The following is a 133903-nucleotide window of genomic DNA, read 5'->3' as shown; positions in this document are numbered from 1 at the left end:
ACTACTGCATTCTGGGCAATTGAATTGCACATCAAAAGTTTATCAGAGGGTAGGTACATGTAACAGAAGTAAGGGTAATGCCTCAATGGCATTTTCAAAAGAATAAATGCATGATACATTGAATAGGGAATATCATACAATCTTTCAACATCAGGGTATATCAAAAGGTATATATCACAGTCAAAATATGACATTCTTCCACCGCACCAAAATTGTGCAAGAAGGTGGTAACACAATGAAAAATCTGCCTTAATTCTTGCTTGAACTATACAATCTAAACAGTGAGCCATTTCAGACAATAGGAAAATCTCATACGTAATCATGTTTATGAATCTTGATTGTAATCTTGGTAAGAGTTTTGGAGGCACTCACGTCCTGAGTTGTCAATCAAATTTGCAAAGCGTGAGCTAGCTAGTGCAACACAAGCAGATTGCAATCATATTGTGGAGGTCAAGTCTTTTAGACAGATACTGTAAAAGTGGAAATTTTCACGGTGTTGAAATTTTCACGCATTTCACCCAACCAGAAGCTAGCGCGAAAATGAAAGCATGCAAATATTTTTCCTTGCCATATGTTCCAGTAGTTGCTGTCTTGATTCTGCGGAATTAAAATTATGTGAAAATCTTCTTACATGGACGAGCGTGAAAAATTAGTCGCGCGAAAATATCCACTTTTACAGAAGAGGAAATCAAGATCTTTATTCACCTTCAGACCCCAATTTGCAAGTCAAGATTCTAGAATTGTGACTGCAATAATTTGCTTTCAGACGCAAGAAATATCTTGACCACAATCATGATTCTTCTACCATTAGAAAGGGAGAATTGCCATGTCAATGAATAAATAATTACAGCATCACATAAACATACAGTGTACAAGTAAATAAAGGTTGTGTACAGGAACTGCCAAATAATGAACAGGAATGCACAAAGAATCGTAGTTTGAATCCTTGATATCCAAGACTACGGGAATTAAAATCAGATATCTCCATTTCAAATCAAAGATATCCTCTATCAGATAATGTTCATACAAGAGAAAGTAAAAAGCACTCTTTATTTCTGCAGCCAAAGCATTTTTAATCCACTCAGACAAAAAGCATACCCACAGCTTTTATAAACTCTAAGCCAGTGCAACACTTTAGCGCTCAATTTTTCTCAAGCAAATTTATGATTGATATGATGTGAAAGAATAAACAGTAATTGTTGTTCACTCTTCATCAAATACCTAACAAATCTTTGTAAGAGCCCACAAACCTAAAGATAGAGCTTTCAGTCAATTACTTCGGCGTCACTTGTGTAGAATCTTAAAGGGATGGTACAGTATTGGTGGAGATGAGAATTGGGCTTTAACTTTTTGCGAGATACCAAGAAAACACTTATGATATAGTACAGAACATACCGTTTTTTAGAGGAATTCAAATGTTATTTGATGAAAATCGGGTTTGGAATGACTGAAACATCCAAAAACAAAGTAAAACAAAGCAATCATAGTAAAGTGTGGGTCCCACACTTTACTAGAATCACCCTTTTTTGGATATCTCAGCCATTTCAAAACCAATTTTTATCAAATAAACATTGAATTCCTCATAGAAATACATGCTCTTTCATATTTCATAAGAGGTTACTCATTATCTCACCAAAAAATGTTAGAAACCTGATTTTAGGTCTCAACCAAAACTGTACGATTCCTTTAATCTTAAATTGAGATTATGATTTTCTCTTCTTCTTTTTTTTTTACGTTTACTAAGGAAATGCAAGCAGAATGCAGAGAAGACATTACAAATCACTAACCTACTGAAAGCAAAGCATGTGTCTGCTGGATTTGTATGCCTAATTCTCATGAATTTGCAACCTGCAATATTCATAAGAAATGGGACAAAACATAAAGGACATGACTACCTGATAAAGCAGTTTATACATTTATTAGCACATTCCCTCCCCCAACTTAATTTTAACACTGACAAAGATTAATTGATCAAACATGTAGTAGTACACACTTCGTCCAGCAAGCTCATCGAGGCAGATGGAATTTAAGAAAGACTACACTGTAGATACAGAAAGATTGCTGCTTGTAGCATGCAACGCTCACGCTATCCACAAACCCTTCTGTCATCTGTGGCTAATAACGCTCGCCTCTGCGTCAAAAATTGAAGATGGACTTACGTAAGAGAGCTTCCTGATCCTGCAACATCACTCCTGAGAAGAGGGTCTTCCTCCGGGCTCCGGAGCCACCCCCTGACCGCACCTTGGGGATCGCCTGGATTGCCAGCGAGTGACGACGCAGACTCCGGGGACCAGCATCCATCGCAAATTATAAAGCAGCGGCCAAAACCTTCACATGTCAAAACCAACTTCCTCTTCAAATATACCTTCTCTGCCCTCCCTTTGCACTAATTGCAGGGTAAAAAGAATGGAGGAATGAAATTCCAGATAGGAAAACTTCTTATGTGACTTCTAAAAGTGACATGAAGCTGCAATATCCATCTGTTCTTTACCACCGTCTCTAGTTGCCTGTGGGAATTCGGGGAATGCAAAGCCGTTTGCCTGCTAATAGAGCCAAACTTGTTGACTTTGTAATTGCAAGTTGCCTCTACACTAGCTACAAAATGCAGTAACCAGAGTTGAGTGACAACAACCGAACGAGCGCCTAATCCGCAGAGCACATAGTTAAACCACTCTCCCCTCCTCTCGACCAAACGAAATTCATCCTCGCAACAACGGCACGGGAATCAACAAGAAAACTGTCACTTCACAATCACGCCCCCTGTTTCGAATAGAGAGGAAAAGATAAGAAAACAAAACTCAAAACTTTGCCAAGGGTACCTGTATTTGTATCACAGCTGATATAAAATCTGGCCAACTCCTCCCTGGCGCAAGGCAGAATTTCAGGTCACTATTCAAGGTCCACGGTTCGGAACTTGAGTGGTGCCTCATTTCACTTGAGGTAATGAACCACAAAGCTCTTGCTCCGCCGAGCAGAAAATTGCAAATCAGAAGCAGCCCCTGGACATTGGATCTTCGAGAGAGATTGAGCGAGAGAAATCACATTTCATTCTCCGCGAGATCAATATTTTGCGCCTTTCACACGCAAAAATCCACATGGCTAGGGTGAGGAAGATGAACGGAAATGCTACAAACTGTGAGAAAGATGATGGTTTAAAGGGCTAGTACAGTTTTGGTGGAGATGAGAATTGGGCTTTTAACTTTTTGCGAGATACCAAGAAAACACTTATGATATAGTACAGAACATACCATTTTGAGAGGAATTCAAAGTTTATTTGACAAAAATCGGGTTTTGAACGACTGAAACATCCAAAAACAAAGTAAAACAAAGCGATCGTAATAAAGTGTGGGTCCCACACTTTATTAGAATCGCTCTTTTTGGGATATCTCAGCCATTTCCAAACCAATTTTCATCAAATAAACGTTGAATTCCTCATAGAACTAAATGCTCTTTCACATTTTATAAGAAGTTTCTCATTATTATACCAAAAAATGTTAGAAACCTGGAATTAGGTCTCAACCATAACTGTACGATCCCTTTAAAGAAATAAAACTGAAAGCATGAAGCAATTGAGAGGCCCCCTAGTGAAAGAATCACCTGAAAAAGAGAATCTAATGCATGAGTTATCAATCTTGTGTTTTTATTTTGGGCCTTGCTTCACGAAGTGATGCAAGAAACATTGAAGTTTCCAAATTACATCAACATCCTTAGCAACAGCACAGCAACAACAAGACAGCTGGAAGCTGTTTTTTTTTTTTTATTTCCTTTTTTCTGTGGCACAACTCAAGTATAGTTGCATCTACTACAAATTGTGATTTTATACTGCCCTTTGTTTTTATTGCTCAGGGCTCCTGAGGTGTGTAAGCCTATTTATCCAGACGTATCTATGACAGTTGGTAGAGCGTTATTTAAACTGCAGTCACTGATCAATAATTTGCAGCTACAGAGTCTGCATTGTTTGCTATGAAAGTATCACATACATTTGAAATAATATCAGACAATGTACAGTGTTGCAGTTTTTTTATCTTTTATCTCACTGTTTTTGCAGTTACATACTCTCTGTGAGTTGGATTGTATGCTTGATCTGCATCATTTTGAATACCAAGTGAAAAAGAAAGAACCAGCCTGAAATACAAAAAAGGCAAATATAGCTATCGATGAGGTTTCGTGACGTCAAAAACACAAATTATCATGTAGTGTTGCCTGAGGGGCAAAAACAAATTACGTGTGCATTATAAAGCGCATAGCTCTAGCATGCAGTAATGCCTATCACAGGACATGGGATACAATGCTCATGAACTTGCCCAAACATATGGGGCTGTATGCATTTTTGCCCCTCAGCATGATGTCATTGGAACCTCTTCCATAGATAACATCAATAACTTTATACGGGCTTCTTAAACCTTACGCAGGCTATGGCTTTAGGCAACAAAGAATTTCTTGTTTATGTGGACATTATACTTTTTCACACAACATCGAGACATTTTTTTTTTTTTTTTTTTAAAGCCAACGTTGCATGGTAGCACATTCCAAATACTGCTGGCAAAAGACAGATACAGCGAATGTTGAGTACTGGGTACAATGTCATAACATACACTTTGCCTGTTTCAGAGCATACCAGTTCTTACAAGTGTATTCCTGATGTATGAGGAACTAGAGATGTCACTATGTAAACTGGTATGCCTTCGCCATATCACGTGGTTCTCCAAATGGGTCTAGAGTACATGTACGTCCTGGTAATGTGAGACGACACTTTCACATAATTGGCAAAAAACTGATATCACAGCATGTATGTAGCACATGTGTCAAGTTTTTACTTTCCTTGAACTAAGTTTCATTTGGATGGATGGCTACATTGTTTAAGAGAGCAAGTATTCGGGAATTTGAGCATTTTCACTTGACCTTCAACCCTTGCCCGTTGACCCCATGGACCACAATTCTTCAAATAATCACAACTGCTAACATCCATTTCCATGACAATACTTGAGCTATTTTTAAAACATGGGAAAACATTGTGACATTTTTACATATACACTTGACCTTTGACACCATGGCCAAAATCTTTCCCTACAGAATCATTGCACAGTAATGCATCAGGTATTGACCGATTCGGGTTCGTTGAGGGCAGCAGACATTTTGTGGCACTGGGCGCAGCCATTAGCTCAAATTGCGGTGTCCCAGCCGACCCCCCCCCTCCTCCCCCCCCACCCCCCGGGTAACTTGTTTATCGGGCAACTTGTTTATCGCGCAATTGGCTAAAACAACCATGCATCAGTTTTTCATTCCGCGCGCGTGCTAATGTAGGGAGGGGGTGGGGGAGTACGGAGGGGGGGTCGGCCGGGACACCGCAGTAATGGCGCTGCCCATGCCGATAATACACAAAGCGCGTCACAGAATCGGTCAATACCTACAACCGTAGTTTAGTTTAAAATGCATAGAACAATCTCCAAGGTATGGAGAAAAAGCGTAATTTCAGCATCTTAACCTGACCTTTGACTCCATGACCCTAAAATTAACATAGAGAATCATTGTCAGGCAGTACACCTGTGTGTGTGAGAGTCACCATAACTTTAATATTATATGCATGTTAATGATCCCGCTTCATAATTCAATCACGAAGAGCAAGGTGCATGACCCCGTGAAGTGGTCTGCCCAAAACACATGAGACCAAACCCCATGAAGACCAGGTAGTGCAGCTGAATTTTAATAGATATGGGCTATCCTGCCACCTTTTCTGATGGAAAATGAAATGACAAAACAGTATATAGTATGCTGCCAAATCACGGTAGAATTCATGAACATATTGCTCAGACTATCAAATTGAAGATATAACCATACCATTGTTGGCATCAATTATTCTTTATTGTTAATCAATGGGCTAGGGAGAAAAATGTAATAGATATCTGAATGGAAAATTTGTTTTCAAGGCAATGATATTGCGGGGTTTCTGGAGTATAGGGTCTGGATAGAATAGATGTTTTTGTTTATTCTTAGGGCGATAACATAATTTTAGAATCATTTCCTGAACCTACGGAAATGGCAACTCTAAATTTTCAAGGTATCTCAGTCTTACAAGTGTAATGGTTTACCCAGAGACACTATTTGCTTTTCAACTTTATGCCAAAACTCATATTGAATGCTCTCAGCACTGGAATGGAAATGGTGAACAGTTGCACGTTGGAGCTTTTCAGTCCAGTCACAATACAAAGTCCTGCAACAAAATCCAAATGGAGTCATATGGAATGGTCACTATAGTAGTGAATGGAATAAAAAAGAAGAGATTACTTCAGCCTACAACTCATGGGAACTGGGTTTTCTACATAGAAATTCTCATGCACCCCCCCACCCCCCCCCCCCAAACTGGGCAGCTCTTCACATAAATCATAGCAGTTTTATGATTTCTTGGTCTTATGCAAAGACCATAAAAGTATAAAATGTATCTGTGCCAAGGCCTTGGATAAAACATTGGAGATTATTACAGACGATACTATTCACACTTTATGATAAATGCTAGCAATCAGATTAGCTGACATATCCCAAGAAACAAGATCGACCATTACCAGCCTACATATTGTCCCTAGGTACTCACTGAACAGTACTTCCTGATCTTGGACAAGAGATCCCGGTACCAATGTTTTCCTCCTGTTGGAGTTCAAAGCCACTTTCACCTTGGGCGGGGCATTATTCCCTCCAAGGGTGTGTCTCCTGGGAATGGTCCTTGGTAGCCCATCCATGGTAACATGAAAACAATGTGTTCTCTCCAAATACAAGAACTAAAGTGCAACTGTATCAACCTCCAAGGTAGTATCATTAAGAGCAAGCTCTAGCCAAGCATCTGCCTTTGAACATCTTTTTTGATGGCCCCGTCTTGTCAGGAACGTTTATGATTTCAGACGAAAGCCGACAACAAACAATTCCACTGTGATAGGGTGATGCAGTACATGGTCTTCTGGTACTAGGGTTACTGACTGACCACCTCGGACTCTTGCTTGGTCAGCCTGACTAATGAGAGGAACTTCATCGGTGATGAGATGAGAATCTGTGGCAGTGATTCCAAGTCCTTGTTCAACAACCAACATGGATTCCCTTACACAGCCATTCCAAAGCAGCTAACCACCAGATTCTTCTTACTCCAGGAATATCCTAGCAGATATAGGCCCTACCCTTGGCGCTCTAACATTCACAAGTCTATGACTATCCAAGATACATGTTTGCTCTGTCACACAAAGGCAGAGGCAGCACCCACCTTACACCTGTTGACATGACAATGGGCGGGTGTTTCAGACCACCGACTTTCCCAACAATACACCAAAGCTGCTCACTTCTACGACTGTAATCCCAAAGTACACAGTTTCGGCAATCGGTAATTGGAATCTGCTCCACATATAGAATGGGAAAACAAAGGCCAGGTACTACCGAGGCGCCGGACCACACCTCTCCCATAGAGACACACCTCACTTGGTAGAATTCATGCAAATACCATTCAGCAAAATTTCAGAGATTATGCAAATGTTAACCATTTTCCATGCAATCCCAAAATGGAAGGCATATTTGCAGTGATCGCTGTCCGTTTGAACATATACAAAGAGCCGACATACATCCCTGCAAGACCTTAATCTGATCAGCTGATTCTAACTCGCACCCGAAAACCTTCACATCTCTGGCCCCTTTGCAACCACAAACTGATTTCCTCTACATTAGTGAAACACATTAAACATATCACGGCACAGACATGCTAAAAAAATACAAAATTGGACCCAAATTTGCTGGCAATGGACAGTCTATGCATAGCCATCAATCTAAACTTGACCATGTTTACCCAACTCAGAATTCCAGGGAGCGTGGCGCCCGTTGCTAGGGAGCGGCACAGAGAGTAAATGCTGGTCCCATTCTCGTATGGATGCACGCCAGGGACAATCCCAGAAAGATGCACCTTGTCTCTAAAACTGTGTTGGGTGGTGCTTAAAAAGAAATTCTTGACTGGATCATGGACAGGAAACAAAGGGAACAATCTGAACTGATGGCACAGAAATAAAACGGTAGTACCAAAGATATGATGTCTACCATGAAAAGGAGGTAAGACTTTGTTTATATTGAATACTGTAAAAGTGGGAATTTTCACTCACTTGGTGAAAAGGAGGTAAGAATTTGTTTATATTGAATACTGTACAAGTGAGAATTTTCGCTCACTTCGTGCAACCAGAAGCTAGCACGAAAATAAAAGCACAGGAATATTTATGCATGCCATATGATCCAGTAATTAATGTCCTGATTCCACAGAATTAAAAGCACGCAAAATTCATCTTACTCAGTCAAGCGCCAACCCCCCCCCAAAAAAAAAAAAAAAAAATTACTCTTGCAAAAAAATATCCACCTTTACATCAATTCATCCATAATAAATCAGATCTGTAATCCAGGACATATGTCATGGCAATCATAATATCATTGTCAAAATGCAAGATACAGTAGATAGAAAAAAGTGAAGTTTTAATATTTTTACTTGACCTTTTGACCTTTGACCTCATGACCCCAAACTTTCACTGGGTCAGAGAATCTAAATTGGGTAATACATGTATACACTAAGTTTCAAGAAAATATCTTTAGGCATTGCAAAGATATGGTGGAAATAGTGAAACTTTACATATGTAACCATGACCTTTTGACCTTTGACCTTGAGCATGTGCACCCAAAGGTTGATAGGCACAACTTCACCCCCTAAGACATATACTGTACATGCTAAGTTTCATTAGGATACCTCAAAAGGTTTTTAAGTTATGCTGTCCACAAAATTAATTACGGACGGACGGACGGACGGACTGACAACCCGAAAACATAATGCCTCCGGCACCACTTCATGGCGGAGGCATAAAAATTGTTACAAGTGCAGATTACAATATTAAGTTGGTTTTCTTTTTTTTCTCTGTGTGTGTGTGTGTGTGTGTGTGTGTGTGTGTCAGTGTGTGTGCGTGATTGTGACTATTTCACTGGTATAATTCTGAGGTTGCCACATTGTTTACACAACAATTTACACAAACTGGAAGCTTTTTCTTTTTTCCCAATATAATGAACAACTTCATACTGGTACGTGCTATATCTATGCTTAAAAGTATGCAGACATCACCTTGTTTGAAGTTCTTGTGGGTGACAAAGAGTTAAAGAAATCTCATTTTGGTGTTTAGTGGCATTGACATACTATTTTCTTTTTCGTGAAAACAATGATAAACAAAACAAAAAAATCTGACACAGTGAACACAAAAATAGAGGAACTACAGTAGGTTCTATGGTACCGGTACCATCAAAAGCCTTACAGGCATGATGCTTCACTGCTTGGGTTCAAAGGTTCAATCCACTGTATCAAGTGCAAAATCAATGATGTGTACCTTTTGTGAGATATTGATTGCAAAAATCTAGCAGCTGGCATTAGGTATAGTATATATTGATTTCCTTTAGAGCAAATAAATTCACATTCCCCCCATTTTTTCATTGCAATAAATTTGTTGACTACATGCCCTTTGGACTTCTGTGCACTCAGCTTACAATCTAACAGATTTTGTGCCTTAAAAGAATTTCATCTTGTATTCCCGCCTATCTTTTTTTTTTTTATTTCATCTTATTTTATTTATTCCTCTCTTTTTTTGGGTGGGGGGGGGGGGGGGAATACTACATCAATGTACACTCGCATTGCTCTACTTAACACCATTACATCCTATTGAAGTATTCAGATTGCTCTTGGCATATATCATACTATTTCAGTGGGTTCTACCAAATTGCACATCTATTGCACTCTTCTGATTAGCTGACAAATAAATGTAGCATTACAATGCATGCTATCTTGGCTCTATTTCTAACCACACTGTCCATTCTGAAAATTTATTGACAACCTGTATGTACATTGTAGACTATGGATATCAATGGTATTTAAAACAGTGGGTTTGATAGGGATTAGCATGAGTCAAACAATGCATATATTCACCAATCTCTATACAGAAGCATTTCAAAATTCCTGAACTTATTTATTGTTTACACATGATAATCCTCTTTGGAGTTTACAATATACCTACAAATCATGATGCTTATAACTCTACCAATGTCGAGAATTGAACAGTGTTGTTAACTTCAACATGTTTTTGTGACGCCATTGATGTAAACATGACATAAACTTGGTGAGATGCTTTTTTTTTTTCATTCAGTATTCTCTTTCCAATCAACCCCCTATTCTTTCTGTTACACACACATCCTATACACATCCACAAATATGTAACATGTAAATGTAGTACACATACATGTAGCTGACAGACGCAAACAGACTGAGTATGGACAACACAAGGAGAAAGTTACTCTAGAGCTACACTTGCATTGAAGCACTAGTATGAGTAGATATTGACGGTGCTCATGGTGACTGTCAGTACGTCATCCCACTGTGTATCCCCATTACATCCTACTGCCCAGAAGCAAATGTTCAGACGGTGAATGGCAGAATCTATGCAGGATTGGCTAGAAACTATTACCATTCTGAAAAGGGAATGAAATCCATGTGATTATCATTTTTAGATGTCTACGAGGAAAATTTGGAAGTGTTTCAGCCAAAACATATCTCAAGAAAGTGGTTTGTAGATCCAATTATTAGGAGTAAAAATCACATTATAAAACTAGAGAAGCACTCTGAGAACGCAGACCTCCGCCAAGCATACAGCTCATTTCCACCACTGATCTTGTTCTTCAATAGAGATATCTCATTTCCACCCATAAGTACTTTTACGGAGTACACTGTAGCATGCTGAAGTGTTTATAGTGTGCTAAAAGTCGCCCAATTTCCCAATGTAGAAGCCTTTGTTACGTCATAAACCCTCAGTTGCACGGCGCGCCTCACCCTAGCAGAAACTAAAGCATGCACTTTAGTGCGCGCATGCAAACCTTAAATACGCGCATGCAAACCTTAAATACGCGCAGCCTAAAGTTCATTGACCCTACCTTCCAAAATATAAAAAATCCTTCATAAATTCCCCCAAAATTCTCGGATCACTACCAAAAGTTAATCATTTGTTACTTGTGTCATTCTCAACCTTTCCTGCAAGTTTCATCCCAATCCATTTCCTACATTTTGAGTTATTTTGCACACGGACAAACAAACGAACGAACAAACCAATGGTAACGAAAACATAACCTCCTCCCTTGGTGGAGGTAAATATAAATAAAGAAGTTTGCTACATTGGATTTTGTTGCATTTATACACTGTTCCCACTCAAGCCCATTCCATTTCACAGGTAAAGACTGTGATACTCATTCAAAAATTCACAGACAATATTTATTATTGGTTGTGAGTTAAATAAGACAGAACTCAGGTAGGTGGTCTAATAAGTTTTTATTTATCTACTGACTTCTAGAAAGTGCCATGCAGGGCTACTGGTATGGTATTTCAGTATTTGCGATCCACAGCAGAGTTGTGATTGGCCTACGATGGACCACACTACCACTTGATTTGTTGTGTAGCAGTTAGCAGTCAGCACACATAGGTGACTAAACTTAGCTTAGGTAAGTAAACAACACCAGTCTAGGACAGATCGCGGGGGAGCATTCCAGTCTCGAAATTGTGGCAGGGAGAGTAAAGAGTCAAACAAAGCCATAGCAACTGTCACTCATCGCCTCGAGTGTCAGAGGATGATGATCTCTCACTGTGTAACATTCGTTCATCTATTTAACATTATCGACAAACAAAATGCAAGGATAGGGTCGGAGATGTTTTTGCTTTTTTTTTTTAGTAACCTGGTGCAAACAACACACTCTCTCTTTGCTTTCACTCAGTCAGAGAGCAAGTAATGTTAGACTTAGAAGTTAGACAGAAAAATCTGTCTGTTTTGAGGAGGTTTTTTTTTTAATAATCTATTTTTTTAAACATTTACGGCTCTCCTTTGTACAGGAGGGGATTTAGTAGCCCGACCAGACGCTGTTAGAACCTGTCGCTACCTACAGCGACTGGGCTGTGTATAGTTAGGGATTTAGTGAAGCCAGGCGTAGTCTCTGTGGAACATATAACAAACATGTATCCCCGACCTCACACAATGACCAGATACAGACCAATCTTTTGGTAAATGTTAAACTATTAAAGAAGAGGTGAAGTTCTAAGTCATAAAAAGTGGTTTGTCATATCAAGCCATCATCATTAATTTAAGAAGTAATTTATGAGTTACATGCACTTACATTCTATAACAAGCCAATTGGATGGAGGAGATTACTGTAGTGTAAAAGTGGTTTCTTTCGCGGCGATTTTATTTTCACGCTTTGAGGTTGAACCGCGAATTTAACATCACGCGAAAATGTTTTGAACTCGTCGCTTGTACAACGCTATCATTACCGACCGCGAATTTAAACACACGTGAAAAAGTCCGCACTGATGGAAACCGCAAAAGTTTCTGTACGCGAAAGAAACCACTTTTACAGTAAAGCAAATTACTGTAACTTAGTGTAAGTAACTTACAGTAATTTACTTTAATCTCCACCATCCAATTGGCTTGTTATAGAATCAGCTACGGTAAATTTACCAGAACCTTACATTGCTTGATGGCCAGGATGGTTACAGGTCGTGAACTTTTAGTGAAACTATTGAATTTAGAATAGAGACCCTGCCCTTTACAGTAGTCTAGGGCCTACGTAGGCCTACTTGAAGTTGTAGTTAAATTTAAACACAGTTGGGTATTTAGACGCAAATGATATGCATCCATTGATTGGCATTGCAACAATGCAAGATCGGGAAGATGGATTGGGTGGGTAGACCCTAACGCTAGTAAATTAGTGACAAGTGTTGTGTCACAGTGCTGTGAGTTATTGCAAGCATTAACCATAGTAATAACTGCTGGTTGTCTGCTAGCTCACTGTCACGATGGAAACTGCAACATTTGAGTTTTGCAATCGTTTGAGTCATAATGATCATTTTGTTGCCGGGTCTCCATCAGTCATTTGTGTACACACAGCAACACCCAGTAACGTTCGCAGAGGGCGCTAGTGCAGGTAAACACTTGGCGATATGAACTTAGCAACATCAATCATATTACATCTAATATACTAACCGCTAGATCTTGGCCTATCCTTCTTCGAAGGTTTTGTACTCAGTCTACTGCTCATTTTCCTTGATATCAGGAGATTTTCTGGACGACTGTTTCGGTGAAAACTACGCGTACTTGATCACGAAACGTTTGTAAACAGTGAATTCATTTCTGACAGCACTCAACAAGCAAGCTGTGTAAAAATGTACATTGTACACACATTGAGCGCAGTGAGCACTACCACGTACACGCTTTCCATTCAGTGTTGTCTACGCTCACGAAAAATAGTTCGTAAAAATCGAAAAATGTACAACGTAATTTGAATCTGTCAACTCACATATTATGATATCTCTGAATAAATACTAATTTCTAAAATTTTTATAAGTTTTTCTACCATGAAAAAAAAATGTATAGACAGTTTGACTTGAGCGCATAAATATCTCTTTCTCCGAGTCAACCTCATAGAAATCTAACCTTTGACCTTTCTGCAGCAGACGACGTTTCTAGCAAGACGTGTTATCTCAGCCAGCTATGCCCAGTGCATGCACAGTGCTAGTACATTGTAATCGGTATCAGCTGATCTGCCGCACACTGGACAAACTTTACATCGAGGGCCGAGGGATGCCTCAAGATTCTCTTCTATCTGATTGCTGCCAAGGATTCGGAAACCTAAAATTTGAAAAGGTAGGCCTACATTGCAATCTACATTTTTTCGTCTATTTAGTTCTTGATTATTTGATATAAATCATGAATCATGAATGGATATTGCCTCAGCTCAGCCTGGCCTGAGCGAGCCGTAGGCGTAGTGTGGGCTGCAGTGCTGTGCTAGCTGTGCCTGAGTTTGAGGAGGCGCTCCTGCCTGGCAGGCTGACTGTGACCCCTGTTTCTTATGACACAGCTAGATCATGAGCATGATGTGTAGCCTACTGACTGTAGGGCGTATGTTTACAATTACATGGATGACTGTGCCATATGGCCATATCCAGAGACTCCAACTCTCCCGCTTTCGACGGGAGATCTCCCGCCGAAAGCCCATTTTTGCAGAATCTCCCGTTTTCCCGCTTGAGATTTAATTTCTCCTGCTTGAAATGATTTCTTACTTAATTTCATTGTATGTTAGAAATAAGCCTTAGATAGCATGAGAGAGCATCTAGATTCGACCTTAGACCGCAAGGAATTTCGTGCTCGTGATGTGCGCTTCGCGCACATCAAGTTGGAGTCTCCCATTTGCTGGGGTTTCAGGCGGGAGAATCTCCCGATCAGAAGGTGCATAGGGTTGGAGTCTCTGCATATTTATGTCTAATTGATAATTCTTAGGATGTAATGCATGCTGTAGAAGTGTAGTCTTTACTTAATGTCTTTAGACCTATTTATCAACTCCAGGTCGTGCTCCACTGATTGTAAACCAAAAATGCCTGAATTGCATTTGGGCCGATCACAATATAAAAAATTAACTTAGAGTAACTTAAACCATACCTAAAGTCTAACAGCACTGCATGGCCCAAATGTGGCTACCACTGCATGGTTAGTAAGCATCACTCCAGCCAGGGTTAGACCGTACAATCATGGGGGGAGGAGGGGTGGGAGGGGTTAGGCCCCCCCCCCAACTTTTTGTGCACCATACAAAGGAATACAAAGAAATAGATAGAGATCTTGAAGTGTGAGCACGGTAAGGTAATTATGTTTTTGCAGATTTTTGCGCTCTCAGAAGTGCAAGCAGAGAGATGGGCTGGAAGACCATTTTTTTTTTTTTTTTTTCGCTTGTCAGCTGAAGAAAACCGGAAGTGGGCCCCCCACTTTTGAAAATGCTCTGCCGGCCCTGACCATGATAGAATTTAAAGTAATTTACCCACCCCAGTCTTGGATGTAGCATATTAAAAGCAGACTAGAATCTGTGAGGAATTGCTAAATTATCTTGATTCCACTTCCAGTGACCACCTAAAACATATTTGTGGAACAGACAGACAGACATACTGTTGCTGCTACCTGAGTAGGTAGCTATTGATAATTACAAAATTAGCTACCTAGGCCTACCTGGTAACAAAAAAAAAATATATATATATTATTAGTATTGTATATTTGTTCATGGGATCAGCCTCAAAAGGACGATGGCCTACTGCTGATTTCCTCCACCATGATTGTATTTTTATATGTCTCTATGTCTTTTTTAACTGAACTTGTAGAAATAGCGATCATCATAATGCAATGTCTAGACTATCTAGATAGTACTATAGGCCTATATGCCAAAATTTTTGCGAGGTTTCTATTTTCACAAATTTTGCGAGCCGGCTGTTATTCACGAATTGAAAAACACGCAAAAATATTGACTAATTAAAAAAATAATATATTGACCTCGCTCGATCTGAAGAAGCCTGCAGAGCGCCAGCAGGCAAAAGTCTTTTCAAGCAAAGGTAATTTCCATTGATCGTGATAAAACGAACGCTCATCCAATATATTGACCTTCTCGCTGATTCCGACGCAAATGTGATATGAACAAATACATTTCTTCGTTCAGTACTGTACTCCATGATAGTGAATTCAACCACTCGTGAAACTGTCTTGAAGTTCTGATTCGTGAAAATCAGTCTTACAAAATGTATGGTGTATACAGTGCTCTGTTCGGCTATTGTACTTTAAAGTAAAGTAGTTCACATTATGGACATAGTAAAACTCTATTTACCACCATTCTGATAATAGTAGTCAATCTACAGATAACTTTAAATCTTATGTCTCTATTAACTTTAATGTACACACGTAGTACTTAGTAACTTTTGGGGGGCTTCATTTTCTTGGAAATTGTCTCAAAACTTTGTTTTTTACATTTATATTTTGGAAGCAATTTCTTAGGGTCAACACTGATTGTATGTCATAGAGTAAAGATGTTGGTAGATCAGACATCAGTATTAGAGGCGGATCCATTAATTCCATAAAGGGGAGGCGCCTTTACAAAATTAAAGGGGGGGTGCAAGCGTCCTTGCATTTTTCTTTTTATTTATTTTGTTTATAAAGAGGGGCACGCAACGGTGCGCCCCCCTGTAGATCTGCCACTGGGTAAGGTGATATCGCCAAATAAGAATACTGTGCAAATTCACATTCATCGCCACCTGAACGCTACTGGATATTTCAGTTTTAACAGTTCAGAGACTCACAATTGAAATTCCACTACTTTAAGGCTAGCGTAGTCATGAAAGCAAACTTTGTTCTTTCTATGATCAGACATGCATTCCTGTACCAAAGGAAAGGTACATGTACTCTCAAGAGGACGTACCACTACAAGACTGGTGAGACCTATCCTGGAATACACTGTATATATGATAATATGCAAATGTATCATCTGCTTCCCAAGGTATCTGACCTGAAGTCTCTTGAGAAAGTCCAGTAACAGGCAACTAAACCGGTACTATCTCTCTAGGGACTGGATTACGGTACAAGACTCCATGCCCTGGAAAGGTTTATTGCCACTTTGTCTAATATCAGATGGTCTACTTCACAGTTTGTCTCACACCACTATGCTTAAACTCATATTATACCTGATTTCATGAAGCTGGTACAATTTTTGTCCATGGTTTAAGCCATGGATAAAAGACTGTAGTTTGGTATGGGGCGCCAAGAGTCGCATGGCCTATTTCATTACGAAATCAGTCTTTTTGTCAACGAAATGATAATTTTGTGACAAAATGACAATATTTTGTAATGAAATGAACATTTCGTCGATGAAATTACCGATTTTTTAAAATAGGCCATCGTGACACTTGGCGCCCCATACAAAATTAAGATCTTTGTCCCTCGATTTAAACCATGGATAAAGATTGTACCACCTTCGTGAATTCGGGCCATTTGGTCTACTATCAATTTCATATAATGTCCGTTTGGTCTACTTCTCACTTGGTCTAATGCCCAATTTGGCTAATTATTGTTTCGTCTAATGACCATATGGTCTAATTGTAAAGTTTGTCTCCTGTTATAATTCCCATTTGGTACGTAAACTGTGGGTATTAGATGAAATGGGCAAAGCCCATCTGGAAGGAGACCAACTGGTAATGAGGCTAAGTGGCAATTTGACTACTTTAGGTGCATAAACCGGTAAAGTGGTCCACCCCATACAACTGACCAGCTAGTTGCATATGGACTATCCAGCTATCTTGTAAGAAGGAAAAACGAAGACAAAAGAAGATTAGGCTTGTTTATTACCCTCTTTGCCATTGCACCCTGATTCGGCACCCTGGAATAGGATGGCAGCCATATTTAAACATGTATATATGAAGAGTTTGTTCGCAAAAACCGATAAGTCCATATTTGCCAAATGGAGATATTTGTGATTAAAGGTCGAGAAAAATAAAGAGAATAACAAGAAAAGTGTTGCTTCTTTTGACCATAACTTCAAAAATGTCCCTTTCGTAGTGACCAATGTATCATTTAAAAGGTATTATTTTGTACTTTATGACAGAGACCGTAACTCCAAATCTTAAAAAATGGACTTATCGGTTTTTGCGAACAAACTCTTCATATGTATAAGAACAAAGAAAGGATAAACTGACCAGAAACAATTTGATAAATGGTGAAAACTTTGAGCAAAGAAAATGAGAAAAGAAAACGAAACCGATGGAAGCCCTTTTTCTGTGCTCAAAGATGTCAAATAAATAAATATATAAATATATAATATCTTCAATATAATTTTGTCATTTATTTGTCATAATCATTATTGACATGTAGGGGGATTAAACAGCTCTTGGCCCTAATTGACCATTGAAGCAGTATGGAAGAGATGACAAATGGGACAAAATAGGGGTACCAGTGAATTGCAGTTGAATGTTGACAGACGCCATTTCGAAAAATGCGCAAAATGCCTGATTTAACCCTTATTTGACCTTGAAAGTGACCTTGAGAGGTGATAGTGACATTGAATTGCAGAAATGATATGTGACCCGCTACAACAAAAAGGTCCTAAAGTCGCGCACGGTCGAAGCCGTGAAAATCGAGTTTGAAGTCAGAGTATCATAATTGGTCAAAACTTACGATTTTCTGATTTTGACTTATTATTGGAGTCTGACATGTCTTCTATCATCTGTCGAAATTTTGAAGCAAAATGATGAAAGGAAAGACCAAAAAATAGCGTTTTTCTGGGCCATGTTTTTGGCGTTTCAACCAAGCAGAAACCGGTTCGAAAATTTGGATTGAGCGCCACAGATAGGCTCCGCCCCTAACAACGACCGGAGTGATCTCATTGGTCAGTTTGCTGCTTGCTGCTAACCGAAGCGTGAAGCTCGCACACTGCCAAGTCGACTGGTGCGTGCGGGCGGAGTGCGCTATGCCCAGCCGCTTCTCCTGGCATCCTGGTCACTGATTGGTCGGTGAGGAGACCGCCGATGCTGTGCTTGAATGAGCATTTCAGGGGTTGCTAGGGTTTACCTTCTATTGTCCGGAGGTGAAAATTGACTAGCGTGACACTTGATCGCGATTGCGTCGCAAGGAAAACTTTTAGGGCGCTTTTCTCGAAACAGTGATTTCCCATACGTCTCGACATGCTCTCTTTTAAACATCGATATCTCTGCAGCCGATTATTTTCATAAGATGTGTTATATATCAATTTAAAGCAGAAAGATTAGGGAATTTTGTCATGCAATTTTCAAATAATCGACCTCACCCGACTTTAGGATCATTTTGTTGTAGCGGGTCACATATTTAGAATCACATTCTCTAACCCCGTAAAATCATCCACATGGGATTCATAACATTAATCAACCTTTTCAATTTGTAACTGCAGTTGACCTTTAACCCGGATGGCGGCCATATTGGATTTCACCAATATGGCGGCCCCAAGGGTTTTTAGTCTTAGCGCCCATCAAAAATCGAAAGAGTATGGTAAAAGGGACCTATGACCCAAACTTGGTGCTTTTGGAAGAATCTGAACCAAACAACCCATTTTGAGCCCTTAGGCCCCCAACTACTGCCCAAAGTGCCTGACTCAAAAAGAGATAAGTAGGCATTATGGTCAAGTGATATCCATGTGTGTCATTGATAAATATGCTCAAGGACTATTTAAGTTTGGGGACTTTAGATATAAGGTCTGATGTGGTAGCTAAAACACAGAGATGTTTGTATGGTTCCTCATTTAAATACAATGTGATACACAAACATGTTAAAGGGATTGTATAGTTTGGTTGAGACCAAACTTTAGGTTTCTAACATTTTTTGTGTGTGTGAGATAATGAGAAACCTCTTATGAAATATAAAAGAGCATGAAATTTTAAGAGGAATTCAAATTTCATTTGGTGAAAATTGGTTGTGAAATGGCGGAAATATCCAAAACAGAGCAATCCTAATAAAAGGTGGGACCCACCTTTTATTACGATATTGCTTTGTTTTACTTTGTTTTTGGATGTCTTAGCGATTCCGAAACCAATTTTCATCAAATAAACTTTGAATTATTCTTCAAATGGTATGCTTTGTACTATTTCATAAAGGGTTTCTTGGTATCTCGCAAAAAGTTTAAAGCTCAATCCCCATCTCCACTAATACTAAACCATCCCTTTAACCTGTTGAAGACTAGTCCCGAGCATACTCGTGTAGGTGTCTATAGGAAATGCATGTTATAGCAAAATCAGCTCATCTTCAATTTTTTGTTTATTTTTCATTTTTCCCCCCACTGGGATATCTATCATCCTACATCAAACATACATTCATCAAAACACATAATACATCATAACATTTCAAACAAACTAATTTGAAAAACAGGCAATGAAATATCGTGACTCAAACCATCATATCATATCAAAAGAACAGGTGTCTATGAAACAGACATCCTCAATGGGCTAATACAACATACTACATGTATGTCCTGTATAGATAGCCAAACAAACAAACAAACAAACAGACTAGAAAAGCACTCTGAGAACGCAGACCTCCACCAAGCAGGTTTTTTTTTTTCCACCACTGATCTTGTTCTTCCATAGAGATCAGTGATTTCCACTCATACAACATGTCATGCATGCTGGAAATAGCCCACATTTTTGAAAAACAGAAAAACAAATATAAAGGAAGAAGAAATGTCCACAAATGTTTTGCATAGCTTACCCTGCCCCCCCCCCCCCCCTCCCCCCTCCCCCAACCACCAACAGATTGCAAGCTTTCCTCACTTGCAAGAAGATCATTTGTGGGATTCAAGTAGTTGCTGCAGGTTCACTGATTTGTAAGACTGCCCTCTTGTGACTATAACCTTACATTTTTGCTCAGTGGGCTGTTGCATGTGCATGGCACACAGCACACTTGCTGAATGAACAATAGTCCTCCTCTAAACGTTAACCAGTAAGATGTCATTAATGGTGAAATAGTCTTGTTACAAAAAAAAAAAAGAGCAAACAAACAAACAAGACTTTCATTATATGTATTGTAAGTTACTGTATACGCTATAATTTTCGCGTACATAAATTTTCGCGAATTGCCGCTGTCACACATTTTCGCGAGTGGTTAAATTCGCGATTGGGGGGACCAGAGAAAATATGAAGTGGCAAAGAAAGTGTGAATTTTCAACTTACTAGCAAATAAGAATGATACTAGTTATACACTGCATGAAAAAAAAAACTTACCAAACTCTGCTAACTAGTTAGTTAGAATTCAACATTTTTGAAGTGGTTAAGCCTATCGCGCTAGATTTCTGACGAGTGGTCCCCTTGCGATAATGGATTGGCTCTCTACAGTATTTGTAAGTAGACGTGGACGTGCTATATTAACGTAAACAAGCTTAGCCAGTACAGTATATGGTCTGTTCGGTAAGCCATGACATGGTATACTACTAGTACTGAAATTTTTGTATCATCAAGGCAAGGGATTCATTTTGGAAGGTAATATTTTCGCGTGTTGTTAAATTCGCGAATAGCTCCCGACTTTCAAGTATCCAACAGTATGGACTCATTCGATTTGGCAAACTGAAGAAACCATATTATGGTGATTTCTACAGACAGTATAACATGCATGTGTTTCTTTCTCCCCCCCCCCTTTCTTTCCTTCTTTCTTTTTATGATTTTCTAGATGAATTGGGATCTTTTCTGGTGGACATGCCACAAGCCCAGAATCATCTGGTCTGATCCCAACCTATACTACAGCATGGCTGTCATCATCTTCAATCCTGTCTTCTGGAACGTTGTGAGTTCTGATTGATGTCAACTCCAAATCTGGACTATCAGAAAAGTCATAATGGAAATTGTAGCATAAAGCTAGAATGTTGGATCGAGAAGTAGATGTCAGAACCTGAACAGAAATGTCACAAAGATTCACCTTTATTTTCTTTTGGCAGATATTGGTTTTGATATGAACTTGGTTTCTGTACTATTTTGATATTATTGCACCAACATGTGGACTACTCACTCAATATATGTTATATGTATATATATATATATATATAGTTTTTTTGAAATATATTTGTTGAAAATTAGGCCTAATGTACTTTCAGGCATGTCTGCATTATTTGTATTTCTTTATAGCACATTAAAATATGGTACTGTTTTTAAGTACTTTGCTTGTGTGTGTTAAAAAAATAAACACACCAAAAGGCAAAAATAATAAGTCAGAAATCATATTTAGCCAGGGTCTCGCAAAATAGATATCACCAGTCTAATTGACTCATGCAATATGGTCCTAGCAAGGGCAATGCAAGGAAGAAGGACAATTTTCACTTTATTGCAGAATGAAATCACATGCTGGCATTCATGGAATCTCGTACTGCTCTCGTTTTGGCAACTTGCATAATTTGCAAGATCAGTAGGTCTAAGTTATTTCATATGCTCTTTCAGCCTCCAGCTGTTTCTTCAACAAGTCAGGTAATGTGATGGAAGAGTGATTGTAGCAAAAGAAAAAAAAGAAGAAGAAGAAGAAGAAGAAGAAGAAGAAGAAGAAGAAGAAGAAGAAGAAGAAGAAGAAGAAAAGGCATCAATTGTAACCAGGTTTGCAGTGTAGTTATCCTTCTTATAGCTTTTGATCTCACTCTCCCTCTGTCTCATTTACTTTCAGTTGTTTTTAATTTCTTTCTTTCCTTTGTCATTTCCAACCATTTTTACTATCCATTATTGTGTATCTTTGTCGTCATCTTATGGATTACTCTTAGACCCAGCATCAACCCTCTTCATTTTTACCTTGGCCAAGGGAGGAGGTTATGTTTTCATTGGCGTTGGTTTGTTTGTTTGTCTTTGTGCAAAATAACTCAAAAAATTGTGAATGGATTTTGATGAAACTTACAGGAAAGGTTGAGAATGACACAAGGAACAGATGGTAGTGATCTGGGGATTTGTATGGATTTTATGAAGGATTTTTGATATTTTGACAGGTAGCGGGTCAATGAACTCGGGGAGTTCAAGCTGTGCATTTTTTGAGGTTTGCATACGCGCACTAAATTGTGTGCTCTAGTTTTTGCTAGGATGAGGTACGCTGCGCAGCTGGAAGTTGATGACGTAACAAAAGGTTTCTATATTGGGTAATTGAGTGATGGTAAGATAGGTAGAAATCACTGATATCTATGGAAGAACAAGATAAGTGGTGGAAATGAGCTGCTTGGCGGAGGTCTGCACTCTCAGAGTGCTTTGCATAAGTTTACAATTATTTCTATCACTGTTGTCTTGTTGCTTTTTGAAACCATTCACACTGCTCAATCTCTGACATGAGTCTCATACTATTAAAAGTCAATGGGGGGTCGTGAGTGTAGTGGTAGAATGTTTTCCTCTTCATGTGGTCCCTTTTGACATGTTATTGATTAGCACCTTGTCTGAAGAGCAGTTTCTTTAACAAGTCCAGTGACATGATGGATGAATGAATGTGGCATGAAATGAGCATCAACCTAAAACAAGTTTACAGGGTAGATTATTTTTTTATTGCTTTTTTGTCTCTCCTTCCATCTCTTCTTTCATTTCTTTCTCTTTCTTTCACTCTCTCCATTTTATCTATTTTTTCCCCTCTGTCCCTTTGCATTTTCCATCCATTTTTACCATCTATCCGTGGCATCATATTATGGATGAACAGAGATACCAACTTTTACTGTCTTGCAGTGTTTTGTACTGTTTTTTGCCAAAGATACTGCAGGTTTTATTAAAACTACGGTTTTTCCATTTTTTTCCCCAAAATTGTAATTTACACATGTCTATTGCAGAAAAGGCAAAAATGCCATTTTCCTAACAAACATATACCCGTTCAGGCCTCAGAATACAGTAGTGCTGTTTACAAAAGTTGGCATCCTTGGTTCGATATTGATATCAGTAAACTATTATGTTTATATTGATATGAAGATCCTGATAGTGTTTTTAGCCTCTGTTTTCCATCACTAATACCAATTCTCAGTTACTCTGCTTGTTCATTTATATGTCTTGAGCTGGGCAACGTATTAATGTTATGATTCTCTTATTTCTGTTGTGTTATTACATCTTTCAATGATTTCCTCTGTTGTTATTTGATTAACCTTAATAAATTGTTGATGATAATAATATTATAATTTGTTTTTACAATTTGATGAATTACAATTTACAATTGACTCGTGGTAAATATTTATGCCAAATATGCTTTCGATGGTAGATATCACATTGTAGCGAGGGGTCAAAGACAGGGCATACACCTTTCTTTCTTTTCTTTTCTTTTCTTTTTTTTTTTTACTTTGTGGCAATGAGCCAATATTACCTGGTGTCCTATCTGTTCTTCATTTGACTTTCTCAACTCTCAGAGCTGGCATGTTAGATGAACAATCAATATAACAAGAACTGTATCACTTCAAGATAAGTTTGAAAGTAAGCAACCCGGGCTGTGCTAGGGAAAGTTAACATCTGTTTGCCAAACTAAAATTTTCCCAGGGTGTATTTCTCTCATTCTCTCTCTCCCCCTCTCTCTCTCTCTTTCTCACTCTTTGTTTCTGTTTTTGTTAACTAAGTCCTAATCCAGGGAGTAATCGTATTGATTGGTTTTGGTGTCCACTTTCTGGTCGGGCCGCATTAGGGTATGGTCGACTGCCGTTCCCATGAATTATTAAGCAGACTACCCCTGGTCCTGGTTGTATTTGTAGTGGTCGGATAAAGAACAGCAACAACAGCAAAATAGAAGATGATCTTTCTCAACAGGTGAGGAAAAATATATGAAGAATTTTCTTCCAAATGACAGCCCTGTGACTTCATTGCAACTTTATGATCTGTTCTGATGACAATATATTGCAACTCCATGACAAACTGTATAAGGAAAGTCTGCTGTGTTAGTTTGCACATCGACTGTAAATTATGCTAGCCAAATTTGCACATGTAGTGACAGAAAATACCAATTTGTTGGTATCTGACACTAGCTATCTAATATCATGGAATCGTTTATGCTCTTTTGCCCTGGATTTGTATTTTCTTGTGTTAAGATATGTTTCATAGTCTATATCATGAAATTGTAATGTAGGCCTACAGCATAAAGATTACTAAATGCTGTGTGTTCCTTATATCATGAGATGAAAATTCATAAGTGATGTCTAAATAGAAAGCACTGGAATGAAAACCTTCAATTTAATTGGACAGAGGCTGCAACACATTGTTGTGAGCTCTACTACATACAGACACCAAAATGTTCATTAATTTTTATAAAGAACAAAATATACATTGCTTGACATTGCATCGTGTAGACACTAAAAACTTACAGAATATCTTAGCAGGTATGAGTCTTTGTGTGTATGTGTGTGTGTGTGTGTGTGTGTGTGCACGCACTAAAGTAGTGGTAAAAGTATCAACGAAAGAGGAAAATTCCATGCATGACATATCTGCTAAGCTTGTTAGCTCACGGATATGAGACTCTATTGATTTATCTACATTTTTTCTTTATTTTACATAGCTTGTGTTTGCTAATTATTTGTTACCTAATTTGTTACTTAGGGCCTAATTATTTGTTACTTACTTCTACTTTAAAAAGTGTAAGTCTTTAGATAGGAATTTGTAGATTCTGTAGAAAATAAAAAAAGGAGGGGGACAAGGCAGCAGAATTAAAATCATGAAATCAAAATGAATATTGTTGAGACAGAGATATTCAAAGTAAAGGTGTGTGTTTGGCTATCAAACATGCCTATGTTAAAGATGTACTACACATTGAATGACATGTGTCATTCTTCCCATACATACAATATGTCAAGTTGTAAGGGACCTGTTGTAGAAAGAAAAGACAAAACCCTCAGTTGCTGAAGACAGAAAAGAAAAAACTCGAAATTGTCGATATTTCCCACAATGGTCAGATGTGTGTGTGTGTGGGGGAGGGGGGGATGGGGTGATAGAAAGAGTAATGGATGCGGGGCAAGGGGTGTGTGGGAGAAGAAAATCCTACGCTGGGAACTGGACCAGCTGACTCAGGACTTCTTCATCAATGAAGACATTGTTGCTCATTGATTGGGGAGCCATCGACTTCATTCACAGAGGTTCGAAAATAGAAAGCCGCTTTTGGCACCCTCTTTGGCGTCCCGTCTCAAACATGTCAGCAAAACGTCGCTGCAAACACATTTGTATCTCGGATTAGTTAAACTGCCATAGGCCACTTTGCTACAGTGTGATGATATTGATGTCACTGATGTAAAAAAAGATACATCTTTTTTTTTCCAGATCAAATCATTTTAAAAGAGAGGAAATTATATTTGTCATTACCATGTTGCTCATGTGTTTCTCATTCTGATGTAAAGCATTTGATCCTAGTCAAAGGTCTGAAAAGTGTTACTGAATGAGGTAATTTAGTAAGATATAGATGGCTAGAAAGTTAAGAAGGAAGATAAGAAGATTGAGTTGGATACCAGAAGATCTGATTGGTAGGAAATTGATATTTAGAAGGATAGATATGCTGCTGAAGATGTCTGTGGAGGAAAGATAGACATAAATAGATGTAGGAAGATGTATATTGCCAGTCACCAGAAGTGTATTAAATATGTAGAGTTTAATCATTCCCATTCTCTTCAAATGATGGATAGATCATACCACAACTTCTCAATGCTAGAATTTAAAGGTAACTCAGCATTATCTTTCAATGTTTTTTTTTTCTTCTCATATCTCTTTGAAACCACCTGTACCATGATCTGTGCAGATTTATGATGTATGATGCAACTACCTTCAACCACTTGTCATTTGTCCATGTGGAATGTTAGATGACCTGATAAAACTATATAGTCATTGCAGCATGAAGTCTATTCTTACACAAGTGTTGCAGCCAGGTTAAAGTTTAATTGCTGCATTGGAGATTCAAAGTGCAGTCGGTATTATGTAGTTTGATCTGTCGAGTCTGAAGAAGACAGACTAGCCAGTCAGTTTGAAAGAGGTTCTTGTTTCCAGTGAGTACCTTCAGTATCTGTCTCTTTCGCACATCCCCCTCTTCCAAGCAGTACCCTCACTTTACCACAGATGCCTCATCCAAAGGGAAGCCCACTCGGTAACCATTCCTCCCTTTGTTATGCAAATATGCCTGTCCCATTCATACTCGGGGAAGCTATAATCACTCCAGCGAAGTAGATTTAGGATTGTTGCAGTGTCAAACATGACCCACTGTGTGTTAATGATGGCATCGCTTGGAGCGGGGTTCATCTCATTATTTTGTAACTAGTGCAAGGCATGTTCTTTCTTAAGACTTACTGGAGAATTTGACTCAATTTGTTTACCAGTTTCATAAACAGTAGATAGATTTAGAACCTTTGACAGACACCAGTAGGCTGTATAGGGGTTGTTCATGAGCATGCAGGTATTGTTGGTAATATGTGTGAGATTGTTTAAGCAAATTTTGAATGAGAGAAGGGGAGATTGAAAAGAGAAGAGAGTGTGTGTTGGTGAGAGGGGGATTAAAAGTGGATTCATGGATTATCTGCAGGGTCTGAATGGGGCTTACATGGCCTACATTGTTCTGCACTCCTCAATGATTGGAAACAGGTAGGGACAATGTGATGGATCGAATCCTGAAGGTTTTAGATGGAGAGGAGATTAACTGACTGACCATTGATTATCAAATTGACCGGTACTATCAGCCTTGTTTTCAGTTTCTTTAGAAGGGAGGGATGGTTTCAGTACTGTGGTACCCATGTGGATGGACACTTTATAGTTCAGCTGGAGCTTTTTTTTTTGGCCATGTTTAAGTCACAAATTCCCAAAGGATGTACTTTGTGATGCCATGGGGTTTTTATTCTACCAGTCCATTATGTGACTTATTCCATGTTAGGAATTAAAGGGGAGTTGGTTCCAGTGTACCATTTCCATCGAGAGAGAGAGAGAGAGAAAAGAATAATACCACCCAAAACATGACAACCTTGAAATAATCATTTAGCAGGTTTCATGGTGAATCAAATGTAAAACTACGTGGAACATTTTACCTCTTTATTTTTCCCCGTAGAAGGATTACTAATGCTGAATCAGCAGTTAAGAATGTTCAGTCAGATTTATTATTATGCCCTTTTTTGCATATCATGAAGTTATATCTGGGAATTGGCAGACTGTTACACATTAGGAAAAATAGGTCTTAGCAATTGAAATAACTTTTGTAATGTTGTGAATGAATGTCAGTAGTATGGAGGAATTTTGAGCAAAACAAAACGGTTTGTCATGCTGGGGATAGTTGTGTGTGCAATGTGGGATGGGATCTTTCTTTACATCTTTACATCATGTACTCGGGGAATATTTATTCTCATCTTGATTGTTTTTAACATGTAGATCATAATGATAATAATAATAATGTGGAAAAAACTGTTGGGAATCAGTGCAGATTAATTCGTAAAACCTCTCACTAAGACTCGCCTAATCCAAGCAGTATTTTTTAACCCGTTGAGGACGAGTCCCGAGTATACTCGCGCAAGCGTCTGTGGGAAATGCTTGTTGTAGCAAAATCAAACCATCCTCAACGGGTTAAAATCTAATTTTATGATAAAAGAGGGAAACACTACATCTGATCTTAGACAATGTATCAATCCATCAGGTGTAGTAGTAATTCATGAAAAGGTGGTTAGCAATTTGGAAAAGTCCAATTGTTAGGGACAGCATCTAATACATGTACACGAGAATACCGTATAATTGATGTGACCATCAACTACTGTAAAAGGAGGAATGTTCGCGTGCATTTTAATTTCGCAAATTTCGCGAGAGCCGAGATTCGTGAAATTAAAATACACGCTATAGTTCTTGTCTACACTGTATGCATTGAATGTTAGAGGCAACTCGCAAGAATTTCATGCTGCTAATAAAGCAGTTGGCTCCCATTCGCAAAAATTTCATGCCGTGAAAATATTGTGTTTTACCGTATGCAATTCATTCAAGATCAACCAAATTTTCTATCTTACTACTCATCTGGTGACTAAAGTCTACGTAGTGAATAAGTTCCTTTCCATGTTGTCAGTTACTATGCTTACCTTACCTTAGATTTTTTTTTTGTCATGCTTCAGAGTTTGAATTTAGAATAAGCTGGATATGAAAGTTTCTGTTTTTCTTCTGTTTTTTTTACTCAGTATGCCAAAGTCCAACTAGTACTTTTATTTATGATATCTTGTATGGTTTTTCTTCATAAGAAATAAGGAATTATGTCTTTTTTAAAATGATATAGGTTTGAATCCTAATAGTTTAACTTTCACTCATTTTACACTTACTCGGTATTTTGTCTACTAGTATTTGAAAATGCACACAGTACTTTCTTAGAGGTGCATGATTCCCCTCAAATGGAGACTAGGAAAATAGACTGTGCATCTTGCAGATCTAGTACTGGGAAAGTGGCATTTCACAGTTTTGTAAACATTAGACTGACTAAATTTTATTTGAAAATATGCATAACTTGAATTATCTGATTTGCAAGACATGTTTAAGAAATATTGGCACTTGCCAGGAAAAATGTAAACTTGTTTTTAACTGTTATGTGAAATAAAAAAGAAGGGTTGTAGAAGAAAAGTGTTTTCCTTCTATAGGAATTTTGCATAAAAGAACTTACCTCATGATTTTTTTCCCATAGTTTTTTGTGATGAATGGACCTTTCTCTGACTTCAGATGCAAAACATTATTTTCATCTAAATATTTAATAAGCCATGCTTTTGTCAATGTTCTTTTAGATGCAAAATTTTCTAGGTACATTCTTTATTTAGGTCTAATTTTGTTTTTCTTTAAACAAATGGGTATTATGTTCATAATCTCATAGCCATTGAAATATTGGGTTTTTGTTTAAAAAAAGGATAGTTAAAGATATGCAATTTTCTTCCAGCCATACCTCTTTAGAACATGTTTAGGAAGCATTAAGTCATGCTACTATAGAGTGAGTTTTGACTTTGCGGACGTTACATGTAGAATTTTTTGACTACTAATTATGCAAAATATACTGAATTTTACCTGCAAAGATAAGCAAGGCTGTAAGACTTGCATGATAGACATATACAGAAAACAACAGGTGAGGTTATTAGTTACTCGCTTATTCTTAGTATAAAGGGCTAAGTTAAGATGGCAAATACCTGTACAAAAACTATGCAACATAAGCAACTTTTTGCTAAAAGAAGAATGCCTCCTGCAATTCTTTTATAGATTGATATATGATATCGAAATCAGATGAAGATATGAATTTCCTCCTAATAAATGAATATGTGTTGAAATTATTGAGTGTATGAACATAGGCTATGAGGTAATGCCTTTTAAGATTATAGAATGTGAAACCAGAATGTGCTATTTCAAATACCATACCAGCAGTGTTTTCACTGTCCGATATCTCTGCAAGTTTCAGTTACCTTTCCATCTTTCACTATGCTGGTACCACTTGATACTGAGATCACATAAGCAATGCCTTGCTTGTGTTTTAGTTGCTAATATAGAGGGTGTTAAGATAAATTAAAAGTAGAAACATGGGGATAATATTTGTTTAGAATGTCTTTATGAATGATGTTTAAAATGCTTGACATAATTACCCAATCAATACTAATTGTCCATGATGGTACATTTTGATGTAAATTACCGCAAACAGCAGAGAGGTATGTGGTATGATCCTGAGAAACAGGTGTTTACGGGTGTGGTGCTTGTTCCACCTGCTTTCCACCTGCTGGGCATACCAAAGGGATGACACACAGCGATCTGTGTTCTTTGTGGGACAACTCATGGTCTTTGGAAATTCACAGGAGCTGTTCCACAAAAACCAAAGAACACTGAGGAATATTATTTGGAATGGTTTCTGGCAGATCTGTCTTGGCGACTTGAAGTGTAGAACGGTGTGGCTTCGGCTGCATTTCCCCCAGGGTGGCTCTTGGAAGATCTAGACTCCATTGCAAGTTGAGTTAAAGTCCTTGGTCAGGTGGAAAAAAAGTCTTGCCTACCTTGTAGTCAGAGTGTACCAGCAGTAGAGTAAAAGTAAAGTACTGGTATCTATAAAAGCTGTAGACTCTTAAAGGTCTAGCCATTTTTTCTTTTCCTTTTTTTTTTTTGTAAATTAAAGAAGACACATTTAGAAACTAGAGAGAGAAAATATTGCAGTCACTCAATATTTTCTCTAATTTTGTGGAAAGGTTATTTGATACAAATAGATTAGGAAGTAAGTTGTAATAAGGTAGGGCCTATTCATTAAGTATAGTCAATATAACATAATCTGATGCATTATCTAGCATGCTCTCAGTTAAGCAAGACTACAAATTAATCCCAAAGATTATCTCTCAAACAAACATATTATTCATCCCCATTGCTAAATGGGCAAAGATGACATATTACTTGAAGAATTTGCAGGTTAGTATTTGAAGTACCAAGATGTCTTCTCAATCACCACCTACATTACAAGGATATCTGGCCGTTCTCCGAAAGCTTCGCAGTGAGAAAATCAGGTCAAAGTCATAGTGGCGTAGTTACCATGCTGTATAGTTACCCATATAACTTCCAAGACTTGTCGTGATACAATGTACCTGCTACCATGCTCCAGTAGTCTAACCACGTGTGAATGCCACGGTAGAAACGGCGGCTATTTCTCTCTTTTCTCACCCTCTTCCCTGCACGGAATTTCCTCTCTCTCGTTTTTGCCACAGCGTAAATGCCCACTTGCACACTTCCATTGTCGAGGCGAGGAGAAGGATTAGCGAGAATGAAAAAGAAGAAGGCATGAACTCACACACACTCTCTCTCTCATGCTCTGTTACATAACTGAAGCCGCAACCCACCTTTTCTTCAGCCACGTAATTGTCTTTCTCCACTCTCTATGACGAACCCAGAGTGCTTACCACAGCAGCCTAGATCTTTTCCTACATCCAAAACCTTTTGATACCTACGGATTCTGCAATGAATGGGGGGATGTTCTTGTGTATGAGAGGCAGAGGCAAGAATATATCTCCCCCTCACAAAAAAAAAAGAGAAGAAAGTTCCATGAAGGATATTTGGCAAGAAAGAACAAAATGTGAACGAGGAAATATACGTACTTACTTAAAGGGACCTGTGGCAGCGGTCAATTGTGTTGGCCCGAGTAAGAAATGTACACAGGCTACTAGGTAGAGTTGACCAGACATGGAATTGGATACTGGACTCGGAGAGGACAAACTGTAGCAGGACCTAGCCTTGTTTGATTAAGACCAATGTTTGAAGGCTTTAACTGATGGCTAGTGGTGAAGAAAAAAAAAGTAGGAGAAACTTATGTTTGTCAACTGTGTAAGCTCACTAGCAAACCAACTTTGTGTGATCTGTTGGCTATTATAGCCAACTGTTTAACTTGGGTAGCCTTCTAGAGAAAGTCATTGCAACCATTAGGTTCCCATGACAAGAAACGCAGTAGAAAGGTAAGAACCTGTTTGTAAGAGAAAGTATCAAAATACCGAGACATGGATGTACTTGTCCTTCACTATCAACTCATGCTGCCCTAGATGATAAATTAACTTTCACCATAGACTCTGTGGGGTTAGAAGCATTACAAACATGCCATACAACATCCATACAATATGCATAATTGGTCACCTGAAGGATAAAAATAATAAACTTTGACTTACGGCCTTTGACTAAAACTACCATACAGAAACAGAAATTAGTATCTTCACAAGATATGAATACAACACTGATATGGTATTACTAGTCAGAACCTACATGTCCTATACATGTATATTGAAGTAATATGGTTATGGACAGAAGGGCAAGACACAGAACTAATTCACTAAAAGAAGAATCGAATGTAGATATGCTTCACCAGTTAAAAAAAAGAAGAAAAAAACAAATCACAGAAAGTTTTTGGCAACCAGTGAAGTTACAGCAAGTTAACAACTCCTGTTCTTTGCCTACAGACAGTACACTACCTGTGAGAAATGTACCAGCCCACTTGCTCCAATAAACCGACCTAGAGCTCTGCGTTACAAAACTGCTGACTTATCCTCCCGAGTGTTGATCCAAATAGTGAAAGCATCTCCCGCCAAAGTCTGTCCTTTATAGAACTGATAGACCAGTCAATCCATAACACCCCCTTTTTTCCTTGTGAGTGCTTATTGATTACCCCTCAAACTGTGCAGGGGGTACCCATGCAACTCCTCCCCCCATCTTCACCAAGCTTCTAACCAAGGGATCTGCCTCGCTTGTATCCTTGTCCGTCAAGCATCCTTTCACCCCATTGGTTGAAACCTGTGACTTCGCCAGACCGCTCATTTGCATGACAACAGGTAGCGTCATGTCTTACTGATGAATAGTGTACAGGACTACATTGAGTGTACCCCATCCCTTCACTGGGCTTATTGAACTTGCGGACAAGAAAAAGAGGGAAAGAGAGGGGGAGAGCTAGGATGGACAATAGGACCTAGACCTGCTTAGCTTCACTTGATGGACCAAAGGAAGGTTGCTATTGTTTCCAGGTTGGATGAATACCTTTCACTCAGTCCTGTTACCAATCCCATAGAGGTCCTTTTCAGGGGGCTCCCAATGGTGTCTTTAGAGCCTCCCTTGAGAAGTCACCATCTGGGAGTGACACTTAGTCTTTCCATTCAGCCACCTTTCATTCTTTTACCCAACTCCTTTCACTCATGTCTTGTGAAGGAAGTGTAAAGATGATGTAAACTCAAGATTTTTCTTTCATAGAAATGCTGAACTGGTCATGTAATAGTTTTTTGGACCTTCTGCTATGAATTCTCTTCTCTGAAATACAAATGCTCCTTTACGTGTATATATACCAAAAGCTCTCAAGGCAAATTTATGTCATGAATTGTACATTTTCTAAAACATGTAGCCTGTTCTATGCCAGCATCTTTTCTGTGGATAGGTAGATGGATAGTCTACACGAACACAGCAAAGTGACAGAGTCACATCAATATTGCTTGACAAAGTTTTAATTTCCCTCTATTCCTTGTATACCTTCTGAAATTATGACTTAAGATGTTCAATTTTCAGAGGTCTGCAGTCAAAGACTAAATATACTGGATGCTACACTGGACATGATGACCCCCCCCCCCCCCCCCCCCCAACGATTTAGAAGAAAACCCACCAAGAAAAAAGAAAGAAAGTAAAATATATAGATTGCTCGTAATCCACCAAGTAATCTTGTAACAGACTGGTGTTTTCCCACATCTGTGTTCAATGGTCTTGTTCTTTGTATTGAAGTGCTTCTGTTGTGGAAGCTTAAAGCAGTAAGAGCAGTGAGAACAGTTAGAGGAATATGGTCAACTTTAGTTTTAGAAATTGATTAAACAAGTAATTTTTGTAAAGATAAGAAAGAGATACATATCTAGGTATGAGCTTCTTTAATTTGTCTCCCTCTACAAATTAAATTTGTTGCGATCTTATCAAATTTAATTTGTAAAGGGAGACAAATTGAAGAAGCTCTCACTTAAACCTTCACCCCACTGAATAATATCTTTCTTTCAAGATATATATTGCTTTAACTATACAGTATCAAATGATGTTTCTTCATAAGTGAATAGTGTTCATGACCAGAGTTTCACATGTTTCCAGTTTCACAAGGCAAGCAGTATGGCCCTATACATGATGCTGCCATTGTCTCTAAACTCTGGTATTGTTGTACATATTCATGCTATAAAAACAAAGAAACAGACTATGGTTGAAAATAAATATTACATTCTCCTGTAATGGATGGAAGTCAAAACAAACAAGGACTCATTAATTATAACAACACGCAGGGCTGTCCAGGAAATGCAATGTAGTGTAAATGAAGTAACGCTATTTCGGGATGGAAGTCACTCTAATTATAAGATGATAAGATTCTTGCCAATCCTGAATGTTAAGTTATATGGAATATCACTTATTCATTCATACATGTAAGTAACCCCTATTGTGTATGTCTGCTGCTCAGTATTCTTGGTTTATTTGTTTGTGTGTGTGTGTTTGTTTGTTTGTTTGTTTGTTTGTTTTTTGGAGGGGGGGAAACCCTCACAAAATACTCCAATGAATCAAAAAATCTTATTATGGTCTTTATATTTCAAGTATACATGTACTTTCCATAATGGAATCATTAGTTCAAGCTTTCAGAATTGTCGCCAAAATATATTTCTTGAAGCACAGGCCCTTTCCTTGGTTGAAAATTACTGGAAAGGATTGTGACCAAATCATGTGCAATCTTCCATCTTTGTGTATTACTTTTCATTAGATTTTTACCACTAATGTTAACAGTACTCTATTTTGGATGATCTTTAAGATCTGTGATAATAAAACTTCTTGAATTGCCAAGAAGGGATTTGTTTATATTTCTTCATGTTTATATTTTGCTCATTGCCATGGACTGGCGTGTTACAAACTCGAAGTCAAAGATTAAAGACACTCATAGAGTTGTAATAAAAAAACTGTTGAATCTTCCATTTGCATGTTTGAAACAGGTGGAAAATGATCTATTGTACATCTGATGTTGTTTTTTTTTTCTTTGAGAACATCACATCAATAATTCTAAGTTCACTGCACTTATGGCAACACACCAGCCCTTACACACTTTGTGAATGTGTGTACCTTTAAGGTACATCTTGAATCATGGAGATAACAAATGCATTCCTCACATTGTATTGATTGGCTTGCAAAGTTCACAGGTCTTTTCGATTTTCATTGTTCTTCTCACATACAAACATGCCATGTCTCACACGCAATCAAGCGAGCCACAGGGTGAGAGACCGAAGGAAGAAAGGATAGGACGAGTTTGAGAAGGAAAGGGAGGATAAGGTAGAAGGAGATAGAAAAAAGGATAGAAAGAAATGGTGATGATGATGAGAGAAGCTGATGCGAAGATGCCCTAGTCTTCCAGAAGTCACACGATAAACCTTACAGTTGAAAACAAAAGTTTCGGAGGCACTCCCAGGCCAACAAAATACAGATTAAGAAGAAGCTGCAGGCATATATAGAGATGAATAATTTATGGACTTTTCTTTTCTCTTACCAGTAGTAACTGTTCCAACAGCTCCAATGGCACTCAGCTTCCGCGACAATTTCTTTATCCCTCCGAGGCTCGGTTTGGACGCCATCCTATTGTCTGTCCTGTGAGATAATGCGCTTCTCGCTGTATATTCCTCGTATTGTTTGTTTCAGTGGAGATCAATATTTCTTGCCTGGGAAGAAAAAGAAGAAAAAAAGCTTTGCGTTGATCGGGGTTTTCCTTCCTTTTCTTTCTCGTTTTACTTGTGGCGCCAACATATAGTTGAGAGAAGAGACGGACCATCCTTTGTTGGGCCTTTTTAATGAGGAAGAATCTATAATCCTCTGATTTGTGCTATAAAACATCAATTTGTTGGCTGTCATCACAATAATGATGGTTATGTTTGATCGTCTCCGACATGTAAACCTTTTTGTTTCACATTGTCACTTTGTGATCATGTTTGTGGACTTCATGTAAGAGTATTCACCGGCTGTCATTTTGTTTACTGGTATTAATTGCAACTTAGTTGCTCCCTATCAAATTTCTTTTCCCCACCCCCTTTTCCCCATTTCTCCAGATTCTTGTTTCATCTAATGATATTTGATTTTCATCGTTGATGGCCACACAAAACTATGAAAGGCAAAGAGAAGCTGAAAAAAAAATCTACATTAAATTCTTGAAGGCATTTAGGCCTACAATATCTCCCAATTAACCAGTTGAAGACTAGTTCCAAGTACACTTGGGCAGGTGTCCATGGAAAACTTGTGTTATGGCAACATCAGCTTGTCTTCAATGGGTTAAAAAGATAGCTCCATATGTAGTTATCCAAGCTGCCAGTATCTCTGATATTGTTTAAAGTATGGGACAAAAATGCAGTGGAAAATGAATGCTAAATGCTTCAAAACTTCTTATTCTTTATATGGAACAATGTGTGTGTTTGATACCATTTCCTGACTAGCGCTAGTCACCTGAGGTGAAACAATGAGGGGTCGGCATCATTCACCTGTTTCCTTAGGAGAGTAGGTACAAATAGATGGACCACTTCACTGGCTTAACACCCTGCTCTTTGCGAAGAATGGATGAAGTGGATTTTTTTTTTAAAGCATAAATTGTGACTATTTTTGGTTATAGATATCTTTATGGTGATGGCATGATAATGTTCAATACATTCATGTACTTTTTTTTTATTCACTTGAATATCATCATAATATGGTTTAGACAGCAAATTTATCAATTTTCTTGATTTAGTCAAAGAGTGTTTAACAATGTCTATATGAGCTTGAGCTTTTTTGAGATATTACATTGCATGTGAAAATATCCATATATATATATATATATATATATATATATATATATATATATATATATACATATATTCATATATATATACATTTCTGTTTGAAATATGATTTTATGTGTCAGTAACACTGTGATATCTATAGTAGAGACACATTTTGTTTTAAGGAAACCAAAACTCAAATATGAATGTGGATTGATTGAATGCAGCAATATTAGTAGAACACACTGGTGAGAATTTGAGAGAAATTTGACAATTGATTCAAAAGTTTTGAATTTTTAAAGTTTCATTGCTGTCATTGCTGGATAAGAAGACCACTACAGTTCATGACATCTTAATGGACACCAACATAAGGAAAATATATGGAGAATTCCAAAAATTTAATTTTTTTTAAAAATTAAAAGTGCACAGTCCATCAACTTGTTACTGACATATGTTCAGGGTAATATCCTTCCCCTTCTTTTTGAAAGAGGTAACTCGTACTCTTCAATTATGCTAGAAAAGTGAAAATATGTTGAATTTCTTTATATTTTCTTCATATGATGTCATGAACTGTGGTTGTCTCTTATCCAGCAATGACTGCACCAAAACTGTAAAGATTCATAATTTCTCAGTCAATTGCCCAATTTTCCTGTAATTTTCACTGATGTGTTCTGCAGTACAATATTGCTGCTTTACCTCAATCTACATTTATTTTTGAGTTTATGGATTCCTTTGAGACTGAGGTTAATAGACTTAGGATAACATAATTATATATTTAATAGTGGTTTAATATTAACTTGTATTTGACATATGACAAGTGTGTTAAAATTTTGATGCCAATTTTGCTTTAATATTTCTGTCAAAAATTATTATTTTTTAAATAAAAAATTGATGTGAGCATTTGGAGGATCTGAGAACGGTGACTGCTGCTGACAAAATAAAATGTAGGCCTATATGCCCTGATTTCCCAGCATCTAAGTGAATGGGTTAGTCTTCACTCCTGCCTCTACTCACATGGTATCCTCTGTACACGTCCCATTCTCTCATTGTTCTCAAACCCAGAGACTGGGCTCAGGACCCATCCCCTTAACCCCAGTCTAATCACCCTGGTGTTACAACGCTAATCTGGATTTATCTCCTAAACTTATGAATGGCTTCAATTTGTTGTTGGGGGTGTGTATAGGTTTAACCCTCCACCTTTCTCTTGTTTGAGTACACACAAGAGCAATGACCACTAATACAGAGGAATAAAGCCATCTAGAAACATTGCTCAAGTTTGGTATGAGGGAAAACACTTATGACAGTGAGACAACTCCAGGGGGGTGTTTCATCAACGTTAGTCAGCACTGACAAGTGTCAGCACTGACAATTTCAGCAAAATCCTTGGTTTTGATTGGCTGAGATGCTCTGGTCACTGCTGTTACTATGGTGATTGTCAGCGATAACAACTTGTCAGCGCTGACAAACGTTGATGAAACACCCCCCTGATGTTTTCAGACATTTTTTCCTGTCTGGCACCATCATCTCCTTCAACTCTCTCTCTCTCCCTCCCTCTTATTCTTTCTCCTTCTCTCTCTCTCTCTCTCTCCCTCCCTCTTATTCTTTCTCCTTCTCTCTCTCTCTCTCTCTCTCTCCCTATCTCTTTCCATCTTTCTGTCTTTATTTTTCTTTCTTCTCCCTTTCTGTCTTCCTTTCTCTTCTTTTTTTCTCTGATGGACAGACTGACAGACAAACAACTTTTCTTTGCATTTGTATCATAGAGTTCAAAGGTATAAATTTGTAATTCTCCAACTCTGTAACTCGTTAGTCAAACTCTCATTCATAGGTTTCAGTCAAAGTCAGAGATACAAGTTAGAATGTACATTAAACATAAAGATATTCTTGATAAAGAGAGTCACAATTGTAGCATATAAAATATTAAATTTTCGAGTAAAGTGTTGTTATGTTAATCTGGGAACATGGGTTAGAGCTAAATGATCTGACTAAAATTCTACAAAAAAAAAAACCCATCAACAACCCAACAAAAATGATAGTCTCAATGTAAAGGGAAGCTTTACATAAGGATGTGAAGATACTGTATACTTAATGCTCCTGTTCAAGTAGCAAAATTATCTTCTTCTTTTTGTTGTTTTGGTTTAACTAGATGCAGAATTACCCAAATTTGTTAGGCATAAATCCATTTTGAGATGTGATGGTCATGGGGTTTAAATTCTAGATTGCTGTTAGTGACCACAGACCCATGGAATATCAATATCAAGTACACAAATGGCACATTACATTGGAGCTTTAAAATGTAATTAGTTGTTGTTGGTGTTGTTCTGTTTTGTTTTGTTTTTTACTGTGTGAAGACATATAACAAAGGGAGACGTAAATAATTAACATGCAGCACAGTAGTACATATGAAATTCAATCTGTCACTGAAGCCATGGTCACAATGGTAAAACTACCAGAAGTTTCACTTTGAGAAAACTTTGTGAATTTTGCCTGTCCGTTCACCCTGGTGGGTCAAACTTCTCGACGTTTCAGTTCTCAATTAAGTTCTCGAAGTGTGGGTCACTAGTGCACATACACAACAAAGAAGAAAGTGTGTGCTGTGTGCTGCACCATAAACAGAGTGGACTGATCATGTAACAAATTTCACGAAATTTCAGCTACATGAATTTTAAGAGATAGTATAGTATTGGTGGAGATGAGGATTGTGCTTTTAACTTTTTGCGAAATACCAAGAAACCACTTATGAAATAGAACCGAGCATACCTGAAGAGGATTTTAAAGTTTATTTGACAAAAATCGGTTTTGGAATGGCTGAAACATCGGAAAACAAAGTAAAACAAAGCGTTCATGATAAAAGGTGGGTCCCACCTTTTATTCACATCACTCTGTTTTGGACATCTCAGCCATTTCAACACCAGTTTTCATCAAATAAACATTGAATTCCTCGTAGAGTTACATAGTCTTTCATATTTCATGAGAGGTTTCTCATTATCTCACCAAAAAATGTTAGGAACCTGAAGTCAGGTCTCAACCAAAACTATACGATCCCTTCACACTGCACAAACTATGATAAGAGGCGTAACTGGGTTCGGGAAATTTCCCTAGTTTGAGTGAGAAGTTTTGCAAGAATTTTTTTGTTTTTTTTTTTCAGGAAGTTTGTGGCCACACAGGCAAAACTTTAAGAACCCTCAACTTCCAAAAAGTTTTGCCAGCGTGACTGCAGATTCTGTGAATATTTCTAAGATGATTTATAATGAGAGACTACTTCATCCGGTTTAGTGCCGTGGATGTCCTGTCTGGAATTCCACTCCAAATATTTTACCTCTGCTCTTAAGTTATCAACAGTCTAGCAATTTAAAATCACAACAATCAAACAAGCAAACAAACAAACAAACAAGCAAAACTTGTCTATTATATCTAAGTTTTGACTGAATACCGGTAATACAAATGTAAGTGTTTATATCAGCAGCTATAGCTACAGTCTGTACCATCTGACATCTGTAGTCTAGGATGTAGTCACTTTCAATGCTTTTTCCAACAAAGCTTTGTTCTTGACCCTTTTTTTTCTGCCAGTGACACTTTCAGATTTCTTTGTTTTCAATGCAGTTTGTTTGTTTATTTGCCTATAGACATAAATGGCTACATTTGAACTGAATAGCAAATTATTGAGTTCAGATGTTGGTCCTTATAGTTGTTGTTTTGTTCTAAATCAAGTGAAATTGAAGAACATTCTTACCTTTCCAGACGGAAATGAATTGACTGTCTTCTTCTGGTGATGCCCAAATTACTCTCTGTCATTAAATGTTTGACTTCTTGGGTGCTGTGATTGTGTTGCCAGGGACTGTAGGTAACCTTGTTTCCTATTGGATCGGTCTTCTTGACGACTTTGCTGAAACAAGAATGAGAGTCAGGCTCAACACTCCCATGGGAGTTTCCATATTTCTTGTTCAATAGTTATATCAGGGTTTTACAACCACAATACAGAATCGGCATTTGACCATTTATAGATTTTATGCCCTGTCCTGGCAGTAGTTGCGGGCAAAAATCTATTGAAGGAGCGTCCTCGAGCAAAGACTTTTCATCGATGTTACCGTTGCCTCAAGGTGTAAATGATCTCCTCACAAGTGGACGTCGTCCCTTTGAAAATCAGCATTGTCGTGATGAGTAAAAGAAAGAGCGGAAGAAAGAAATCGTTGACGTGAAACTTTGAGCCATCGATCAATTAACAGCACCGGTGTTGTTCTTTGAGTCGGTCGTGTAGCGAACGTCCTTTTTCTATTCAGCTCCATATATTGACGTTGTGGACGCGGCCACCTTCGATTTCGTCCCTAATGAGCAAAACATGATTGCAGGAGTGTGGGTTGCTGTGATGTATCCATCAATTAATCAAGCTCTGTAATGTATTCCTGTACTCTGGATATCAATGTTGTATCTGGTTATGAATCCTGTGAATGTCTAATGCAAGTAGTTTAGACTCGGCTGATTTTACTATACTCTGGCCCTATCTGCCTATCAAGCTGAGAAGTAGATTGTACTATTTTTAAAAAAAAAAAGTTGATAACTGGATAACTAATTAAAGAATATGAAATACTGGTACAGACCTCTTTACCATTCTGAAATTGTAGGAAAGAATTCGAATTTTGACCACTCCCAGGTCTTGTTTCTATAGCAATTTCCTATTTTTCTTGATTATTTTACTTTATACTCCTGTGGGAACTGCTTTTCTTTCCTACTTTAGAGCCAAATCATCCCTATTTTTTTTTTTCAGTTAAAAAGCTTGGGAGGTCTGCTGGTACAGCAGGAAGAACTTATTGGTAGGTGCAGGAGATTCCTAACTAATTGAAATTATACAAAATGTTCAATTTCTGAGACAGGTTCAAGAATGCAGTTAATGAAAAAGTAGATTAAAGGACAAGTTCACCTTCATAAACATAAGGATTGAGAGAATGTAGCAATATTAGTAGAACACATCATTGAAAGTTTGAGGAAAATCAGACAATCCGTTCAAAAGTTATGAATTTTTGAAGTTTTTGTGCAGTACCCGCTGGATGAGAAGACTACTGCAGTGTATGAATAACTTAGATGTCACATGCGTACAACAATATAAGGAAAATATAAAGGGAATTTCACAAAATTCCATCTTTTGAAAAAAGTACACATTCCCCTGACTCGTTACCGACAAATGTTATGGGTAATATTATTCCCCCTGCCTTTAGAAAGAGGCAAGTCAAGTGCTCTTTTATTATGCGAAAAAAGTGAAAATATGTTGAATTTCTTTTACATTTTCTTTATATTATTGTACGCATATGACTCACAAGCTGTAGTAGTCTCCTCATCCAGCGGTTCCAACACAAAAATTAAAAAAAATCATAACTTTTGCATCGATTGTCCAATTTTCCTCTAACTTTCACTGATGTGTTCTACTAATATTGTTGCATTTTCTCAATCCTTATGTTTATGAAGGTGAACTTGTCCTTTAAGGTCAGGTTGTCTGCACATTTGGTGCAACATAGCAAAATACTTATAATACTTTAAACTTACATGTCAATCATATGGACACTGGGCCGTCAGTTGATCACAACACATATTTATGTGTATACATGCACATACTAAGGGCCCTACGTAGGGCCTACAGATATTATTGTCAATTACAACACTGCGCTACACTAATTGATCTGACAACAATGACTCATTAGCATATGAAGCCAGTAACCTTTCGAAAACACCGCCAAAAGCCTGATGTTACAGTTGTAGTCCCCTAAATGAGCAATTACTGTGAAATTAGTCAGTACAGTAATTGATATCATAGTGGCATGTAGGCCCGTGTGTAGGTATACCCAATGGATCATATTCTAATGTAAGTTGTAAATGTTTCCACATTTCTACATTAGGCCCTATACATAAACACAAAATGTAGTAACCAAACACAAGTGAGTTTCAAACATACAAGGATAACAACTGTATCCGAGTGTACAGGACAACTTTGGGACATTGAGGGTGCATGGCAATCTGAATACTACAGTAGATTTGATATGCAGTAAGGAGGTGACTTGTTAAAAGATTTTTTTTTTAATGAGAAAGCAACTTATTAACACCCAAAAAGGTACCTTTTTTGTCTCAAACAAGGTGATAAGGTGAGTCCTGAAAAGTCACTGTCTTGGATTCTTAAGACAAGTTTTAACAAGTTGCCTTCTCACTTTAAAGACTTAAATAAACTTCCTGGGCAAGTTAAATAATTTTTTATGCCCTGTTTAGAATCCCCCAAAACACACAGGACCAACTCCATAGGTGGAGGTAATGAAGTGTAAAGAAAAAAAAAGACTACAACTTAGTACAAGAGTGTAATGTTTGCTGAGATTGACCTATTTATTTCTATTCATACTTTATGCATAACTTTGTGGCAACGTTTAGTTTTTGACAACCAAAATGCATCCCTGAGCTTTGCCCAAAGTAGCAACTGGTTCATGCAAGCTAAATAAACATTATGATACATTAAGTAGGACAGGTGATATAGGCCCTAGGTATTAAACAGTTAGGTGTATATGTAAAATCATCCATAAAATTGTAATATGTTGGTAAACCATCCTATGTTGTGCAACATCTGAAAGAATCTAGGTATCCAATGAAATGAAGAGTTTGTTCGCAAAAACCGATAAGTCCATTTTTGAAGATTTTGAAGTATGGTCACTGTCATAAAGTACAAATTAATACCTTTTAAATGATATATTGGTCACTACATATAAAGGTACATTTTTAAAGTTATGGTCAAAAGAAGCCAAAATTTTCTTATTGTTCTCTTTATTTTTCTTAACCTTTAATCGCAAATATCTCCATTTGGCAAATATGGACTTATCGGTTTTTGCAAACAAACTCTTCAAATGAAATCACTGTCATTTCTATACTAACTTCAAGAATCAAGCTGTATGGGGTGCACGTCACGCACGAGACCGACACCCACGAATCATACAGCCCGCAAGTCATACAGCTCTCAAGTCATACAGCCCATGAGTCATACAGTTCATGAGTCATACAGCCCATTAGTTCGACACTAAAGCAAACAAGGCCCACGAGACCGACACATTAAGCTCCGTGTTATATCTGTCAAACTCGTGGGCGGTTTTTAACGAGTGTCAAACTCATAGGCTGTATGACTCATGGACCTGTTTTCAAGGTCGAACTCGTGGGCTGTATGACTCGTGGGTGTCGGTCTAGTGGGATGACCCCACTGTATGGACTGCATCTGTTGCCTTCTGAGGTCTTGTATAAAACAAATAGTGTATTATGGTCTATACTCGTATAATGGAACATGATTTTGCACTCAGTGAAGGATTAGGTGCATTTTTCAACCTTGCCTTGTTGAATAGAGTGCCTTTACTACGTTATCTTTCACCCCATGCAAAATTTTGGACAATCACTCTTGTTAACATTAATATTGATATCAAAATATTTCATTGGTGTATTGGTGTTTCTGTTGAATTCTTTCCTGTGTTCCACTTTATACAAGCTTGGCTTTTTACTTCCATCGTTATGATTACTTCCTTCTTCTTTTTTTTTGTTGTTGTCATGACAAAGTGTGCATTGTTTCTATTTTCTTTGTTATAATATCATTCTAGCACTTATTTTATATTGTTTTTGATGAACTGTCCTTGTCAGTGAACTGTCCTTGTCAGTTGAATGAAAGTGAAATTGACACATGTATTGCTTTGAATCATACTTCTTTCTTGATGGAAGTTAATAAATTATTGAATTGAATTGAAAACCATTCATTGTTTGTATACTATTACTGTAAAACGAAGAATTTTCGCGTGCACTTTAATTTCACGAATTTCGCGAGCGCGAAGATTCGCGAAATTAAGATGCACGCGAAAGTCCTTGTTTACACTATATACATTGAACGCCAGTGGCACTTCGCGAAAATTTCATGCCACGAAAAAGGCTGTCGGTTCCAATTCGCGAAAAAAATCATGCCGCGAATATATCATGTTTTACAGTAATCATTCTTCGTTGTTTGCACCAGGCTGCCAGGCTGGAGTATAGGAAGAAGCTCTTGACCAGACTGTTTGGGTCACCATATAAAGGATGCACCCTCTTGGGGAGTGCCATCATGTTCCTGTCTGTGCTCAGAATGCGGAGGTAAATTTGCTGATGATTAATGATAATGATAATGATTAAACAAATTTATATAGTGCAGCTACTAAATGAATATACTGTAAAACATGATATATTCGCAGCATGAATTTTTCGCGAATTGGAGCCGACGGCCTTTTCTGCGGCATGAAATTTTCGCGAATTGCCACTGGTGTTCAATGCATGTAGTGTAGACAAAAACTTTCGGGTGCATTTTAATTTCGCAAATTTTGGCGCTCGCGAAATTCGCGAAATTAAAATGCACGCGAAAATTTCTCATTTTACAGTATACTCTGCTGTTTTAACTAACCCTTATCCTTCAGTCCCTGAAACACAATCTCCCTATTATCAGTCAGTAGGCCCTATACCCTTACTGATTGTCTTCCCTAGCTGATAATGATAAGTCATCAGGTAATGGGCATGATAAATGCTTACCTTGATCTTTCCCTTCCACAGGGGTGTTTCCACAGAGGATTTATGTCCGATAAGGTCAACTTTATTCAGATCAACTTAAAGTGATGGTATGCTATATATGTTATCAATTATATTCCTAACTTCCAAATGCAGACACAAATATATGAGACTTGTATTTGCAGTCATTGAGACAGGTATACAAAGTAAAATAAATGACAAAGGGGTTTTTCTATAAATGTTGATAATTATATGAAGTTTCTGAAAGATTCTGAAAACATTGGATAAAACTAACCAGGGAAACAAATGACACACCATGATTGTAACTTGATCTCAACTTTAAAGTCCCTCTTTGAAACAATGGCTGGCTGTGATTTTGTGTTGGATGAGGCTAATGGTAAAAGCGACATCGGCTAGCGTGTCATGCTGTGTGGGATTTGGGCAGGGTATGAGTTTGACATCACTTGCTACACCATATCACTAAAATCTTTGCTCTGACACTTCTTTGTTCTCTTTGGTTTGTGATAGTGTTTGTTATAATTATCATTATTATTATTATTATTATTATTATTATCATTATTAATATTATTTTTATTATTATTATTATTATTATCATTATTATTATCACTATTATCATTATTATTGTTATCATTATTATTATTATTATCATTATTATCATTATTTTCATTATTATTGTTATTATTATTATTATTATTATTATTATTATTATTATTATTATTATTATTATTATTATTTTTATTATTATCATTATGATGATTATTAGTAGTAGTATTATTATCATTATTATTATTATTATTATTATTATTATTATTATTATTATTATTATTATTATTATTATTATTGTTATTATCATTTCTACTACTACTGCTATTACCATTATTATCATCATTTTTTGAAGTCTCCTTGTTTAGACTTTCACCACTTTTCCTGTGATCTTTCCCCATGCCTGGAATTGCAGATTTTGCTTTAATTTGAAGTTTGTGCTTTGTATTAACCTCCAAATGGAGACACAGTGATAAGCTTTTTTTTCTTTATCATCCACATACTTACAGTTTAGTTGATGTCGAGAGAAGTTGTTTGATCATGGACATTATTAAGAATCATCTGCGAGAAAAGCAAAAACGAAGCGCAAAACAAATATTGCTTGATCAAGTACTAATGATAGTAACCAGATTATCACTTGATAAGACACGCTCTTGACTTTTGCAACATATAATCTGACAAAAAAAGAAAGAAGGAAATAAAGAAAGAAACATCATCACAGTACTACACTACATTCTTCTGAAATTTGTTAGAGTTTACACCAGTGCTATATTTTCTGATAAATGTAGTGTTTTGGTGTTCATGTTCTGTTAAAATCTATATAATTTTGATACATAGTCTAATAAGTCCAATGATAGTTTTGATGCATAGTCTGATAAATCCTTATGTTTTTGATATGTTGTGTGATAAATTCATATACTTTCGATAAATAGTGTGATGAATCCACATACTTTTTAAAACTCTGATAATTCCTGAGTTTTGATGCAAAATGTTAATTTAACATTGAGGATGAGCTTATGTTGCTATTACATGTGTTTTCCATTGACATCTGCCTGATACTCGGAACTAGTCTCCAATGGGTAAATCTGATGAACCACATATACAAAGGGTTAATTAAAAGGGAAACGGGTGTCAGATATTATGGTTCTTTGATTTAATTGATCGTCATCTGCTGCCCACCATGGTACATTTTAAAAAAAAAAAACATGACTAGCACAGGCCTGCAAGAATAAAATAACCCAAGGGTAATTATGTGCACTGAAGAAATTGCTCATAGGTAATGTTAGACTTCATTCAAGATTCTTCGGCTGCGTGCATGCTGTGTATAAAGCTGTATGCACAATTCATCACATGGATTTCTGAATATATATAAGTGAGGCCAACCTTTGCAGTACATATTCTCCCCACACTCAAGTCTGTTTAAAGGGGAAATTCAATCCAAATATAAGTTAGTTTGATAAGAAAAGAGTAAAATCTTATGAGTACAATGGTCAAAAAGTGACTAAAATCGGATGAAAAATAAGGAAGTTATGACACTTTGAAGTTTGCTAATTTCTGCAAAACAGTTCTTGTACAGTGGATATGCATATGCAAATGAGTGAGCTGACCATGTCACAACCTCACAATTTTCATTGATCTTGTACAAAAAAAGAAAAAATGATATGTTGCTGTCATTGAAGTCTGAAACATGACGTTATTCCTGGTTGAATAACTTAAGATATATCAGGATTTGAGCCTTGGGCATAATTGCATTTGAATGAAAAATGGGAAATTTCAAATGACATGCTCACTTTGCCACTTGCATATTCATATTGACCTTGCAAGAACTGTTTCCTAAAAAATTAGCGAAACCTCAATATGTCATATGACTTACTTATTTTTCATCCGATTTCCATCAAAATTTTACAGGTGAACTAATAATATTCTACTCTTTCTTATTAGACTAACTTTTATTTGGACTGGATTTCCCCTTTAAAGCACTGAACCATCATCAAAATATCATTCCTGTTTTTTCTTTTCTTTTGTTTTCTTTTTTTTAAAAATGTATAATATCTTCATCACCTGCAGATTCCAGCTAGCCGTTGAGAACCAGTACAGATGGCCTCTCTTAGAAACAGATGCAATGTGGATGATTGGATCACTAGTATTAGCTATCGGGTTGACCCTCGGCACTTCTAGTCTATGGAAACTAGGATTCTTTGGTACCGTCATGGGTATGTTGGACAACTTTGTAGCGGCTTTCTAAATGTTAAAGGACAAGTTCACCTTTATTTCCATGTGGATTGAGAGAATACAGCAATATAAGTAGAACACATGAGGGAAAGTGTGAGGAAAATCAGACAATCCATTAAAAAATTATGATTTTTTTTTGTGTGTTTTTAATTTTCAGTTGCCCTGTAGCTGGATGAGAGGACTACTATGGCTTGTGATAACATACATTGTATGTGTACAATGAAAGAAAATACAAAGAAAATTTAACATATTTTCACTCTTGCATAGTGAAAGAGCACTTGACTTGCCTCTTTCAGAAGGCAGGGGGAATAACGTTAGCTGCATCATATATCAGTGTCAACTGGAGGGTGTGTACTTTTTGCAAAAAATTATACTTTGTGGATATCTCTTTATATTTTCCTATATCGTTCTACATGCGAGACATCATAAATTGTAGTCTGTAGCCTTCTCATTCAGCTGTGACTGCACAGAAAACTTAAGCATTCATAACTTTTGAGCGGATTGTCGGATATCATCCAACTTTCATTAATGTATTGTTTTATATTGCTGCATTCTCTCAATTCACAATACAGTATATTAACCCATTGAGGATGAGTCCCGAGTATACTTGGGCAGCTGTCTATGGGAAACGTGTGTTGTAGCAACATCAGTCCGTCCTCATGAATGGGTTAAGGTGAACTTGTCCTTTTAGTAGCCCCATACTGCAGTTTCTTCTTTTTCTTCTTCTTTTTTATACCCCCGCCAAACGAAGTTTGAAGGGGGTATATAGGAATCAGCGGACGGTCGGGCGGTCGGTCGGGCGGTCGGTCGGGCGGTCGGGCGGTCGGTCCGTTGCAAATCTTGCATCGCGAACTACTTCCTCAGTTTTCAACCGATTCCCATAAAACTTGGCACAGATGTGTGCCTTGGGTTGTAGATGTGCAAGACATATTTTTTGACAGTACCCAAAAGTATGTTGCCATGGTAACGGCATATTATGGGCAAAAATGGGTACAAATCTTGCGTCGCGAACTCCTCCCACAGTTTTTGATCAATTTTTATGAAATTAGGTACAGATGTTCATCTGAATATGTTAATGTGCAAGACACATATTTCCGCAGTGGCAAAAAGTGCGTTGCCATGGAAACGGCATGTTATTGGTAAAATATAGGGCAAAATGCTTCATGGCAAAACTGCTTCATCAGTGTTCTTCCAATTCTCATGGAATTCATATTGAATGTTTGTCTTAGGATATAGGTCAGCATGACACATTTCTTGACAGTGACAAAAAGTATGTTGCCATGGTAACAGCTCACATATTATGAGCCAAAATGATGGAAAATTTTGTGTTGCAAACTACTTCCTCGGTTTTTGCCCAATTTCCATGAAACTTGGTACAGATGTGTGCCTTTGGTTGTAGATGTGCAAGACGCATTTTTTGACAGTACCCGAAAGTACGTTGCCATGGTAACGGCATATTAATGGCAGAAGATCAAGGAAAGATCTTGCGGATTTAACTACTTCCTCAGTTTTTTGACCAAAGCTTATGAAATGTGGCACACACCTTGATCTTGGTGGGAAGATGTGGAAGACATATTTTTCGGACGTGTCGGAAGCTGCGTTGCCATGGTAACGGCATATAGATGGCAGAAGATCCAAGCAAAGATTTTGCAGATTGAACTACTTCCTCTGTATTCGACTGAAGCTCATGAAATGTGGCACACACATTGGTCTTGGTGGGAAGATGTGCAAGACAAATTTTTTGGACGTGTCGGAAGCTGCGTTGCCATGGTAACGGCATATTAATTGCGGAAGATCAAGGAAAGATCTTGTGGATTGAACTACTTCCTCAGTTTTTGACAAAAGCTTATGAAATGTGGCACACACAATAGTCTTGGTGGGAAGATGTGCAAGACATATTTTTCGGACGTGTCGGAAGCTGCGTTGCCATGGTAACGGCATTTAAATGGCAGAAGATCAAGGAAAGATCATTCCTTGGGTAAGACTGTCGTCACGGGGCGGGGGTATTAATCACCTTCAGTGATATTTCTAGTTTTTTTGGTTTCTTTGTTATATTTTCAGGTATAAGGTGTATGATGAATTTATTTTGTGAGAAAGTGAGAGTGACATACAATGTATGTGTTGGCTTTTGTCTGTTATTACAGAATTGATGTAGAGATTTTGCCAGATTTTCTCGGCCGTATTCTGGGTGACTTTTGTCAAAATTTGTAGGCTGCATAGCATGCTTGCACACAGAAACCTTAAAACATACAAAACTGCAGAGAAGCATTAAGGCTACTAGATGGAAAGAGAAAGCCTTTTATAATGGCATTGCAAAGTGGAAAAAAGCAAGAAAAATCAGCAGACAGGCATTATTTATTGAGAAGATATGAATGTAGATAGAGCACACATTTACAATATGGCATTAAGCCAAACACCTACAGGAACGCGGTCAGTATTATAGAAAAATCTATGACGATTTTCGTAATCCAATAGAGAGTGAGTAAGAAAAATGATTGAATAAAGAGTCCATAGAAGCAGCAGTCAATTGAGCGGAGGATACCAGTGGCTTTTCTTTAGGTGTATCATATCCCTGCCCTACTCTGGCTTTAAAGGGATGGTATAGTATTGTTTGAGTTGAAGATTCAGCTCTTTTCTTTTCTTTTTTTTTGTGAGATACTAAAGAAACCACCATATGAAATGCTATAGGGCGCACAATTCTAAAAGGGGTTTAAAGTTTATTTGATGAAAATTGGTTTTGAAATGACTGCGATATCCAAAAGCAAAGTAAAACAAAGTCATCCTAATAAAAGGTAGGACCACCCTTTTATTAGGATTGCATTATTTTTGATATTTCAGCCATTTCAAATCCAATTTTCATTGAATGGAATTCGAATTCCTCTTGAAATTATATATGCTATGTCATATTTCATAAAGAGGTTTCTTTTTATCTTAAAATAATCTTCATCAAAAACCCGAAGCCTCACCTCAACTGAAACTTTACCATCTCTTTAACCCATTGAGGACACTTTGATTTTGATACAACATGCATTTCCCATAGACGCTTGCCCAAGTATACTCAGGACTTGTCATCAATTGGTTAAAACAGTACCTGGACAGAAAAAAAAATATATATATTATCTGTAGAATCATAGTGATTAGAGAGTCCAACTGTCTCAGGATTTTTCTACAGGAATAACTACTACTGTTTCAAAAATGATCAAGTTTTTGGTGAAAGCAATCATTCAGATTTGAGTTATTGGTGAATGTAAATATTCGGATTTGATTAGTATCATAAGATTTTTAATGAATACTTTAGCTGTAGTTGGACTGTATACACCGAATATTTTGCGAGGTTTTTATTTTCGAGAATTTTGCGAGTCAGGTGATATTCGCAAAATTAAAGACGCATGAAAATATTGACTCTGATCCCGATGTAAATGTGACGTATGGGTGTACACTTATCCGTTCAGTACATGACTCCACGATCGAGAATTAAACCACTCGCAAAATTGTCAGGAACTCCTGATTCGTGAAAATTTAGACTCGCGAAATATATGACGTATACATTATGCCTGTTTTGACTTGTGTGTCTATTTCTTCTCTTGTAGGGGATTACTTTGGAATACTGATGGATGAAAAGGTGACATCCTTTCCATTCAATGTTTGCAACAATCCAATGTATGTTGGTGTCACCTTGGAGTATGTTGGAGCTGCACTGCAGTGAGTTGTGTCAAACATCTGGGCTTCAGTATTGTAAAAGTTGAAATTTAAGTACTGTACATGGGCAGACTTCTGGTGCCACTTCCGGGTTTCATCAGCTAACAAGAAAAAAAAAAAAACATATGAAAAGGTCTTCACCGCAACTTCTGTAGTTCTACAGGTCTGTAGGGTGCCCACTTCTGGGTTTCTTCAGCTGAACCCCCCCCCCCCAAAAAAAAAGAAGAAAAAAAAAAGGTCTTCAGTGCAACTTCAGGTTTCTGTCTGTTTCTTTCTAGTGCCACTTTTGCACTTTGCACTAAAGAGAGTGGGGGTGGGACCAAAGTGGTTACTCCTTATGTATTTCTTTGTATGGTGCAAAAAAAAGTGGGGGTCCGAGCACCCCCCCCCCCCAACCTGCCCTGATGTAAAGGTGGAAATTTTTGCGGTGTTGTAATTTTCATGCATTTCTTGCAACCAGTAACTAGCACTGAAGAAGAAAAAATTCAAATATTTTTGCTTGCCACATGTTCTAGTAATGTCTAATCTTACCTAACCAAGCTCAAAAAATTATTCAATCAAAAGTATCCACTTTCACAGTATACCAAGGACTGGCGTGAATGATAGGCCTTCTGCATGAGCTGAATTTTTCACATGGTTTTATTTCTCATGAGATTATCTTTAAACTGCTTATATAACAATGTGTGAGTATATTGTTATAAAAAAAAAAAAAAGATAGAAAATTCTCAAGCCGTGCTAGTACTGGTGTAGCTACTGTAGGTTTGTCACACTGCATGGGCCATGGTGTCGCGATATCTATGCCGTAGCAACACGACAGTATTGTGAATGCAGGGCACAATACTTGCTTATGAACAGGAAATAATTACAGGGCATGATGATCATGATATCATCATCATCATCATCATTATTATTGCGTCGGACAGGTTTAGTGCGTGTTAGGAACATGTGATTCTTTGCATTTACTTTTTGAAGCATTTTGTTCAAATCATGTGTTTCAGCAATAAACTCTCCAGCCTTTGCCAATACTAACTGTAATCCATTTAATATTTTAGTCAATCATTCAATCAATTAATTTCTTCCTTTACAGATTTGCCAGTCCAGCAGGCCTCCTTCTTGCTGCACTGGTTGGAGTCATGTACAGTATAGCTATCTGCTCTGAGGAGCCGTTTACTGAGAGGATCTATGCAGAGAGGGCAGCAGAGGAGAAAAAGAAAGAAAAATGAAAACTAAGACCAGCTTTGGCCTTCATGATTTAGTTTTATGATAAACTGTTTCAAACTGTCTACGAAATCAAGATCTACAACTTCCTAATGTTCCAATCTTGCCAATGAATCAGTTGCTTCATATAAAGCTAAAATTGGGGATTATTACACCCTATGCAATACTTAAAGGCAGACGATCGTCATTCCTAATGGTACGTAAACTCCGAACGACGGAAGTTTGTGCATGCAATTACGCAATGCCAGACTCGGTGCTATATCCATAAACGTGTGGGACAATGCTGCCACTGAGACACGTGTGTGTATGTGCGTGTGTGTGTACGCATCATACACAAACATTGTGACCGCGAGCTGCGTTGATTGGAGGAGAGAGGCCAGAAGACGTGTGGCTCTTTTGGCCTCTCTTCATGCGCATGCGCACTGAGAATGTGCGTCCATTCGGAAGCTCTCGTGGCTCGCTCGGACAGCCATTTTTGGTCAGGAGATTTGTAGCACAGAACTCTTGTAGTCTAGAGTGTTGTTCGCTGACCCATTGAGCCAGCGCTATTCTCATTCGGGGTCACTACATTTGATACAGAATGGGGGAGGCAGCGTGTTGCGTTCATCTCCGTGCCGCACAAACCACTCGCCACGATTGTATGCCTTTAATGGAAATGAAAGGTTTATGTCTCAAATGAAAACAAGTCCAAATTATGACCTCTCATTATTCAGAGTTTTTGTGTATTTTTGGAGACCTGATAGTGTGGGATACCATGGAATGGTAAGGCTGGCCAGGGAGGGATATATTTGTGAATCCACATAACAAATTGTGTACATCTTTATCACTGTTCTCTATGTAAGTACACACATAGCCAAAGAATCTCCACAGGAGTCGACCGTTACTGATGTGCAAACGCTTTGATGCGTGTATTTACTGAAGGGCCCTATTCATGGTTTTTGTCGAGCCCACCGGAGGTGAGGGGAGACTAAGGGATCGCCTGCGGCGTCTGTCCGTCCATCGTAGCGTCCGTCCGTCCGTCGTCTGTCCATAACGCTATAAAAACTTGAATAACTCTGTACTCTGGGCTTCAATTTGAATCAAACTTGGAGGGAAGAGTGGTCATACAAAGTTTTACCTTTTACCAAGTATGAAGGTCACCTCAAGGTTAAAGGTCACTGGCAGGGGTCAATGAACTTTTAGGGCCCAATGTTAAGTTTTTTAGGGCGCGTTACGATTATGGGCCATAACTTTTAATCCGTATGTGTATTTCTGACCAAACTTGGATGATAGATGTACCTTGGGGAGGTAATGGTCAATACAAGGTCAAAGGTCACAGGCCGGGGTCAATGAACTTTTAGGGCTCAATGTTAAGTTTTTAGGGCACGTTTCGATTATGGGTCATAACTTTTGATCCATAAGTCCGTGTGTGACTAAACTTGGGTGGTAGATGTTCCTCGGGGAGTTGATGGTCACCACAAGGTCAAAGGTCTCAGGCAGGGGTCAATGAACTTTTAGGGCCCAATGTTGAGTTTTTAGGGTGCGTTTCAATTATGGACCATAACTTGTGATCCGTAAGTCTATTTGTGACCAAACTTGGATGGTAGATGTACCTTTGGGAGTTGATGGTCACCACAAGGTCAAAGGTCACAGACAGCGGTCAATGAACTTTTAGGGCTTACTGTTAAGTTTTTAGGGCGCATTTTGATTATGGGTCATAACTTTTGATCCGTAAGTCTATTTGTGACCAAACTTGGATGGCAGATGAACCTTGGGGAGTTGATGGTCACCACAAGGTCAAAGGTCACAGGCAGGGGTCAGTGAACTTTTAGGGCCCAATGTACTGTGCATTTAATTATGACTCCTAACTTTTGATCCATAGGTCCATTTGTGAACAATATATTAAAAAAAGGTGTGGTACGTTTGTGGGCGAGACACATTACAGCACTGCCTTGTTGGAATGTACCTGGGTCAGCAGCGAAATGCAGATCAATGCGATTGGACCACTCTTGTTTCCCCATGCTAGTGGGTCTGTAAATACCTGTGTAGGGTTGTCAACAGCCTTGAGAGCTAGATCATGACAACTCTATGAATTCACTCTTTGAGGTCCTAATAAACAGCAACAACAATTACAAGTTAAAACGTTTATGTAGTTAATGTACCACATAATTTGTATGTCTCAACACAGCAGTACTAAATGAATAATAACCTAATATGCTTTGTAGATTTGTGATTATAGAATGCATAAGGACAAAGTATTTACAGAGCATACAAAAACTCTGGGATTTTTACTGTACTTTCCATTTCACATAGCTAAAGCTGTAGGCAAAATTTCAGACACACTTTATAAAAGCAATTTCATGACATATTCAAATTGACTACTAATTTAATATTTAAGCCTTTGTGTGCTACATTAACCTCTTGTCCTGGTGACCTGCGTATTAAGTCTATGGTCAACATTGACTACCTCAGTGTTACATTCTTAATATGTTTTTATGTGATATGCATTTGTTTATTAGTGTAAAGTCTCAAATCTTCATTTTCAATTCTTTTTTCAACAATTATTTGGGTATTGCCTCGGACTATAAATCTTTTTGGCACGGTTCTGAGTCATTACATGCTGTACAAAGTGAAGTACACTCAATTCTGCACTGAAATTGAGATGAAGCAGTCAGTATAGCTTGTCCATGTTGATGTTTGGCAATGTATGTGTGTTTTTTGACTGTCATTATTAACAGGACCATGATGTATGTGATATAAATATATAGAATTTCATACAAAATTGTCTGAAATCTGTGGAACTTTATTTTCATTAAAATCATGCCTTTTTAAAATCAGCCAAGATGCCGTGCAAAATCATTTTGTTTATCTGCTTCAGGCTGTTTTCCCCCATGAAGTTTGAAGAGAATCTTTTGTTTGATGCGTGTGTGTGTATCTACAGGTGTTTAGTGTGTCAAAAGTATTTTCTATGTATCTGTTTGGCCCATGATACTTTCTGGAATCTTTCCATGACACTGAAACAGTGATTCTTGCAGTGTCGGCAGCCCTGTATCTGTGGGAGAATACAAGTGCATATGTCAGTATAGCTCTTGGCAGCTACTTTTGTAGCAGGCCTATTTTGGTTGCCAACTAGCAAAGATGACAGCGCCACCTTGTGGGCAAATTTAGCCAGTAGACATAATGCTCTGCATTCTCCCATTATGTTTTGAAAGGCAGTAACTGATTTTTATTGGTGGATTTGCAAATCTTCCATTTGGGTGATCACATTTTTTTCCATTTGTGACCCCCCCCCCCCCCCCCCCCCCTTCTCTGGAACCTCTCTACTCATATTCAATATACATCCATTGATATTATTTTGCAAAACGAACTCAAGAACCACTTTTTTGAAGAAAAATATTGATTAGGTAATTTATAGATTACAGTGAACTTGTACCTGTAGCCAATTTATATGTTTACTTCTCTGCAAAGCACTTACAAGTTGGTCATAAACACAGTATGTTGTTGTTGTTATTATTATTGTTGTTATTGTTATTATCATTATTGTTATAATCATCATCATCATCATCATCATCATCATCATCATTATTATCATTATCATTATTATCATTATCATCATCATCATCATTATCATTACTATTATCATTGGGTTTGTGGGTTCACCCATAGTGAAAACCGTGGCTACATTTTCATGAATCTGATGTCTGTCTTTGTAGGGATCACCATTTTCAATCTTGCGGTGGAATTTTGTCGCAGTGGACAGTGTATGATTTGTGTCATCTGTTCATAAGATCTAAATGGTAGAAGGTTGAATGCTTATTTTGCAGTTTCCAGGTTTCTGGAAAATTTCACTGCATAGCATTCAGCATAACACATACCTATATTCGCATCTGTCCATCAATCCATCTACCAATCTATATAAACATGAATAAATTCTGTGTCTGTATGTTTATATATATGTGTATACATACATATATGTATACATGTATTATATATATATACATATATATATATATATATATATATATATATATATATATATATATATATATATATATATATATATTGTATATATATACATATATATATATGTATATATATTTATACATACACCATGAATAGAACAGAACTCCAGAAATGTATCATGCTATCAATACCAACTGTTTATTTGAAAAACACAAATTTTCAGGCTCCCTGCCCACAGAATCAAAATCACTTAAAGGGCATAGAGCCCCAAAATTTGCATTTTCTTGAAATAAACTGTTGGTATAGACAGCATGACACAATTCTTGAGTTGAGCTCTGTTCAGTTTTTGATATTATTGTACCAACATGTGGACTACGACTTACTCTCTCTTTCTCTATTGTATTACTGTATACGCTGTTATTTTCGTGTACAGATATTTTCGCGAATGAGGGGATCACAGACATTTTCGCGAGATGTTGTTTTCGCGAATTGATGCAGAGATCTTCATAAGCGCTTTTACCTTAGCGCACGGTGACATTTTCGCATGTTGTTAAATTCGTGGCCCATGTGTGATTCCCGAAATTCGTGAAAGTTAAACCCTTGCGAAAATAACAGCTTATGGAGTATTATATATATATATAATGTTCATCTTGGAATTTTCCATGTGTTGGACTTCGATTGTTATAATTATAAGAAGAATGAGTCTCAAATACGCCATCGTTAGATCCAACAAGGTTTTTATTCACAAAATTCTCAACCCGCCTCGAGCCTTCGTCAGTGTAGTGTTCCTAACACTAGACTGACGAAGGCCCGAGGTGGGTTGAAAATTTTGTGAAAAAAAACCTTCTTGTTGGATCTACAGATGGCCTATTTGAGACTCATTCTACTTATAATTATATATATATATATATATATATATATATATATATATATATATATATATATATATATATATATATATTACATATGCTCTCTTATACTGTTTTCCCCTCTAATACCTCTCTCTTTCTTGAATCTCTTTGCTCCTTCTCCTTTGCTCCAAAATAAACTGTTTGCATTATCAACACAAATTTAGGCGATGTGGTGAAAATGAGTGGACAGATCGTTTCAGCACATTCCAGGGTCCATGTCCATGACGAGGACCCAATGTTCACATTTCCATTGACAACTGAGAAATGGAAACAGTAAAACTGATGTGACCCGCTAATTCATACATGCTGTATAGTATGCTGAAAGCTCACCCTCTCATTCTTTCTTTGTTCTCTCTCTCATTTGTTTCTCTTTGTTGTTGCTGTTGTTGTTGCTGTTGTTGTTGTTGTTGTTGTTGTTTTTAACATAAACAACATGAAACAAAGAACCAGTTCAACCTGAGATTCAGGGTAGGTATAAAGAGATGGCACATTTTATTTCCTAAACGAGAAGCATATGTACATTTGAAAGATGCTGGGCTGAAACGAAACTTTGACAGATTTACTCTTTGTTTGTGTCCAACTACAACGAAAGAGAGAGGGAGGGGGGAAAAAAAATGGAACAAAAATCGCAAACTAAGTTTTCCCTGTGGGAGAGATAGAAGAAGAGACTGACCGAAAGGTACACACTTTCCAATGATGCTAAGGTACATACCCTTTGTTACAAAAAATACAACCAATCAAATGTTGTCATTTCTGTCTCGCCAAGTGCACACTCGAGCGTGTTGAGAATGGATCTTATATTCCTACAACAGAACACAAAAAAAAAATATGCAAAAAAAAACCACCAACAAAACAAAACATTTTCTCCACGGAAAACGGAAGGAGTACATAAGCAGCATAGTGCAAACTGGGCAGTTGTTAAGTACTGAGCCACAGCTAAGCCTGTTTGATTGAGGTAAATAATAATTAAAACTTGTTTTGTTTAGAAACACTCAGACAACATCTAACCAGCTCAGGGATGGTGACGCTGTGGTGACATTTAGCTTGCTTTATTTTATTTATTTATTTATTTTTTGTCTGATTTTCATAAACAGCCAACAATCTTTCTGGATTTTAGCAACATTCTTTCTTCGTATCATTTCTTCATACACATGTCCAAGAAAATGAGTGACATATAGGTTTTTGGCAAATTTTACCTAAATTACACATTGCTTTCTGCATTCCTTGTGCGACATTAGTACGAGTTGTGTTGAGACACACTGATCGCCCATTAAGAAACATCACAAATTTTCTCACAATTATCCTTTTCAAAGTTGAAATTCGAAGGCCATTTTTTTCCCCTTGTACATAGAACTCACTAATGAGCTCTGAGTTGTGATCAAGGGGAACATAATTGTTTCAGCAAGCTTAATCTGAATATTGCCTGAGTAGTTTTAACTTGATTCATCTGTTCTCAATACCCAGGCATATTCCAGAAAACCTTCCCCTCAGTAACCATTTAGAACACTTATGAATTATGAACTGAGATTACATAAGTGACCTATGACCTCTTCTTACCTCTGAAAGAAATATTGTGTCCATGAAAAGAACTGGAGAAAACTTGGAACAGTCGAAAGCACATAATACATGTATCACATTAACGGATATACCACCATTTAAAAAAGAAAAAGAAAATAAGAACAAAGGAAGAAATTCTAAAAATATCTAGTCTACATATTAACAAGAACAAAAATACACCAAGTACCCCATTGCTTCTTACAAGGTCCTGCTTCACTATATATTCATCCTCGTCAGAGCGTACTGAAATACGATATAAAATTAACCTTTCTATACATGTCAGGTGATGCGGGCTCAATCTCTGAAAAAAGGTCAGAGTTCAGAGGTCAGTCCCATTGCAATTTTTTCTTTTCTCAATTAAAAAAAGAAACAAACAAATCAACAAGAGTCAACTTGAAGAGAGCTGAAAAAAATACACATCATAAGGAGAAAGAACACTTTCTACACATTCACAAGAATCTCTCCTCTTTTCGTAGAGCAAGAAAGTTTAAAAAAGAGAGAAAGAAAGAAACGACACTAAAAAAGCGAGATTTGTGCCTATCTCTTAACTTAGCCTGTTAATAAATAAATTATCCCCAATCACTTGGGGAGATTTTGCCATCACAAACCGTGATGATCAAGAGACAGTTTTGTACCGTTAGGAAATCTGATGCAAGCCATCCAGGGGTGAATGCTCATTATGGGAGTGGTGCAAACTCCCTTCTGCCAACGACTTCCATTTTCTTTCCTCATCGAATCAAAGAAGAGCTTCAAGGATTAAAATGTATGACGCAACTCTGCTTGTAAAAACAGCACAAGGAAATTTGATGACACTGGGCATTTCATATCAAGAGATGGTTAAGTTGGTGCCTTAAAGGGCAATTTAGCAGAGGTATGTAACTCATGTTTTCCGGTGTTCAAAACATACACAAGAAGCTTTGTACAAATACAATGTAAATTATCACACTTTCTGAACTATATAACTAAATGATTTTGAAAGCAACGGGATCACTGCGTTCTTGTCAAAGTTAGGAAATTAAGAAATCTGGAGTTGGAGATGTGCACACACTAATTTACCATTTACACTGTACTTTCAGAGGAATGATATCCTCTTTCTTATCACACAGTATGTGGAAGAGAAAGGATTTAGAGAAAGCATACATCGAAATGACTCGTACGAGAATATGACAGTTTCTGTACACATTCTCTTTAATAAAATGGGGAAGTTCATTTATTGGGACCCATCATAAATATGATTCTGAAATAGGTCATTTAAAATGCAAATTCATGACAAGTCAAATTCAGCTCACATAAATCATGACTCGAATATCATTCCTTGTGTGTCTTAGCACTACCGTATGGGAAGTAGAAACAAAAATGCACACATTTTTTTTTTTCAGCTGATGGATAAACGACAGGAAATCAAAAGCTTCAAATAAAACTTTCTTTCTTTTTTTTCAGAGATGTCTCATGCGTCAACTGACCTAAAAAGTAAGCACTACCATTGCATCAGAGTCATGTTTTGTTGTGTGTGTGTGTGCTTTATTAAATGATGTCACAAATCCAAGGAAAGTCATGGATGGGACAGTTTAATTTTTCACAAAGCATCATTACTTTGTAACTTTGGCAATGCAGAATTCAATTTGGTTCACATTTTAACTTGATCGTGAAGTAAAGGTCAATTGGTACAATTGTTATCTCTATAAAAAAAAAGAAAAAAAAAGTTTAATCAACCGTTATGAGTCTCATTCATATGTAATCAGCAATGTATTTGCCAAATCCAAAGCAGCGGCTTACAAACCAGTTTTCCTTTAAGCGCAAAACTGTAACTTCTCATAAGTTACTTAAACATATCCTTCATAATGAGAGAAACACATGCACAATATTTTGGTGTCCTCAGATAAGATATGAGTGGAATTTGGAGAAATCTGTCTTGAGAAATTGTATACCTCTAATAAAGGCAAAATACACTGTCTGTTACTTCATTGTGATCATTCTAATAATGCTACATTTTTTTTTTCTACCCCATCTCACTGTTCCTAAAAAGAAAGAAACAAACAAATCTAGCAATGCATAACATTAGAATTTCCCGTTATTTTCTCCGAGTCAGAGAAAAAACAAATCCAAACTTTCAGAATGTCCAAAATTACCTACATCTCTCCTGTGCAAAGTGATTTTTGTTTTTTGTTTCATTAAAATCAGGACAGAAATTCCATTGTCTTCCTTGTGAATTTTCCTGCAATCATATTAGTGTTCACCCCCTCTACATAAATGTTGATACAAAGTAAGAACCAACATCCTTCATTTTCCAACGGAACATGACCACATCTTCTGATAAGACTACCGAAACTAATTTTTACAGGAAAAAAAAAAAGTGGGACAAATGCGAAACCATAGAATTCAGTGAAAATAGATATCAGCGCAAGAAGCATAAAATCAATTGCACATATTCAATTCACAATTGACCTGTCTCATTCCATTATGCAACAACTTCAAAATTTCTGCTTCTCTCTGACACTTTTCAGTGTTCAACCACCTCAAAGGTATGGAAAATCTTTTTCTTTTATTCTGAGATTACATCTATTGACAAAAAAAAAAAAAAAATGTAAGCAAATTATTCCATTTTATGGAGAGTGGGACTCACATTTTGCATTTTTTGTTTTTCACAGAAAGAGGTGAATTAAAAAAAAAAGAAAAAAGACTCTTTGTTATCTGTATTTAAATAACAGCGCGAGTTTGTGACCACTAATCTGAAATAAAACCCAATTTCATTTAGCCAAAATGACCCCCCCCCCCCAAAAAAAAAAAGAAAAAAAGAAATCTACAGCATTCACCTTGCTTGCTGTTGGCCTTATTTCAGACACAACTACAAATTTACAAATGATGGAATGAGTCTTGAAAGAAAGTTTGAACAACACACAGAAGTAATAAAGTAGAACACAACAACGACCAAAAAAAAAAAAAAAAAAAATGTAATCAGTCTCAAACAAACATAAATTTTGAACAACTCCTCTGTGTAAACCTGTGGCATTTGGTACATAAGAAACCTAGGGCTATCTACACGTACATACCATCTCTCCTCTAACACTTGACTCTTTACTGACAGCACTTGTAATGCTACGACCATGTCCAAGCAGTAAGTAGACCTTGAATTTCTAAAAGGCAGTAAAACGGCACAAGTAAAGGGTCATTTGTTGTTGTTGTTGTTGTTGCTTGCTCTGTTGTCTATCTATCAAAGGCAGATACGAAGTCAAATATCAAGGTGACCTTAAAAAACACTGCAATTTCCTGATTCAACTCACTTGAATAAACTACGCATTTTGAGCAGCTTAGGGACCAGTTAAATAATTCACTTCCTTATTCCACAGACATGATTGAATTACTTTAGTGCAAAAGAGGATTTCATACAAAATCATATCACCAACTCGACATGCACATTGTACGATTTTAACTGCATTTTACTATTTGTCGCTGTTTTCCTCGCAGAAGCGAAATCAAAAATTTTGGCATGGTGAGGACGAGTAAACCAAGTTTAATCTGATCTTCATAGGCTGCTAAACTGCAGCTGTTTCATCTTCTTCAAAAGTCAAATGGAATAAATCTGACAACTCTGAGTGCATTCGGTTTTAAACTCCACCCTCTCAAACCTTTCTGTGCACACTGCCACCCTGTCCTCTCTTTATTATCATCCAAACATCTTGGTACAATTTCACCCATTAATCTATTTTGGTTTTCTTTCCTTTTTGCCAAGTTAGATGTTCATTATGCTTGACAACAAAGCAGTACTGGGAAATATCTACGAAAATAAAACCTTGTTTCAGATGAGAGCGAGGGATATTTCCCATCGCGACAGAACTCCGCCTCACAATGATTCCCGGGCACGACAGCCAACTTTCCCCCGTGACAAAATCAGGGAGATTCCGAAGACCAATTAGGGGGATACTTGAGTGTGACGTGTACTATCCAGTGGGCAGAAATGATTCCCAAACCAGGGAGGCTTTCATATTCTCTCTTGTCGGGTCATGAAGAGATATCGACGTATTTGAGGAAGTTTTCCGCAGAATTAGGGAGACCTGGCAGCATCTGCCCAGATCGACGAGAGATTTTATTCTTGGCACTTCAAAAAAAAAACCATCGAAAAATTTAATGCAAAATATTGGCAGGTAGATGACGGAGGTATATCACTGAAGAAACATCACCGTGCCAAGTTACTACTTTAGCCAGCGAAACGCTTCAACGTGATGGCAGTTTTGTTTAAGCAGTGACAGAAAGTCTTGGACCACCCAATGAAAGCGTGACGAAGACGAGAATGAACGACGCAAGGACACAGTACCAGTGCTAACAGGTAAAAATTTGAAGTGACTGCATTGTTAACGATTATAGATAACCTGAATGAACGGTACTGTACTTGCTGGGAAAAAAAAAGCATTGCACCTTCTTCTTTTATTTTTTTTACTACTGATAACATACACTGTAATACCGTCAGAAAGGAATACTCACATCTTAATGTGGACTTGAATTCTGCCTTTAAAGAACTTCTAACACAGAGCCCAGACAGTGACAATTGGAAGGATACTACAGTTGTACGAGTAGCGCAGAAAATAATGAGCACCAGAACAAGTGAAATATATGACAAGGAAGATCAGGGTGACGTGGGAGGGAGGGGGGGGGGGGGTGAAGAATAGAAAGAGGACGGGCTAGAAAAGGAGAAAAATAATTAAATAACAAATACTACTGTTGTGCAGTGAAACACTTAATATAAAAATGTGCTGACCCAGACAAAAAAGAGAAGAATTATTTTACAAGAAATAATACAACTGGCCCATGGAAAACCTTGGGACATGTATAAATCTATCGTCACTTCACCTTGTATTAAGTCAATTTTTTTCTTAAGCCTTGGTAACTTTTTACATCTTTACAATGGTTAACAAGGTATGATGACAAACGTACTTCTCAATGTTCATTTTTTTTCCTTCTTCTCCATGACATACAAGAACAAAAGATTCGACAAAATAATATCTGCACACATAATGTTTTTTTATGCCGGTTGGTAAATGTTCTGAGTTAGTACCAACTGAAAAACAAAAGGTTTCATGTCCTAAAATGCAAAAATATCCTTCACCAAGCATCTGCTCTACCCACTCAATGAGAAATCATTTCAAAACAAGGTTTCACCATCACTTGAGAAATACAGAAAAGAAGAAAAGAAATCATTCGTCAAAAATCACATATTCACTTTAACAAGTCAATACTTTACAATAATATTAATCAGGGATACAGCGAGAGAGAGAGAGAGAGAAAAGTATTAATATGTCATAGAAAATTGTATCTCCTGCACAAATATAGAAGAAATGTATCCAATCAAATCGTCATCATTGTCACTTTGTCTTTTTTTTAACCATCATCATCATCATCACTGTACATTACAGGCATATATACTAATAGACTTTTCGATGAAGCTGCATGACCAGGATACACCTACGTCTGACGACACGGGGCTAGCGATACTCGGAGCAGTCGTTGGAGGAAAAAACAGATCCTCATCGAGACATCATGGACAACTTCACAGTGGCCAGCTCCAAGGAGCTTCCAAAAATCTAGCGTCCGAGCCCTTGTGCAAATCTTCACTCAAGTCTTAGTCAGGCGGTGAGATGCGCTTTCGTATCGAACAACGCCTCAAATCCGTGCTCAAATATGCCATGAGATTGAACATGGGGGAGGGCTGGGTCCTCCACTTACTGCAGACTGGTGCCCTGGGTTTTCAAGTGTCACGGGCCACGGGCCCACTACTGTACAGAAATACTGTCGTTTTCCTCCGGCGTGAGCGGTTCGACGGGCTGCCCGGTCGCGTGGGAGAGGTGCGACAGACCCTTGCCTATGTGGTCCCCGCCGGTCATCGGGGAGTGAGAGGGATTCATGTCCATGCCCGCCGACATGTGTCCCCCGGGCCCCAGCGAGCCCAGGGTGGTCTGATGTGGATGTCCGGCTCCCATGGAGCTGTCATACAGGTGGCTGGAGTAGGCGCCCGGTGGGCCCGTGGGCTGGCCCAGGCAAGACTGCATCCCTCGTCCATGTAGGTTATTGCCTGCAGGGGGGTTAGAGGGGTGACAAAATGTAAAAGTGTCTGAGAAGCACAGCTAATAAAATTTTGTCTTCAAACATTTTACGACAACCCTGAGACACAGTTCTTGGCTTTCCTTCTGCACACTTTTGTAAGCGACAATTGTAATTCATTTGTATAAGCATCTACCGTTCTTACAAGGTTTGGGGATCCAAAGGCATTTTTTTTTTATTACAATGACAATTCATTTTTTCCTGTATCAATTCACATCTTAAACACCTTTAAGTACCACTCCTAATATTTCCTTATTTCTTTTCTTACATTTATGTATCAATTTCTCTGTAAGAAGATGAATAAATACACAAAATGACCATGATAACAAATATGTCTGGAATAATAATCATCACTAATACGTTCATTGCAACATTCGTGAAACCCCACACTCATGACATCAAATACTTAAAGTAGTGAATGGGTTGTAAAAACTGAAAATAGAAATACTGAACCACACATCACATTTCTTACTGATTAATACCATTTTCCATGCAAGGTTTTTTAAAAAAAGGTTGCATCAAATACGTGGATTCATCTGCTGGTACAGCAAACCCTTCTCTGGTGAAAACAAAACCGTTAACAAGTATGCACCTTGACTGACGACCGTTAGAACCTGCCAATGCAGAGTTTGAATCAACTCCCTGCAAGCTGGCAACGATCCAACAACCTTGGTGTATTTGTTTGATTGCATCTGCTGCCTTGTGAAGTGTCGTTACTGTTTTTATTTCAGGTTGTGGTTCTTTCTTTTTTTTCCCCATGAAAACCTCGGTGTAGAAAGTGGGCGGTTCCCTCGGGGATAACCCACCGCCGAATTCTCTCACTTTAGCATATCCACCCCTCCAAAACATCCAAACAGAGACAGTGGACAAAAGAACATTTATTCGTGCTCTTCGGCAGCTGGGGCATTGCAACTCCGGAAGGTTGAACAGGGCAAAGGCAGATTGGCAACAAACTAGCTGGTCTCTTGGTTGAGAGAGGGAGAGAAGAACTGAGAGCAGACGGAAAGATGGAAGGATAGGAGAGAGGAAAGATGGAAGGATAGAGGAGTGGAAAGATGGAAGGATAGGAGAGAGGAAAGATGGAAGGATAGAGGAGTGGAAAGATGGAAGGATAGAGGAGTGGAAAGATGGAAGGATAGAGGAGTGGAAAGGAGAGAGATACAAAATGAAGATGGAGGGATAGATAAAAAAGGAAGAAACAGCTGAAGAAGAGGTGAGAAAATTACGTCTGCTACGATCGAGGTAGGATTATCAAGTGTAATTGATGAGAATCTTAGATGATGACGTAACAATGATGCGTGGGGGCAACACAACCTTTTCTGATCCATAGGCATTGATGAAGAATAGTTCTCATTCGAACAGAGATAATGATGCTTGTTCTTGTCGCATTCTGCAATTTTCATCAGGAAATACTGCATCATGTAATGCATGAAATGACTTTGCATGGATGAAATTTGGTATAAAATATGAATGTTGCTTGAAACACTTGACAGTCTGCATTCACATGCAACTAGAGGAATATGGTATTAGCAAAAATGTGGAACATTTTTTGAAGGACACTGCTAAATCCACGAAACACTGACAGACTGACAACTGAACTTCATGACCCTTTTGCCCCCACTTCTCTCTGCTGTCAGACCAAACGTATAAGAGAAAAAGAGAGAAGTCATTTTAAACTTGTTTGATAACTTTTCCCCTTCCTTTTCCTATCCCCACCAGCCAGGAGTCTCAGCCAGCGTCTGAATTGACATCTTACCGCCAATTCTGAATCTAATCGGGACTGACTCATTTGTGAATGCTGACATGCTACGTGATTAGGAGCGTGCATTCGCCTCTTCCCCAAGATGTCAGCTCGCGACTTTGGGGATGCGGTGTTGGGTTTCAGCGATTTCAGGGCCACGACAACGAGGAAATGAGCGAACATCAGAGTTCGTTTGTCACTTCTGCTGCCCCGATACGACATTTTCGTGGGCAGGTCCGCTGGGTTCAGCGCTGACGCCCAGCCAGAGTGACTCGGGTCTGAGCACCTCCGGGAATCGACGTGGGGCAATTGGACCCGACCACGAGAGGGTGTAGTTTCCTCCACTGTCACAGCCTGCTAGCGGACTAAGTGTTCATCGGTGCAGGGCTTAGCGATAATTGCCACTGGCATTCTTCTACCCCTTCTCTGCAGAAAAATATCCCAAATGATAGGCCAGGATTTACCGGCCGACAAGAAATCCCTCTCGGCCATTGACAAGAGAAATAAAAAAGTATTACCAGGCTGATTTTAATCACCAAAACTAAATTGAATAATTCCTTCCGCCACCTGAATATGAATTATCTATGTTTATATTTCGAAATGTTACAGGAAACAAATTATGGAAATTTGAGATTGAGCTTGATTTTTGCGATGTCTTTACTAAAATGTAAAGGCAATATGCAAACTCATATCAACATACGCTGGAATGACGTCCTCATAATCTGCCCACAAATCTCCCCAGGGAACATATGAAGTATGTTTGTCATAAGCAATTTGGGGATTCGTGCAAACACCCTGAAATACTTTGTAACACGAAGTAGCACGGCCATATCATGGGTGGGGCAACCTCACCATGGATAGGGACAACCACACACTGGGAAGACAACTGCCTCATTTGTAGGGACAACAACATCATGTGTAGGGACAACAATGTCATGTGTAGGGACAACAATATACTGCATAGGGACAACAATTAGGAACAATATCATGTGTATGGACAATAAACTCATGCGTAGGGACAAAATATCATGTGTAGGGATAATAATATCATGTTTAGGGACAACCTCAATAGATGTATGGGTAGGAACAACCATACAATGTACATTTGAGTAAGGCCACCATATCACAGCCTGTGGCAACTAGAACATTTAGGACAGCTAGGCGCACGATTGGAAGGGTATTAGACTACTAAAAGGCTGAACACTGCTCAAATAGAAAGAAGTTTTCCAATTAATTTTAATGGTGCAAATAAAGGCAGCACAGAAATGCATGTGTAATTTTCACCACGCACATTTTTGCAGGGAAAAAAAAAATTGGAAAATTAACTGTGAAATATGTAAAACCATTCTCACAAGAATTGCTCCATTACTGACACATCAATAATTTTTGAAATGCTTGAAATATCATCTTATAATGACAAAGACAGAATAAGAAGACATGGTAAAAAATAGAGAAGGGAGTGGGGGAGGTTCAGAAGACATCCCATTCTACTGGAAAAGATGTAACCAGGGGAAAAAAAGGGGGGGGAGGGTAAAGGAGGTGCAGCGGCGGGAGACAACGGGAGACTCACCTACCTGCTATTCCTGACTGTGATACCAGTGGATCGGAGGGACCCGGTCCGCCCAGGGCACCCCGGTTGGGCAGCTCTTCCACTTTCTCCTCCTCCCGCCGCTTAAGGCACGCTGCTTTGGGATTCAAGTTGCGCTCTGCAGTAGGGGGGATAAAAATATTGAGAGAAATGAGCGAATGTAAACATGTCTCTCGAGGTACTGATTCATCTGCCATAATACATTTTGCATAAAAACGTGAAGAAAAATAATAGCTAAATATGATCCAACAAAGTTTCTTTCCTTCATTCTTACGAAAATGGCATTCACAGGTATAACGTTAAACCCGTTGAGGACGAGTCCTGAGTATACTGGGCCAAGTGTCTACGGGAAATGCGTGTTATAGCAAAGTCAATCCGTCCTCAATGGGTTAAAGACAAACTCGACTCTCAGAACAAAGACAACTCAGCCCATTTGGGAAAGCCCCTGGGCTCTGAATGTGACTACCATGTTCACTTTCTTGAATGAATGAATGAATGAATGAATGAACAAACGAACGAATGAACGAATGAATGAACGAACGGACAGACAGACAGACAAGTGAATGAATGAATGAATGAATGAGTAAAATAAATAAATGAATAAGCAAGTATAAAACAAATGAACAAACAAACAAATAAACCAACCATCCAACCAACAGCAGTTGTCATGTTTCCTGTTACTTTCTTTTCCCTGTCACTTTGAGTTTGTGAGATGCCCCACAACAAAAATCTAGGATAAATCAGGGAAATCTATAAGTGCCTTCCATTTATATACAACCCTAAGTACATTTGATCAGTGGACTCAAACGACTGGCAGTACTATCAAGTACTGTAAAAGTGGATATTTTCGCGTGACTAATTTTTTGCGATCGGCCAGGTAAGAGAGTTTCGCATGTTTTTAATTCCGCGGAATCAAAACATCAACTACTGGAACATATTGCAAGCAAAAATATTTGCGTGCTTTTATTTTCGCGCAAGTTTCTAGTTGCACGAATGCGCAGAAAATTTAAACAATTTAAAAAATTTCCACTTTTACAGTAATGTTAATTTTAGATCTGTAACATCGCCTCCTCCCAAATAATGAAGACGGTGCAGAGTGAAGTAAAGCCCACTTGTTCTTAACAGTTTTTGAGTCATCTCCATTGTTGAGAACAAAGGATTAAGGATTGATATGAGGAAAACAGTGAAGAGAAAAAGAATGCAACCAAGTCTGGAATTCATCAGGTATACCACTGGACGGAGAGCAGAGAGAGGAGAGAGAGAAAGTTAGAAGAATATACGATAAGTAAGAGTGGATGCAAGCTTGAGGTTAAGCAATCACAGGTGTAAATGTAAAAGAACCAATGTCTGTCCTTTATGGCAAAAAGACACCAGTAAATGAGTGTGGCATCTGACTCAGACAAATACAGAGGATATCATCATCCAGAAAAGGGCAAAAGGGTGTTAAAACTTTATAAATTCCACGAAATCAATGGCCTTCTGCTTTTCTACTGGGGCTGCCAACACTGACACACCAAAGTCAGGCAGGTTCCATCAAGCAATCAGGAAGATACTGGAGCCTTACACCCATCAAATTAGGCAAAAGTAATTCTAAAATCAGGGAGGCTTCTAGATTCTTTTTGGCGGAGTCCAAAAACAGGCACGCATCTAGATTCTTTTTGGCGGACTCTTAACCCTAAAAAGACTGGGCTATTTTGGTAGCTCGAAAGACTGGGGGGGGGGGGGGGGGCCTAAAGGGCCCCCCCTTAAGATCTCGGCCGTGGATCGCGCGATCGCCACGGAAATTTGCACAATGGTAGTGTGCAATGTAATCTACAAGATCGTATATCTAAATTTTCCAAAAAAGTCTTCTTTTATTTTATTTTGATTAATTATGCTAATTCATGCGAGAAATCAGACTTTTTGATCTAAATCAGTAAACAAAGCTCCAAAAGTGCTCATTTTTGGTGGAGATATTCTTTGTGGCATTCTTAGCAAACGTCCTTGAAAAAAAATTTGGTATCAAAATCAATTTATTTATTTTATTGTTTTATGAATTTCTTATGTATTTCTTTGTTTTTTTTACCTTTCGTTTTTGTTGTTTTTTTCAGCAAAATTTTTGGCAGACCCTTTTTGAAGCATAATACTACTAAAACAAATTGATTTTAGCCATTGAGAGTAAAAATAAGCATATTTATATGAACCATGTGATAAAACTCAATTTGTATTGACTTTGCACACAAAATCACATTTTTGAGCCATTTTCGGTCTAACGTGCATGTACAAAAAGTTATGTAACTTCAGAACCGTACCCCCGGGCGTCACAAATTTGGTGTCAAAATGTGCGGGAAACTCGAAAGAAAAAAGTCATAGAGCATCGCGGCGAGAGCATTGCGTGTTGCTGAGTAATCGCGCGAAATGTTGAGGGGGGGGGGCCTTTTAGGCCCCCCCCCCCCCCCCCCCCCCCCCCCCCAGTCTTTTTAGGGTTAAGAGACCTGTAATTTTTCAGGGACCCTCCTGCAGAATCAGAAAGACTTGGCCACTTTGCTCTACCAACCAAATACAGTCCAACCTCCATTATCCAGTCATGTTGGGACCCGCATCAGTCCGGATTAGGGTTTTAGGATGATATGGTAGAAACAATGTCTATGTACCCTATGTGGCTGCTAACCTGGCGGTAGCTAGGTAGGCAGTGTACACCTCAACAGTAGTGTAATTTTTGCTGGCCTTGAAACTATAGTCATGAAATCGACATGTTCTATTGTAAAATTCATAACATATTTCTGTGGGAAAGATCATAGGTTCATTGCGTGAGTTTTGCAGGAGTTATGATTGTGATTGAAATCACTTTTTTTGTTTTGGTGTTTTCACTGCTTTGGAGGCGTCGGGAGCAGTTCGGATAACAGAGGGCCAGATAATCGAAGTTGGCCTGTATGCCTACTGTATGCCTATCCTCATGATATGAGAGAGTTGTGGGGATGTGGGGATTTAAAGGGATCGTATAGTTTTGGTTGAGACTTAACTTTTTATCATTTTTTGGTGAGATAGTGAGAAACCTCTTATGAAATATGAAAGAGCATGTAATTCCATGAGGATTTCAACGTTTATTGGATGAAAATTGATTTTGGAATGGCTGAGATATCCGAAACAGAGTGATCCTAATAAAGTGTGGGACCCACATTTTATTACGATCATTTTGTTTTACTTTGTTTTTGGATGTTTCAGCTATTCCAAACCCAATTTTCATCAAATAAACTTTGAATTCCTCTTAAAATGGTATGCTCTGTACTATTTCATAAGTGTTTTCTTTGTATCTCGCAAAAAAGTTAAAGCCCAATTTTCATCTCCACCAATACTGTACCATCATTTAAAAAAAAAAAAAAAAAAATGTGACGGGGGAAGATGGGGATGATGGGAAAAAACAATGTCCGGCCCACCTCTGACTTGGTGCTCTAACGTGGTGATGACTGAGACGGCGGAGTGGAGGATGGTAAGCTTGGTCTGTGCCTTGTCAGACTTCATGTGCAGCTGGCACATCCTCCCCAGCTCCTTGAACGCCTCGTTGATGTCCCGCACCCGGATGCGCTCCCGGGCGTTGTTGGCGTGGCGACGCTCCTTCTCTTTCACCTGCTTCTGCTCGGGCGAGAGGCCCTCGTCATCGCTGGTGCTGTGGGGAGAGACGAGATAGAGAGATGGAGAACAGTTAAACCATCTGAATGAGTAACATTTATAACATCAGCTTCTAACATTACTGTCAAAGTGGAAATTTTAGCGGTGTAGAAATTTTTGCGCATTTTGCATGACCAGAAACTAGCACAAAAATAAATGTATGAGCACTAACATTTTTGTTTATTTTAAGTAGCACTATGCAATGCTTTTATTCCACAGAATCAAAACATGCAAGATTCATCGTATCCTACCAAGTGCAAAAACACTCGCAAGAAAATGTCCACTTTCACAGTATTCTATATTACTCTAAAATAGAAATTACTACTTTCTGCAAGATATTCTATGAATAAAATTAACATGTCTTCTCTAAAATATGATATACAGATTCCATCCCTCAGAGGGAGAAATTGATTACCACAGAATGTGTGAAACATGTGCACTTGCATCAATTTCCCCAAGAAAAGTGTTAAAGAGAGATCAAAGGCAAGTGTTAAAGACAAGTCAAACAAAATTAATGTGACAAATCAAAGAAAATGAACATGTCTCAGTGATGAAGTGATGTTGCTGATGAAAGTCGTGTAGAAAATTAAGGTTAGCACAAGTATCGGGTTAAATATGAAGCCATTAAGACTTGACCTTAAAATACAAACACCAAATTGTTACACCTTACAAAATTTCTGTGTCATTAATGTGCAGATATTATTTCAGCACTGCCTTTCTAGATTGAGCCTTTAATGTTTTAGCTACTTAGCTGTCTGCCATGGATCAGACACACATATGATCACTCACTAATTGTTCATATGATCACTTACTAATTTGTTCACGACAAACTAAAAATTTCCTTTTCTTTTCCTCATCCCAATGGTAAATGTAAAAGCTAAAAGGCAGGTAAGAGCATTCATTCATTACAAGGCATGGTGGAGTCATGTGTCTCCTTGTGTTGCTGACGACAGCATCGGTAAAAACAATTTAGGTGGGATGCTTCGTGGGCCCTGGGAGTGCATACACCCCATTTTCCCTCATCCAGAGATGTAATTGGAACTCGAAAATGTTGCGAGCATCAAAAGAGCTCCTCCACCCAAGATATCTCACTACGGTCTACCCGTCTACCAGCGAAGAGAAGAAAGTGTGGAGTAGAAAACAAGAACATAAAGACTTCCTAGGAAACACTGACATAGGCATTGCAGGTTGATGTCACTGTACGACGGTGTTGATAGAAAATAATTGTGGCTATATGTGGAGGTGTGAAGAACAGCTTGCAGTGTTATAGGCCTTCTACTCTGGCTAGCCGAGTCTGCCTGTTTGGCTAGTTATCTCCCCCTCCCCCCCCCCCCCCCCCCCCCCCACCCATCCTCACTCCGTGCCCTCATACTCTTCATATCATCTCTGATTCGTTCTCCTCCCGAGTGGCCGGAGCCGAAGAGGAGCACATTAATGATTCAGGCTATGAGCTGCGACGGCAATCTACCGCCCAGCGAAACCAGGCTTCGAAAAGTGCAATGAACGAGATCTCTCCCACGCCGAGAAGTGCAACAAGAACGACAAAACAACAACAACAACAAAAACAACAAATAAGGATGACTGGGGAGAAAAAACAAACAAAACAAAAACAAGAGGGGAGAGAAGAGAAACAAAATGTTCTGGTATTCCTCTCCCTCCATTGCCATGGAAACATTAAGTGATGCTTTTCAGAGTCTTTAGAGAGTTTTAATATCCTGGGGAGATCAAGGCTTTCCCTACATGCTTTGTTAGGTTATCAGCAAAAATATCCACATCACATCGACATCAAAGATGTAACCAGTCCTACTATAAGTCACCCAACTGGGATATCAAACAGAGAAAAAGACAGAGCCTGTAACCAGAGCTTGATACATTTTTTTTTCCTCAGGTGGCCTGTTAGGGTCACCAAAAACATTTTAATTTGAAATTGTGGTCGTCTGAAAAAAGAAATGTAGTGGCCCAATATATAAGGAAACATAACAATCCATTTTGATTCCTGGTTGCCTGATCGGACCACCAAAAAAGATGGCCTGTTTGGAAGTTCGGCGGCCTGACATTAATGTTACGTGGCCCCGGGTCAATGCTTACACATGTGTATGTCATGCCCTGCTTCAACTTACGCCTACTCATTTTTCCATTTATTTCAAGGTGTGTTGTTGTTTTCTCCTTCGTCACCTCATCTGCCTCAGTACGTCCCCGCGTGAGCAATAAATTCAAGCACGGCATGATTGGAGCGTTCGTTATCTGATGAAAAGAGTGTACCTCGGTCTTCTAGGATGTGTAAATTGTAACATCCCTAATGCTGTCATTGGATCTTGCCTCACATCAAAGCCACAACCCCCTATCAGTGGATACGTCAACACGACTTGCCCGAATTTGCCGTAAGCGTGAATATCGTTTTTACATCGCTGTTTGCGGACAGGCTCCTCTGATCCGTTTTCAAGATACGACAAATATCCGACCTCGTGGATGTAATCATCATTACAAGCAACTCGGGGTGGGCAAAAATCTGACATGAAAAATCAATTTTCACATTATGTTCTTCTCATTGGGGGTTCCGTCACTGCTACAGTGATTTAGTCTTCTATTTTTTCATTAGGAAAGAGAGCAAGAGGGAGTCGGACAGAGAGGGTGAGAGAGAATTCAGGGAAGAATAATATCATTACATCACATGATAGTGTTAGTGGGATAAATTAAAATCTTATTTGCAGCCGCAGTGGCTCCTAACACACCATCGGCTCCAACAATCTCCAGGTACGGAAATGACATACACTATCCCCTCTGAAAACAAAACCAGGTCTGGCCTGGTACAGGACACCCTGCAAAAAGTCTCTTTCTTCCTTCTCTTCCTTCCTGTGGGTTCCTGATGGTTTATTTGTTGTTGTTGTTTTTTTCCCCTTCTTCTTCACCTCTGCCCATGTCTATGCGTAACACCCATTGAATTAGCTATTCGTCGCTGTTTCAAGGGCAAAAGGGTCTTTACTCTGACCATGCGTGGTCAAGGGCGTAAACCGCGATAACTCTGTCACCTTTGAACACGAGGAAGTGTGCGAGAGTTCACAAATCAACTATCAAATATCTTTCCTAGCTAGATAAGCTCTAACCCCCCCCCCCAAGAAAAGTATTTACAATATGAAAAAGAGATACACAAAAACTTTATAGAGTTTGACTTTGCTTGTGTAAGTCAGTTTGAAAGGGTTTCTCAATTTGTTCTTTCAAGAGAAATGCTATAAAGGCCAATCTATTCCCTCATCTCTTCATCTCCATCTTTGCTACATTGTGCCCTCATCTTTCAACTGTACAATTGGGCCAATTATCCTGCAAGAATCTCCTCCAATCGTAATGATAATGATCAAACTATTTTTTTGTGCAATCAAAGTCAACCAAAAGGTGTTCATGAAGTAATTGAGCTTGAGAGCTGAAGTGCAAAATGAAAAAACAAAAAACAAAAACAAAAACCCATACACTATAAGAGAATGGCATAAAATAAAAAAACAAAACAAAAAGTCAACAACCAAAACACACAATACACCGGCAGTCTGTTAGTCCCTGTTTAACAAATGGTTTGGGTGTTAAAATCGATGATCATGTTCATGCTTCAAACTTCCTACATGGGGGAAAAAACAAATAAAACAATGAAAAATAAGGAAACATGTTTTCAGCTTTGAAAAAAAGGTGGAGTAAGAGAAAAAAATGTGCTTTTTGGGCTCATTTTTTTTTTACTAACTTTGCTGATTCTAAGTCGCCGCCGGGAGGACCGATCATGAGATTTTTGCCACCACCCGAGTGCTGATCGCCTATCCCTAGACTTCCCCTCGAATCGTGTCTGGGTTGGATGAGACAAAGTGGGTTTAGTTGTACATCGTATATAGGTGAAGTCATTTTTGAATAGGTGGATAGACAAAATATCAAACATATTTTACTGCATAGAACGTTAACGAATCACTGCAAGAATATTATCTCAAGACTGGACAGGTCCTCTTGAAAGTATCTTGCAAGGGGCAAATGATAAAGTGAGAAAAAAGCAAAGATGAGCAGTGATACAATGACATCATGTCTATAGAAAGCGCAGAGGAAGAAATGTAGAGTGAATGGGAAATAGCAGAATATAACTGTATAATATATGAATACTGTGAATATGTAGCCACTGTAACTTGAACACAGGAGACCAGTAATATATGTCAGTATTTCATGAGAGATTGATGAATTCATGGTATTGTATGACAGATGTAGATATGAATGGATATATATATATCCAGGTCAGGAATATATGAAGGGAAATAGGAATAATGCCTCTTGCACCATTCTAGGGCAGAGGCAAAGGAAACGAATAAGAAAATAATGGACGGAATCAGAAATATAGATGTATGACAAACAGAAATACATGCAGATACAGGGATGGATATATACAGAGAGATAAATAAAACTTTTTAGAGAGATAGCTAGAAAGACAGATGCAATAGCCAGAGAGGAAGAGATAGTGTGTGTACAAAGTGAAAGTGTGTATATTATATAGCAGAGGAGGGGGTGGACAAGAGTATATAGTATGTAAGATAAACAATATTATTCATATCTGCATCATATTCCACGTATAGACCCTGTAAAACTGACATATTTATCTAGTCCAGGGTATGGTTGGCCACTCGCAAATGTGCCCACTACACAATTTTGACAACAGAATTCAAGTTAAAACATTGCTTGTTTACTTTTATCAAGCAGAATACAGTAAAAAATATATTAATCTACTTTGACAAAAAAAAAGGAGACCAAAGTTTATGCATCATCAGGAAAGAAGCTGCTACATTTTGATTGAATTCTGAAAGTTTTTGTATACTGCAGCAGTCTAAATCTGACAGTGAATCTATTTAAGCAAATAGCATATCTGAATAAAAACAGCTAGGCAAAGAATACTGTATCAAGAGGGTGGAGTCAATGCATTGCTGTAATGATGATTAAATCTATGTTTTCATCGACATAATAAACATATGGTAGTACTTTAATATGCATTACAAAAAGCTCATGCACGTGTCACTCACGGATAACAGTACATATATGAAGAGGGTAAAATGCAATTTCATTATCATTCAAGAATATTTGAACACCTCAATACCCTTTTAATATCAAGGCTACAGCGCTTGAGCCATGCACTCTAAACTGCTTCTGATTTTATACAATGAATCATCTGCCACTTTTTTAACTGACTTTGTAACAGGATTTTTTTTTTTTTTTTTTTAAATTCCAGTACATCGCGCACGGCTTATTGTATGGTGAGCCACGGTAGTGAAAATGATGAAGGACTCCTGATTTTCCTTTATTTGAGCAGAAAGGAGACTGTGGCTTATGTCGTTCACTCGGTTAAGTGCATAATTCAAATGCACTTTCAAGTAATTTGGGATGTTGTTTGGAATACTTGGGGGAAACAAAAAATTGCTTATTCCCCGCATGACCTCCTACTGAAAATCTAATATCTGTTGTGACACAACTTCTCCAGAGCATAGAGACAAGTTACCAAAGCACGTCTCCAAATTCACTGTCATAAAGAGTCCTTCGTGTATATCCTGCCATGGATTTGCCCGTCGCGCATTTACATGCCAATCTCCCTTTTTTTAAGCACGAAGAAAACTGAATCTCTCCGTGTCAACCCTAGAAGCTAGGCGCTAATGATTTAATGCGAGCGATGGCCCGCGCTTAATTGGCTAATTCACAAAATCATCTTCACCGTAACCCCAACCTTGAGCATACACCCTCTTTGTACGACAAGGGGGGATGGAGGGGGAGCGAATCGGAAGTTCAAATCCAAGCATGAGTTGTGCACAGACAAGGCCAAAAGTTCACCCCTCCACCGAGCACGTCTTCAACACTTGTCAGTCAGAAGACTTCCCCTATCCCCTGGTAACCCCCATCCCCGCCCCACCCCTAAAACGTCTGCGCGACTCCCCAATTATCTCGACTGAGGGTGCTTGGATTAGCTTGGAGGGGAAATACCCATAATCCCCGCCACTTCCTCTCATCTCCGTCTCGGTGGAGGAAACTCCGGGATTGAGCAGGGCCAATAGCTGGGTAATTAGACGGGATTACAGCAAGGGGGGTGCAGGGACAACATAGTGGAGTGCTACGTTCCCCCTCCCTTAAGCCCTCCACTCTGGGAATGCAGCCTTGTCAAACCCACGTGGGGCGGAATGTCATCCAGACCAAAACGCATGTTCAAACAAGTCTTCAGATGTAAGATTCTATCAAATCATGACGACAAAAAAATGACAGGATTTTGTCCCTTAGCAGCTGGGTCGAGTTTGTATATAAGGCGTCTGGTTTTTGTCTTCCAGCTTTGCAGTGGAAATTTGCAATACAGAGCGTGAGGTGACACAATAGTTTACCCTAAACCAGATGATTCCTAACCAACTTTGCACATGCCATGGTTTGGCTGTGACATCCAACGCACCAGAGGTCTGCTCATCCTGACTTCAACCCTACAGTACCCACTGTCAAGCCTCCTTTTCGAGTGTCTACTTCCTGCGAGGACGTTTGGAAATTTTGAGACGGCCTAAAATTCACTCTCCTCTGCCATCACCGCTCAAAAAAAAAAAAAGGTATAGTGAGTCAAATTCAACACTAGAGAAAATGAAATGAAAAAGGTGTGGTTTTTTGCTCTCTTTTACTTGGTACTGCTTATTATTATTTTCATTTCTACAAACAATATATCCCTCCCAAAAGGAAACGAACAAACGAATGAAGAGAATGGAACAAATAACCTCTCATTGCTAATCAGTAACTATTGGAGACGAAAAATATTTTCTTGCCAAACAGAGTTCTGGCAGTCTTTTCCCTTTGGTTTGGTTTCAGCTATAATATCGAGACTACCGGTGGAACAGAGCACCAACCGTTCAGCTCTTTGAAAAGGCAAACTGCCATCAACGAGGCAGCGTAAAGGTTAACATGAAACTCACTTCCGCCTCGGATCACGCTGGAAGACGTTAAATTGGCCGCGACACCCGATACAAAAGTTGTCAGAACTTTGAGCCTCTCCTGACAACTTGGTTAAGCCGACTCTCCTCCGGTGCTTCACTTCGTGGTGTTCCGTCGAGCACCTACATGAATGTTTTCTCAGCTAATTACATTTTGCGAGCCTTCTTTCTATTCTTTTGACAGTCACGCTTGCTCACGATTTAGCCATGTCATCTTTCCCTAACAACCACGTTCACATCGCTGAAAGGAAGACGACTGTCTCGTTATGAAAATGAAAACCGCTCGATGCTCTTACGGTGACGAAGCACAGGTCGAGCATTGTGCGGCTTTTCCGTCCCGCACTGCCACAAGCATCTTGGAATGTCTGCATCTCCTCAGACAAATTTCCCTCCACGGGTATCTTCGTAAATTAGACGTAAAATGGCAGAGATTGGGAAGTATACTGCCTCCCTGTATGAGCTGTAAGCTACACAACAGTGGACTTTGTCAAGCCGTTATGAGTAGACCTTACCTCTTCCCTCCTTTAGCGTGGGGGGAACATAACTTGCTTTGAGATGGAGGGGGAGGGGGCTTTTTTGGGGGTGGGGCAAATCTTTTTTTTTCTCGGTTGAATGAAGGGAGCTACCTTTAAATGTTTCCTGCAATTCTATGGTTATTTTTTTTTTTTAATCAGATTTCTGAAAATACACTATCCCAATCCCAATGTTATTCTTAAGTTGTTATATATTATATATAAAAAACAATATATATATTAAGGAACAATAATTTTGATACAGTTTTTTTCATTTTTGTTTTCATACAGTTACTTCACAAATTCTGATTTTACGCAAGTTAGCTGTATATGCTGCCATTTTATTTTTGTCCTCCATCTCTTTAAAGAGAAGATTTTGGAGGAAGACAAGAATCAAGAGTCTGAAAAGACCGCCAACTCTAAGAACTTCGCTACTTTTGCGCAAACAACATGGACATACTTAAACCTCTTTTTATTCTTTGAAGCTGCGTTGGCCCCGGCGGCGTCTCCCTTCTTGGACTGCGGTCCTCCGACCGGGGTGTCCCCCCTGTCGTCGTCCATCCCCACGGCAACCCCTCCGCCGGCACCACTGCTCCCTTTCGTCTTGCTCTCCTCCGATTTGGTCTTCTTGGTCTTAGCACTGCTCTTGAGGCCGTTGTCAATACTGTGGCCCATCATATCACCATGTACTGCGGAAAGGAGAAACGGAGAGGAATCATAGGTCATAAATCTCTGCGGATGTCAACAAGGCAATGGCCAAATTGTGTCTCGCCCATTCGCGTACAAGGAATTAATATATTTTATAACTCCCAGAAGTTAATTGACCTGCTTATGACCTTTGACCTTGTGGTGACCTTCAACACCCTAAGGGACATTTACCATCCAAGTTTGGTCACAAACGGACAAAGGGATCAAAAGTAATGAGCCATAATCGAAACGCGCCATAAAAACTTAACATTGGGCCCTAAAAATTTGTTGACCCCTTTCTGTGACCTTTGACCTTGTGATGACCTTTAACTCCCCAAGGGACATCTACCGTCCAAGTTTGGTCACAAACGGACATAGGGATCAAAAGTTATGAGCCATAAACGAAATGCGCCCTAAAAACTTAACATTGGGCCCTAAAAGTTCGTTGACCCCTGTCTGTAACCTTTGACCTTGTGGTTACCTTCAACTTCCCAAGAGACATCTACCATCACCCAAGTTTGATTGCCATTGTAGCAACATGTGCTGAGTTACGTGTGATAAGAGTCTTGCAAGCAAACTTTAACGTATGACCTCAAATGACCTTTGACCTTATCATGTGACCTCTTACGGCACCATAACATGAAGGTACCCCTAGTGCATCCATCACCCAAGTTTGATTGCCATTGTAGCAACATGTGTCGAGTTACATGTGATAAGAGAGTCTTGCAAGTAAACTTTAACGTATGACCTCAAATGACCTTTGACCTTATCCTGTGACCTCCAACGGCACCATAACATGAAGGTACCCCCAGTGCATCTATGACCCAAGTTAGGTTGTAATCCAAGCAACTTATGTGAAGTTATTTGTCAAAAGAGAGTCTTGCAGGTAAACTTTAATATAGAAAAGAGAGTCTTGCACATACTCTCTAATATATGACCTCAAATGACCTTTGACATCATCACATGACCTCTGACAACACCATAACATGAAGATACCCCTAGTGCTTCTATCACTCAAGTGTGGCTGCCATTGCTGTAACAGTTGCCAAGTTATGCATCATAAGAGAGTCTTGCAGGTAAACTTTAACATTTGTGACGGACGACGGACGGACGACGGACGGACGCCATTTGGATCCCTTAGTCTCGCCTTCACCTCCGGTGGGCGAGACAAAAATGAATCTAAACAAGACATGCATCTTTCTGAGATGCTAAGGGCATCACTTGACCATGGTCAAAGAAAAACATTTTGCATACTCAAATCTTGGGACTTATTAAGTGGTCCTACATCTATTTACCATTCCACTCAAAAGAGCAGTCTTCATGAGAATATAATGTTCCCTAACCAAACGACAAAGGATGGAATTATCGTTCTTTTCATACCTGTCAAAATCTAAAGAAATTATCGTAAGGTCACAAACCTCTCAATTTGAAAGGTCTCCAATGTCTACTAAGCTAAAGTCATTCGACTATTTGATTGGAGTGTGATAGTCTATTACCAAAACTGGTCTCCAGGAAATTTTGGTATACTTCTTCACATACTCCACAGAACATGTGAGCTTTGCCATTTCAAACAAGATCCCATGATTGCCCGTTGAGTAAAGGAAACATAGGAAATGCCTGGAGACAAACCGCCATCACCACACTGTTCTGCAGCCGAAGGATAGGCAGCTAGGAGACACAGTGTCCATGTGATCAGCGGCAGGTAATGGCAAAGACCAGGAAACTCAATAAGAGATAGATTATTCTCAGTCACCGCAGCAACAGATAAGAAGAGATTCGAGCAGTATACTTGGTACTTACAATTGTACACAAGTAAGAATTCCAAGTACAAAAAGTATGCATTTAAAAGAAAAATCACATATTTTGGTAAAATTCAAGGAGTTGTATACCAGTGATGGACTGTGGTAAAACAAACAAATCACAAGTGCTTGGTGAGGAAATTTGAGCTGATTAAAAAGTACTTGTCCATTTACACCACAGTGCAATACCAGCTGATGGAAATGTCTTTGAAGAACTTTACTACATATGCAGAATACATATCAAATGTATACATTTCTTAATAGCAGCCAAAGTTTTCATGGAAACATCCTTGTGGGAGGAATTAATCAATTTCACCTACACATTCATTTTTAAATGTAAAATATCATTTTACTTCAAGAAATAGAGAAAAATAATTCGTAACAGTGCAGAAGGATATATCAGTATGGAAAAATAATTTGTAACAGTATAGAAGGATACATCTGTCTTATATACAAATGTCTTATATATCGAGGATCTCAATCTTGATAATATGTAATGATCATAAGTGAAACCAAAATGAACCCAATGAGACACAAACTACAGAACTAGACATCTGTTAACAATTCAAACTAAGACTCTTCTCCTACTTGATACTAACATATATATGCAACATACAATTCCTTTGAAACAAAACAACATGAGTTGCACAAAAGGGGAGCCTTCCCGCCATAACATTCTACTGCAATTCCACTTCATTCAAGATACCAAATTTCATCAAGTGTTTGCTTTCCACACGCCATCAAGCTTGCCTATGAGAGCACAGACATGGATGCATGATTCTAACCAAACAGCACAATCCCATGTTCACCTTCCCATTTCAATTTTGAATAGAAGCTTAGGCTTTCCAGAAATCTGAAAAAGCTCTCCTTGATTCGTCATGCATATGTCGCCTTGGCGTCAATGAATAAAATGCAGCAATCACTGCCAACTTCATTTTGAGTCTGTTCCGCAGACGATACAAGCAAACGAGGTTACACGTCTGAAAAGCTGTGCTATCTCATTCATAATGATGTACCTAATTACAGAAGAACTATGAATCTATGTAATTCAGTTTACAACATCTGAGCTGCAGAGTAGCATTTATGGTATGCAACACAGGGATGGCTACTAGTATGGTGGTACTCAGTTTTTTTAAGAGTCTAAATAAAGTTTTAGAGGCAGCATAATTTAAATAAACATTTGCTTTAGTTTTATTTATCTATTCATTTATTCTTAAAACTGAGTTGAACATGTCATTAGCCATGGCTGCCAACATCCCATCGAAATCAGGGGATTTCACAGAGAAATCAGGCAGATGCTTACATGTTACATACACTGTACAATATAAATAGGCCAAAATAATACCTGAGTCAGGGAAATTCTTATATTTTCTTTTTCCAGTCATGACGAAATATTCAAAGTTCTCAGGGATCGCAGAATCAGGGTGACTTGGCAGCTATCCATTACATAGCTCACGTGAGAAAAGTTTGTAAATCATTATTTTTTGGTTTAAATTGAGCCACGGTTATATAAAACAGTGTTGTCGTTGTTGTTTTATGAAACCTTTGGTAGATTAGAAATTTTGCACTTCTACCAGAATCTGCACTACTGAAATAAAGGTCGTTTCAAATTCTATGAAGGTTAAGGTACAGCGTGTCATTGCTGTTTTCTGTAGCTGTTGGAGTGGTGTGTGTGTGTGGTAGAATGGAATAGGGGAAAAAAAAAAGAATACATGTATCCAGAAGTCAATGGGGTCAACCGCAGCCCAAGGTTTGATCTGAAGCATGTTTCCTTCACAAGGAAGCATCTATTTTACAGCTTGTTGCCACAGTAAACCTACACTGCTTCACGTTCCCCCCTCTTCCTCCATATTCGGGGAGGACGGGAAGTGAAGTGCCAAATCACTCTCGCTCACTCGAGTCTAGAGTGTCCACGCGACACACGCAAACCCACCAGACAAAGCAACAAATATACGGACACGCTCGTACATGTATGTCACACAAACGCACACATACAGATGAGAAGATGAATGCCATGAATGGCAACCAACCGGCCTTCCCCGGTAAAATTTTGCCGATTCTGAGTGAAGTTATTATAGCCAATTTTCAGCGTTAAAATCCTCGACGATCTCCTTAGTCCCCGACTGTATTAAGACTGTGGCTAAATCCTGTATCAAGCTTCGACGTCAACCCTCGGGTGAGGATCACAGATTATCGGGGCATTCAGCAACTCTCCCAGGAACTCGGTTTCAACATCCAGCCCGATTCGTTTCCCTTTCTTATCCACTTTACAAGACACTACTACAGTGAATCGGATCCCTCATCCATCATGAATAATTCATTTGATGACAACCCTAGCAGTTCATCATGCTACATGTCACCCTCTATATCACTCTTTAAGGAGAATTCAGACCGGCTAAAAGTTTGTCTCGAATGACAGAGTAAAATTTTATATGCACAACAGTGAAAATCTTATCAAATCGCATAAAGATTAAGGAACTTATGAAATTGTAAAGTTTCGCTAATTTCTTCACAAAACAGTTCTCAAACAGTCCATACCAATATGCAATGAGTGAAGTGACGATGTCATACCCTCACTACTTGCCATACAGTTTGTACACAAAATATTGAAATTCACAGTTTTTTGTGCACATGCATTTATGCCCTAGTCTCAAATCCTAATATATATCTGACTAATCTCATTACTTTGAAGTTATTCAGCAAAGGAATAACATTATGTTTATACTTTTACAGCAGAAAAATGATTCTTTTACATTTTTTTAACACAATCAATGAAAAATTGTGAGGGGATGACATCATAAGCTCACTCATTTGAATATTCATATCAACTGCTCCAGAACTGTTGGCAAAAATAAGCAAATGTCAAAATGTCATAATTTCCCTAATTTTTAACCAATTTTCATCAAATTTTTACTGTCGTGATAAAAAAAAAAAATTCACTCTTCCTTTTCAGATGAAATTTTTACTGATCCGGAATTCCCCTGTAAGTTCCACATCGATCACCCTTCACGACTATACAATTACAAAGACAGAAAGGTGAATTATCCCTATCTTTCAGGAGAATATTGCATACAAACATTATGCCAATCCAAAATTGTAATTCTCTCCATGAAAATGGAATCTGTTTGGCTGGAAAAAAAAAAAAAAAAGACGACGTGAGGTAAGAGCTCATTCCCAACCCCCGTCGTCGTGGGTTGGGACTGCCGCTAACTTCCTTGCCCACACTCCATTACATCTCAATTCGTCTTGTGGAAATGTCACGAGAGTTTACAGTCCAGACGGCTCAGAAAAGCTCGTAGTATATGTAACGTGCAAGAACACCCTGCCTACACCCTGCCCTCAATTTTTGTAATATCACTGTGGGGGGTCGCAAACAGAAGTCGGCTGTAAGCAGCTGAATTTCGTGCCTTCCATTAATCCAGAAAAACCGATCGCTTCTATCGTAATCCACTTTCTGTCACTACATCACTCTGGTGTAATAAAAATGAAATGTTTCAAGCTACTGATGCATGTACAACACCTACCTATGCCAAAGTGCAATTGAGGGGAACTCAGCATTAAAAAAAAAGATAAATGAATAAATGAATAAATAAGCAAACATATTACGCACTTGGTTTCTGTGATAACATCAAATCGAAATGCACTGAATTATGCTTTACGTGGCCTTTCAGGAAGTAGTAGATTTTTGTAATCAAGCCGCTGTTGGCTGAAAGTCCCCTCCAAAAACAGACATTGAAGGTTAAGTGCTTTGCCTTGAAAAGGACACACCCGCTGCTACTCAGGGACTTGAACCACGGACCTCAGAGTGGATAATCCATGGTCCCTACCACAGGGCCACAACAGCTCCACAATATGTGCAACATGGTATGATAGATCCCTCTTCTACGATTTGTAATGCCGTAGACTGCCGCCCCCCTCACAAAAAAGCTTGAAAATCCCTTCTCGTACAGTGCAAAAGGAAAAAGAGAAATAGTCAATATTAAAGGTCCAGTTTACCCTTGGGAGCAGTGATTTCAAAAATGTGTAAGATATCACATTTGATGCATATGTGTAGGTCTGTTGTATCACAAAACATCCTATCATTTAAAATGTTCGCAATAAAGCCTAAAATATAAGGAGATATATCAGTATTTTTCTCAATAAACCGTAACTGTAGACGGTTTAATCTGGAAGCATTCCTATTATAACTATTGTTCACATTTTGTGTATTTCATTGTAATAATACTTAACATTGATTATACGGATTCGAATTTTTACAGTGGTTGTTTCTATCCAAAACTCGCATTTTGGAACTATTTTAAAGCACTAATGCTGGGTTTTTGTTTCATCTGCAAATGGTAAATTATGCCTTTAATGCTCACCTTATGATCACAACAAACACCCATGCCTTCTGTGCGTCAGCCACGAGAGAAAAATCTTACCGTTCAGTGGCACTAAATATATGAATTCTGGCCTTTTGATAAAAGGGCTCCCCTTTATAATTCAGGTGAGAGTGAGGTATTTACTTTGTGCAAAAAAGGAAAAAAAAACATTTACAATGAGATACCATGCATGTCAAGTCTTTCTGAACAAATACTGTTACATTCATCTGCATTGCATTCTCTCTTCGCTAGAAAAGAAAAGCCCCTGAAAATGATCAAATCTTTCGCATCAATACATGTCACCTCAGTGATAACCTCCTCCCCCCCCCCCCCCCCCACATCGTTCTTTGGAGGCCATTCATTTTCCAACATCCTGTTTGTGGTTTACTGCTCAGTTATCCTCATTACATTATTACACAACTTGTTAATCCTTGTCCCAGGTAAAACTTTTGCCCTGATTTATTCCAAGTCATACATCTCTTTCTCTTTTGTTTTCTTTCTATACATTCCTTTTTTTTCTGGAATGGTCAGTCACGCGAAGGATGTAGGCATAGTGGTCAGCTGTTGACCAACCCAGACAGGTAACCTTTTTGTCCAAGATATGAATTCGGCCCCCAGTGTGACAGCTTTTACATCATATTATCTGAAGCGGAAGTTATCCACTAAGTATGCCAACTATAGGAGACAACTTACTTTTGATTTTTTTTTTTTTTTTTTTTTGTTTTTGTTTCTTCTTTCTTCTTTGCCTGGTAGCCCATAATGTAAAACATGACATATTCGCAGCATGAAATTTTTTTGCGAATTGGAGCCAACATCCTTTTTCGCGGCATGAAATTTTTGCGAATCACCGCTTGCATTAAGTGCATAGTGTAGACAAGAACTTTCACAGCATTTTGATTTCATGAATCCTGGCCCTTGCGAAATTCGCGAAATTAAAATGCACGCGAACATTCTTCGTTCTACAGCATGAGACATCTTGATTTTGATTGTTTTTGTTTTGTTTTGTTTTGTTTTTTTATTTGAGCAGGGTTTCTTCTTTGCCCAGTAACCCATAATGTAAAACATGATATATTTGCGACATGAAATTTTCGTGAATTGGAGCCAAAATTCTTTTTCGCGGCATGAAATGTTTTGTGAATCACCACTGGCATATAATAAGTGCACATAATATAGACAACTTTTGCGTTCATTCCAATTTCGTGAATCCTGGCCCTCGCCAAATTTGCGAAGTTTAAATTGCATACGAACATTCCTCGTTTTTCAGTATTTGGTACTAAAGTTACTTTGATGAGAAGTACTGTATAGCCTAAGTATCTGAAGACAGAGACAGGTATTACTAGCTTTCTTTCGTGAAAAGCAATGGATTTGAAAAACTATTATCATTTCTTTGATAAGTGACTTTAAACGGATAGTACAGTATTGGTGGAGACGAGAACTGGGCTTCTAAGTTTTTGCAAGATACCAAGAAAACACTTATGAAATAGTACAGAGCATACCATTTTAAGAGGAATTCAAAGTTTATTTGATGAAAATCGGGTTTGTCATGACTGAAACATCCAAAAACAAAGGAAAACAAAGCAATGGTACTAAAGTGTGGGTCCCACACTTTATTAGAATCGCTCTGTTTTGGATATCTCAGCCATTCTAAAAACAATTTTCATCAAATAAATGTTGAATTCCTCATGGAATCACGTGCTCTTTCATATTTCATAAGAGGTTTCTCATTATTTCACCAGATAATGTCAGAAACCTGAAATTAGGTCTCAACCAAAACTATACGATCCCTTTAAACCGAATATCAATTTCATACAACTTGGAGAACACGACCACAGCATCCATACCGTTCTATATTTGTACGGCGAGGCACAGGAAAAGTAAGCCACGGAGGGCCACAATGCAAGGATAGGGAGAGGGAAGATTTTGATTCTTCTGGAACTCGTCACAAATGAGCTCATGTCAAGCCAGCTAGAACACCTCGCCCAGGCCAAAACCTGCTATGAAAATTCACCCCCTGGTGGTTGCTAAAATTACCAACAGTTTATGCCTGCCACCGACTGCTGAATTTTTTTTTTGAGAACTTTAAAAACCTGCGAAGAAGGGTTTCAAACTGACTTCTGGTAAGGTGAGAGAACATGATAAAGAGAGAAGATGAAAGGAGGCGAAGGAACACCGCATTTTCCCCCAAACAAATTCATGACAGACTAAACATCACAAATCAGATCCAAAGAGACAAAAATATACACATACAGACAAACAGAAGGACAGACAGACACACAGAAATGTGTTGTTCTGTCAAGTTTTACTGGATTTAAAAGGTTTAAAGAACCTCTTGAAAGAATGCGTGTGTCAAGTTTGGATTAAGTCTAGAAGAAATCCTGCATAAAATAACTTTTACCTCATAAACAAAGAGTTGGATTATTATACAAATGATGCACAGGATAGAGTGCGTTAGTGTAGGTGTATAGTGCACTCGAGGGTATTTACAATTGTGAAACATGCACGAGGCGAAGCCGAGTGCATGTTGCACTACATTGTAAATACCCGAGAGTGAGCTACGCCTCCACTAACGCCACGAAATAATCCTGTGCATCATTTGTTTTATAAAATGGGTCGAAAATTCGAAAACTAACAGCATTTTTCAGCGTTTTTCACGTACCTTCGTGGGTCAAGACGTCCGAAGATGTTCGTCCCAAACATTTACGCACGTCGCACTCGGAAATCCCGCACATACAGTATAAGTATGATTGGGGGTTGGGTTTCCGGACACATAAGTTCCCGCATGAAAACTTACTTATTTTACATAGAATATGCACCCTTTACCTTAAAGACTTGATATAGACTCCTCATATAGGCCTACTAGACAACATACTCTGAAAACGGCGTGAGAATTAACCTGCTAAATCGTTGGATTTGCCCTTCAGAGTGACTCCATGTACGCGTCCGGTCCCACAACGCTTGGTCTACTGTACACTGTGTACGTATGATACGTACGCCACACACCGTTTTATGCACAAGGGAAGGCCGGCCGGCAGTTCGAACTAGAAGTTGTTTACAGGATTGACAGCACGTATGCATGCAATTCAAAGGAGCCGCCGAGCGCACAGATGATCGGCAATAGGATTTAACACGCAGTGCAATGGGACTGAGTAACCAAAGCACACGTCACTCATTTCAGCGCTTCCTATTGGCTACATTCTTAAACCCATTTTATAAAATGATATAAAGTTTTGATGAGGAATACTGCATGAAGAACAAAAACAATTAGGCCTATATAACAACTCCCCCACTAAAATAATATACATGGGCTAAAAGATTCATTTTTGGAAGGAAATGAAAGAAAGCTGTGGCAATTGTTGGTCCTTTTATTTTCTTGATGATCAAACACCATTCTGAATGTACAGGAGATAGGCACCATACAATAGAGAGGACTGATTTCACAATTTCTACAGATATACACTTTTCTGTTTTTTTTTTTCTTTTTGTTTTAGTTTTTTGCTGGTAAAACAAAATATTTCATTAGAACTGGACTGCATGTAATAAAACAAAACAACAAAGGAAGGTAATGGGGGCATTTCAAGTGCTTTTCAATTGTTATGTGTTGATTTTGACAAACCTATTTACTTCCAAAATATTGGACCTATTCATCTTTTCTTTCCACAGTTCATGTGCTTCAGCTTTCCTTTGATGCAATGACTAGCCTTCTTCTTTTGGTCGGGGTCAATGGTATTTCTTTCTGACATGGGATACCAAACTGCCCCTCCCCCCTTTTATTATTTTTGGTTTTTGGTTTTTGGGGGGGGGGGGGGATAGAGGATATTAATTAATACTGATACAAAATGTAAGACCATATACTGTGAAGTAAATCACAATTCATCTCTGAGTTATAATATATTTATACCTTGCACCACTGACACGGATAAAGACAGACAGAGAGACTGACAAACAAACAAAGACAGACAGAGAAGAAACTGGGAGGGGGTTGCTGGGGGATATCTCCGTATATTTTGACTTCAATGAATAACATGTTGTTTGAGGGTATCTCTTTCTCTTTCTCTCCCTATTTCTCTTTATCCTGGAGAGCCGCTAGAGAGGGGTGGGGGAAAAGGGGGGGGGGGCAGCATCAGTGGGACGAGGTGACAGGATATAACTCCATTTCGGCATATTGCATAAATTCAAAAACATATCCTGTGTTCCGGAGAGCGCGGGACGGGAGGAAAATGTTTCTACAAATGCCAGTGAGATCTGACTGAGATCTAGCACCTGGGAGTCATCTGGTTGACCGCGATGGAGGCTCTCCTTAAAGGTAAAATCCCCCCTTTTTCAGGCTCTCTCAAATACTCACTTAAGTGTTATCTTTCAAATTAAACTAGTGGGACAGCATACCCCCATAGAGCTGGCTATAAACTTTTTCTTTTTTTTTTTTACTTGTTATTCTGTTCCATTATGACATTTTGAATTTTTCAACCTTCTGCTGAATTAGGATTTATATACATATCTTGTTTTCAATGGTGCATACTTTGATGTAAATACTAGTTTAAGGTATCGTATAGTTTTGGTTGAGACCTAACTTCAGGTTTCTAACATTTTTAGGTGAGATAATGAGAAACCTCTAATGAAATATGAAAGGGCATGTAATTCCAAGAGGAATTCAACATTTATTTGATGAAAATTGGTTTTGAAATGGCCAAGATATGCAAAATAGAGCAATCCTAATAAAAGGTGGGACCCATCTCTTATTATGATCGCTTTTTTTTTACTCTGTTTTTGGATGTCTCAGCCATTCCAAAACCGATTTTCATCAAATAAACTTTGAATTCGTCTTAGAATGGTATGCTCTGTACTATTTCAAAGGTGGTTTCTTGCTTTCTAACAAAAAGTTAAAAGCCTAATCCTTGCCTCCACCGATACTGGTCACCATCCCTTTAACATGCACTCTTACACTGCAATGGGTTTTTACCAACTGCATAGCATCCAGCAAACCTTTTGATTTGTTTATCACCATCCCCATCGGAATATGAAATGGAAACTTACATTAACATTTCTTTTATTGTTTAGGTGAAAATTACGCTACTCAGATAATGTCACATGAACAACAACAACAACAAATGCTCACAGATAATTTCAGAATATCAATAAATACATAATAAGAAATCCAACAAGACAACTATTCTCATTCCATAGGAGATTCTCAATTTCAGTAGTAATCCAAATGACAATATAAAGATACGATACTGTGATGTATTGTTCCTTCTTTTCATTGGAAAACTATTCAAATGAGGCATTCCTTTGTTGCAACATTCAAATCTATGATGTCACATAGAAAAAAATGCAGGCAGATACACTGGTATTTTCAAAAAATAATCTGTGAAAAAGCAAAAAAAAAAAAAAAAATTCAACACAACTTGAGCATTACAAAAAGTCCTCTCCATGACATCACATGGCAGGTTTTTTTGTTTTGTTTTGATTTGGTTTGTTTTGTTTTGTTTTGTTTTGCTTTGTTTTTTGTCTTAGGGGCTCTGGGTTTTGGTTTGGTATATTTCTACATTCAATCAAATACAAATTCGGTGTAAAATTTCAAGGATATAAAGAATAGCAAATGCAGTAATTAAAATGATAACAAATCATCACACAAATACACAAGCATAAGCAATAATATTGTGCAATAAACATACACAAAACATGTAAATAGGATCAATATATAGTAGGTATTTTTCTGGTAAACAGATAAAGATAAATGAATCCAGGGGACTGCCACCGTGAGCAGCTGAGCTGGAAATAATTGGAGCCTCATAGCGCAAATTGAGGGAGTGCAGCTTTAAGTCTTGTTTTGTCTTCTTTCTTCATCCCACCCACACAGAAGAATACCGGTCCTGTGATCACCTCTTCCCCCATCACTGCCCTCTTTCCCATTCCTAGCAGAGCGTGCAGCTCAGCGCAAATCTCGGAAACTGGGCTAAATTTATTGATAATGAAATCCACATACATAGCAAGTATCTTCCAGATGGCACAGACAGCCCCGGGGACTGGTGGGGAGGGGTGGAATTTATTAATTTGAAACTTTATTCATATATACACTCTATGAATGACCCAATGGTACAGAGAGTCAAACCCTCAAACCCTCCCCTCAACTCTTCTTCAAAACCCTAATTTCAAATCTGTGACTTAATTCATCGCTTCCTAAATCTTTCCGACAAATGTACGCTTACCAAGAAAATAAATCTGGCTATAGTATAAACAGCTCTTAAAGGCCTGGGGAAATATGCCACATGTGACTAAATGAGAACTCAAAGACAAAGAAAAGATTCCCTGCTGCAATTTTGTCCGAGAGAACCCTCCCCCCAAAAAAGTCTGCAAACAGACAAATTAAAACAACCACAATTACAATGTTGACATCCCCGCAAGTGATACCCCTGGTGCTAGTCAGCTCTACTATACGGAAATACAGGACAGAGAAGAGTAGGAAATATGCTAGGATGTGATATGGCCAATTTTTATTTCTACCGTATCTTGTGTGTAGGAAAGGCACGGACAGACATTATGATGTGTAATGCTCATCCGGATTTAGTTGTTTAGATTTGAACGTCTAGATGAAATCTGGACTCCTGACAATAAATGGTTTGTTTTTCTGTTATTCAGTATGTTCAAATTGTATATTTTTCTCTGGTAACTGGGGTCACAGTGCTGTAAGGTATGGTCAAACTACAGATGATCCTACAGTTTATTACTAGTAGTAAATAGCACAGTCGTGCAGAGAACGAAGGGCAGACTTGGGCAATCACTACATTTCTTGTACTCTGCAACAATCTCATATCATTCTTGCTTGTTTGTTTGTTTGTTTGTTTGTTTGTTTGTTTGCTTGTTTGTTTGTTTTAATACAAGGATAAATTTTTTACATTTTCAACTTTGGCAGAAACTGAGAAAATTGTGAACCTTCAAATGTTTCTGCTTCATTTGCAATATTGTACACAAACTTGATTATACAAATAAAACTGATTTCAGTGAAAAATGGAACAGAAATGGTGTAGGTTTACCTAGCATGGGATGAATGTTAACCACTACAATTTTGAGCATCTGAAATATTGTATTTTTCAGCAAATCCAGCAATCACTAAAGTACAAATAAAGGGATGAAAACATCTTTCTATCTTACTGATCAACAGGTGACTCTCCCAATACATAGACATTAATACATCTTGAATGAAGCTGGAAGACTATGTAATGGAAGGCCTCCTTGTAATGCTATTTGGCAAGTAATATGATAACATTTTCGCCTGCTTGCCCAATAGGACCACGAGAAGAAAATATCTGTTGGAATATTATGAGGGTCAAAGGCTTTTATCTCATCAGAAGATATCTTAGGCAATTCTAGCTCAAGAGCAAGCTGAAATATTCCTTGTTCATGGTGGGTGTGTGCATCACAAAAAGGATGCGAGATGTCTGGCTCCTGTTGCCGTAGCAACACTGGTGGGAAGAGGAGGAGGACAACGGCGCTTCACTGAGGAGCGCACGCCACGAGAAATCCTCGCTCCCGTTTCGGCAGGACTCGGCGTGCTGTGCCGCCGTCTTGCAGGGAGGGAGAAATTAGCTCAAATTAGCCCAGCTTGCACGGCGGGATCCTAATTTTTGCTCCCTCTTGTTCTTACTCCAGAAGCAAGGAATCTCTCTGTTGCACATTTTCACAGTCACAGGAGAAGAAGGGAGGTATGGAGTAAAGTAAGAAAACAAAATAAAAGAAGACAGGGAAGAAGAGAGGGGAGAAAAAGAAGGGATCTGGGAAAACGGCAGGAAGATGGTTGACTGACCTGAATCATGACCTGAAGTTATTTTGATTGTCCAGCTCAATACCAAGGGAAATTCACTTCTTAGTTTTATACATATCATAAAACAAAACTACACTACAAAACAACAATTAACGAACTGCTACAAATTTCCTACCTCAAAAGTCCACAAAACTGCTTCTTACATTGTGAGAATATGTTAAACTGAGCATGAAAGTTAATATCTTTGTCTCCAAGGAAAGTCGAAGGGGAAGGGGGAATGTAATAGCAGTTCCCTTATCCCTCCCTCTTCATCACTGAAAGAATGAAATAGTGTATTCCCGAGACATATTTTTACCATGACTTGCAGAATTACTTCAACCCCCTGAAGATCATCCCCGGAAAGTTTGGTTATTTGAGTCTGTGATTAGGCAGAAATGATCTGTCGTGTTCTTCACGATGCTGCAGATCGCAATAGTACATTCAATTTTTTTTCTCTCTCTCTCTGGAGCTCTTGCTAGCTGACCAGATTATGAAAGAAAAATTAGTTGTCATGCCACGATTCTGGCCACACTCTTATGTTTCTCTGTGTGCAACTTGCGGAAAAAAGTAATTACAGTAATGATCATATCTCCATGAAAATTAAAGTGTGAAGTCATTAATATCCGAAACTGACAGACAAGATAATTACATTGACATATTCTTGTATCTGTTTCTAAAATCCAAACATGAAGTCAAGAACTATTACTGTATAGAAATATTCAAATTCCTTCATTTTATCAATCTAGTCAATGTGAAACACTCAGAGATCAATCATGAACTTCTCAGAAAATATTTACAAATCACTATGATTTAAAATATTAAAAGTTAACCCAGAATGACCCAGAATGTTTAAGACAGGGCTCCTGGGGAAATGAAAAGGGATAATATGTGAGGACGGGGAATAAAACCATGAGAGATTTCTGAAGGAGAAAAAGTTGTAAACAAGGAGTAAGTCGCATTAGTGAAAGGGCCTGCCTTCATCTGACAAGCTTAGTCCCACCTATGTCAAAGTTTGTCAGCGAGGCGGCCAAACCCATGCCTGATCAATTTGTCAGAGAAGAAAGCCACGCGCTCTACGAGCTTTGCAAGTCATCAGCAGACAGCGCTGGAAATCTGGAAGCAGTTTGAGTCGGCTTCCACCGTAAAACCTCCGCAGATCATGAAGGTATCTCCCAAACAACGAATCCAGCAGCACAGAAACACAGGGCAAGGCATGATCAAGAAACCAACCGCTATGCCCTAATGTTTTTTTTTTTCTAAAGCTTTCACATTATATCATAATTACAGAACACATACCACTTTAAGATAGGAACTTATCTGAATTCACTAGACATTTAGTCTTCTAAAAAGATATCTTGCTTCCTAAAACAGCAGAAGATCTTATGGTTAAATTAATCATTCCTAAACTATTCATACTGTTCTGTTTTGCTCAAAATACCAAATATGATACAAAATCTCTTAATTTCTAGCCATAAGATATACCTGGTTCTTTGCTGTATATATTTCCCCCATCATGACACGCACCATTTAGGACCCGTAATTTTTTGGTTTGTTTCAATCTTGATAAAATCTGTCCCACCTATCTTTACCTCCATGTCAGCAGTGTCAAGAGCAGAAAAAAAATCTGAGCACATACTGCATTGAGCATTTGAAGTTATCTTTAATAATGACTGCCCAGCCATCCGTCCCTTTAAAAGGTAGCTCTCATATTTTTTTTTCTTTGTCACTTTTATTGTCTTTTTGGTGAATGAGCATGTGTGTGTGTGTGTGTGTGTGGGGGGGGGGGGGGGGTGTAAATAAATGTGAAGGAAAGAAGATGACCTTCATTCCATACCCTGCGGATAGAAAGACTGTGTTCTTTGGGGGTGGGGGTGGGGTGGGGGGGAGGATGCTTCCATTTTTCAGGAAGGGGGAGAGGAAGGGTGGGAGAGGAAGTTGGGGAAGGGAGGGGTCGGGGTAAGAGGAAATTAGAGCCGACTGTGGAAACGATGGCAAAATTTGCTCATGGTAGAAGACTGTCACAAAAATGGAATGAAATAGTCAAAGAGTACCACATCTACCGGGTACAATGCACTCACAATGCAAAGATAAAATTTATGTTGTTCTTATATGTAGCTGTATGAAATTATACCCAAACAATCATCTGGAGCTAATTTATAATTCTTTTTTAATCAATATTTTCTACACATAACAATGACTGTGAAATTCATCCACATCAGATCTAGTCCTCATAAGTCACCCTATTCCCCTTCCCCCTCCCCACCACCAAACTCTCCTCCTCCCCTCCCCCCTAAACCTTGGGTGTAAATTGAGTGCAGGCGGTGGGTGGAGCGAATGGATTGAATGCTATACCCTTGTCGGCTTCTGTCCCTGAGAGGAGAGAGAAACGCTGGGGGTAGCTAGAGGACAGGGAGGATAAAGGGGTGGGGGTGGGGAGGGTGATGGTGGTGGGGTGACCGTCAGAACAAAGCACACTGGCTATCACTATGCACCCTTCTTCCACTGTGCTCTATTGGTCTTCTACTTAGTAGACAGCAATCTTCATTTCCCATTTCAGCTCAAGAAAATTTGTCCAGAAAAGTGATTGACCGATTATGCAGCATAAAATTCTCAAGAACAATTTCACTTTTCTTATAGGCCTACCCTTACAGTGATTACTTAGTAACCCGTTGTGAGCTTTGCGTGCCGATTTGCACAGGAAACCCAACAGCATTATACACACTGTCCAAAGTCCCTACCACAGAAACAGTAAAGAAAACAAATCTTGCTCACCATCATACCTTTCGAAAAGTTCAAGATATTTTGGGTCTTTTTTTTTTTTGGCTACTAAAATATATAAACATAATTTCAGTGAATTGCTTGCATTGCAGTCAGGCAAATTTCTGTCTGAACTTTGCATTCATAAATATACATGCAAGTCAAAACTAAATTCTTGAAGACTGAGGAAATCCAGAAGACTCAAAAGACTTTGAGTATCTTTCCAAGTCTGACAGACACAGGGGAGTTCATTTACATTACAGGAGAAATGTTCTCTGCAATTATGTGACATCCAGGGAATTCCATATGGATCTATTTTTCATTCACATGTACGCTTTTCAAGTATTTCGTTGTCACACTACCCATGTACATTCCTGTTTATCTACAAGAATCCTGCGTCCTGAACGTGCGCCTTTCAAAGTTTGCACAAGGAACTGAGAAACGGAACTATTACTAACTGTGAAGTTTCCTGCAGAGCAGAAATGTAGTATCGCTACTTCTTGCCCTGTACAAAGTGTCATTATGGTCTACACACAGGGCCTACGCATTGTATAATGAATGTGCACATACCATTTGGCAGAGCCACGCATATTCTGGTGTCTCTGTTTAGTAACAGTTACACCATGCCAACACGAAGTACACTTGTAGTACTAGTACCAGGAGTGCAGTTCTTTTTAATCTACAGAAACAACTTGACCAGACTTTGTCCGAGCTATCTTCAGTCGGAAATTGTTTATCAGCAAAACACACTTTGTGAATTGTTGATGATGACATTTAAAGTCAGCAATCATTTCACAAAAACATACGATTCAAGTTTACTCCTGAAGTTGTAGATGATAGGAAAAATCTTTCTTTTATCTGATGGTGAATGGCTTATTTGCAAACTTGAGTTTATTCATACTATAGGGAGAGGTTGGCTTGAAACCTGATGCGGGTAAGAGAAGGCGGAAGACTAAGGAAATACCAGCTTTGAGAAAAATAAGGATATCTGTCAGTGGGTGAAGGGGATTCAATTCAAACACAGCACAAATAAACAATCCACCCCTCCAAACAACTTTGGACATCCCGCTTCATATGTGGTGGTTGGTTACAAGCAGACAGGTTGAGATGTCATCGGGTACAACTACAAGAGGAAGTTTGAGGGAGCAGGATGGGGCATTGAAGATGGGGGTAGAAAGAAGTTGAGAAGGGGGGGGGGGTGTTGTTTGGGGAGGGGGCAAAGGTTATGAGGGAGAGGGGATATGGGGGGGGGGGCCAAAAGATTCAGATGTTAAGGGGATAGGTTTTCTTCCTGTTTGTAATTCATACTACAGTTGAGTTAATTCATGTTAAATAAGAATAGTATTGCCAACCAAACCTGCTTTGCCACGAGGAATGTTACACATCACCCCAGTTCAATTTAAAAAAGGCAAACTTTAATGAAGCTTTGATGAAAATTTGACCAACATATACCTCACCATTCAAAGATTATAATGATATGGCATCAAAAAACAAAGGAAAAAAATAAATTAGGCCTACCCCAAGATCTAGTGAATACTATTTTGTTTCATATCCACAGATATGTTTTGTAATATCTCTGAGTATTTCCTATTTCAAGGTTCTGGAGCATGATAGTTTGATTATGGAATGATTCAAGCTAGAACATCATGAACGATCATATAGGCCTACAATGTACATGCTGCCACTGTCAAGCTCGTAAAATTCCAGCACAGTCAGTGATAGAATAAAATAAACTGAAAAGATCCTGAGATTTCAGGCATCTCAGACAAAAGAAAAAAAAATCCTAATGTTCATTAACATTATTGAGTTAAATACACTGCAAAACATCCAAACAACTTTGAAAATGAACTTATTGGTTTCAACTATTGACTATCTTACACATTTTGTGACTACAAAATGCTCACATATATGCAAATCCTTCTGACTGGTAAGAGTTCATGTTGGCATAATACGTTACCTCCATAGGCTTGTGATGGGTTGAGTTCTTGTGACAGCATACCCGCCCTCTCTGATAATGATTGTGGACCAGCCTAGCAAAGAAAGAAAAAAAAAAACACACAAAACAAACAATAATTAATCCCTCTTTTGTATGATTTATGATAATAATAACAAAATGCAACCCGTGCAGGAGGGGAAATGAATAATGCATTTGATACAGCAGTCACTTAAAGGGACTGTCCAGTACTGGTTGAGGTGAGGATTCAGGTTTATAACATTTTTTGCTGAGATAATGATATACCTCATATGAAATATGAAAGAGCATGTAATTTCAAGAAGGATTTAACATTTATTTCATGGAAATTGGCCTTGAAATGGCTGAGATATCCAAAAAAGCGATCCTAATAAAATTGACAGGCCACGACTTTTATTAGGATCTCTTTGTTTACCTTGTTTTTAGATATCTCAGTCATTTCAAAACAGATTTTCATCAAACAAACTTTTGATTCCCCTTAAAATCGTATGCTCTTTAACATTTCATAGAGTGGTTTTTAAATATCTTACAACATGTTACAAGCTGAATCCTCACCTCAACCAGTATTGTACAGTCCCTTTAAATTCCATGGTATGGATTATCATCTTTTTTTTTGAATGGAAAGTGTTAAAATATTTCCCATATGCAGGACAAGCATAGATGCAACAGAGGTGTGACATTTGCCAAACATTACTTGAATCATAAATATCACATTCATATGAAATTTCTAAAATGCAAAATCACTGCTTAAAGTGTACCAATACCCTGGAAATCAAATTTGGGTGCAGCTAGAATACACATAAAACAGCAATAATTCACCTGTGATAGCCCCTAACAATTTGGCACTTGTGCTCTACGCGCTTAAGTTCTGCTCCGTAAGCGCCGGTACTGATGTGTGTGCATTCTAGCTACACGCATCCGTTTTTACGAATAACATTGAGATTACATATCGATCAGTTAGCTGATCGTGCCCACACATTGCATAACACTATCGTTCAAGACGTATCTGGAAAAAATATTGATGGAGTGATCCTTTCATTGAAAGAATCGGGTGATGGACTAGTCTATTTCAAGTTGCTTTTGGTTTTTGTATACTCTTTAGAATTTACATTTAAACCCTGACAAATAAAAATCGGAGTGACAAAAAAAAATTCTAGTATTTTGCAGAGGACATGTCTCAAGTATATTCTACAAATTGCATAGCAAAAATAATACTTGAGAGTATTGGTACACTTTAATGTTTGTGTGCAGCTCACAATGTTTCCGACTGACCCCTGACGTACCAAACACTCTGGGTGACTTTTAAGCCACATACACAGGAACGCTGATGCTATTTGCAGGTGAAATCCCTTCTCAAACCACATTTGAACACTTACTTCCGAGCCAAGATGAAGTGACGACAGACAATTTGACTATACTGTGCTCGTATGAATTAGATGAAAGTGCTCTTTTATGAGTCACAACCATGCAGCAACATACAGCAAAGACTAAACAAAATAAAAGATAGAAGTAAAAACTGCCCCCCCCCCCCCAACAAAAATGGCTTTACCATCAACTGGTGAGGTTTAATAGCGAAGAAGTTCTTAGGTCATATCAATATCTGTCAAACACTCAAACATTCAACCATGTAAGGCTTGATAGCAGTCACATGACCACCACCCCACCCCAAAAAAGAGTGAAATAAAATGTAGAATCATACTCTCCCATCTGTTCACACACAAACACTCGGAGATTCTACCAAAACCATCACATGATCACATTCCCATGGGATAAACCAGGAGTAATTGCTAGGTCGTATGTCCATATTAAAGGGAAATTCTGGGCCAGTTAAAAGTTAGTTGGAAAAGAAAAAGTAAAACATGACAAACACAAAAACAGTGAAAATTTGGTAAAATTTGGATTAAAGGGGAAGGCTAGTAACTGATCAGTGGGAATCAGTGGAAATGCTGGGAGATGATTGTTCCAATCCTTATGGGATTCATTCAAGAGTTCATTGTATATCTATTGTTGTGTGAAAATGATTTGCTTCAGAATGGTCTCATATTCAAGTAATGTGCAGTTTAATGCTTCCAGGTTAGCATCCCTGGTCAGTGACGGAGCATTAATCTGTACATTACTTGAATATGAGACCGTTCTGGAGCAAATCGTTTTCACACAACAATAGATATACAATGAACTCTTGAATGAATCCCATAAGGATTGGAACAATCATCTCCCAGCATTTCCACTGATTCCCACTGATCAGTTACTAGCCTTCCCCTTTAAAAGTAAGGAAGTTCTGAAATTTTAACTTCTGCAGAATACAGGTAGCAGAATCATAAGACGTTGTAAATGTAGAAGCAAAAAGTTTAGCAGTCACAGAATAAGTAGTAGTTACTTAGTAAAACTAACAAGAAAAGTGTATCATTTGCTACTGCTTTAGAAGACACACACAAACATATTCACCGATAAATAAGCGTACACACAAATACCCCATCTTGCATTCATAATATATCACTTATATCATACTATCATACAGAACACCTTCAAAATGAAAAGCAAAATCCTATGAATCATGAACCTTCCCATCCCACAATCAGAATAAGAATTCTTTGACTGGTCCCACATGAACAAAACGAAAAGATTGATTCATAGGACACGATGGTGGCAAACGGACCAAGAATTCTGGACAAGACCCACATTCACACACACCAAAAATGAAAGGTTTTTAAATATCAATTTTTAGAACTCTATGCGAAAACTGTTTATTCTTATGTGTGTGGACATGAAAAAAATTCAGACCTTGCACTCTACACCTCGCGATGTGAAAATCAATCTAGCTTAATCTTATTTTTAAGCTCTTGCAATAATTTGCCTTGTGTGGTGTGTGTAAATGGTAGCAAATAAATGTGTTTATTTATTTTTTTCATTGCCCGCAAAAAGGGAGTAACTCCTGAAAGTTCATTGCCTTGTCTAGCCAGAGGATCACTCTCTTCCCTCCTCACCTTGCCTACACCCTCCCCCTACCCTCTCAATCTCCCCTGGCCTAGCCAGCCACGGGGGCTCTAGGCAGGGAGAGAGCGGCTGGAGCCACTGGCTCTCACTGCAGAGGCTGCAGGCAAGCAGTAGCTGGTGAGGATGAAGTGGTACATGTCCCAGACCTAAGTATCACAGTGAAAAGGACGAGTCTCTACGAGGGTATCGACAATGATTCTCCCATCCCAAGCCTTGTATATATGCTAGGAATAACTTAAGATGAAACTGCGTCATGAACAGCCGTTAACCTTCCCTTTCCCTCTTTTACGCACAGCCCATATTCAGGATGATTTGATCTTTAAAAAAAAAAAATGAATTTGCAAAATATATTATTTTGATTTTATTACTTGAAAATTCACTCAATATTTCATAACATTTCAGTTTTAGCAAATGATATCTTTCAAGTAGGCCTATTTACTGACCCACAGTGACAGGCTTGCAATCTATGAGGACAAAGCCAACGGCTAAAATTAGCCAATTTTGAAGCCTTCGTCAAAACTGAAGGGCCACGTACGATCTCCACTTGACTCCCTACAATATCACTATTTTGTTGCTTCTGTTTTGCTTCTGTTGTTTCAATATCAGAACTAGAATTTCCTTTTGTGTCCCTGGGATGGGAAGACAATTCCGCTGGAGTTAGAAGACATGTTACTAAATAACGAACCAAAAGGCAACGCAGTAGGGCAAACAAATTCCCACGGATCCCAAAAGCTATAGGACGCAATAATCACTAAGACCCCCTCCCCCCCCCCCCCACACACACACACACAAACACACATGCACGTGTATACATGTACAATGTAGAATGTACATGGAGTTTTTATCTTCTTCTGTCTTTTTTTTTGGGGGGGGGGGGGTAGGCATGGGGATTGGAATAGACCAAAAGAGAAATGGAAAGTTGAAGCACAAACAAAAGCCTCAGGGCTCGTGTCTTGTTTTCGTTTGTCTCTTAAACCTCCTCTTTCTGACGACTTTGGTGACCTCGTGTGTCATTCCCAAACACGCAAATTGCTCATCAAACTGCTGAGCTCGAGGAAGCTAGTGGAAACCTGGCCGTAAGGGCGTCCAACCCGCTGTGACCCCCCAAAACAGAAAAGGATTTGATGATGATAGTCAGTTAGTTCCCATCTTTGACCAAACGTTTGGACAACTTGTCAGAATAAGATGACATATCTTTTACTTTCCTCCCATACAATCATGTGGAATCAAAGAAGCAAAATTTCAAATTTCACATACATAACTTGTGGGCAAATAAGGCTTTGTCAAGGACATTGTCCATCGATCATCATTTTGACCAAATACATTTTGACAGGTTATTTTTCACACACAAACATGAATGTTATTAGTAACAGAGAAGCTGAAGTTTGTACTCACAATACTCACATTGTTGTCTTTAAGAAAAAAAAAATCATATTAAAATAGTCTCCAGCAAATTCTTACTTTAATTTCTGACTTTGATGGTTAAATCATTTTCTTTTTCTATCCCTCTAAAAGAAAATGCAAAGAAAAAAGAGGTGTAAACTCAGCTCTTCATCTTCTTCTGTTTATTCGGCCTCCTTCGATCCTCAAGATTCTTGCAGATTGTAGCTCAAACTTGCTTACAAAAGAGTTTTTAGCAAGCAGTCTTTACTGCCAAAAGCAGACCATAGAGCTTTAAAGGGATCGTATAGTTTAGGTTGAGACCTAATTTCAGGTTTCTAACATTTTTTGGTGAGATAATGAGAAACCTCTTATAAAATATGAAAGAGCATGTAATTCCATGAGGAATTCAACATTTATTTGATGAAAATTGGTTTTGAAATGGCTGAGATATCCAAAACAGAGCGATTCTAATAAGTGTGGGACCCACACTTTATTACGATCGCTTTGTTTTACTTTGTTTTTAGATGTTTCAGTCATTCCAAACCCGATTTTCATCAAATAAACTTTGAATTCCTCTTAAAATGGTATGCTCTGTACTATTTCATAAGTGTTTTCTTGGTATCTCGCAAAAAGTTAAACGCCCAATTCTCGTCTCCACCAATACTGTACCATCCCTTTAAAGTCCGTGGGTCCCTTTTGCAACCCTGAAAATTAAGTTCTTTCCATAAGCTGGTACAGTGTACAGGAAGATAATTCAGACCTTTTCTCAGAATGATAAAACTGGGAACTTCTTCATGATAGAGAAGGAAACAATACATTTCCAGTGAATTCATTTGGACCCCCAAATTTCCAGCCTTTATTTTGGTACAAAAGGGAGCATATTCTCCAGTGATGTGGGGATAGGTTTTTTTTTTTTCCGTCTTTTTTTTTAAAACTCTGAGGTGTATTATGGTATGATTTATAAATAATGTTGGGAGACATTATTCTTTAACCAAGCAAAATTTTGTAAAGTGTGAAGGGATATACAACAGTCACATGCTTCGTCGTAGCTCAAAACAGATCTTAGAGGCATCATTTCCAAGCATTAATATATTCATCCCTGTACGACAGAGAAGGAGATGAAAGTTACTGGACAAACAGTAACAGAGGGTTGCAAAACAGAATAAACATTACCTCAACTAGAGGCATTTTATGAGAATAATGGTAACCACAAAAAGAGGCATTTTATTCCATTATTGAACACTTGCTTGTTATATTTCATTGATTTTGTAATAGCTTCGCGGTGACACAATAGGACCGGAGGATCTTCGGTTGATGAGAATGGGGTTGCCGTGGGGCAGGGAGGGGCAGGACGTGGGGAGATGTCTTCTTGCTTGTCAGCTTACTGTCAAGGATGATGGATCTGATTGGCCAAATTAGGGACATGTGGGACCGGGGATTGGATCTGAAACGAGCTTGACTGACATGGATGAAAATGTCAGTTTTCAGCCGCTTCCTTCGTGAAAACTTTGGATCGTTGTCACTAACTTTCTTCTTCCATCCTCCCCACCCAACCCCCCCCCCCCCCATAAGATGCCAGATGAAAATGTTTAACTTGAGCGATCTGTGGTTGCAAGAGGCGAGCCGTCGTCCGCACAAAAGACACTGGCTGAACATGATGATGTCAGTGCTTTGTTCGAGAAATGACGCAAATTTCCATAGATGCCGAGGGCTGTCGCAGAGGAAATACTACGTTTCCTCCTCAAAGTGCACACTGGTCTGGACCAACTTGAAATCAGTTCTGGGGTTTCCCCAGGACAATGAATGGGAATGTAGTCTAAGACATTACTCACTCATTCGGGCCTATTCTACAGCCATTTCAGAATCTGTTCTCGCTTGATTTTGTTGGGGGGGGGGGGGGACTGACACTGTGGATGTACAAAGAAGCACAAACTGGTGCACGGGACGAGTTCAATAGTGTGCGCGCTCCACATATGGACATCTTTAAGCTTGCGCTGACGAACGAGAGGAAAAAAAAGAGGAAAATGAGCAGGTAAATTTGCTGTGAAATTTCGGAAGAGCGGAAGGCCGACCAAGAAATGGGAAGGACACGGGGAGGCTTAAAACAAAAGCATCGGTGCGAAATAACAGGGTCCAGAGTCGGGAACGGTGAGGCAAGCAAAATTTGTCAAGCTGGAGTGAGACGGTGACAGACGTATAAATGCCCGTGGATTTGACTCCAAGGTGAGACTGTCATGACGACAGCTTCTTGAAGGCAGTGTGCGCCGCGGCACTGGCCAGCGCTCTTTTGGAATTGCACCCAGGATAAATGGGGGTAAAGGCTGCCCCCACAATCTTCTGCATCACAAATGCCCTTTCTATTAACACTTTTGAGAAAATAGCCCTGGCTCTCTGCAAAATGTGATTATGTTTTTGTTTTGTTTTTAAAAAAAAAAAGCTCCGATACATATGAATATCTGAACTCTTAAAACTGGATTGCACATAGAGCCATTATGCACTGCTGGTAATGTATTCAATTACTGCAAGCCTGCCAGACTACTGGGAAACAAACATACAAACAAATAAGCAAACAAACAAAACAAAACGCCTGCAAAGAATTCAACAGCTCCAAGTACGACGGCACAGCACATTTTCACAAAATGAAACAATGATTCAAGAACTGTTTCTCATTTTTCATGTTCTCTTTTTAATAATAGACTGCAACACGTGTTTCTTGACTTCAATATGTCAATACCATACCCATGAATGTCACAATTTGAAATGTTACCCACACAGGCAAAAGATTCTCTCTATTTTTTTTTTCCAATCTTCCTCCTTTCTCGACCAGCGCAGAGTTTCATGGGGCTATAACGCATTGCACACGTCTTGTTTCTTTCCGCAGTAAAATTCTTATGCCTCTTAACATCTCCCTTGTACGCTCTCTCCTATCTCCAACTACTTGTATGTCTCCTTATGCACGTAGAAAATCCACAAAGGGTGTAACAAATATCATGAAAGGCAAGGACACAAATGAAAGTGAAAAGAAAGACAATAATATAGAGAGAAACAATCCCATAACTTTTTCCATCAACCAAGCTGTATTGAATGGGAGAATGTCTTGGCATTAAAGCTGTAAGCTACACTGAAAATGTAAATAAAAAGGATAAATATATTGTCATTGTCATTTGATGTCCAAATAGCCATTCAAATGGCCAGCCCAATACATCTGACTTCTACATCTCTTGTAGGGCACTCTTCCCTTACGAAGTACACACACTCACCTACACACATTTTTCATGACTTTGAATGAAAATATTAATTGTTTTTGCTGCAAGAGATGCCTAAAATGAAATGTTACTGGTATCTTGAGTAGGGTCGGGGGGGGGGGGGGGGGGGGGGGGGGTGTCGGGGTATCCCACAAATGAAGCAAGTCACATGGCTACAGGGGACCACTTTCATTGGTCTAGGCAGCAAATTGATGGGTAAGTCCAAAAATCTATAGTCATATAAAGCACCATGTCCTGTCCTGTACCATTCATTCTATTTGTCTTCTTTTCATTATGCTTTTTTTGTTTTGTTTCCACTATTCTTTTCAATTAAAGAGCATTTCTTTTTAAATGAAACTTGCAGTCAAAAAGATTCTCCCTTCAAGCTTTAATTTTCCTTTAATACCCCCAAAAATCTTCCCCCAAAAGTTCAAATGATTTGGTATAAAGCCGAAACACAATCTGTCCGCACGCAATACACAAGAGATATGGAGGGGGAACGCCAACTCTCCATAGACACGACACACAACAACTGCTGCTGGTTATTTATGCTTGACGGTCTGAGGTAATCCTATTTCTTTTTTGGCTCTTTTTTTTTTCTTACCCATTTCTCTCTTCTTCTTCTTTTTTTTTACCTCTGGATATCCCCTCTCTGGACTTTTGTGCCTCAAACCTAGTTCCTAATCGCGGCTGACATTTATGAATTTGAGTGGAAATTTATTTGGAAGTGTTGGCATTTTGTGAGTTATGGATCAGAGTAAAGAAACCTGGCATAAATTGGGTGGGGAGTAGACTTCAGACACAGAGGGAGAAACAGTGAATGAGAGAGAGAGAATGAGAGAGATAGAGGAAGAGAGGAAACAGAGAAGACAATAGACAAGATAATGAAAAGGGGGAGGGGCAAATTAGAGAGTAACTTTTTCCAACGCTGATCAATATTGGACTGAACATTGACAGTGTTCTCAGTTCTCTGAGAATTTCATGTTTGTTTGTGTTCTTTTTTTTTCTCTCTCTTTCTCTCTTTGCTTCTCTGTTATTCATGTCACATTTCATTGCATATTTCCGCTAACTTACAAAGTAGAGAGACTTTTGTTTTGTTTTGATTTTTCCTTTTTTTTTTGGAAGTTGGCACCGTTGGAGTATTGGATCTTATGGCATGAGATATTCAACTTACAGCGAATCCAACTCCCTGATCTTGACTCACATTATTAGACAGCGCTATGACTCAACGGTGCAAATGAAACACAAAAGCAATTTTCAGTAAAGTCAACTTGTCATATTTAATCTATGTATTTCCCTTCGTTAACATTCAAGAATTTTCACTGGCACTTTGCATGTTATATCTACATTAAAAAAAAAAAATCTGAATACAGTGCTTAACATGTGTCACTTTGGAAATTATAACTTTCCTGCACCATACATTTTGAATAAACTAAAATCAATGATGACTACAAATGTCTTTTCTCTTGAAGATAAACAGGGCTCTACGAAAGAAAACTTTGCTTTAAAGGAGGAAAAATGCTTTGACAAGTAAGAAATCATGGGTTATCTATCTTCAGAAATATCTTCAGAACTAGATCCAAACAATTATGCAAATCAAAAGGTGTTCGGTGCAACGGTGGAGAGAGAAAAACAACAACGCATGGAAAGTTTTTAGCAAAACTAGATCATTGACTGAACAATCTTAAAGTGCCTCATATGCAGCTCTCTGTAGCTAATTACTGGTCACATGAACTCCCTCCAAATACTATCCCTGATCTTTCTCGAAAAAGAGAAAAAAGAAAAAGATTAAACTTGGTATGTAGAGGACCACTTTCATTGTCTTCTCCAATAGCATGTGATGATGTCACATCTTTTTATATAGCTTGCATTCGAGGTGTTTCATTTTGAGAGAAAAAAATGGGCCATAAGTGACATTTTCAAGTCACCATACGCTAACTGAGACTGGAACTAGACAGCTCATTGTAAGATCCCCACAACACACATTATGACATCATAGATGACTAACCAACATTTCAATGTCCACTGCTCTCCCAACAGTTGGCTGATTTTCTTAAAATTTTAATTGATCTGTTCCCCCCCTTTTTTTTGATCTCTTTGTAATCAGTGTTTTCTGTCTTGGTTTTTTTTTTTTTTTTTTTTTGCTTCCTTCATAAAGATTTAACTCCCTAGAAGCACCCCCACAATTTTCACTATCTCTTATACACTGCAGCTGTGAACTATCGTTTCCCAGTGAAATTTGGAGATGGTGTTGCTAGGGGGAGGGGCACTACAAAAGTCATGTGACTTTGACCTTCCAATTACATGTTCCACAATGGCACCTGTAAGGAATTCCCCCCAAACAAAGGCCAGCAGACGATGATAATTGAGGATGGGGGTGTAAACACGACAGGGGAAATGTTGAAAAGTTCACAACGATTCTCTTTCTCTCTGTCTGTCTGTCTCTCTCTCTTTCCAAGAACCTACTAACTTTAGGCCATGTTTCTGATAGAAAGTCAAACAAAAGCTCAAAAACAATAACGTCAGATTGAATATGTCTACATACATTCAGATAAGAAATGTACAAATGATATTTACATTTCTTGATTTAGCCCTTATGATTCTTTATGGATTTTATAGGAATCAAATGTGCTGCTGCCAGAAAAAGGTTCGAGCTGTGAAAGCATTTCAAAATGACTATGCATTTATCAACTCTACAGAAACACATTTCTGGCACAAACGCTTTTTTTTTTCACTTTCTTTTTGTGTTTAAACTTGTTTCTGTAACTCCATAATCAAACCAGCTCTGCACTTATCAACTGCTCAAGACCCCCTGAAAGTTGTTTGGAAAACTCAATGCTGTGCCAGAAATAAGTCGATAAACGCATCCTTTGATGTCCAACCACCTCTCTCAACTAATCACAAAACCAGGTCTACCTCCTCTTTGCAAGGGCATACAATTATGATATAACCTTGACAAACTTTTGGAAAAATAAGGCGGGGGGGGGGGGGGGGGGGGGAGGGGAAGATGGTTGTGGAAGCACATTGTAAAACCCTCATTATTGTGATCAAATGAATGAAAACATAAAAGAGTGCTATGTATGTGGACTTCAATTTTGGGTAGAAAACATGCAGGTAAGACCAGCATTTTAATAAAATACAACGAGCAGATGGACCAGATGAATAATGCGCCTGTTGCTATTTTGTAAAACAAACTATTGAAGCCGCCATTCAGTCAGTTTATTCTTGGAACAAACATTTATCGCCAACTTCACACCCTTTATCAGTTTTTAAAACATGGTGCTGGTATATCATGATGATTTCAGAGGTGGTGATTATAAGACATTAAACTCATACATGCTGGCAATGCAAATATGAAACACTAAAATGCATTCCCTTTTACATGTATTTTAGGACAAACTATGCATCTGCATGTACATATGGTGGGGGGGGGGGGGGGCAGGTAGTTCTGAATCCCTCTAGTGAATTGCAAGTCGACTCATCATATTTTTTTCTCTTTTATTTGAACGGAAAGAGAAGCGTCATAGCAGTAATGTGCCAGCATGGACACGATCAGGAAGAAATTGTAGATACCCGCTTATATTGCACATGTTAACCCTAGCTGTACGTCAAGTTATAGATAGGCCAAGTACAGCTTTGTGACAAAGTACCCAGAAATCCACTGGATTTCCTAGTTGTTACGTTGCTGTTTCTTTTCCCCCCAATCTTGCTCATATTTCTGCCCTGATGAGGTACATTGTACTTATATGGCTTTTGTGACGACATTAAACATTCAATAAATGAGGCACGAACAAAGGAATTCCGTTCTCAATTCAATGATTTCTCGCGATGAGGGGCTGGTGCTCCTAAAACTGGAAATAATTCCTAGTTTTAATCACTTTAACAGACCACAATGTGTAACCTAAAATGAAAACCTCAGTCTGTAAAAGCAATCAGCATTTCCAAAAATAATTTCCCTTCTTTAAAATTAAAAAAAAAATAGTTGTGTTGTATGTTAGTGAAAAAATGCAAGGAAAATACATTCATTTCTTTATATCAAAGACAAGTAAAGAGTTTGAAAAAATAAAGCTTGTAGAAGGGACAAATTCAACTATCTCTGTTTCATCCTCTTGCTATGAACAAATCTTGGCTGTCATATGTCTTGTTTCCAAAGACTCCATACCGATTCTTGCACGAAAATGCTTGAAAATCTGCTTTCAGTTTTCAAGCATACATAACAGAAATACAAACAATTTGCAATTTGGTATTTTAAAAAAAGAGTATGTGCCACTTGCAGAGACTCCAACCCCAAGCACCTTCTGATCTGGAGATTCTCCCGCCTGAAACCCCTAGCAAACGGGAGACTCCAACTTGCAGTGCGCGAAGAGCACATCACGAGCGCGAATTTCAAGCATACATAACAGAAATACAAACAATTTGCAATTTGGTATTTAAAAAAAAGAGTATGTGCCACTTGCAGAGACTCCAACCCCAAGCACCTTCTGATCTGGAGATTCTCCCGCCTGAAACCCCTAGCAAACGGGAGACTCCAACTTGCAGTGCGCGAAGAGCACATCACGAGCGCGAATTTCAAGCATACATAACAGAAATACAAACAATTTGCAATTTGGTATTTAAAAAAAAGAGTATGTGCCACTTGCAGAGACTCCAACCCCAAGCACCTTCTGATCTGGAGATTCTCCCGCCTGAAACCCCTAGCAAACGGGAGACTCCAGCTTGCAGTGCGCGAAGAGGACATCACGAGCGCGAATTTCAAGCATACATAACAGAAATACAAACAATTTGCAATTTGGTATTTAAAAAAAGAGTATGTGCCACTTGCAGAGACTCCAACCCCAAGCACCTTCTGATCTGGAGATTCTCCCGCCTGAAACCCCTAGCAAACGGGAGACTCCAGCTTGAAGTGCGCTCCACGCACATCACGAGTGCGAATCCCTTGCTGTCTAGGGTTCTAGATGCTCTCTCGCGCTATCTAAGGCTAAATTTTCAACATACAATGAAATTAAGTAAAAAAATCATTTCAAGCGAGAGAAATTAAATCTCAAGCGGGAGAACGGGAGATTCTGCAACAATGGGCTTTCGGCGGGAGACTCCCGTCGAAAGCGGGAGAGTTGGAGTCTCTGCACTTGGAAGACACTTCCAGTGAGGACACAGATTTTGTAGTAGTCTAAATTTACTCCTAGGAAAGGGGGCAAAAAGTTGGTGGGGGGGGGGGAGGGGGGAAATGTGTCGGAGTACCAGTTGGAAGAACCACAATGCCATTCTGTCTGAGGGTTATACGCCCGTCAAATTGCATTTAAAGCGAGTGCTGCAGATGCAAGAAAACAGCCTTCCCCATTCCAGTAATCAATTGCCATGTTTTCCGCGCTACTTGAACTTGGGCTGCGAGACGACTTCTGAAGCCAGCTGCTCACCGAGCCGGGTTAATCGGCAAAAATATTTCGGCATCAAGACGAAGGGGTGTTTGTTGGGGGTGGGGGGGGGGGAGAAGATAGGATGGAAGCAATACATTGCTTACTGCAAGGAAAGCACTTGTTTGGGAAAAGATGATTGGATTAAAATACCGTTAGAATATTTCCTCCCATATTTTTGCCTTGCTATTAAGAGAACCCTTGTTCGACGAAGTGGAGGATGGGCATTTTGGAATGAGTGAGCAATTTGCAATGGCATCAAAAACATCTACGCAAACAAAAGTCCCCCTCTCAAAAGTCTAATCAATATCTTTGCATCAAAAAGATCACATCCACACACAGTCATTATATTGTGACTAAAAATGTCTTTCAAATTTGATGGCTGTTACTTCAAACAAGGGTGTAAAGACTAAATACGAAGTCAGCTATTATTTTTTTTCTTTTAGCATTTGTCTGCCAGGTGGATTTGAGTTTGAAAATTTGAAAAATTAAAGTTGAAGGGAAAGCACTGATCTAAAGATGTAAACCCAACAGAAATTTTGAATAAAATGTACAAGTTAAAATAAGTAATTGGCTGATATGTGTACAGTGAAGAACAGGGAAAAACACTGAGAAATAAACTGTCATCACACTTTTAGAAAACTTTAGAAAAGAAATTGGAGTGCCTATCAATGCTGCATCACTGAGGAAAAATGCAGACATGAATGTGTTCTATATAATACGTCCTCCTTTTGATGTGATTGTTACCTACTTTTCAAAAATGGGGAGCTCAAGTTTTTTGCAACAAGAATGTTCGAGGGGGAAAAAAAACAAACAAACGAACAAAAAACCTGTTCTGGGCATGCGCAAAATTGCTTATCAAAATCGACCTCGCCTTGTGTAAATTTTCGCTACGCGTTCTGAGCCATTTTTTTGCATCCACTCAATTCGTGATGCAGAGAGCTACTTGATGCACTGATCATACAGGGGTGCCATTTTTTTCTATATACAGGTTGTCTCTCTGCATGATCTAAAGCTACTTCACAACACAATACAGGAGGAAAGGAGAACGGCCAACGCAATTGTCGTCTAAACGTCCATGCTTCGAATCTAAAGCTCCCTAATTTATTACCCAGCCGTATGCTTCTTTTGCCCAGTGAAGAGGCAGCAGACATGAGTTATAAGTATAGGCTTAAGAATGAAAAGAAGGGCTACAAAACTTAACTGACCAATTCACCTCAACAAACAAGACTTCAGATAGGAACTGGGAAGGGAATATGACTTGCAGACCCACAGATATACATTTATCAACTAGATCAAGCACTACCTGCAAAATAGGGGGGGGGGGGAGGGGGGGGGGCTGGGACTTGCAAAACATACAATCCATAGTGGACACAGGAAAGGTCACTATGGATGGAAAGACCAACGGACATCGACAGGGACTGAGAGAAAAGAGCCGAAAAATAAAACACTCTACACTGGCTGCAACTCGCCGGGGTCTGCAAAACGCATCAGGCAGTTCGTCTACAAACCCAATTTCCGTTTTCCAAGTTCACATCCCAGCCAAACACTTACAGGCCATGCCTGTTTGTATCCTTTTTCTCACCCACTACTTTTTCCTTTTTTTTCCAGCCTCTTACCCACAAAAAATGGGGAAAAAATAAAATGTTTCATCCTCAGGGAACTGATTCTATTGTAACTGTTTATACCAACAAAACCAGCCCTTCTTCACCGATGGTACTTTTAACCTATGTAATATTCTGTCTGGTTCCTGCCTTCCCATGACGGTTTACTCCTAGAGAAGGGAACCACGAGATAAACAAGGCTACCGCCCCAAATCAAAGTTTTCCTAGTCACTTTTGTGCTGAATAGGCTATGAATATTATGAAAGAATTCCTTCTTCAACTGCATAAATTGTTCTATCATTTCTTTAAACATATGTTCATAAATACCAAAGAGCAATGCAAAGATGCTATTTAACATGGCTTACTTGGACGGATCTTGGTATATCATTATGATAACCTTTGTTGAAGTATGATGGCAAAAGATGTTGCAAAGAACTGTTACTTCGCAAAGTCTCCGAGACTTTGAGGCCTCGTGAAGTAATCAAGGACATCTTTCATAAACTAGGCACACTTCAAATCAGTCAGGCCACATCTAACCACACCATCGGCCAAACAGGACATGTTTAATTGGGGACTCTATCTTGTCGCTGGCAACCGTTATGTAACAGGCGGCACCAAAACGAAACAAACTAATTTCGCTGTGTTCGGTCCATAAGCGTTTGGCACCTAACCCCCCTGCAACTAATTTGATTTCTCTCTTTGAAGGAGCTGATACTGGTTACTCATAACGAGCCTGTCGAAGGCCAGCTCTGATTCAAAAACCAATGTTTGAAAAATCACTCTGCAAAGGAACAAGAAGAAGAATAAAAAGGCAAGGATCTTGTGACCACAGGTTGGGATTAGAGACTGTGGCAAAGTCTATGGGAACCATCTTACCTAATGCTGTAAACTTTCAATTAAATGCCACTTTGGCCTTGAAAACAACATAAAATATATAAAGGCTTAATATTCAATAAGAAAGGGAAAACAATGCTCTCAGAGTTCAAGATCTCACCCTTTAAATACATAGCACTCATTATCACTTTGAGAAACAAAGTTCATCTCATTCTAACAACAATCTTCAACTTTCCCCAAGTTGATGTTGGCAGTCTTTATAACTACAGAGCCTTTAACAATTTCTTTTCTAGGTTTGCCTACTTACGGCTGAAATGTTCTCATCAATAACAAATGGTGACTGATAAGTTTCTACACAGTCAGATAATAAAACACATTTTAGACCAATTCTCCCTCACGCAACATCAATGCTGCATACATATGTAGAACTCTGAATTTTCTTATTGCAAAGGACTTGACACTCGCAGCGACGGACAAGGCAGATGCACGCATGAAAAGGTCGTAACTAACATTGAGTAATGTGTGGTACAGACCACAAAACTTCCAATGCTCCAGACTGACCTACGATCGCAAACCACAAGGCATTGTGGACCGATTGGACCACGACAACCAATGAAGTAATTATACACTGCCTCCTCAAAGTAAAGGCTATGTGAGAATGAGTTCAAAAAACATGGAGACATTCCAGAAATCAAGTAAAAAAACCTGGGGTACACAGGGTTTCCGGAGAAGCTTTTTCAAACATTTCACTCAAGTAATGCGGACTGATGTCCAAACACATATTGTAAGCTTACTTATGGCCAAAGAAGTTACACCTAGAGAAAGCCATTCTAAAGAACACCCTAACTGCCATAATCATAAGTTCACTAGTATCTGCTGAATGTTCACTTCTACCTTTGATACTATGTATAATCTAGTTAACAGAAACACACAGAAACACACACACACACACTCACACCCATTAAACCATGTATTCTCTTTTACACAGTACATTAGGGAAACTGGCAGAAAGGTGTATGTACAAATGCACGTCTCTACTAAATTAAAGGGAAGGTAAACCCAAAGAGCAATGTGGATTGAGTGAAAGCAGCAGCATTAGTAGAACACATCAGTGAAAGTTTGAGGAAAATCGGACAATCGATGCAAAAGTTATGAATTTTTAAAGTTTTGATGTTGGAACCGCTGGATGAGGAGACTACTAGAGGTTATGACATATGAGTGGACAACAATACCAAGAAAATATAAAGAAAATTCTGCAAAAATCCATTTTTCATGAAAATTACAAATTCCATCAACATGATATTGACTTATGTTAAGGGTAGCAATTATTCTCCCTGCTTTCTGAAAATGGTTGGTCCATTTCTCTTTCATAATTCTAGAAAAGTGAATTTTTGTTGAATTTCCTTTATATTTTCTTTGTATTGTTGTCCACTCATACGTCATATCCTCTAGTAGTCTCCTCATCCAGCGATTCCAACACCAAAACTTTAAAAATTCATAACTTTTGCATCGATTGTCCGATTTTCCTCAAACTTTCACTGATGTGTTCTACTAATGTTGCTGCTTTCACTCAATCCCAATTGTTCTTTGGGTTTACCTTCCCTTTAAGTAACACAGAAACATACAACTACATTGTATAGCATGTACACAGTCTTTACACAGTCAACGCAAGTTCATGTTATCATGAAAGCTTGTGCCAAAATCATGGAAAGTTAGTTTGCAGGAACAGTAGACCAAAAAAAAAAAAAAAAAATGAAAATCATGGAAATATTGATTAATGATTGGATAATCAAATTCATCGGACTGATAGAAAGTCACCGCAAGAGCTGTATGTATTCATCACATGACACTGCTGAAAATCATTCTCCATAATTATGATGGTCATAACCATCTCATCATCAGTACACCACATTCACACACATATGTATATGTGCACAGGTGCACACATGGATGCACTAGGACACACAATCCTAAACACAATACATACAGGCACAATAACTACCACTCTCTGTTTGCACCAAAAAAGACAAAAACAAAAACAATATGGGGGATTTTCCCTCCTTACCATGTGTGAGTCAATGTACTGTCCCCCGTGGCCCGAGTAGGATATGCTGGCCCCCATGGGGCCCGAAGTGGGGTGGGGGCTGGTGCCCGGCATCAGTCCCCCAGCGCTGCCCATGTCCCCCGCTGGAAGAGCCATAGGACTGCTCTGCGCGTGCCTCTGTAAGACGTTGATAGCATCGTCTAACCTCTCCTCCATCCGACTTTGCTGTAAATGGAACAGATTTATTTTAGAAAAGCAAACAAGAGAGAAAAAAAACAAGGTTTCAGAACTGTATCTCCCAAATCAGGGTGTTATCAATAGATTACTTCCACAGGGTATTATTATCAACCACGAACAAGAAAAAGACACGATCCATGACCAAGTTCAACACAAAAATCCGGAGCTCTGGGCATTTAGAATTTTATAAGAAATTGATGTTGTACTGAGCAGAATCAATGAGGAAAATGCAATTTTTCACAATAAAGTGCATGATAAAGTCTGACAAATGAACAAACATTTCACTGATGGTATGTGTTTCATTTCACAAATTTCATAGGATACTCACAAGGCATAAGGTAAGATTCTCACAAAACACTGATATGGACATAACTTTTTCAAACTTTTTCATACCTTTCTTCCACTAACTTCACAGCACCTAAATCTTTCTTCGGAGGACAAACTTTGAGTCTAACAGAAACCAAACTTGCTCACATCAAACATAACACGTTTCATCCCTGGCTCTCTCTTACTTGTAAATAATGGTTAATGGTGTTAAGTTTTCTTATCTCTCTTTCTCTAACTATTCTCTCTCACACACACACACACACACACACATATACACTCTCTATTGTCATGGATACGTAACAAAAAGCATGATGGGAATCCCCCTTCCGTGTCGTAAATCTTTCAGCTAACTAGGTTCTTGATTCCTCTGCTTGGAAAAGGTTGAAAGGGGCTTGTCGGCTGAGAACCAGAAGGGCGTTATCGCAATTTCGGGGAGGTATTAAGTTATTGGTATTGCATTGTACAGCTTGATCTCCTCTGCATTATAGTGTCAATTTTGACTGATTTCCATTTTCAGTAAAATGATAAAAATCAAAACCACAAGGACACTATAGTACCTTATATTTGGGATAATTGCTTATAAATCTACCCACTTTGAAGTAAATTATTTATATCACGAAAATTGATTGTTTCATTTTTATTTATGCTCAAATCTTAGAATGCGATAGCGCCCTTCTGGTTCTCAGCTGAAGGAGTGATGGTGTAAAGGGAATGAGGGGGTACATATGGTGTGAGCTTGTATCACCAAGCTGTGTGATTTACTCCCTACCAGGTGGGGAAACCTGCTATGAATTGAGGTACATTCAGATTGACAGTAAAATACTGCAGTATTCCAAACAGGCAGAACTTTGAACAATAATATTCTGTAATGTGAACACACATACACTGTGAAATATAGGAAATATTGAAGTGGTATTTAGGGGAGTGATTCAAGCTTGGTGCAAAATACTATGCAAGATCCGAGAGTGAATCATGTCACAAAATGCAACCCACTCTACAGCAGTCCTTACTACATAGAGAGGCGTACTTTTGAGCCAGAAATAGCACGACAGTTCATGAATGAGAACGGTACAAACTGAAATACTACAGTATAAATTATGATGATATTTCATCAATGAGAACAGTGACAACAAATTACAATGATATTTAGCACCATGGTTATTTCAATGTGAACGCACCTACTGGTCTTTTCAGCTTCAGGAAGTTAAAGTGCCAGTTTACCTTTGGTAGCAGTGATTTCATCAGTGTTTGAATTACGACATTTGATGTGTATGTATGGTTTCATTGTATCAAAAAACACACTATCATGCCAAAATTGCGCCGTAAAACGCTCAAAATTTGAAATAATCACGATCTTTCTGGTCGGTCTGGCTGACGCGTAACTGTACACGGTTCTCGTTCAGAGGCGTGTATATCTTCATCGGCCGTTGCTCTGTTGCGCAGTCGGCTACGCTCGGCGAGATTCGAGAGAGATCAGCCGCCGTGGGTTCGTCAGCCACGGTTCTCCACGATCCACCGCCACGATCTGTGTGAAGTGAGTGCGAGTTTCGCGCTGTACACTGAATGCAACTGCTTTGCTTTCACTGCGGGTACGGTGCAGCTGGCTGCTGACTGCTCGTCCTGTGTGTACGTACAATGTACACAGTACTGCATACTGTGTAATCTAACGTGTATAGAAATGATACAATCGGCGCGGGCACTATACTGGTGGTTTTATCGATGTTTTCATAGTACTGGGACTTGGGTCTCTACTTCAGAGCAAGAAAAGATATCGAAAGAAAGACAGCCGAGGTAGATAGGTCGAGGAACACTGCGATCTCCATTTATAGTTCCCAAATGACGGTGCAACAGTTACGGGCAAGAAAATGGCATACAGTAACTACAATACTTATACGCCACGGTGTCCTCAGCTCACAGCCTTCTGATTTCGACTCGAGGTGAGTACAGTGGTTGATGGATCATGTAGGCCCTAAGAACAGTTTCACCGACTGTGTTTTTAGTGTTGGAAGAGGTAGATCTTCACACTCTGATAGACTTTGCTCCGTTATATACACAATAGGTCCTAGTTAGAGATTCTAGAGATTCTAGCCCTTATTTTTTTTTTCAGTCAGAGAGTAGTAGTTTGGGCAGATACTGTACTGTCTAGAGTGTCAGCTGTCGAGGCAACATCGCCATCGCATCGGTGAATAGTTTCACTTCTTCACTTTCTTGAAACATAACAAATTTATTCCAGATTGCATAACCTGATAATCCCGTGGATACATCTCACGAATCTCCTTAGGCTCAAAATTTAATCCTTTGAATGGTCCTCTACTAACTATGTCTATACAACTAACGACGCGTTTGTACACTATATGTAGTGGCTATGGGTTCTAGTACAAACAGTTTTCAACTTACTGGCAGCGTCATAACATGTGCATGGGCGTCATCGTAGGTAATTCATTATTCATGTCAAAAAGCAAAAGGTAGCAAGCATTTTTATTATTAGGTCTAGACTAAACAGGGTCTAGATGGTCTACGTATCATTGCACACTGCAAGACATCCGAAGCCACCGGGTACCGATAATGGTGCAATGACAATGTGTACAGACTCTACTCCCACGCGAGTCCCACCTCGAGACTCTAATATAATTAATAACCTTTTCTTGCAGCGTATACCGTCTCTCGTTTATGAAATAATTACACTTTTGTTCTGGATTTGCCCTTTAGCAAAAATAAGCATGTAGACTAACATTCTGATGCAGTTTAGAAATTGTTAATAAGATTTGCTGGGATGTAGGAGGAAGAAATCCTCACTGCATGGGATGGTGAGTTGACGGTGCGGGTGGCGGTGTATTCGGTGCCCGAATAGCGAATACCGAATACCGAATACTGAATACCAAATACCGAATACTTCTATGTGAACGCAGCCTAAGAAGCATCTAATGACTACGTACTAGTAGAATGAGTAACCCCATTACATTAGATTCCTAGATGATCACATATAAGATTTTTACTACTGCTAGCGGGTAGCATTTCTAACTGTGTGAGATCTAGTCTAAATTAGACCAACACACGGTTGAGCAACATTAACTGAGAATCAAGTTGGCCGTGATATTGTCAAGTACCGGTAATCATTGTTGTCATGCACCAACTAGACATCTAATAATACACAATAGTGCTTCATATCATGTTTCTAACAAATGTTTATACGCTACAGTTTACGTCTGTAACGTTAGGACAGGTGTAGATATTGCATCAAAATCTAGTATGACCGTAAATTTTGGTTAATGAAGCAACACAAATTGCTCTCAGGCCAGGGTGAGAGATACATATTTTATTTATTTCATTTTATTTTATTGTTATTCTTTTATTAATTTATTTTTTTGAGGGGGGAGGTGTTTACATTTATATTCTAGATTTAACGACAGACTGTGAACTGGGCCTATGATGTAGGCCTACTGTACCTGCTGTGCTGCACTGTTGTGTTTCTACTTGGTGTGGTTGGGATCCTCCTGAATACATGTACTCCCACTTGAGTTTGAACTGGAGCAGCCACAGGGTGGACATTTAAGCAAATATTTTATTGAGTAAAATCTATTTAGATTTAGCTGGATCAGTTAATCTGATTACAGAGGTTTGAGTTTCATCCCATGCTTTGATTGTGCATGGAAAGAATGTATTCCCGTGGACTTCTAGTCTGGAGGATCCTGATGGTACTTTGAACTGGTGAGAATGTCCGCATCTGCTTCTAATGAGTTTGGGTTTGGTGTGTAACAGATATTATTTAGCGTCTTGTGAATGCAAGTCAGACAATGTGCTTCTCGTCCTACTGAATTCTATATCCCCTTAAGAAAGGTCAAAAGTTGAGTGATGCTAGATTCTCTTCTCCATGTGTTGGTAACAATTTCAGTTTGTTCTGTGTGATTGATATTACCTACTGTGAAGCCTTGTCGGTGATGTAGATGAGGTAATTATGCCTTATTGCCTCATCTCATGGATCCCTTAAAGTTACAGCCATTGATTTATCAACTATTGACACATTCAAGCATGTTCTAAATGTAAATCATCTTTGTTGTTTTTGATATGTTTTGATTTCTCTCTCTTCATTACCTCATTTACATTATCAGCTCAGATAATCTCGAATCAACACAGGCAGCTGAAAAGGAAGCTCAAGAACAAGCAAAATGAGGTTTGGGTTGTCCTGTTTGAATTTAGTGTTTTACTTTTTTTTTCTTTCTTTCTTTGCTGGCACATCAGAACATTTGTGTTAAGAGTATCATTCATGTCCTTCTGCACATAATACATATGTGTGTGTCAACATTCAAATAAAAATTGACTTAGGTGTTGAATTGTTTGTGGCAACTTAGAATGATCAAATACTAGTAAGCTACTGATTGTTAATAAGTTATAGAAATTGCCACACCATCTATGAGACATCCTATATTCCAAGTACCAGTATGTAAAGCTTGAGGAAAAATTTAAAGAGGAAATCCAGTTCATGATTTTATATTAAGTTAGTCTGATAAGAAAGAGTAAAATATTATGAGTTCAGTGGCAGACATGCAATTTTGATCAAAATTGGATGAAGAAGTTGTGCTGTTCTTTGTTTTTTGTTTTTTGATGGGGGGCAACAGTTCTCGAACAGTCAATATGAATAGCAAATGGCAAAGTGAGCATGTTATACCCTCACAACTAGATATTATAGTTGGTACATAAATGTACATAATACCCGGTATTCTAAAATGATTCAACCAGGAATAACATCATGTTTCAGACTTCAATGGTAGAAACAATGAATTTTCATTTTTTTTTTTTTTTTTACATATCAAGAGAAAATTGTGAGGGTATAACATGGTACGCTCACTCATTTGCATATTCATATACACTGTACAAGAAATGTTTTGCAGAAATTAGCAAAACTGTAAAATGTCATAACTTCCTTATTTTTCATCCAATTTCAATTTTGATCAGGCTTACATATTTGGACTGGTAGGTCTTATAATTAGGACACAGTTTGCAATGCCCAAACTAAAAGTCCTGACATCACCAGGATTTGGTCATATTCTCTAGTTTCCATTCATATATTCATGTAGGTATAAATGCAAGCTTTGGCTACAATATCAAGTGGTAGGTCCCTAATATTGGTAGGCCCTGGTTTATCAGGGCTTGACCTTTCAGTGGTGACTCTGGTGCCATTGACCACCTAAGATCGTGGCTGGCCACCTGATATTGCCAACCTTGTGGCCTGGCTGGCCACCTGATATCATTGCTAGGGGCTTCACAGATTTTGTCAGCCAATTTTGCATCATACATACACTTTCATTTTATTTATTGCGTTACTTTCATTTTATTTACTGCAAAGTATTGTAAATTCATTCCAGTCTTTCTTCCAACACGACACAATAATCCAAGGCATTGCGACAGGGTTGTAGCATGTACTGTATGTATTGGTATATCTTTCTTTTCCTTTTTGAAGTGCCATAAGTGCTGAGAGGTGAACCTGTGTACTATACAAGTACCGGTAGCTACTATAAACTTTACGTATGTATGTTTTATTATTATTATTATTATTATTATTATTATTAATATTATTACAGTTATTGTTATCGTTATTATTATTATTATTATTATCTTAATATTATTATTATTCATAATCCAAAGGCATTCCAAGGGTGTTGTATGCATGTAGGCCTACTTGGTATACAATCTTTTCATTTTTGAAGTGCCATGAGCACTAAAAGATGAACCTGTTTATTATTATTATTATTATTATTATTATTATTATTATTATTATTATTATTATTGTTATGGTGTGCTTGTGAGGTGGTTTGCTGCGTTGTTATGAGTAAATGATGATAGATTAGGAGTGCTAGAGTGTTTTGGTAAAAGACAGAGTTTTGATATAGTACACACGTACATCTTGTGATTACTGATGCTGGCGTAAAGAGAGTTGGCTAAGCCGGAGTTTTACAATCATGAACATGAAAGAAAGAAGAAAGAGACCCTCATAATGCCAGTAGAAAGACTATACATGTGCTACAGGTGCTGCTATAATATACACTGTATATGTATAGGCCTGATGACAAGAAAGATACAGCACTTGATTTTTTCTTCTTTTTATTTTAATATTTCATTTTATTTCACTTTTTTTTTTTTTTACCCTGTGACAAATTCCCAGAAAAAGCGCCAGACCAGAACGCCACATCGTTCGAGTTCTCAATGTGCACGGGAACGGCTGGGCGTGAAATTTTTCTGAACTTAGAAGCTACTAGTAGTCTCAAGTAGAGACTGGCATGGTTAGCATTACGTGCTATCATTTTGTGTGTTTTGTTACTTCTGGCCTGCGCCTGAAACAGTGAGGAGAGAATTTGTACATCTGAGACATTTATTTAGCCCCGCAAAAGATAGATTTATCCTTCATTCACAATTTCTTGGGAAACAAATGAAATCACATATCGAAAGAAAACAAAGAGGTTGTATGTCGCGGCAAATATCGCCTAGCAACGCTGCTGTCAATACATAACAATACACATGCTGTGTTCGATCACATTCTTTTCTTTACACGCCATGTGTACAGTACACATGCACAGTCGACGAATGTTCGTTGAGGCCGCGCCGAGGGAGCACGAGGTTCTCTATCAGAGCCTGTCTTTAGTACATACATGTAACCTCTTTGGGAGTTTGTAGCACACTGGCTAGCACCGGCACCGCGTGAGCCCTAAAACTTCAGACGCTATCTGGCAAAACTACGTGCTCCTGCACTTTACTCGAAGGAGCTTTTTTTCTTTTTCTTTTTTTCTTCTTGTAGTGTACTGTTCAACACCTCTTAGTAGGGGGCCAACCGGACAGGGGATTTTATCTTTATTATGAATATTTAAAACATTTTGTACTACAAGCTCATGTGCATTTTGCACTAAGAGGTTATTCGATTTTTGCTTGTCATGTGGGACCTTCTAAAAGCCGTGCTTGAGCATTTTTTTTTCACATCCCTTGCAATATACAACGTAAAAAAAAAGGCATAATGTCGAATTTTATAGGGGTCTATTGGCTATACATTGGGTAATGTGTGCATGTTTCATGGGGCTTGTATGTTTGAACACGCCCTATGTAGAATATATTTGTGAAAATAAAGCTGACATTTAAATGGCACATGGTGATTTTTTTTAAATTTTGTATTTACTTATTTACTTGTTTATTTATTTATTTATTTATTTATTCATTCATTCATTTATTTATTTTAGCTCACCTGAGCCGAAGGCACAAGTAAGCGATTGCGATCGTTCTTCGTGTGGCATGTGGTTACCGTTGTGTCAGATTATTTTATGGCTGTATTGTTTTATAATTATTGGGAAAGTTTATAGGAATGTTTACGAATATAGGATATAGAAATGCGTAAAAAATATCAAAGCGCTAACTCAATATAACTGTAGATTATCATAGTTTGAATTGTCACTTAATCACATCTGCGAAAGGTGTGATTTCACGGAGCATGCGAACAACGATTTGCGAAGGACGAGAATTGCAAAATCCAGCATTCGTATTTTAGTCTGCCAAAGATCGCCAAACGAACGCGAGTGTTCGGAAGCATTGTCAATTGTTCGCGAATGTCGCTTTTACTTCGGCGGAGAATTTCAACAACAAAAAAAATCGGATTTTTTTTTTTTGCGAAACTTTTCCGCAAACTTGGTCGTAATTTGCTCGTGATTTGTTCTCGAAAGTGTCTTTAGAGCCTTGTCATATGCGCAAGACATTCGCAAGACACGCGCGATGTTCGCAATATGTTCGTGAAACCCCAAACATACCCCGAAACCTTGGAGACATGTCTTGCGTATGTTTCGCCAGATCTGTTTTTTTTTTTTTTCATTTCCGTTTTTCCGGTCACTTCACGACGTAACCGCAAACTCACAAACAACTCACATTCTCACAAACGTTTAGCGCATGTTTGGGGGATGTATGACCTACGTTTTCTACAAATCAAAATGGCAGCATACATCTAAACGTGAAACATTTATTAACAACTTTATAGTAAAAAAAAAAAAGAAATTAAAGACTAGCAAAGAGAAAGATATGTTTGATGTACAAAAAATCCCAGAATACACTTAAAATGAATCTTAAGTATGTCATAAATACATTTGAAACTCGAGATTATGTGTTGGAGGAACTGCAAAAAAAAAAAAAAAATCAAATGGTTTACAGTGGAGATAGGTCCTAAGAAAATACTCTAGGCACGCACACAAGAGGGAAATGATTAAAAAAAAAAGAAAGGATGAATACAGGAAAGAAAAAAAAAAACAACTTCAAATCAAGACAGCTGAGACCTCTCCTTGGGTACATTTTCTCCCATGATTGTTCAAAAAATTGCGTTGTTCGCATTTCCGTCACGTGTTCTTCATGGGTGCTGTTCGTTATTCCAAAGGTTCGTTATTCCGAAGGTTGGTTAATCCGAAACACACAAATTCCTTGCCTAGAGGTTCGTTAATCCGAACATTTATGGCGTTATTCCGAGGGTTCGTTAATCCGAAAATGAAATAGGGTTCGCTATTCTGAAGGATCGTTAATCTGAAAATGAAACAATGTTCGTTATTCCGAAGGTTCGTTAATCCGAAGTGATATGGTCCGTAACGAACCTTCGGAACAACGAGCTTTGTTTCATTTTCGGATTAACGCACCTTCGGAATAACGAACCTTATTTCATTTTCGGATTAATGAACCTTCGGAATAGCAAACCTCATTACATTTTCGGATTAACGAACCGTCGGAATAACGATCCTTGGGAATAACGAACCTTCGGACTAAAGAACCTTCTGAATAACGAACCGTCGGAATAACGAGCTGTAACCGTTCTTCGTCTACATTATGTTCACATATTGTACTTTAGCAATGATACACACGACATTCGCACATACGTCGTGAGAACTTCGCACAAATTGCGCAAGAATGGTTTTTAGTTTCATTGTCGGAACACATTCGGAAAAAAACTTTTCCGAATATTAGATTTTTCCATTCGCGTCCTTCGCAAATCGTTCGCGTGCTCCGTGAAATCACACCCTATAAGCAAGAGACTTTACGAAGACGGAAACATAATCTTCCCAGAAAACAGGCAGGCACGTGTAGGCTATATGAAAGGATTGCTGATTTTCATGGAATATTTTTGCTCAGGTATAGACATAACTTGTTCTTGAAGTTATGAGGGGGAAAAAGTAAGTTTTTTTATTGCCCCGTTGCTTACGATACTTCTTGATCGTGAAATTGTAGCGAAGTCCTGGTTTGCGAAAAACTTAAATCAATACAGTACTATAACAGTATGGAGTATTGTACATACAGAATGCTATTAAATATACGGGGTAGCACACTTACCTCGGTCATTTAGTTCCAAGTTTTGTTTTTGCAGTTCGATTAGGCATACGGGTATATTTTCGAACCGTAATGCATTGCTATTTCAAGTTATTATTGTTCGCTAACACTTGTGACATGCGTGGTGTATTTCACAATTATGACGCTTATACGATTTTCCCCCTCAGTTGGATGGACGACGGGAATTCTATAGTTGTATGTAGCTGTCTCGTGCAGGTGCTAGATTTTTTGTTTTTGTTAATTTCTGTGTTTGTTTGCTTGTTGTAGTTCTCTTATACTTATATTCATTTATTTATTTATTGTTATTATACTATACATTACTATCATAATTATTATTTACTATCATCTTTTTCTTTTGTTTGTTTGTTTTTTTTTGGTTTGTTTGTTTTTGCTTGATAGGTGCGATTTATGATTAGCGGCGCGAATGAACTTGCACTCACTGGTATGAATTCCAAGTCATAGTAGACCATGTTTATAGGAGCTAAACGGCAGATCTTGATTGACTTAAATGTGATTTTATCGATGAACAAGAAATGATAAGAATACACTATGTAAATAGAGTACAGTGTACTAAGTATATTGTTAAAGGGGAATTAAAGTCTAACCTTAGAATTATTAATATTTTTTGTGTGATGAGAAGCGGAAATATTACAGAGGAAAAGCATACTGAAAGTTTAACAAAATTAAATAAGAATCTGACAATGAAGACTATTATATTGTGCTCATATAGTAATCTACATCAGTTTTCTAATTTTACAGTATTATTCAGTCTCATTCCTCGCCTCTTCAAAATCCATTTGGCCACCTGAAATTCTTTCTCAGATGTCCCAGCAGGCCACTTGAAAAAAAAAAAGAAAACAAGAACACACACACACACACACACACACACAAAACCGGGGGGGGGGGGGGGGGGAGGCAAGCCCTGGCGTTATCTAATGAATGGGTACTGATACATAAAAAGTTTTTGAGGTGTTTGTGAAAGAGAGTCAAATCGATATTGCTAACGGTTCTGAAAGTTGACTAAAACTGTTCGAACTGATTTGACATTTGCCATACTAAATGCAGGAATCCATTATTTCTTTCTCTTATTTTTCTATCGGTATATAGCATAAGCTTGCAGGCCGCAGAAATTAGAGACTCCACCCTCAAGAGAATATTTCTGACCGGGATAGTATACAGACTCGTGGCATCTAACAGACTGTCATGACAGGTAAATCAAATTTAATTACTTCTGTAATAGCTGACAGTCTTTTCTTTTTTTGTAGGAGTTGTGTGTTCATCAGCCGGTGTTCCGACTGCTGTCGGTCTGTGCAAACACTCAAGATGTTGTTAACCATTGTAAAATCCTTACTTCAGGTACACGTCACTCCAGGTGTAAATGCCCAAATTATCTGTAGGCAGAGTTAACAGTGGATAATATTCTGCAAGTGGCTGTTCAGCTGAGAAGCCATGATGCAAGGTTGCTTTTTCATAATCAAAGCCAGACAATGTCTTCGAAATACAGTGCACTCCCGTTACAACGAACACGGTTATAACGAAATTTCGTAATTTAATGAAGCAAAACTTGTCCCAGAATTATTGCCGTTAAAGTCTATGGTACAAAATTCGCTTATAACGAACACGGTTATACCAAAATTTTCGTTTTAACGAAGTATTTTCCGAGCACCAATGACAAAGAAAAAAAAAAGAAATATGCTGTGTTATAACGAAATGCGGATCGAGCGGAACAGACATTTTTATAGCGTCTCTGAATGGGCGAACGCTTCAATCACTGTAAGTTCGCTCCGTGTGTCACGCATAGATTCCAATGGGAACTTGCGTGATTATAATACATGCACAATAATCTAAAATCAAAGAGTTGCGTTTTATTGTTTCGAAGGTTCTTTATTACAAAACACACAATTTTATCCTCTCTTTTTAATACTTGAACGAAATTAAAAAGGTACCACCCCATTCCACATAGCTTTCCAGTGTATGATCAGTATTCAACAAATAGAATATACGCGGTTTCTTCTTTTTTTTTCGTTATAATTATTATGTATTTGTTCTGTTATAACGAAGTTTCGTTATAACGAAAGAAAACTGCCTGTCCCGAGCATTTTGTTATAACGGGAATGCACTGTACAATTCAAATTTCACAAAACGTCATAATCAACAGCATCCAGTATGTATTAAAGTGTCCTATCTTCATAAATGGAGATTGCAGAATACTCACTTTCAAGGAATTTATGTTATTTACTAATGAGAATTAGCATACAGTGTATTTGTCTTTCACATCATTCTATTAGAGCACACACCCAATCAGCGGAGTGCATTGACATCGTAGAAGAAGTGTTTGGAGATGATGGTGATAAAGATGAAGAAAGTGAAGCAGATAAAGAAGGTGAAGCAGAAGAAGACGAGGGGAAAGGCGAAAAAGCTGAAGCAACACGTTCGTGCCTTCACGAAAAGATGCCCAGCGGTGTTGGCTTTATTTAGTGTTTGGACACTATCATCAAGGAGCTGGCAGTTGCAGATGGAGCAAAGCGAGCACAAATATTGAATTTCTTCTTTTTTTTTTGTGAGGAAGGCTGCATAAGTATATATGTTTTTTTTTTTTTTTTACTTCTATCGTGCTTCTTACAAGACAAGATGATAAATAATTCAATCGTGTAATTATTTCCCCTTAACACTTTTGCAAAATTGCTTATAACGTGTAGACTGTAAAACAAGTATTTGATGGATGTGAGGAGGTAAGAATAGATGCATAAAAGTATGTACATGAAAATGAGCAATAGAATTTCGCAGCTTGATGCTATAGAGTATATTTCCTATCTAGAAATATTGATATATAGTACAAAGAATGAAGACAGAATTATTTGACTTCTGTTCATGTGCTCATTACACATACAGCTGTATTTTACATAGAGATATTTCATGCATAAATAGAAAAAAATTAAAACATATTTGAGATCAAGAAAAAAAAATTGTGATGTAATTGTAAGCTTGCTCCAAATCAATATATATGTTAGCACCGTCTAGGAATAAATCCAGATTGCAAACTCCGAGAAATAGTGTGTATAGCACTCTCGCCCGAAGCTCCTCCAGATGCTCTTCGCGGCGTTCCGCGACGTACGTTTGCAGTTGCCGCCCTAAGATGCCTTCCTCCAGGGCAGTTGGTCGCGTCCTCTTCCATGGACCGCCTCCAGCTTCCTCGGTTGCTGCTCACTTCGAGCCTCACTTCGAGCCTCGCTTCGAGCCTGACTTCCAGCTTGGCGTTTATGTGTGTGTGTGTGTGTGTTTTTGTTTTTTTTTTATGCCTCCGCCACGAAGTGGTGCCGGAGGCATTATGTTTTCGGGTTGTCCGTCCGTCCGTCCGTACGTACGTCCGTCCGCTTTCGTTTACGCGATAACTTGAGTAATATTTACTGGAATTTTCCCAAACTTGGCCAAGTATGAAGTATGATGGGGCAATGATTTGATTAGATTTTGGGTGAAATCGGCTAAAGGTCAAAGGTCAAGGTCAAATCATGAAATTGTATCCGTTTACGCGATAACTCAAGACTGGATGGAGCAAATTTCACCAAACTTTGTTGGAGGATGATGTACGATGGGACAATTACTTGATTAGTTTTTCAGTGGAATCGGACAGAGGTCAAAGGTCAAAGATCAAGGTCAAATCCTAAAATTTATCTGTTTACGTGATAACTCAAAACTGGATGAAGCAGCTTTCACCAAACTTGGTCCAAGGATGATGTATGATGGGACAATTAGTTGAGTAGATTTTAGTGACATTGACAAGAGGTCAAAGGTCAAGGTCAAATGCTAAAAATGTTGCTATTTCCCCCATATCTATGCAATGCCCGCAGTTATTTTCTTGAAACTTAGTGTAGACATGTACTACTGCATAAAGATTCTCCAGAGAGATTCATGTCATAAGGTCAAAGGTCAAAAAGGTCAAAGGTTAGGTGAAAATATTGCAATGTCACTTTTTTTCGCAAATGGTTCAATGTATCTGTCATGGAACTTGGTACATATGCATGTACTGACTGGCAGGGATTATCTAGGGAATTTAGGGGTCATGGGTCAATAGTCAGGGGGTCAAAGGTCAAGGTCAACTCCTCAAAATGTTACTATTTCCCTCATATACTAGTTATATGCAATGATTGCATCATTAGTTTTAAGATTTAATATATGTACATGTATTACTTTATGGAGATTCTCTTGGAAATTTCCAGCCAGAAGGTCAAAGGTCAAAGGTTAAGGGTCAAAGGTCAGGTTTAAATGAAAAAAATATATATATTTTGTACTGTAATTTCACTCTTTCTTCATACCTTAAAGATTATACTCAATGCATAAACTTATAATAAGGTCGGTCAGAAGTCCAGTAAAAAATTTCAATTCCCCAAATATGTGTACCTGCACTCTTTAATAGACAATTATAGCAAACCCAGTTCGTGGAAAGTGAGCATTCAAGATATTTCTGACAAACCTGTTAATTCGATATTTTGACAGTTATGTGAAACTGTCATCACACATTGTGAAGACATTGTACTATACACCTATTGGGAGAATCAAGCATTATGGCGGAGGCATCAGTCGCCATAGCGACATTTCTAGTTTTCTATGTTGCCCACCGTCAAGTATTTTTCAGATGTTGTTCAGCCATAATTGTGTGAATTTATTACATTGCACGCACAGTACTAGTTATGCTGTTGGGTGTGGTTAGTAATCCTATAAAACATTACATGTACAAGGCGGATTGTGACCTACGCTACGGACTGATGTCCATCTCCCTCATCACGAATGTAAAACGGCAGCTCGGGTATCTGGTCGTCACTAGAGCTTTCCATAATGAAGCAGTGGCGGATCCAGAGGGAGGCGCAACCGGCGCACGCCTCCCCCCCCCCCTTTATTTTTCCTTACAAACAAAAGAAATTGAAAAAAAGAAAGAAATGAAACCCGGAAGTGGCACCAGAAATTATAGTTGCGCCCCCTTTACAGAATTCCTGGATCCGCCCCTGCGAAGGGTGTTCAAACAAATACACTGTACTAGTACAGTACGTGAATGTATGTGATGATACACTACTACAGTTTGTAGCCAAAACACAAACAAAAATGCGAATAACCTTATCCAATATTACATGTATTGGGAAAATGTAGAAAATGGAGCACTTTATAAGGACTTCAAGCTTTCCGTCCTTCAATAATCTTCGTCAGTAGAAAATAATTATGGTCTCCAAGAATACTTAGCTGTTGGTGTGCAACGAATTTGCTTTCCCACCCACGGCCTGGATAGCGGTTTACAGAAGTAGACCCTATTGTTTTTTGATGATGCGCTCCTAATCCGACGTTTCGTTGTGGATTAAATCAAAGCGCAATGACTTTCATGATGTTGCTCGAAGGTCAATGTCACGCATTGATATGCATGTAAAGATACATAGAGGTCAAATTAGTCATAGTGCCTACATTTATATTCTAATAATGTAGTTATATGAATGTTGATTCATCAACATGTATTTTTCCGATGCTCCTTTTCATTGTATTCTATGCCTCACTCATCCCTTTTATGTTTTCATTTTCATCTTGATATTTGTGAAATCTTATTGTTGCCCACGATGATTTTTTTTTCATCATCGCAAAAAACTTGAGTAAGGTGTACATCCTGAAAATGTTTTCGAATAAATGAACGTTCTCAGAAATTGTTAGAAATATCTTTTGCGATATATTATATGTTGTGTCATTGCCCTAAAGGGTAAGTCCACATTGTAATACACGTGTATATAGGTCACAAGAATGAAACGGGAAAGTTCACGCGAAGAATCTTTCAATTCTGAGGTGACCACTAAGTTTGTGTGTGAAAACTGGGCTGTGGGTCGGAGGCCAGGGCAAGCCACATCGGAATGGGGTTTGAGGAAGAGTAAGTGGTACAGAAGTGACTAATGTCTTGGTATGAACAAACAACATGGTGTGACTTGCTATCAAAAAACATGATCTTTGTCAATCAATAGTAAATTCAAGTCATTATTTTTTTAAATTGTATTTATTTTTATTGGGGGTGGAGATGGATTTTTTGAGGAAATTTCACTGCAGTGGTGAAATGCTCTATACATGTACAGTAGTACGCAAAATGGTATGTGCTGAAACAGACATACATGTACGCGCGTACACACGCACACACACACACACATATGTAAACACACGCAGTATATGATTTGGACCAAGCACGCACGTGTGTGTAGATATGTTTGATCATATTTGCACATAGGCAGCTCTGATGGTATTTGGCAACGAAAATAGTATACATGTACAATTTACAACCAAATTAATGCAGTTATTACTTCTGTAGACGAATGATAGTCTATGTGTGTGACCATATAGTACAATTGTATTTTGAATGTGTTTTATAGGGAATCCTATACATGCAATTTCGCTATCGCCAATACGTTTGTGGCTTTCTCGTCAAGATTTAGTTCATTGGTAGGGGCACTTCCGGCGCGGGGCATAATTTGCTGCGTGCGCGTACGTGTACCTTACCTATAGCGCAGCGCCGACCACGGATACTAGTACTAGGCAACGCGAGTGGCCAATACTACACTGTAGTCCCCGCCGCCGGCGCGGCCGGCCTTTCTTGCTAGCTACTAGCATGCACACCATTTACAACACATAATACATCAATCAGCATCTCTGCATACGCTGATTAAAATATTCACCCACCTTCAGTATATCGTAGACCCATCTTTTTTCTTTGTTTGTTCTCTGTCGAATGTCGCGAACACAATCGGGAGAACAGTGATCTCGATGTCTCCAAAGCAATTGTAAGACGTACAATGGTAACTGTACTAGGCCTACTACCTAATGCTACTACCACTACTAGTAAGTCGCGCGTGCACGTACTGCGCTGTGGAGTCACCCGCAAACTTTGCCACGTCACGTCTCGCATGCCAGTAAGGGTCCTTTTCTGCAGATTTTTTTCATTTATTGTCGGCGAACAACACATGGCAGCTAGCAACAACCAATAGTTGTAGTAACAGCAATTTCTTAAGAATGGAGAAATTTCAAATCATATTAAAGCTGTAATTCAAGTCGAGAAAACAAGTACACGTAGAATACAGTCGGAATCGCAAAAGCGCGTACGAGAAAGGCTATCCCATAATGCACCGTAAATGACTTATCAACATCCGGCTTTACGTCATTGGCGAAGCGAGAATTGTACGAACATTGGCTTTACAAATTGTACAACATACCAATCATTTTCAATGTAGGCCCTCTCCACTCATTGACTACTCTGAATCACATCTCCATGCCCTTTTTCTCCCTCCCCCATTTTGGGCTTTCATTCAGT

General features: G+C 38.5%; 2 protein-coding genes across 2 annotated transcripts; one reads left to right on the top strand and one right to left on the bottom strand.

Moving 5' to 3' along the window:
* Positions 1-21068: 21068 nt before the first annotated feature.
* Positions 21069-52841, top strand: LOC139722816 (phosphatidylethanolamine N-methyltransferase-like). Its single transcript, XM_071634110.1, has 5 exons — positions 21069-21182; positions 44603-44718; positions 47755-47900; positions 51510-51621; positions 52706-52841. Exons 1-5 carry the CDS (start codon positions 21069-21071, stop codon positions 52839-52841), a joined length of 624 nt encoding a protein of 207 aa, XP_071490211.1.
* An 11159-nt stretch (positions 52842-64000) lies between these two features.
* Positions 64001-120792, bottom strand: LOC139722814 (uncharacterized). Its single transcript, XM_071634109.1, has 9 exons — positions 120690-120792; positions 118632-118768; positions 116701-116904; positions 99150-99222; positions 80251-80479; positions 76044-76142; positions 72085-72314; positions 68655-68786; positions 64001-65310 (listed from the first exon to the last, which is right to left on the bottom strand). The coding sequence occupies exons 1-9, from the start codon at positions 120790-120792 to the stop codon at positions 65012-65014; spliced, it is 1506 nt and encodes a 501-aa protein (XP_071490210.1). The 3' UTR covers positions 64001-65011.
* Positions 120793-133903: the final 13111 nt, after the last annotated feature.

The sequence above is a fragment of the Diadema antillarum genome, unplaced genomic scaffold, assembly GCF_040938485.1.
Source record: "Diadema antillarum isolate AM-2024a unplaced genomic scaffold, OU_Dant_1.0 scf00000172, whole genome shotgun sequence".
NCBI classification, from domain to species: domain Eukaryota; kingdom Metazoa; phylum Echinodermata; class Echinoidea; order Diadematoida; family Diadematidae; genus Diadema; species Diadema antillarum.
This window is presented reverse-complemented; position numbering and strand designations above follow the sequence as displayed.

What these genes read in the sequence shown, in the direction of transcription:
- LOC139722816 (XM_071634110.1), top strand. Translation starts at nt 21,069, where the DNA reads ATGAATTGGGATCTTTTCTGGTGGACATGCCACAAGCCCAGAATCATC. An exon ending in ATTCTTTGGTACCGTCATGG is followed by an intron (nt 47,901 to 51,509) that starts GTATGTTGGACA and finishes CTTCTCTTGTAG; the next exon opens with GGGATTACTTTGGAATACTG. An exon ending in TATGTTGGAGCTGCACTGCA is followed by an intron (nt 51,622 to 52,705) that starts GTGAGTTGTGTC and finishes CTTCCTTTACAG; the next exon opens with ATTTGCCAGTCCAGCAGGCC.
- LOC139722814 (XM_071634109.1), bottom strand. Translation starts at nt 120,792, where the DNA reads ATGTCCACCCTGTGGCTGCTCCAGTTCAAACTCAAGTGGGAGTACATG. An exon ending in CGCCTCTGAACGAGAACCGT is followed by an intron (nt 116,905 to 118,631) that starts GTACAGTTACGC and finishes TTCCATTTACAG; the next exon opens with CAAAGTCGGATGGAGGAGAG. An exon ending in CCCATCACAAGCCTATGGAG is followed by an intron (nt 80,480 to 99,149) that starts GTAACGTATTAT and finishes TCCTTTCCGCAG; the next exon opens with TACATGGTGATATGATGGGC.